Here is a 144,179-nt window from a genome sequence, read left to right on the forward strand (position 1 = left end):
GTGGTGACAGACGCCAACAGCCTTAGCACACTGAGCTCAATGTCCTCCAGCAAACAGGTCAGTAATCCAAATCACTTACCAAAATGGACTTGCTGTAGTCAAGCTGATTTGTTTATTTAATGGGTGCTAGAGTCGGTCTGCTTGTCCTACAACAGGGGTGCCATTTGGCTTTATTAATGCTCCAGAGACGCTTATGCCATTATGTAAAAAACTTTAAGCCATTTACAGCTTTAAAAACAGACACAAAACTAAACACTGAACATTTACTTGCTACATTTTCCAAAGTGAGCAGAATAAGATTTCTGGAGTATGCTCGATAGGACTGATGTTGAGTTTTCCACTGCTTCAGTGTCTTTTGTTTAGCTAGGTTTGTTGTACATCTCAATCAGTGAAGCGAACCAATATGTGTATACTCCTCAGAATTCCTATTTCCTTTGAACAGCTTGACCAATCAGTCACCCGTGATCGCAGGCTGAGCACGGCTTGATTGATGAAACCACCTTTCTTTCTTTCTTTCTTTCTTTCTTTCTTTCTTTCTTTCTTTCTTTCTTTCTTTCTTTCTTTCTTTCTTTCTTTCTTTCTTTCAGCGTTTCTGCTTTTTTTACCTTTTTGTCTTTTCTCAATCTGAATGCAAAGTCACTCTTTGGTTCAGTTTAGCACAGAGGTCAGGAAATTATCCTGACTGTTAATCAAAGCACCCGTGCTCCTTCAGCTCCCCTGCCATGAACGGGAGTGTATTTAGTAATTATGCCTCTTCCCTTTTCCCCTGCGCTCTGTGACCGCTCTACCCTGAAATGCGGTCTCTAGTCACCGCTTTCACATGCCCAATTTCCCACGCTGCCACATCACTAGCTGCGGTGAACCTGATGCCTTGAACTTCCTGCCAGCATGTGCTCCACTTATCAAGATCTAGTCGCTAAAGATACTTTCATTTACTTTTACATCTTTAAGGGACCTTAACATTTGAAAATTGGTTTTAAAATGCTGGAAAAAAGATGAAAGAAAAATCAAAAAGATGATTCTGTGAAAAGTTGAGGCCATAACATGTTCATACTATAGGAATGAATAAATATTAGACAACCTAAACAATACTGGTGGACTACTGGACTGTATGAGGACTGAGTGTTTCTTTATGAAGTGAAATCACCAACTCGCCAACCTGATTTGTTTCGAGATTAACCTCTGTGTTGATCCTGGAACAACATTCCAATCAGCCAATCAGAATTAAGGGATACGTTTGTGTTCAGTTTATTAAGTCTTATGGTTAGGTTTATGCTCTTCAACATGATTGTTATCCAACTATTATTCCCCTCTGATTTTGGGAATAATTTACAGTTATGGTTGGGTTCAGGGGGAAGGAAATAGGTATGGATTACATTTTCAAACAAAAATACAGAGCTTAACGTGCTGCAATTTAAGAAAACAAATGCATTTACAAAAAAATGGCAGCAAATTGAGAAAAGATCTTCATCTGTTTGACAGCAAACAGATTAAAAAAGCACGCTGTATTTTCACAAACGCAAATAATAAAAAGCACAACATTTTCACACAACGCAAACAATAAAATGTGCTGCATTTGTACACAACGCAAACAATTAATAAAACATCCTACATTTTCTCACAACACAAATAATTAATAAAACGCGCTGCATTTTCTCACTACGCAAACAATTAATAAAATGTGCTGCATTTTCTCACAACACAAATAATAATACGCTCTACATTTTCTCACAACACAAATAATTAATAAAACATGCTGCATTTTCTCACAACACAATTAATAATACGCTCTGCATTTTCTCACAACACAAATAATTAATAAAACGTGCTGCATTTTCTCACAATGCAAAAAATGTATAAAAAACCCTACATTTTCTCACAGTGCAAACAATTTTAAAAAAGCGCTGTATTTTCACACAACGCAAACAATTAACAAAACGCACAGCATTTTTACACAATGCAAACAATTAATAAAATACCCTACATTTTCTCACAATGCAATCAAATAATAAAATGTGCTGCATTTTCACACAACCCAAAATTAATAATACGCGCTGCATTTCACACAACGCAAAACAATTAATAAAACATGTTGCATTGCTCCCAAAACAATCTAATTAATAGGCACGCTGCATTTTTACACAACACAAACCATTAATTAAAAGTGCTGCATTTTTACACACACACAAACAATTAATAAAACCGGCTGCATTTTACACAACACAAACCATTAATAAAACGTCGCCTGCATTTTACACAACACAAACCATTAATAAAACACGCTGCATTTTACACAACACAAACCATTACACGCCTGCATTTTACACAACACAAACCATTAATAAAACGCGCTGCATTTTACACAACACAAACCATTAATAAAACACGCTGCATTTTACACAACACAAACCATTAATAAAACGCGCTGTATTTTACACAACACAACCCATTAATAAAACACGCTGCATTTTACACAACACAACCCGTTAATAAAACACGCTGCATTTTACACAAACACAAACCATTAATAAAACACCGCTGCATTTTACACAACACAAACCATTAATAAAACGCGCTGTATTTTACACAACACAACCCATTAATAAAACACGCTGCATTTTACACAACACAACCTATTAATAAAACACGCTGCATTTTACACAACACAAACCATTAATAAAACACGCTGCATTTTACACAACACAAACCATTAATAAAACGCGCTGCATTTTACACAACACAAACCATTAATAAAACACGCTGCATTTTACACAACACAAACCATTAATAAAACGCGCTGCATTTTACACAACACAAACCATTAATAAAACACGCTGCATTTTACACAACACAAACCATTAATAAAACGCGCTGTATTTTACACAACACAACCCATTAATAAAACACGCTGCATTTTACACAACACAAACCATTAATAAAACGCGCTGCATTTTACACAACACAAACCATTAATAAAACACGCTGCATTTTACACAACACAAACCATTAATAAAACGCGCTGTATTTTACACAACACAACCCATTAATAAAACACGCTGCATTTTACACAACACAACCTATTAATAAAACACGCTGCATTTTACACAACACAAACCATTAATAAAACGCGCTGTATTTTACACAACACAACCCATTAATAAAACACGCTGCATTTTACACAACACAAACAATTAATAAAATGCACTGCATTTTCTCACAATGCAAACATTTTAAGAAAACGCTCTGCATTTTCTCACAACACAACTAAAATGTTTCAAGGAGACCCTAAAAATGTGTTTTTTAGGCAATTAAGGTTATAGTTATTAAGGCTAATAAATACTAAAGACATGGGTTTCGGGATATCAAAATAAACAAACAAATAAACTCACCTTTCAAAGATCACCTACAACTTTGTGAACAATAGTCACGGCACAGTGGCATCAGTCACGTTTTTGGGTCCCCTTGAAACATTTCCGTTGTGTTCCATTTTTTTGTGTTGTGTGAAAGTGCAGCGTGTTTGATTAATTGTTTGCATAGTGTGAAAATGCAGCTCGTTTTTCAAAATGTGTTTTCGTTGTGATGACTTCAAACAGATAAAGATCTTTTCTCAATTTGCTAGCCTTTGTAATTGCATGTTTTCTTTAATTGCAGTACATTAAGCTCTCTCTCGGCCACCGTACAAAAATGATGTTCCAGGATCAATATAGATGTTAATCCAGGATCGCACTTTACGTGGCAAAATCATGACGTGCTCACCAACTAGTCTGACATTAATACACAAACTTTAATCACGAGACCAGGGATTCATTTTATGTTGTTTTAACTTAAAAAAAAAACTATTCCATGTTTAGTACACAGTTGTTATATAAACATACACCTAATCTGATGTGAGTAGTAGTTTTTCTACTTTAAAATGTTGACATTTCTTTCTAATAATTAATTTCAGTGCTAAAATTCACCTATAATGTTTTTCACTACACTTGGTTAATATGTAAAAAGACTAATCACTTTAAATGTAAACTTTCTATTTAGGCAATATATTGTAGTGTTAGATAAAATATTGAATACACTAGTGTTGGATAAATGTAAAAAATATCACACATTTCACCTGTGGAAACACTATTTAGTTCAGTTGAAAGCATTTAGATATCTCAGGTATGTATTTCCTCAACCCCCCTAGAACCGAGAAAGCAATTTTAAGCTCTTATCAGTCTGCTGTATTTGGTCTGGGCGGTGCAGTGGGCTCTTTGGGGGACATTACAAACCATGCTCACTCTTTATAACCCTCCTGTTTGCCAAGCGATCCCACCCTACCCCAAAAAAAAAAGAAAAAACTTGCCTCCATTCGCAGACCTGCATCTAATGAGTGTAGACTGAGCAGCTGGCCAGCACCTTTTATCAGGTGTGCCTATTTGTCGGCCAGTAGGTCACGGCAGGGTCACTTGCCTCTCTCATCTCCAAAGAAAGAGCAAAAACACCTAAACAATACGAGAAGAAAAACATTGGTTACAATGGAAATGAATGCAAAGGGATGAGGTATATTTTTATTCAGGTGTGGCTGATAAGGAGATTCTGCAGATTTTGTTCACTTATGTGTTCACTTCCTCTTTCATTCTTTATTTTCACAGTGTCCGCTACAGGCCTGGTGAATGCATACACCTGACTTCTTTGATGCCAAGCAACAGGAGCACATTGTCCCAACCTCCATTTCCCTTCATCGCACCCGTATCCATGGCAACCCATAATATGTGTGAGCGGCACGCTGGATGATCAGTTGGTCAATAAACCACGAGCTGAAGGCAGGACTGATGAGAATGAACACTGTTGGGGTGTTTGGGTTCACCGTTGGCTGACTAGAAGTCCGGCTCGGATGATCAACATGGCGCCCAATTTAGCGACAGTATTTTACTTCTTAGTGATGGACTAACCAAATTAAGGAACGCACATGATCCTTATGAACAAACAAATAGGAAATGCATACAACACAGTCAGATGAAGATGCAAAGATGGAGCGAAAAGACCTGAAATCCAGGAATAAGAGCACAAAATGTGTTTGTATGTAAAACCTTACAATCAAACTGTGTGGATCCAATGACAATCAGACAATGTTCGAAGCATCGTTTATGTAAAATAACTGATGCAAAGACGTCTTCCTTGAGATATCAATGCTTAGAAAATGTTCTGTACAGTTGGGTGTAAATACAAGCAATTATTATATCATTATTATTATTATTTCATTAGTATGAAGGATGTAAATATTCAGTTTTATCTGTCTAAACATGTAAACTGTGATTGTGGATGTGACAATCTAAGGAACAGGTATGACGTATTGAAATATGCAGTGTGCCAGAGAGCAGGATTTCAAAACTTTTCAGACGGCTTCGTTGACGTCAGATCTTAAAAGGGAGATAAATGTTAAAGCACATTCAACAAAACGTTGAACCTATTGATCCTCCTGTAAGCCTTGTTTTAAAATAGACACCGTTGTCAATGTTGACCTCCATTAGTGTGGCGTCAGATAGATAAGAGTCATCTTTCTGTGCCAGCCAAAGAAATACTGGATTAAGAAGTGGTCGATCGGAGAAACTCAAAGATAACTCTAACTGTAAAGCAGTTCACCATTTTTGTGATACTGGGAAGAACGGCCATGAATCATGACATTTCTAATATAAATATTGACCTACAGTCAAACTGTCATTGTGATGGTGGAAAGATATGTGAAAAAAGAGCGTCCTGTTGAATTGGTCAACGTAATTGTTATCAGCTGGAATTTCATAAGTTGAGGAAATTGAGTCAGTTTGCAATTTCAAACAGTATTAGCTGCTCATGCAACTGAACTACCGGAAAGCATTGTGAAATAGTTTTTACTGTGGCTTTTTTTTTTTAAAACATCTAGGCCCAATCCCAATTTTTCCTCTTAGCCCTTCCTCTTGTCTCAATTCTTTTTAGCTTGAAGGTGTAGGGCTTATGGGGAATGCATTCATTACTGCGTTTATGTTTTACCATCATGCTTTAAAAAAAAACAAAAAAACGCTAAAATAAAAACCGCTAAGTTTTGCTATCTATAATCCACAATAATAACTCCTGTATAGTCGTCCCACAACATTCTGACACTCGATGACACTCGAATACTCTGTCAGAAAAGTAGTGGCTGGAACTGACCTTTTTAGTGTCTGCTATAATGTTAATGTTGTTATTGTATGTTTACATGCCACTGTGTAAATGTGCAGCATAGTTACAGTCTAATTACCACATTATATCATTATGATAACATGATATTGTTGCCTTCAAAAATCTCTTGAAGATAAATACCAAAAAATAAACCAACTGGAATAACCACAGCAGTCGCGATTGTCTGATCTCATATGAAGCAAGAGATCATAATGACGTGTGCTGGTTCTGTAGTGCTGTCCCATTTCTTAGGGGTACATTTTAAAGCCCTTCACCTTCACACTCTGTTTCAAGGGCCAAGAGGTAGGGGTATAAAAATAGAATTGGGATTGGGTCTTACTTGCATTTACATCAATGAGACGAAAACAGTTCCAAGCCTAATTCAAGCATCCTTTTTAGATCCACCTGAGAGTTTGATTCATTTATTCATTCATTTTCGGGTTAGTCCCTTTATTCCTCAGGGGTCGCCACATCGGAATGAACCGCCAACTTATCCAGCATACGTTTTAAGCAGCGGATGCTCTTCCAGCCGCAACCCAGTACTGAGAGTTTGAATACTTGTCAAAAGGTCATTTGAATGTTTTTTTTTTTTTATGTTGTAACTATGTTCCCACTGCCATTGCTGGTTTATTACCCTGTTTAATGCTGGATTTATACAAGATGTGATTTGTTCCACATTGTATTATTTTTGTACAAAATGAAATCAATCTTTTAAAAATCACTATTTATGCTTTACGGAAAAAGCTTTAAGTAAAGTTTTTTCCTCAAGATTGATAACAGTGGTTCTGTATTCCTTACATATTTCCTCATACTAAATATCACGGTCTAGTATTTGCCAAGCTATTATAAGATTTTACTCCCCTTTTTACACAATATCATTTTTATGACATGGGTGTAAGGAATGTGTTTACATTTTATAAAGCGCTTATTAACTCATTGTAAACTTTATATAGAGCACAACAATCAGGTTCTGTAAGAACTGTCCATTTTCTCCATAAATAAATCGATTTTTAACAATTCCTGATGAATAGGGCCCAAGTCCTGAAATGCACCCTTTTTACTTTTATTTAATTTTGATTTATTTATATATTTTTAATATCGCTCAATCTTCTTTTCTACATTTTAAATTATTGCAATCTCTACATTTTAAATGATTAGTTTTCTTAAAATGAACTTACAACTAAAAATAATACAAATATATTTTAAAAAATTATATGGACTGCTCCATGATGGATATTTTATTTTGTAATATTATTATTACTATTACTTAACATTTACATTATTATAATAATATTATATTCCATTGTATATTAAATATTATTTAATTACGTTATAATTGTATTTCAAAACATCTTTAACTCTCAGAGAAAACAATGTTATATGCAGTTTATAGGTATATTTTATACTTCTAGATATTTATTGGGGATTCTAGATTTCCTGGGCCCCTAAGCGGCCGCTTACCTTGCTTATTGGTTAAAACTGCCCCAGTTACCGTCAAAGGATTTTTGCCACATTTTGCGACAGGATAGTCTACACACACACACAGCTGACACTATTATCTGCACCTAGTCAGAGAAGGACCACGGACACGTACATCACGAAATGAGAAGGGTTTTTTCCCATACGGTGTGCGGCATCAAATTCCATTAAAACAACACTCTTCCACCTGTTCATACTCGCATCCAATATCTCGTTTGTCATGGGGGCATGCATGAAATGTTCCTGAATGAAAGTGAAAGTGCCAAACGGCAGTTAAATTCGACAAATTAAAATTGAAACACCTGAAATTACATGAAACTCCAGAGGAAATGTGGATAGCATGGTGATGCAATGACTTTAATCGAATGATGTGCTATAACATGTAAAACGGGATCACGAAAGCAACATTCTAAAAGCTCATGCTCAAGCAACAGTCTAAAACATTTTAAAAACTCATGTCATCACCTTAATCATATTATTGTCTTATTCATTTTAAGGCAAATAATTCGATTACAGATGTCCATGTAAACAGAGTCAGTACATTAATTCAACTTATTTTTAAAACAATCATGATTGTGTAATTCACACAAAAACTTCATTACCCATAATGCTGTGCTGAAAATTCCACCAATCAGAGTTGTATTGAGAAAAGCTATATATACATATATATATATATATATATATATATATATATATATATATATATATATATATATATATATATATATATATATATATATATATATATATATAGATATAGATATAGATATAGATATTTATATAGATATAGACAGACCCAGTGATTAGGTACAACATTTCTTCCCAAACACTGGGTTTGTCCACATTTTACCCAATTCTGGGTTAAAACAACCCAGCAATTTTAGAGTGAGGATTTGTTACAAGGCAGTTGATCTAAATCAAATCAGGCTCTAAATATAGCAACAAAGTCACTAAATTTGCAATGCAGCATGAGCAGATCATACAAAAATCCATGAAATAGCTCCTACATAAATAGTTTTCATTGTGTTGCAGTGTCAGAATTAAGGGTGGGTAAAATGCTGGGTATTTCAAATATGTGGTGTTGTATTTTGTTCAGGAGCGTGAGAGAGAATGAGGTGCAGGTCTGGAAGAAAACCTCCCTGTTGCTCTTTGTTTTCCTCCTACAGGTCTGAAACAACAATTTTTAAAATTCCCCTCTCAAGCTATTGCTAAACTGGAAGATTGAGTGGCACATTGTTGATAGAACTAAAACACATGCCAATATCAAACAGTTAGGATGGCCACTTTTTGCTGTTAGTGCACCCGAAAAGTTAAGGTAACTCAAACCATTTGAGGAAACCGATTGCAACAAACCATTTAAGTTCAAAAACTAATCCTAATGAATACTTTGAACTTAATCCATTTGAGTAAATGAAGCAATTTGAGCACAGTAAAACCCAATAAGTGAAGAGAACTCAAACAAATGGAGTACTGTAAAACCCAATAAGTTAAGGCAACTTAAACCATTTGAGGAAACCGATTACAACAAACCATTTGAGTTAAAAAAAACTAATCTATATGAGTACTGTGAACTTACGCTATTTAAGTTGAAGTACTGAGGTATTTAATTAACACATTACCTTCAACACTGAGCTCAAAACTCTTTTCAAATGAGTAGAATTAACTTTCAGTCAATTTTGAGTTAACTACACTCATTTCATTTGATAAAGTTGACTGTTGGGTTTTACAGTGTGGACACTGAAGACAATATGGTGTATGCTGCTGAAATTCGGTGGATATGGTTTTATCTAATAAATGAATTAACTCTTTATATCTTGTTGGACTTCGTGATGAAGATTAATTCTAAATTCATGCCAAAAATAAATAAATAAAAAAACTCAATGGGTGTTTATAGGAATATTTACACAATATTTACACTTCAGCTCTTCTAAGGGCTATTTTCTGCATCCTGTACTATAAAAATTGTCACACTTATGTTTTTATATTGATCAAAATTCACTAACAAAAAATACTAAAATAATAAAATTTACTAACTTTACTAAGCTAATCACGTTTCAACTTAATGTTTTAAGTTTACAAGCTGTTTTAAATCATTCATTCATTCATTTTTCTTTTCGGCTTAGTCCCTTTATTAATCCGGGGTCGCCACAGCGGAATGAACTGCCAACTTATCCAGCACATGTCCAGCACCCCTCCAGCATTATCCAGCACCCCTCATAAATAAAACTAAGCTGAAGGAAAATGAATGAATTTCTTTGCATGTAAGATGTTTGAAAATTTATTTTGTTTGAAAATGATCTTTTGTTTCCGCTAATTGAATGAAGTGAACTACATTATACAAACACAATAATAAATCAACTAAACAGTCTGCTAGTCATAAAATAAACCAACCAGTAGCACATAAACAATCACTCTAGACACCCGGAAACATATTTTGACTAATTATTTCAGCCTGAGTATCAGCTTGATTACACTTATTGTGACTTTAAAACTTTGTTCTGAGCTGTTTTTTTTCTTGAGCTGAATGTGTCTTAAAGAGAATGTCCTGCTGGGTCTACACTTGTAACCCAATGATGTGGCCCTGTTTGGTTATCAATGAAGCCTTTGATTTTGCTCCCAGGGAGCCACTAAAGATCTGACTGCTGCCCTCTTTTACTGCACTGGCCTGCTGAAAAGAGGAGAGAGAGAGAGAGAGAGAGAGAGAGAGAGAGAGAGAGAGAGAGAGAGAGGAGCAGTGCTTATTAGCATCCTGAGGAGGTGCTGAGTTAACAATGGAGCCAACAACATGATTATAACCATTGTTATAGTTCAATTCAAGGGCCCGCTGTAAATGTTGAGCTGTAATTTTCATACTTTAACAAGACTAATGGCAAAAACACAATCAAGCGCTAATATTGATGAAATAATGTAGGATTAATGAGGTTGTAAGTGTAGTAAAACAATTATTGTGGTAAAAAAACCATTACAGATACTTTAGAATGATTAAAGAAAGATCATGCGACACTTAAGACTGGAAAAATTATGCTGAGGGCTGCACGGTGGTGCAGTGGGTAGGACGTTTGCCTCACAGCAAGAAAGTCGCTGATTTGGGCCTCGGCTGGATCAGTTGGCGCTTCTGTGTGGAGTTTGCATGTTCTCCCCGTGTTCGCATTGTTTCTTCCGAGTGCTCCGGTTTTCCCCCACAAGTCCAAAAACATGTGGTATAGGTGAATTGGGTAAGCTAAATTGTCCGTAGTGTATGAGTGTGAATAAGTGTGTTTGGATGTTTCCCAGTAATGGGTTGCATCTGGAAGGGCATCCGCTGTGTAAAACATTTGCTGGATGAGTTAGCGGTTCATTCCGCTTGTGGTGTCCTCGGAATAATAAAGGGACTAAGCCAAAAAGAAAATGAATGAATGAATAATGATGCTGGAAAATTCAGCTTTGGATCATAGATCATAAAAATATGTTAGTAAGGAAAACAGTTATTTTTTTAACTGAAATAGCCTTTCACAATATTACAGTTTTTAGTATTTTAAGACCTAATAAATGCAGCCTTTATGGACAGGAGAAAAATGTGAAAGTATTTTCAATTCAATTTAATTCATCTTTATTTCTTTAGCGCTTTTACAATGTAAATTGTGCCAAAGCAGCTTAACGTAGAATTTCTAGTAAATTGAAACTGTGTCAGTTTTCAGAATCAGAATCAGAATCAGTTTTATTGCCAAATGTGCTTCACACACACAGTGTGTTCCAGTGTACATAAAGTGACAAGTGACAACACAAAATAAATATGATTAAACAGATGCGGTTAGTCAAGAAACCTGGATATTGAGTTATATATACAGATTGTTATAAATATACAGGTTATAAGTTGCTATGTACAAGTGCGAATGTAGAAAGTATTGCATTGTATATTGATATAAAGTGCTGTGTACATGTGCGTATGAGAAAGTATTGCACATATTTATTGCACAGTAAGGGAATATTTAACTGTTCATGAGGTAGATAGCCTGAGGAAAGAAACTATTCCTGTGTCTGGCTGTTTTTGTGCTTGGTGCTCTGAAGCGCAGACCAGACAATAACAGTTCAAACAGGTAGTGTGCTGGGTGTGAGGCGTCCAGAGTGATTTTGCGAGCCCTTTTACTCACTCTGGAAGAGTATATTTCTTGAAGTGTAGGAAGGGTAATGCCAGTGATTCGTTCAGCAGTCCGGACTATTAGCTGTAGTCTACGGAGGTCGGTTTTGGCAGCTGAGCCGAACCGAACCAGACGGCTTCAGAGTTGAAGTTCAGTTTAGTTCATTTTAATTTTCACTGCTGAAAGTCTAAACACTGAAGAGCAAATCCATCGATGAGCAGCTCTACAAGTCGCGAAACCAAGCAAGCCAGTGGCAACAGTATTCAAACCAAAATGTTTAAATATTATATATACTATAATTTATAATTATAATATAATCATATTTATCACTTTTATAATATTATAATATTAAAATAGTATAATGTATATCACTATAAGTTACAAACATGTTTTAGGTTAATGAATCAATTATGTAGAGAGACCTATTTAATTAAAAATAAATAAATAAATAAATAATTTATGCCCTTGTAGGAAACGGTGTTATTTTAATACTTAATATACAGTTGAAGTCAGAATTATTAGCCCCCCTTTGAATTCATTCCCAAATGAAGTTTAACAGAGCTAGGAAATTTTCACAGTTTGCCTGATAATATTTTTGGAGAAAGTCTTAAAAGCAGCTTTTAAGTTTTTAAAAACCCTTTTAATGTCAAAACTATTACCCTCTTTAAGCAATATATTTTTTTGATAGTCTACAGAACAAACCATCATTAAACAATAACTTGCCTAATTACCCTAACCTGCCTAGTTAGCCTAATTAAACTAGTTAAGCCTTTATATGTGACTTTAAGCTGTATAGAATTATCTTGAAAAATATCTAGTAAAATATTATTTACTGTCTTCATGGCAAAGAGAAAATAAACCATTTTGGAAACGAGTTATTAAAACTATTATGTTTAGAAATGTGTTGAAAAAAATCTTCTCTCCGTTAAACAGAAATTGGGGAAAAAAATAAACTAATTAATAATTAATAATTCTGACTTCAACGGTATATACAGTGCTCAGTTTATATGAGTACATCCCTTACAAATTTCTCATTTAAATTAATATTTTCTATAGGATGCTTTACAATATATTTGTGCATATACATTAGTTTAGTCAGTACTGAAGCCAAATCTGGAGCTAATCTGACAAGATAACTAACGATAACAGTCCAAAACTAGCACCCAAATTTATGTTATGGAAAAATATTAAACAAACATTTTTTAAAAAGTAAAATTCAAGAAAAACAAAAAACTGTAAAAATTTTGTTGACATGTTGTAGTTTGTAACTTTTTTCCAGTATTTTACATGAATTTAAATGTATTATGTTTCTAGTTCTAAAGATGTTCGGTGACTTAAATGTTATTTTAGTAAATATGTCCGTTTAATAAATCTATTTTGTTCAAATGCACCAAAATATTTTACCTATAAATTATTAAAAACATTAATTTGCAAAATGCAGTGTACTCAATTATGCTGAGCACTGTATATTTTTAAATAATAACTCATTCATAACTTGTTCATTTTCATTTGACCTAATGTTTAAGTGATTTTTGTTGTGTTTAATGTGTTTTGTTAAAATTTAATGTGTTTTTGCATATTTATTTTTTAGGCTAACAATTTTCTGGGCTAACAATAATCTTAAACAACAAAAAAAGTATTTAAAGTATCTCATTTACATTATTATTTGAATGCTACAAACTGTATTTAATTTACCCTTGTATGAAAAAAGTCTCATTTAACGACCCCCCCCCCCCAACCGGCCCCAAATGAAAAATTTCTCACTATTTACTCTTCCTTGAGTGAAATGAGATTCTTTTGTCTGTGTACTAAAGAAAATACAGTCTTTAAACAATATTATAGAAGACAATGGTTACAGGTATATAAATATAAAATAAAATATCTTATTTCGTGTTCAACAGGCAAAAGAAACTAATAAATGTTTAATACAAGTAAAGGAAAAAACTTCCTTTAACAATAATATACCACTCCTCTGTGCATCTATCAGTCACAAGTGATTGCATGTGATTGGCCCATTCTAAATATACAGTCACATATAAGATAAACTGTATATGCTGTATAGGCCTGCTCTCTGTGTTAAGACTCAGAGGTCAACAGGAGAGCAGCGTGGACACACAGAGAACAGAGGGAGCGCACAAAGGGACAGAAAATGGAAGTTGCAAACTGAATGCGTGTGTGTGTTTAGTGGTCAGAAGAGAATGGGCACTACATCAACTCCAGCTGAGCCCCAAAGGCCTTTAATGGGCAGCAGAACCCAGCAGGGGTCAGAGGTCACGAGGCCAATCTCTGCCAGAGCTAATTGCTAACACTATCTCAAACTGAGATCAAAAATGTACGTTTGAAAAGCAGTTTATAAATATATGAAACATTTTGTGTTCATAACTAACTATCTATCTATCTATCTATCTATCTATCTATCTATCTATCTATCTATCTATCTATCTATCTATCTATCTATCTATCTATCTATCTATCTATCTATCTATCTATCTATCTATCTATCTATCTATCTATCTATCTATCTACAGTATCTATCTATCTATCTATCTATCTATCTATCTATCTATCTATCTATCTATCTATCTATCTATCTATCTATCTATCTATCTATCTATCTATCTATCTATCTATCTATCTATCTATCTATCTATCTATCTATCTACAGTATCTACCTATCTATCTATCTATCTATCTATCTATCTATCTATCTATCTATCTATCTATCTATCTATCTATCTATCTATCTATCTATCTATCTATCTATCTATCTATCTATCTATCTATCTATCTATCTATCTATCTATCTATCTATCTATCTATCTATCTATCTATCTATCTATCTATCTACAGTATCTATCTATCTATCTATCTATCTATCTATCTATCTATCTATCTATCTATCTATCTATCTATCTATCTATCTATCTATCTATCTATCTATCTATCTATCTATCTATCTATCTACAGTATCTATCTATCCATCTATCTATCTATCTATCTATCTATCTATCTATCTATCTATCTATCTATCTATCTATCTATCTATCTATCTATCTATCTATCTATCTATCTATCTATCTATCTATCTATCTATCTATCTATCTATCTATCTATCTATCTATCTACAGTATCTACAGTATCTACCTATCTATCTATCTATCTATCTATCTATCTATCTATCTATCTATCTATCTATCTATCTATCTATCTATCTATCTATCTATCTATCTATCTATCTATCTATCTATCTATCTATCTATCTATCTATCTATCTATCTATCTATCTATCTATCTATCTATCTATCTATCTATCTATCTATCTATCTATCTGAAATGTTTTAGTTTTATATTTGGTATAATGATCAAATATTATATTTGTTATTAAAAATGATGATATAGTTTTTAATAGATAATTTACAATTTAGAATTTTGTCAAAATAATTTTTAAATCTATCTATCTATCTATCTATCTATCTATCTATCTATCTATCTATCTATCTATCTATCTATCTATCTATCTATCTATCTATCTATCTATCTATCTATCTATCTATCTATCTATCTATCTATCTATATATATATATATATATATATATATATATATATATATATATATATATATATTAATATATATATTAATATTATTAATGCATTTTGTTTTTGTTATTAAATAAATAATAATAATACTAGATACGCAGTTTACATTTTCATAGTTATCATAATATATGTTCACACATACAGTGTGTGTGTGTGTGTAATTGGGAAACTTTTCATTTTATAAAAAACATTTTAGTTTTGTTTTTATTATGTGTTATTAATATTACTAAACATCATTTGTGTTATTAAATAAATAAATAATAATAATATGGTTTTAAAATATGAGTTCAGATGCAAAAGCCATCTACAATTTTCTTCTACAATGAGCATTTTTCTCTGCCTCTTATGATTATGTTCAGTTATTTCATGTTAAAATCGACGAAAATAACCTATTCTTTCCCATAAAAGTGAAATTACTGATTCAAGGAACCAGAGAAAAATACTTTTGGTTTATGCATATGAACTCTTTATCTAAAGTACAGAAAGTTACATATTTTTATTGAAAGTTGTGTTATTACTTTATAATATGTACACACATTCAGTTTGTGTGTGTCATTTACCAAACTTTCATTATTATTATGAAAATATATCAAATATATAAAAGATGACTCCTTGGATTTACTTATTTTTTTAAGTTACGTGGTGGTAAACAATTTATTTAGGCTGAATTTAAACAAATAAATTAAAATTAAACTTTACTAAATTTAATTTGTTAACATGTATAAATTGCGTGAAACAATTTTGAAGACACCATTTTTTCAGCTTTCTATTTTTAGATATTATTTATTTGGATTACTGCAACAAATATCAGTATATGGAAATACACTCTCTTAAAAATACACACACAGTTCATAAATTTAGTTGAATTTCCTCAGTTCATAAATATCCAGGATGTCCAGTGAGTGAAACAAACCATAAAGAGCTTAATAGCTGGACAAGCTGAAGACTAGAATCAAAAAGAGCGCAGAGGAATAAAAATGTCATTATTAATCACTCATTGTTCCGCATCTATTAACGCCACACACACTGCACTAAAGACACAATGATGGTGAAATCCTTACAGAAGAGAAACCAAATGCAAACAGACACTTTCTCGACCCCACAGACCCACTGAAGGAATGCATCCCTCTGCTCTTTGTGAATCTGTGCTGCTTTATTGATCTCTAGGTTTGGGAATGAGAATGGATGCATCGGGGCTTTGTGTTTACATGTGAGTGACTATATTCAGCGCTGAGCTCATACTGTAAAGGATTGTGACTGGTGATGTGGTGATTTATGGAGATTGGTGGGATGCTGTGGGTTAATGTTCACCTGGCTCACAGATTCACTGGCCTCGAGCTAAACCCGCCGCTCTCAGTGGGGAAACCGCATCCTTCAAGCCTCCTCAATGGATCCTAATGCTTATGTAAGGTGCCTGTTCAGAAAGATGAATGGGCTTGAGTTGAAGAGAAATATCAATCTTGTCCAATGCATTAACACTGCTAAACTGAGGCCACCTCCACTCTGCATGGGACCATTATTTAAAAATAAAAAAAGTTTTGGGGGGATTTTTAAAATTAGCTTGTAAATTGTAATTGTAAATTCAACTGTAAATACTCATTATCTTATAATAAAAACGTATGTATATCAGGATATCTGGAAGAGATGACGATCCTTCATTTTAAAAAAGCTAATCCTTGCTCAATTGTAGAAGGGAAATGCAAAAAGAAAATAGTAATGCATATGCAACTCCCTCAGTTTCCTGATTTTAATTTTTTTTAAATAATAGCATATATATATATATATATATATATATATATATATATATATATATATATATATATATATATATATATATATACACACAGTTGAAGTCAGAATTAAATTATTAGCCCCATTTTGAATTTTTTTTCTTTTATGTATTTCCCAAATTATGTTTAACAGAGCAAGGAAATTTTCACAGCATGTCTGATAATGTTTTTTCTCCTGGAGAAAGTCTTATTTGTTTTATTTCGACTAGAATAAAAGCAGTTTTACAATATTTTTAAAACTATTTTAGGATCAAAATTATTAGCCCCTTTAAGCTACATTTTTTCGATAGTCTATAGAACAAACCATCGTTATACAATGACTTGCCTAATTACCCTAACCTGCACAGTTAACCTAATTAACCTAGTTAAGCCTTTAAATGCCACTTTACAGTATTTCTCATTTGGTTTGGCTCATTTTTTGAAACAGGAATTACATTCACAAATATCTAGTGAAATATTATTTATTGTCATCATGGCAAAGATAAAATAAATCAGTTATTAGAAATGAGTCATTAAAAATATTATGTTTAGAAATGTGTTGAAATCTGTTCTCCATTAAACAGAAATTGGGGGAAAAATACAGGTGGGTTAATAATTCAGGAGGGCTAATAATTCTGACTTCAACTGTATATATAGGGTATATATAGGGTGTCGGGTAAGCTAAAAATTTAAAACTTTAATATCTAAAATTAAATAAAATAAAATATTAAAACTAAAATATATTTTATCTCGGAACTAAAAATTGAAACAAAAGTATAGATAACAAACACTACAAAGTTATAAATAATAATAATAATAAAATGTGAATTAAGTTAAAACTATAAAGACATTCATTCATTCATTCATTTTCCTTCGGCTTAATCTCTTTATTCATCAGGGGTCCCCACAGCGGAATGAACCACCAACTTATCCAGCATATGTTTTACACAGCAGATGCCCTTCCAGCTGCAACCCAGTACTGGGAAACATCCATACACATTCATTTAAACACAAAAACTACGATCAATTTAGTTTATTCGATTCACCTATACCAAATCTTTGGACTTGTGGGGGAAACCAGAGAACCCAGAGGAAACTCACGCCAACACGGGGAGAACATGCAAACTCCATGCAGAAATGCCAACTGACCCAGCTGAGCCTCGACCCAGCGACCTTCTTGCTGTGAGGTGACAGTGCTAACCATCAAGCCACCGTGCTGCCCACTATAAAGACAAAATAAAGAAAAATCACAAAAGCACATTACAAACATTTTCAAATAAAAGTCGAAACTGAAAAAAAAAATAACAACATTATCATGTTATATCATTTATTTTAGAATCTGATGTGCTTAACAAGTAAAACGGAAATAAAAATTTTAAAAAGGCATTATACGAACCCCGAGATAAAATTGATCATAATACTGAATTGAATAAAACAGTTTAGTATTGTCAGTACTTTAATAATATACTAAAATACTGTAAACAGTTAATAATAAAAACTAAAATTATAAAAATGTAATAATAAAAAAAATATTAAAATAATAAATAGAATTTAAAAAAATATAATTTAAACAAATAATATAATATCTATGATACTAAAAACATCTAGATTAATACAGACTGCAACACACTTACATCTAACTTAAAGATAATCCTAATCTTTCTAGGACCCTTTTTATGAAAGCATATTTCTAAAATACTGAATTTGATATGTAAAGTAAAAGAAGACAATGCAATACATAAAAGGGCCACATACTCACAGTGACTATAGAAAATCATCATACTCCTTTGAAATAATTACTGTATTTATCTGAAATCAAATCACATCCCAAATAACTTTTCCAGCCTTTTACAATTTTCCTCAATTGCTTTGGCTCAATTCTCAATTAAAATTTTTATTTTTTTAAAGCAATAAGTTTAGATCTCTGAACAATTAGCTTATTGTTCACTTTAGATTAGCATTTGTTATTGATTTAAGCAAATGACAAACGCTTTGGCACATGTGTGCAAACAGTAAGTACAACTATCTGTTGTTTGGACAAAAACAATTGCATATGGCTGTTGATCAAATCTGTTGAGTCAATTGTCACTTACACTGTCAAACTGTTCACAACTTCTCAATAATTTTTCATCGCAAAGCCATCACATTCAAAACTGTTTATTCAATTATCAAACATTTGTATACACGCATGTTTACACCATAAATATCTGATATTGACATTGATTCTAATGTCTGCTAAATTGGTAAATGACCTCTAGTTGCAATAAAATTTGCGTTATTATTCATATAATATATATATACAGTTGAAGTCAGAATTAATAAACCCCCTGAATTATTAGCCCCCAGCCAGTAAGACATTAGACAGTTTTGGGGAATATATGAGCTTTTGCAAGTGAGCTATAGTGTTGTGCTGAACCGTAAGACTGTTTTACAAAACAATCTTACAGTGTTGAGAATGTAATTCCTGTTTCAAGAAATGAGCCAAACCAAATGAGAAAAACTGTAAAGTGACATTTAAAGGCTTAACTAGGTTAATTAGGTTAACTAGGCAGGTTAGGGTAATTAGGCAAGTTATTGTATAACGATGGTTTGTTCTGTAGACAGTCGAAAAAAAATGAGCTTAAAAGAGCTAATAATTTTGACCTTAAAACAATTTTTAAAAAACTAAAAACTACTTTTATTCTAGCTGAAATAAAGCATATAAGACTTTTTCCAGAATAAAAAATATTATCAAACATACTGTGAAAATTTCCTTGCTCTGTTAAACATCATTTGGGAAATATTTAAAAAAGAAAAAAAAATTCAAAGGGGGGCTAATAATTCTGACTTCAATTGAATATATATATATATATATATATATATATATATATATATATATATATATATATATATATATATATATATATATATATATATATATATATATATATATATATATATATATATATATTCATGGATGATATTTTGTAGTATTTTTGTGTATCTGTGGTATAATAAGAAATATGAATTATACAATACAGTATTTGGACAAGCAAAATTGTACTTGCATGTAATACATTTGTACACAAATAAACATACTGTATAAAAACAAATGTTCATTTAAACTTTAATTTCCATGGTTAACTGTCATGGTGAAAAAACAACTAATCATTTTGAGCAGTGTGGCTCATACTATGACAAATCCACTTTACGTTTTGGTGGTCTTGGCCAAAATACCGACACAATAACTAGGTTTTTAAAGCATGAATGAAATGTTTTGGGTAACTACATTTTGCAGACATAGGCTACAATAAAGTTCTGACCTTTCAGCAAACAGTATTGAGATTTGCACTCACAGTTTTGTGTTAAGTCTGTTTTGAAAAATGTACCAAAGTAATTGAGAAAAACTGTAAATGTTTATGTAGCCTTCTCCTAACATGCCTTTCGACAGCTTTACCCAAACATCTTTAAACAGCAGGGTGTAATGTGATTAACGGTATAGATTTTGACAGAGTATGATGGTTTTCTGTAGGCACTGAATGTCCATTTCCCCACACATAAACCGTTCAGGATGCTGAGAGTGAGGTTTAGTGCCCCCTGGTGCGAACCCGGGTCTATTTCAGATCTGTGAAACAAACATTGCAATAGCGCCATCGCCTGCACAACACAAGAACTGCAACGAGCTCAGGTAAAGAACAAAAACAAAACCAGTGCTAGTATTTACAAAACTCTGAAGCGATAAATGACATGTGAAATACACACAACATGATAGCTTACTTTAACGTTTATAGTGCTAATGTCAAGGTTTAGCATTATATCATATCATGAAGCATACTTCAATTAATACACGAAACACGAAACATAAAAGGCTGTAGATAAATATGTACGATTATAAAATCGAACCTATTAGCTTTGAAGCTTCCAATCATTCTGCAAACGTTGTAATGGAGGTGACGCAGCTGACGGTGTGACCCCGGAAGTGGCGCACGTCTCTCTTGTCTGATGACGTCACTTCATTGAGCTGTTTAAGATGGCGCTTCGGCCCGGATCAGGGGGAGGTGGCAGGTACAGAATTTCACACTTTAACGCTTTGTTATCTATTCATTGGTGTATATGCACACGCCCGCTAAGGCAAGTACGTGTAAATTCACGAGTGTGTTTAGAAATTCAGCCGTGGGTCCCGCTCGGTTTCACTTTGTTTAGAGAAGCGTCTGCAGTGTTAATGGCTGATGCTGGTCAGCTGTGATGGTGATGTGACGTTTATCATGCTGCATCAGATCATCATCCGTCATTTTTACAGTCCTTTCTTTTTCTTGGCGTTTTCTCTCGTGTCAAACATGTGGAGACATATAGATGTTGATGCTCAGACGTCATTAAGCCGCTTGTCAGTCGACTTACTGCTAACCAGAAATGGACATTTACTGGTCGTGTTTAAAACCCTGCATTTCTTTTGGTTTCTCTTATTTTTCTATTCGTCGATGACGAAAATATATTTTTTATTACCTGTAAAATTGCCCAGAGTGTTTAATACTCGAATGTTTTCAAGCTACATTCACATTTACCTACATTATATACATGTATAATACAATAAATGAATTCTACAAATATTACAACCTAAGTAACGCGTAATTGTTTGTTTAATTTATTAACATTTCTTTAATTTGAAGTCTATCAAATGCTTTCCAGGTTGTGGTCTGAACTCAGAGTTCTAATGGTTTTCACTGCAAAAACGTCCCAAATTCTCAACTGTAAACTATTCAAACCAGTGCATTTGAGTGGTATTGGGAAATATTCCATTGGGATACTAACACAGCACCAGTAGAGACCCACAGGGACCAAGTCAGTTTTCATTAAAACAATTAAAAGTTCTGAGGGTTTCTATTGTGTTTTTTCAGTAGGGATTAATAGCCAGTCAGCGGTGATGCTGATGTACGTTTAAAGCAGAGATGCCCAAAGTAGGGCCCGCCGGCCAAAGTTGACAAATGGTAACCTTTGATTTGGCCCGCCATCCCATCTGAAAAGAGAGAGAGAATGATGTGGAGGTGGTTGGGGTGAATGCCTTTGAAAGTGATCGTCATTTCAAATTTAACGTAACCTTTTCTTTCTTTGTTTTATTGCTGAGCTACAAAAAAAGCCACCTGATATTAAATGATCCAATTAAATACTGTAAATGAATAAGACTTTTGAAATGTAAATAGTAACAGTCAGCAAACTGCACAAGTCTTCTGCGAGCAAACCAAAGTAAGCTTGACTGGTGTATTCAGCATTGAACGTGTAATAAATAGGATTATGTTTTACTTTAATAAGTTCATTTTAAAATGTAAAAAATTATACTGCATTAGTCATTATGATTTAAAGCAACGTTTTCTAGTTAATGTTAAATATTACAAAATAAATTAGAAAATTACCCATGGCAAATTAGAAAATATACGGTTTGGTAAATATTTCAAGCAAGTTTGCTTTTTGGACCTTTATAGGAGCAATATTAGGCACCCTTAATTTAAAGTGATAGTTCACCCCAAATTGAAAGTTTCATATAAATTTACTCACCCTCAGGCCATCCAAGATGAAGGTAGCATTCTTTTTGCAGTATAACAGTAAAGAAGATATTTTTTTTAGCTAAAACTATTGTCCTCTGGTATCCACAATGGAGGTCAGTGGTTGCCGTTACTTTAGGATTAAAAAAAGTACACATGCAAGTCATAATTACTACCCATAATTCCTGACGATGAGGTTTTATGAAGTGAAACACACTTCACAAATAACTAAGTGCAACAAACTGAACGTTATTTACAGCTTTATAACCTGTTAACCTGCGTAAACACCATTGTGCGATAACTAACATTTACCTACATCATATACACGTATGATACAGTAACTTAATTCTACAAATATTACAGCGTGCACGTAATTGTACTTATTTTATTTTTAGTTTTGCAAATGCTTTCCAGGTTGTTGTCTGCTCAGTTCTAAAGGTTGCCACTGCAAAACCTCCCAAATTGTCAACTGTTAACTATTCAAACCAGTGCATTTGAGTGGTTTCTTGTGTGTTTTGGGAAATACTCCATTGGGATTTTAATACACCACCAGTAGAGATCCACAGGGACCAAGCCAGTTTTAATTAAAACTATTAGAAGTTCTGAGGGTTTCTGTTTTAATTTTCAGTGGGGAGGGATAGCCAGTCAGCAATTATGCTGATGTCCATTTAAAGGAACAGTTCACCCCAAAATGAAAGTTTCATGTCACTTTACTCACCCACAGGCCATCCAAGATGAATGTAGCATTCTTTTTTTCAGTAGAACAGTAAAGAAGATATATTTTTTAGCTGAAACCATTGTCCTCTGGAGGTCAGTGGTTGCCATTACTTTGAGATTTAAAAAAAAAAAAAAAAAGTATGCATGCAAGTCATAATTACTACCCATGACTCCTGACGATGAGGTTTTCTGAAGTGAAACACAGTTCACATATAATTAAGTGCAAAAAAACCGAACATTATTTACAGCTTCATAACCTGCTAACCAGCGAAAACACCATTGTGCGATAACTAAAGATTTACAAAGTAAAGATGCATTTAATTGACAAAAAACCCCAAAGTATTTCTGTTGGTCAACAGAGCAAATTGTTGTGACCAGTTCGACCATTAATGAGTTCTGGGTCGGGAAGTCTTTGATTTGAATTTTTATGCATATAATTGAGTAGGGCTATTGATTAGGCTATTGATTCAGATTAAAGTCGTCATTTTTCATTCACAAACTCTCCTTTCAATACCATTTTTCATTTTTTGATTCAATTGTTGATTCAGTTCATTGCGTATAGATTCAACACAAATGCTGCTGATATTTATAAAAATTGAATTGTGAATGGTCAGTTTGCAAATGTTGAGTTAATGAAAGCAAATGATCATGAGTCATGGATCTTTATATTAATCTGTTTATTTCACAGCTCGGTCTGCATATTTAAAAAAAAAAAGATTTTTAGATTGTTTAGGACCATGATTTTGTTGAGAAATCATGCATAAATATAATAAACCCCTCTATTTTGAATCCATACCTGGAGTAGTCAGAATATGGGAAAAGATAAGTTCATATTTTTAAAATCAGTTTAGCCACAATAAATAAAGATATTTGATACAATTATGCAGCATGAAATTTAATTCACTTATTAATGCTTGCTAGGCACTGTAACTAAACTTTGCCATTGTTGATGTAAAACAATCTAATGTTACACGTAATAGCAATAGTCACATCACAAGATATGCAATGTTGAGTTGATGTTATAGTTGACCAGAAACCACTCATCAAAACACAATAAAAGTGAAAGTTGTCATTTGCTTGTTTGTAAAGCCTGTAAATGTGTGAGCATTTTAAGAGGGTTTAAATAATTTAGGCACAAGATAAATAACTAATAAGGATTAATTTTATTGACTATGTAGTGTTATTTTACATTTTTTTTTATTATTTTACATTTATTATTGTTATGTATTTTCCTGAATACTGTTAGACTGCCCAGAAACCCATAAAGCACTGTTTATTTCACTTATTTTTTGCTCCATTGTTGCTAGTGACCTGCTTGCACTCATATACACTCATAGTTGAACTGCAATGCTGTTTTTCTTAAATAGTTGACCGACTCAAGATGCTATCACCCTCATGTGTGTCACTGAGCTTACACATTTTGACATCGAGCCAGTAAGCCTCTTTGAATGTACCAAAGTTTTCTAAAGTAGAGCACATAGCTGTCAGAAATGATGGAAAGGCCAGCTTCATGTTTTATTTACCTGAAGGGCTTTAGTCTCTTACTGAACGGCTTGAATAATGAATGTCTAGTTTCAAACGTTGCAGCACCGGGTAATGTTGATACCTGCCGTGAAACTAAATAACTGCAGAGTTCTACATAGATCTGCTTTATGGAATAAATGTTTAACAGCGAATACTTTCAGTTTTGGCATTGTTGTAAATGAGGAGCACAGGCTAACTTGATGTTAGTGTCTTTTGCTCAGCGCTGTCTTGTTTCTTGTGTTTATTTTCCTATTGGGTGGAATGAGCGCAGCAGATTTTTTTACATACAATTGGTCTAAACATCACTCAGCACTGGCTGTTATGTGTTTAAGTTATTAAGTTATTAAATGGATGAAACATAACAATTAGTAAGTCTCTAATGATGCTGGATGAAAAAGGAGAAGACGCAACTGCTGTTTAAGTGAAACAAAAAATAAGTATTTATTAAACCGAGAATGTCAAACAATGAATATAGGAAATTAGATGTAATGTAAATGTAATTTTAAATAATCAAATTAAACAAAGTAAACCATAGGGCTGCCAAAACAAAGAAATAAATATAACAAAACAATCTAACTAAACCTCAACCCACTAAACTAACTAACCAAAGAAAAATGCAGAAACAAAACCGTAATCTTCAGCACGTTGCTTAACTAAACTTCATAACTACTTTAAAACATAATTACACATGTGGCAATGCCTCCATAAACTAAAAACAAATATAAATACTAAGCTGCTCAAATTACTAGAGTTCTCGTAAAGTACACACTGTAAGCCATTAGCAAAACAAGAGCTATTAATCCAATTCTCATAAAGATCGTTTAACTTCTCAATAGATACTAAATTGAGCTACGCAAGATTATCTAATAAATCAATCACTTAAATTGAGAGAAAAATGAACACAGTTCTAAGCAAACTAAGCAAACACAAGTGAACGGGCCGGCCGACAGAAGTGAGGAGTCTGGCTGTGAGCCAAGCAATCCTTAAAAACAGCACAAGCACAAGGCTTTTGTACTGTGCGGACCAGCTCCTGATTGGTGCCGATTGAGTCACAATGATGATTGACAGTCCCCTCAACCAGTGGTTGCACACCTAAAGCAGGACAGGATACACAACGGAAGAGAGAGAGAAGAGAACGCAAAACAGAAAACAAACAACAGAACACCACAAAACATACGTGAAACGTAACAGTGGCTTTAAAACGCTCCAGTGTCCCTGTATCTGTAGTTACACTCAGTAAACAGAGGTGATGACCTTCACGGCCAATCACAGTCATTTCTGTTGAGAACATGAACACAATGGCAAATCACTGTTTTAGAACGCGCTCAACGGCGCTCAAATGTTAGCAGGAAATGAACGTTTTTAAAATTTCAGTATCCTTTGGTACTGAATTCCAGTATCAAGACTGCTTTTCATTGCTGGCTATACAGTTAAATTAATGGCCACTGCAGAATACAAATCCTTCATATTGCTCCTTTTTAAAGTCAAAATATAGAAAAAGCAGCCCTGCATTTTTTCAGTGTACAGTTTTAACCCAATGTTGGGTCAAATATGGACAAGCTCAACCCTTGTGGAAAAAAAGTGTAGTTTAAATTTAATAAAAAAAATTAGCCAGCAATGGGTTTGACCTAACGTTTGGTTAACGCATCATTTTTTGTTGATGAGTGTATTATGGTGATTGGTGAACTTTTTGGTCACTTATATTGCTTCATAAAGTTAAACCCAGTCTGGTGGCTGAAGCTGTGATTAGCATCCTCCATATGTTGGAGCATCTCAAACAGCAGTAGTGGAGGGCATTGGGAGTTTATTGAAACCGGGGTAACTGTATTGTTGCTGCCAACACCTTAAAAGATGCTTATCAAGTCTGAGAGTTTGGAAAAAAGGACTGAAGACAGCAATGTCATAGCTGCAATCTGTTATTTAAAGTCAGTAAATAAATAAGCCTGCCCACCCACCCGGGACAAAGGTGTCTGAGGCGTTTGACAGTTCTGAAATTCCTGTATTGAGTTCTGGAAGCTAGAGACGATTATTTGTGAAAGCATAAAAAGGGTTTAGGGCTTCCTGCATTTTTGAGGAATAGCCCATCTAAAACATTGTTTGGTTGAAAATATGGAATAAATTGGAAGCTTTCAACTCGGGTTCATTGGAAAAATGGACTGCTTTCTATATTTTTGCAAAAATCCCAAAACTTATATTTAAAATTTTAATATAACTGTTCTTTTTAGGTAAAATGAACACTAGAGGCAGTACAGCACCAACAGCTCTTTCCTTTTTAACACACATTTCAGACCCTCATTCATAGAAAATGTTTGGCATGGCTGCGTGGACTGCTGTTGTGATCTCAAAAACACCTACCATAGTGTATGGTTTTTGTAAACTAATACATTTTGATGTTTGCATGACATAAAAATCTCTATAGTATGTAATGGCTAGAAACGTTGTCTGTAGCTTGTAGAATTGGACTTGTGAAGCATTCAAGTCCCGTAAAACATCACAAAAGAGCTCAAAGACTTGCAAAAACAAGCTGAAATGAAATGGCTGCACAAGAAAGTATGTTTTTATCTCACGTTTGTTTTTTGTGAACACTATTGGTTTAGGGTAGTGTTCAGAGTCGGAGATAAGTCTTATTGAAATGCAATAGTGGATTAAAGAGGTCATAAATTAAGAAATAAATTAAAATTTACCGGTGTCCTCAAAAATATCGATAGTTCGATTAGTATTGATACTGGAATATTTAAAGCAATATTATCTTGCTTTTGGTTCGTATCTATTCCGGCTTTGCGCTCTCACACTCTCTTCTCACCCGCAGCAGTTGACACATGCACTGCATGTAAGTGCACTACAGTACACAGCCCAGTTGGTGTCTTTTGGCAAGATGGCAAGTGCATATTTCCTCACAGTATCGAAAGTTGTATCGAATGTCGGTATTTTTCAATGTATTGAAGTTAGAAATTCCAGTATTGTGACAACATTAGTTTTAAAAATTTTCAAAAAAGTTTTCAGAAAGACTGATTCTAAAAGGTCTTTTCAGTTTTATGTTTACTTTTGTGCCGCTTTAGCTAATAGCAGAACAGCACAGTGGGGAGGTTGTATAAAATAGTAAGGCTGCTTCTGATTGGATAAACAATCTATAATTTAAATTAATAAATTAATAATCTATAATTTAAATTTTAATTCAATTTATAATTTAATTTAAATTCATCGCACCTCTATGGATATTGTAAATACAAATATTCTAATAACAATAATTATCGGCAATTTTTCGTTATAACATTCAGCCCTTACATCACAGTAGATTTTATCATATATTTTAATATGCAAAACTGACACACAGTCATAACAGTGGGTGTTTAGCCTACTACAGAGTCTGGACAGCTTGTCAAAACAGTGTGTTTCAATGAAACGGTTATGAACAGGAAGATGAACCTAGAGGAAGAAAGACAGTTTAGTCTTTTAGTGCCCCTTAATAGAGATTTAATTTGTACTAACAATCAAGGAAAAAACAGATTCATGTTCATCAGTTTTTTGGGGGCATCTAACTTAATAAAACACTGACAGATTCACACTCTTCTGTTTTTAATGCAACAGAATATGGTCACTCACTGTCATTTCAGTCAGAAAGAAGTGGCATAATATTTAGCAGAAATGACACCAAATGCAGATTTGTTTCAATGAAATATTCAGCATTAGATAGTTAGAATATATAGTGGTTAGGATTTATTATTTGTGATTAGTCACATTTATTCAAAACAGTTCACGTAAAACATATAAACTAAATCATCTTTACATCACTTATTTTATAATTATTTTATCTCACCACAGTGCAAGATTCTTTGTATTTTACAACTGCTTTCAGCAAATATTGATACATGATTCGTTTTGTTTAAAACTAAACTGCTGTTTGCTTAGGTTTTGTAGTTTTGCTGATGGATGAATGGATGCATGCTGGCAGTGATGGTTTAAAATGGTGGATTGATGTGATCTGATGTCACAGCAGATCTCTCTTTGAATGTTAATCTGCCTTAATCCAGTGTTTTATTTTTTTCATCTCCCTCTGTGTCATCATAGTGAGTCTCTGTGAGTGCCATAAAGCTGTGAGCCTGCAGGCGAACAGATACAACACAGACAGACAGATCTCGCTATGCCAGAAAGCCTCATGGAGTGTTACTGTAGCTCACATTTTAGACTTCTGGCAAAGCCAATAAAATATAGGCTAACTGTGGACGAGTTACTTCATGAATGAAGATACTAAATAGGGCTGAACAATACATCATTTGAGCATCGATATCTCAATGTGTGTGTCCGCAATAGTCTCACATTGCAGGATTAGATTATTTATTAAAGATATAATTAAAAAAATTATTTATACTTTAATGACCATGTTGTTTTACATTTAATTGTTCAATTTATGTACTTGAATACTGTTTGACTCCCTAGAAAACCATAAACCTCTGCTTATTTAACTTTTTTGAATATTTTTTTAATACTTTGTTCACATTCACCTCAAGGAATACCACTTTTTATATCTAAAAAAAGACTGTACACATAGGGCTGGGCCATTTGGCCTAAAAATCTAAATCTCGATTAATTGAACATTTTAACTCGATTGTGATTTAATGAACAATTATTTTTTTAATAAAAATTTTTCCCTCATAGCTCACTGACACATTTTGTACAGTAAATATGCTCACATAAGCGAGCGATTCTTTAATAAAGGGAGCATTACTTGAGTTTAAAATAATTGAAGGAAACACACACTATCTACTGGCCTAAAACCAACAGTCACTTTTTTTCTTAAACAAAGTGAAAATAAATAACTTGCACTACTTATTTTAAACAAAAATAAATTATGAAATAAAATAAATTATATTCAATGATTACTTATTTTATACTTTTAATATAAATAATCATAAGCAGTGTCTCTTTTAAATAAAATAGCCCTTGTATATCCTGTAAATAATATTTTAAATTCACGCTTTCTTCATGGGTGTTAAACCACGAAGTTAAAGTCAAACTTACTCATTTAGAGGCAGGATCTTGCGGACGTGCAACAAATTTAATCATAAGGTAAACACAAACTAAAAGTCTCTATATGGGGCTCTTCCACGAGACTCGACACTTGTAAAAACACTCGCTCCAACAGGCTCGCTCCTCTCTCTTGGACCCCGCCCACACTTGTCAATGATACTAAACCAACCAATCACAGAGCTTGCACTGCGCATCGTTGCAAATTTTTTGAGTGGCGCACGTCAGCCTTGTTGAGGGGTCTCGACGCAGAAGAATAAACAGTGTGGTCACGTGACTCCACTGTAAAATCCAAAAAGTTAAGGTAACTCAAACCATTTAAGTTCAAAAACTAATCCTAATGAGTACTGTGAACTTAATCCATTTGAGTAAATGAAGCAATTTGAGCACAGTAAAACCCAATAAATGAAGAGAACTCAAACCAACTGAGTACTGTAAAACCCAGTAAGTTAAGGCAACTCAAACCGTTTGAGGAAACCGATTACAACAAACCATTTGAGTTAAAAAACTAATCTATATGAGTACTGTGAACTTACTACATTTAAGTTGAAGTACTGAGGTATTTAATTAACACATTACCTTCAACACTGAGCTCAAAACTCTTTTCAAATGAGTAGAATTAACTTTGTCAATTTTGAGTTAACTACACTAATTTCATTTGATAAAGTTGACTGTTGGGTTTACAATGTACTAAAGTACAAGTAGGAATCTTCATTTGCCATAAAAATGGTTTGATTATGATTGAGAAAGTAAGGATTTAATTATATTAGACCCCAAACTACTTGACTGGATAACTTTTAATTGAGCTTAAGTGTAATGTTGTTGGTGACACAGTAGGTAGTGCTGTCGCCTTACAGCAAGAAGGTCGCTGGTTCAAGCCTCGGCTGGGTCAGTTGGCGTTTCTGTGTGGAGTTAGCATGTTCTCCCCCACGTTCGCGTGGGTTTCCTCCGGGTGCTCCGGTTTCCCCCACAGTCCAAAGACATGCGGTACAGGTGAATTGGGTAGGCTAAATTGTCCTTAGTGTGTGAGTATGAATGAGTGTGTATGGATGTTTCCCAGAGATGGGTTGCAGCTGGAACGCCATCCGCTGCGTAAAACATTCTGGATAAGTTGGCAGTTCATTTCGCTGTGGTGACCCCAGATTAATAAAGGGTCTAAGCCAAAAAGAAAATGAATGAATGAATGAATGTAATGTTGTTTTCTGCCCAGTTCATTAAACTGTTCCAAAAAACACAACTGTAATGAATGAAGTTGAACATGAGCCCTCATGTTGTGTGTATGAAACGGCTCAGAATGATTCATCAGAGAAATGCTAATTATCCATCAGTTTCAGTCAATGATTTTCATAGGGCACTGTGGTTGTCTCAATGTGGTAAATGTGTACAGAATATTATAGTCATTTAAATAATTAGCTGTATAATAGAACAATATTGGAAACATATGACATTGCAATATTTTCTGTGATTTGTATTTTGCGATATGATACAGTTTCGCCATATATCGTTGGGGAAATAAGTATTGAACACGTCACCATTTTTCTCAGAAAACACATTTCTAAAGGTGCTGTTGACTTTTCACCAGATACTTTTTTATTGGATTCGAGTCAGGTGATTGCCTGGCCATTCTACAGCTTGATTTTTTTTTCTGAAACCATTTGAGAGTTTCCTTGGCTGTGTTTTGGATCATTGTCTTGCTGAAATGTCCACTCTGGTTTCATCTTCATCATTCTGATAATGTAGATGTTGGACTGGAGCAGCTAATATTAATTTACAATGACTTAGGGCAGAGGATTGCTGAATAACTACTGAGAGATTTCAGCGGCTGTCTGAGCTTTCACTGCTGTTTACACCTCCCTTTCTACAAGTATTCAATACTTTTTCCCTGCGTCACTTTATTTTATTGCACATAACTTGATTTGTAAACTAATTAGATTTGTTTTCTTATCATATACAGTATGTGTTTCTTCGGTTCATATCAACCTCTGGTTACAATTTCAAGTCAACGACACCTTTAGAAATAGGTTTTCTGAGAAAAATGGTGACACATTAAATACTTATTTACCCCGCTGTAGTTTAAACGGCTCTATTTGCAAAGTATTCATTCATTTAGACTGATTTGGGATTATTTTGTAGGGGAGTGAATCATTCATAAAATCTAGACAAATTATAGATAAAAGTGAATTGTACAGTGTTTTTTTATTGTTTTCTGAGAAGTCTGACAGCATTCAGGTAATGAAATTGAAAAAACAAATGTAAAGTAACAATGTAGTCTTCATTGTGTAAATAGTCTAATACAATTCATTTTTATTAAAGTTACAAACGGTACAATTGCTTGTGCCTGAATACATTAACTCTCTTATTCCTGAATGCTTACAGGCCTTAGAAACACCTGTAAATTAAAAAGTAAAACTTTGATTCCGTTATAGTTCAACACTGCAGTGACTTCACAAACCTCATGTGTATTAAAATGTGGCTTTTGGTCAACTATAATCCCAATTTATAAACTCAACATTGCACATTCTGTGTGTGACTATTGCAGATGCGCACATAGCGATATCGATATATTGAACAGTATATTGTGCAGCTCTACTGTATAACTGTATAAAATATCACAACAGTGTATGTCATGGAATGGTATATTTTGGAAGAAAACTGTGTTGTGTACCCATTCAGAATGTATGTATATTCTTTTCTGGGGATATTAAACAGCTTTTGACTGTGATTTTGCTACACAAACTTAAGCACACATATTGTTTTAGCATCTGCTATTATTATTAAATTGAACAAATTTAGTAATTTCAGTTAACTTTTCATTACTGAAATGTTTTTGAATACAGAAAAAAGTTCCTCAGGCCCTAATTTTCATCTAAAACCGATCATCAGTTTTAATACTTTGTTCTTATTATACAACCCTTTTGTATAATCTCCCACTGCTCATAACCATGTTTAAAATGCTGCCTTCATTCCATAAAGACTCTTTTTCTATTTCATCGTAATGTATTTCTTAGATGTGAAAACAGTGACGGCCAATATTGGAATGATTTGATTTCCTCCAGGGCACAATGACTTGAAGAACCTTCGAGTATAATGGACTCGGGCTGTTTCCCTAAATGTTTTCTCTGTTGTATGATTGATTGTTTGCCTTTAGCTGAAATTTCCCTCAGTCTCCTGAATGCGGAGGGCAATAGTTTAAAGACATTAGCTTGACTCTGAAATGAGCTTCAGGGGGTTGAAATGGGCAGCTAGTAAATGACTACAATATTGAATGTGCCCGTCTCTTCTGTTCTAGCTTTATGTACCCTGTTGGAGGGGGTATTGGACCACCGCAAGGTAAGATGCTGACATTTTGTCTGTGTTTTGCATTGGACTCTTTTCTACAATGAATCAACTTGTATTACATTTGAAATGAAAAACAATGTGTTGTGTTGTTCGGTTTCTTACTTAAGCTGTTATTTAATGGCAGGAATGATGCCCATGCAGCAACAGCAGCAGCAGGGCTTCCCCATGGTCCAGGTCATGCAGCCTAACATGCAAGGCATGATGGGAATGAATTTTGGAGCACAGATGCCTGGTGCCATGCCAATACAGGTCGGTTTTGTTTTTAGCAGACAGTGAGCACATTTACATGCACACCAATGTGTTGACGACTCAAAAAATATTATTGAAGTATTCTGTTAGCCAGCATTACATGCAAACCAACAACCCAGCAAACTGTTTACAGAGTTTATAAAACTTTATTAATTAATCTGTTAATTTCTCAGTCGTGATGACAAACAGTAATAAGTTGCAAATGTAACAGTAAGTATTTAATTTGTCATGTTGTTATGTCATTAAATCAATCATTAAAAAACAAAAGTTTTATACATGTAATACATGTTAGCGGGAAACTTATGGCTTATATATTATAATGATGCATTTTGAATGTTGGACTTCTGTTTCAGCTCCAAAGCTAATTTTTTTAAAGAATTGTTTGGGTCAATAACGCAGCTTTTACAAAACTTTTTCTCTGTCTCTGAATGCCATTAAAAGGATAGTTCATCCAAAACAGAACATTTCTTTTCCATTTACTCACACTCAAGTGGTTCTAAACTGCTATGATTTTTTTTGTTGTTGTGTTGAACACAAAACAAGACATTATGAAGTATGTTGGAACAAAAACAGCCATTGACATCCATAGTAGGTAAAAAAAAGCTTTTTTTTTCCCTAACATTTTTCACAATATCTTCTTTTGTTTTCAACAGAAGAAAGAAACTCAAACAGGTTTGGAAGAACTGAATGATTAGTAAACGTTGACAATTTACATTTTTGGGTGAACCATCCCTTTAAATTTGAAGTAAGAACTCATGCAATTTACCGACAATAAGGAGGTACTGTACATGCTCCCTACCACAGGGAGCAAAAATTAATCCATGATCAGTTGATACTTAAGCTAATTATATCCTTATTTCAATAAAGGAAACGTTAACATGTTTATACGACCATGTGCATTGTTAGCTTAAGCATAATTAAGAACATCCATGTATAATGATCAGCATAAATGAAAATTAATATTTTTATCAATATTTCAGTGAACATAGATAATATAAATTGCATGCATATTACTTCTGGGGCTGATTTAAACGTTGAAAGATATGTCTGTAAGGGATCTATTTTTACTAAAGCTCTGTTTTTGAAAATATTTAAGGGTCAGTTGATTATAATTAGTTTTATACCACCTGTATCGTGTTGTGCAAACCTTATCGTGTTGTGCGATCCTTTTGCTAATATTCGATTCTAAGGGTCTCATCTCGTTTAATAGATTTTCCTCATATGCATATTAAAATTTGTAAAAAAAAAAAAAAAAAAAGTGCATTAGTAAAATTTAACTAAATAATTTCCCCCTCTTTGTTGTAGTTTTACAAAAAAAAAAAAAAAAAAAAGAAAGATATTGAGAAGAACAATTGCCAGTAAAGTCACAAAAAGCTCTTTTGCTTAAGCAACAATTGATTGGGACAGAATAATAATAATTATTATGCCTATTATTAAATTGTAGTATGTTCATAGCAATTTAAACTACCCCTATAATATGTACAATAAGAAACAAAAAGAAGGAGCTTTGATTGCATATACTCTAGGGTAGATTGTCTGAGTGCATCAATTACATCAGGTTTCCACTTTTTTTTTGTGCTCTAATGTTAAAGCGGCCCTCCTATGAATTGTCAGTCACTGATATGGCCCCCTGCCAATTTGAGTTTGAGACCCCTGCTTTAAATGGTTCTTTTAAGTTACTTTCATCTGGCAGACAGTAAGAAGTCCCTTTAGCAAAAAAACCTAAGTAGAAGAAGACATTTATTCCCACTGCCATTGGTTTTTAAATCATTTTTTTAAATAATTGTGCAAGTGTATTTCTGTTTTTGCTGTTACGTAAGCCTCTGTCTAAAGACAATTTTCAAACCCCTGTGGGATAGACAATAACGTTTATGGAATTGAATTGAATAATACATTCAATTTCAAACCTAGTATTGCAAAAAAACAAAACAAACAATAAAAAAACGATTAAATTTGATGTATTTTTAAGCTTCTCTTGATTTTTCCTCTTTTTGTTACAGTATGTAATATTTTTCCTAACACATTAGTTTGGGTTTACTCAATTTTGGACTGTAATTGTATTTTTTTTTTTGTTAGATTAGTTTCAGTTTTGGCTTTAGTGCTGACTACTAAATGGGTACTGCTAATGTATGCACATAGATATAATATTACATAGCATCCTATAGAAAATTAAATTAAAAGAGATATCGGTGAGAGGTGTATGCATCATTTGTGTTGAGCACTGTAAACACACTAATTAGTCTCAATAACTCTCTCCTGTTGTTTCTAGGGTGGGATGGCTATGGGCATGCAGACCCCTGGGATGCAGTTCATGGGTCAGCCTCAGTTCATGGGCATGAGGGCCCCGGGGCCACAGTTCCCTGCAGACATACAGAAGCAGATGGCAGAGGAGCATCAGTAAGACTTCATGTTTTGATGCTGCCAGAAATATGTCTGTGCACCAGACCTGGCCTCTGATCAGTGTGTGTGTGTCTGTGTGCAGAAAACGACTGGAGCAACAGCAGCGGATGCTGGAGGAGGACAGGAAGAGGAGACAGTTTGAAGAGCAGAAACAGAAGCTGCGTCTACTCAGCAGCGTCAAACCCAAGGTGAGGAAGTCAGCAGGACAATAAAATGAACGTATTTACTTTATAAATAAGGGATGTCCAGTGCTGCTTTTGGAGGGTTACTACAGAGTGTAACTCCAGCATGCACCTAAACACTTAGAAGGAAAGTTCTAGTGAGTCTGAAAACTTTGATTTTCCTTGGATCAGGTGTTTAAGTAAGGTTAAATTTCGTTTATGCAGGTCTGTGCACTTTCAGGAGCAGGATTGTCCTGCTCTAAATTTGAGTCCTGTTGTGATTTATTGAATAACTGCCTGATATTAATAATATGACTGGTTACACTTTACAGTTATGTCCCATCAGTTAACATTAATACATGAAGAGTTCAGAAGCAAAAACCTCTAAATGCCATCTGAAATTTTCTCCTACAATGAGCATTTTTCTCAGCCTCCTATGTTTGTTCAATCATTTCACTTTAAAGACAATGAAAATGACTTATTCGTCGGTATGAAAGTAACATTTTTGAGCCAACACACAAGAGTTAGAGAAAAATGTTAATATTAGGAGAAATATATCAAATGGCATTTTGTAGGTTTTTGCATCTAAACTCTTCACATTTACAAACCTGAACTTACAATGAGTAATACTGCTGTTAGAGCAGTGTTTCCCAACCCTGTTCCTGGAGGCACGCACCAATAGTACACATTTTGGATGTCTCCCTTATCTGACCCATTAACTTCAGGTGTTGGAGTCTCTTCTGATGTTATGATAAGTTGATTCAGGTGTGTTTGATTAGGGAGAGGTTGAAAATGTGTACTGTTGGTGTGCCTTCAGGAACAGGGTTGGGAAACACTGTGTTAGAGTATTTATTCATCTTTTTATTTGAGTTAATTCGAGTACAAATTTCTAATATCATCTCAAGTCTGTTAAATAATCTTAACTGATACAACATTTGAATTTAATAATGATTTGGTAATTGCTCGATATAACGTTGAGATTAATAAATGATTCAGATGTGTGTAACTAATAATAGGGAATGAAACATTGTAAAGTACAATGTTTGTTGTACACTTTGTTCCAATCATAAATTGCCAAATAATTCATTAATTATCGAATATTATTTCTATATATTTTCATAATTTCAAGTTTATTTTAATATTAGTTTATAATAGTATATTATATGAATAAATGGTATTTACTGTGGTATTTATTTTAATTAGAACCTTGCTATTATATTTAGCTATTATATTATTTATAACTATAAGACCAACACCCCAAAAAGGAATAGTTTACCCAAAATGGAAAATTCTGTCATCATTTATTCATGCTTTACTTGCTTTTAACCTGTTGACTTATTTCTGTTGAGCAAAAATGAGGATATTTTGAAGAAAGCTGGAAATCTGTAACCATTGAGTTACATAATATTTGTTTTTCCTACTATAGAAATCAATGGTTACAGGTTTCCAGCTTTGGTCAAAATATCTTCTATTGTGGTCATCAACATAAAGAAACTCCTAAAGGTTTGCAACCACTTGAGGATGAGATAGTGGTAGTGAAACAATATTTATTTTTGAGCGAACTGTCCTTTTTTAAAAAAAATTTTATTCATATGAAGAAAATATTTAGGACTTTCATTTAGTTTAACTTAAAGTTAAAGCTAAAAACTAATGATACCAATATATTTATATATATTTTTTTATTTTATAATATACATTTTATACGTTTATATCTAAAAAATAAATAAAAATAAAACTACAATATAAACTAAAATGAAAGTCTTAGCTGAAAATATAAAAACTAATTCAAACCTTTAAAAAACAACAGCAGATACTCAAAGATATTAAAATAACACTGATTTTCAGTAAATTACTGTCTTGCTATATACTAGTTCTCGTACTGCAGCTTTTCCAGACTCAAAATTGTTATTTTTGTGCAGACTGGGGAGAAGAGTCGTGACGATGCCTTAGAGGCCATCAAAGGGAATCTGGATGGGTTCAGCAGGGATGCCAAGATGCATCCAACACCATCTTCACAGTCAAAGAAACCAGGTACATCCAGTGACATCCTGCTGCCTGACAGCCCTCAGGCCGTTCGCATTTAAAGTTCAGCTTGTGACGTCAAGGCCCAGACACATTTTGACAAGGTGGCTGTCGAGAGCTGATCCTAACCAGGGATGCACTTACACAAGGCTACAAAAGGATAGTTCACCCACAGTTTTATCATTTACTTGCTCTTTGTTCTTTTTCATTTCTTGATGTTTTTTTCCTGTGAAACACAAAAGGTGGAGTTTGAAGAACTCCACTTGATTCTGTTTATGGCGAGTGAGTGATGATAGAATTGTAATATTTGGGTGTACTGTTCTTTTAAAGTGTTACTGTTATTTCAAACACATTATTCAGCCAAACAGCTGTTTTTTCCCCAGCAGCCACAAGGAGGCCCTCCAGATGTTTGTACTTTTTTCCATCCTTCATAAAATGCATTATTCTTTACCTTTACATTCTTTCTCTTTCACCCCTCATACCTGTAGAAGATTTGTTTTTTATTTGACTAGATTTTTATTACTCACAATGTTTATAGTCAACTTCTGTAACTGTATTTGTTGTATTATTTAGAAAGACAATTAGTTGTCAGGGTCCAAAATTAACGTTTTGCTGTTTACAGGTGAATTTAACTCGAAACTTACAAAAAAGATTACAATTTAAAAGTCAGTAAAGTCAGTAAAATGTTGTAATTTTTAAAAAGTCTTTTTTGCTCAACAATGCTGCATTTATTTAATCCAAAATATAGGGAAAATTATTTCATCACAACTATACAGTTGAAGTCATAATTATTAGCCCCCCTTTGAATTTTTTTTCTTTTTTTTAAATATTTTCCAAATGATGTTTAACAGAGCAAGGAAATTTTCACAGTATGCCTGATAATATTTTTTCTTCTGGAAAAAGTCTTATTTGTTTTATTTCAGCTAGAATAAAAGCAGTTTAAAATTTTTTAAAACCCATATTAAGTTCAAAATTATTAGCCCCTTTAAGTTAATTTTTTTGACTGTCTACAGAACAAACCATAGTTATACAATAACTTGCCTAATTACCCTAACCTGCCTAGTTAACCTAATTAACCTAGTTAAGCCTTTAAATGTCACTTTAAGCTGTATAGAAGTGTCTCGAAAAATATCTAGTCAAATATTATTTACTGTCATCATGGCGAAGATAAAATAAATTAGTTATTAGAAATGAGTTATTAAAACTATTATGTTTAGAAATGCGTTGAAAAAAATCTTCTCTCCGTTAAACAGAAATTGGGGAAAAAAATAAACGGGGCTAATAATTTTGACTTCAACTGTATGTATATATGTAAATTGTTTTCTATTTGAGTGTATTTTGCATTTGTTCATTCCCATTGTGGTAAGATGATTTTTCAGCATTATTGGACCAATCTTTGGTCTCATGAACCTTCACAAATCATTCTAGTAACCCTTCCTATTATTGTAAGAAACATTTTACAATATTGTCTTAATTAAAAACAGCTGTCAGGATAAATAGATATTGCTTTTATCTGTAACAAAAATATGATTAATATAAATAAAATAGGAATAGTAATAATCTAAAACGTTTTACTGTCATATTTAATCAGTTTTAAGGGATAGTTCACCCAAAATTTTTTATTTACCTATTATTTATTTACTCACCCTCAACTGGTTTCAAACCTTTGAGTTTCTTCTGTTGAATACAAAAGATATTTTAAAGAATGTTGTAAACCTATAACCATATAGTCAAAAAAACAGTCTAAATCCCTCCTAATGCTCATTGACCAGGTCGGAAGCTTGTGCTCCTCTATCTCCGAGCTCAGGGTTCTCTCCTTGGACAAACCTGCTATCACATTCGAGCATTATTCAAGTGTGAACTCCTGAAAATAAGTGTCAAGTAAATAAACTGAGTGAGTTTTGGGCTTTAATTTTGGACCTTGCTTCTAGTTGTTTACACATTTCCCAATGTCTTTTACTACATTTAAATTTCCAGTTGACAATTTTTTTTATCTGAAGGCTGAGTTTTGGTGTGTCTGCCCTTATTGAAATTCAGCACCCGCCTGTTTTTGTCTGTGAAACTGTTTCTCATTTTTTTCAGTCCGTCTGTGTGTGGTCATAACTCACGATGTGCGTTGTGTTGTGTCTGTCTCACTCTCTCGTTTGGTTTTTGCAGACTCATCGCCATCTCATTCCTCTGTCACCTCTCACTCCCTTCCTCCTGCTTTCCCCGATGACGACGACGAGTTTAGTGACTTTGTGCAGGGCCCCGTCGATGCCTTCTCCTCATTCCCCTCTCCCCCCCGCCCTCCATCCTCCCCTTCACTGAGAGCCGCTCATGTTAACCAGCCATTAGAGTCGGGGCCTGGCCAGCATCCGTCCTCCTCTCTCCCTCACTCTGTCCCTTCATCTCTCCCTGTCTCACCTGCCATCCAACACTCTTCTGTCATCTCCAGCTCACAATCTGCATTCCAAGGTAACTCCCCTCTCACTGTCTCTGTCTGTCTTTGTCATATCATCACTTGTTGTTAGTGTGCAAAACAAATGGGCCTTCATTGTAGTCCATTCAAAAGCAGTAGTAACATACACTATTGTTTCAAAGTTCGTGGTCATTTTTGGCTGCGTTTTTATCTTATTTTATAATTTTTTTTTAGAAATAGTCACTTTTTAAATGTTATTTTGATGCTTTTTAATGCATCATTGCTTTATAAATGTAAAATATAACGTACCAACCCACTTTTAAATGTATAAAACCATATGTAAAATATTTTTCAAGGTCATACTCTACAAACTAATATAATATGCAGAAATAGAAAGCTGGCAACCATTAAAGGGCACCTATGATGAAAATCATATTTTGTAAGCTGTTTGGACAGAACTGTGTGTAGGTATAGTGTGTCCACAGTCATATTGGGCTGATATAAACACGTCCACAGTCATATTGGGCTGATATAAACCCAACAAGTCTCTTTTTTTTAAATTTCCTGATGTTCCCATTTTGAGGCCCACCGCAATGTGACGTAGGAGTGCGGTTTACCTGCCCACTGAATTGATTGACAGCTGCCTATTAACTATACAATATGTCTCCGTAGTAACGCGTATAATCATATCAACAAGACAGCACGCGCGCGCAAAGCAACTGGGATTAAAAGATCTGTTCAGCTCTCTGTGATCATCAGTCATCATCATCAAATGTGATCAAGAGTTTCACAAGTTAAAAACGTTTTTAAAACAGTGCATGTTTGTAATAATTTACCTAAATTTTACTATCTTTACTTCACCATAGCCGCATGTCAGTACAATTATAAAAGAAAGTGCTTCAATCCCAGTTTGTGGATGTTGAATCAGGTTTATTTTGTACATTAACATAGCGGATATCCATATCCGGATATCCATGGATATTAACGTGCATCCTGTCACATTTGACGTACAAAAACAGTGCAAAGTTAAACACGTGCTGTGTGTGTGTTTGTGTGTGTGTGTGTGTGTGCATGTGCGTGTGTGTGAACTTTTTAACGACATTGTGTGTAACTCATCGTTGCAGAAAGTCTTGAATTAACTCCACAACAAATACATCAAATCATCATTAGGAAAGTTCTTACTGTAGTATTTCTCACAAGCGTTACATGAGATCTGCTTCCTTCATGTCTGTCACTTTGCTGTTTATCTGATGCTACTGGAGATTGAGGCACACTCTGACAGGCACGTAGAAATAGTGAGCGGGGAGAACTAGCATTAAAGGCACAGGCAACAAAAACAGCTACAATGTGTTTAGAGCAGAAAATCCAATATTCTGAAAGCTATAATAAATAATCTGATGGGTGTTTTGAGCTGAAACTTTACAGACACATTCTGGAGACACAAAAGACTTAAATCTTAAATATTGAAAAAGGGGTAAAATAGGTGCCCTTTAAAAGAGTGTGAACACCACAACAAATAGATGAAAGTTAAAAGCATGCATAGTAACGTGTGTGTGTGTGTGTGTGTGTGTGTGTGTGTGTGTGTGTGTGTGTGTGTGTGAGAATATATATATATATATATATATATATATATATATATACATATATACATACATACATACATACAATTGAAATCAGAATTCATTTCTTTTATCGTTGTCATGATGACAGTACATAATACTTTACTAGATTTTTTCAAGATACTAGTATTCAGCTGAAGTGCCATTTAAAGGCTTAACTAGGTTAATTTGGCAAGTTATGGTACTTAGGCAAGTTATTACAATGTTTTGTTCTGTAGACAATAGAAAAAAAGTATAGCTTAAAAGGGCTAATAATTTTGGTTTTAAAAAATGTAAAACTGCTTTTATTCTAGCCGAAATAATACAAATAAGTCTTTCTCCAGAAGAATAAATATTATAGGAAATACTGTGAAAAATTCCTTTCTCTGTTAAGCATCATTTGGGAAATATTTGAAAAAGAAAAACAAATTCATAGTGTGGCGAATAATTCAGAAGGGTCTCTTTTTTAATCATTCTAGCTGGACAAAATTTCAGTGTACACCTGCCCTCCATTTCCCAGCAGGCTTTTTTTGCCATTACATCCATCTGGTTATAAATGATCTCTTCTATAGATTACAGCAGTGCTTCTGCTGTAGTTTGTGGTGTGCACATGACCGACCATATTTATTGTTGATGTTTTTCATTTTTGGTGGGTTGGAGAAATTGGGGTTGTTTAAAATCACCTTCCCTTTCAATTAACTTGGCACAAGTTCTTGCACATAACAGTGAGTCACATTTACAGCTGATTTAAGGCTATAGTTAAAACAAAAAGGAAAATGTTCTCACCTTGTTGGTAAACACAACAGATGGTGTTTTAAGGAATGTCAGTAACTGGAAACCATTCACATCTGTGTTATAATACTATTATAATAACAGTTCTATTGATATGAGTGGCTACTAGTTACAAGTTATTGTCTTTCATCTGCTGAACTTTTTGGGGCTGTCGCCAGCCAAGGAACTTTCACTGATGAAACAATTTTACAGTTTGAAAACATTTTTTAAGAATTTGCCCCTAAACACTAGCTTGCTGCTTGTTCTTGATGTAGAGTCAAAAGTCTGCCGAGGTTTCTGATTCAGATATGATGGTCACCATCTGTGAGATTTGCGCAGTGATTCTGACTCAGCCGTCACCCTCCACCTCCCTTCAGTTTTGTCAGGTTGCAGATGGCGTCCCATATGCTCTTATAATTTAAGCTGGCGTTCTATCAGCACACCAGCACATGCGCTCTGTGCCGATTGTGACAGCACTCTGATAAGCAGCTCAGAAACAAACCAGCATGGATGTGCATGTTTGATGGAGTTTAACCATAGAATTTATGCCATGATATCTACTTCAACATAATTTGATTTGAACAAGAACTTAAGAGCCGAAGATCTCTTTGGGATGATTACCACTGTCTATTGCTCAGTACGTTTTTTATTGTTGCACACTGTCACTAGTGTGAGTAAAATTAAGGGCATTTGTAAAACATTTGTCAGCCAATTGTACTGTATCTTCCTTAAATGTTTCCTATTACACATCAGGCTCTGTGAAAGCAGTCAGTGATTAAAACAGTCATTTATAAAAGTGAATTTATGGTTGTAATTATGTTAAATTCCCGATGACATAACTGCTTGCCTAACTCTCTGAGGGGTTTTGATTCTCTGAGTGAAGTGGTTTAGTCACAGTAGGAAACTGACTCTATTAACCTATAACCTGCCCTCTTGTTCGAGATGAAGGACGCATTATATTCCAAATAGAACATTTAGTTAACTATGACAGAATAGGTACACAGTCAGCCACGTCCTGAACAGGATGCTTTCCTTAAGTAAACTGCTTGAATGACTTCACTCACTGTTTGATCCAACCGAACATCTTGCTAACGATAAAATGCAATAGTAAAATGTTAATGTTAATAATTAAATGTTATACAAATTGGTTTGATTGCCTGTTATGAGTTGGGCTTAGTTTTTGTTTCCAGTGCAGCAAAAAGGTCAGCACGGTTGTCATAAAATTGTGGCAGTGAATGCAAGAACGGGCTTTTACTCCCAATTCATACACTATCAACTAGTGTTGCATGATACCAAAATTTTGACTTTGATACGATACCTAAATTAAATATCATGACACCGATACTACACCATAATTCTTTTCTTTCAAAATATTATTCATTAATAAACACTCTGTATTTGCTGTCAGCTGAAACAGAGTAGAACCATTTTTAAAAAGTAAATCAAAATAGAAATGAAGACTAATTTTGTCAGCACTCCAGCCGAGCTGTTTTAACATAAATAGCTGCATCTTTGATTATAAAACTGTTGACAAAAGTGCACATAACTTTTTTGGTCTGGTTCTCAAATAAGCAGGAGATGTTGCTTGGTCTTCACTGTTCATGACACCGTGATCCTGTCATATTCATATATAATTACATATTTATATATTAATATAGAGGTGAATGACCTGATATGAATTTTTAGCTGTCCATGATGTCATCAACTAGAAAAATTGGTATTTGTTAAAAAGATATACATTTATGTTGTTCCTCTGACAAGATATTATCATAGATATTATCCCATAGGTTTCGATAATGTTTACAGATCTCTTCTGACTTTTTTGTCATGTGGTGTGACTGTCCGAGGTAAGTGTGACCATACTGGTATGAGAATAAATCTTAGCATATCACATTTGTTGTGACATGATTCACACACAATCTCATGAAAATGGATCTGCACAAAAACAAAATGTTAAATCATATTTCTTACAGCTGTTACTCAAAAGTACTGGTACCAAAGAATGCGGAATCATATCGTTTTGAGAGCCAGGGTATCGCAATACTTTTTTTGTGTTGGTGTATCGTGCAACACTACTGTCAATATTGGCGCACTTCCAATGTCTCTACCTTGGTTTGAATGCATTCACATCAGAAGTGAATTGCACCAGTTTGCATGAAATGTATCCCAGATGACCCTTTTAGATGGACTCTAGTACAGTTTGCAGGTGCACACGAAAGTTCAATAAAAAGTTTTCACATTATCCAAACAAACCAAATTCTGATAACAAATGTACTTGGATGCACAACAAAAGTGATTGTATGAAATGCTCTATAAGTACAGCACATTGTTTGCTTTTATTATGTTAAATCTTTTGGATTTGGATGCTTTAAATGCACTAGGTTCTGGAACCGAGTTAATATGTTGTACCTACCCACGCAATTAAAGTTGTTACTTCCACAAAAAAAAAAAATTAAATTCAATATGGCCTCTGTCCCTAACTTATTCAGGCCCATCTCTGGAGGAGAAGATGTTCTCATCATGTGATTTGACAGCTGATAAGAAGGCCCAGGTTAGTTTTAAGCCACGGCAGGCTCTGTCTGAGCTGAATCCCAGAGCTCAGGTCACAGCCCAGTTTCACAGCAGCACCAAAGCCCGAAACTGGGCCCAAACCCAAGATGACTTCAATTCAGCCTTCATGACAGGGGTGGCGCCTGAGCCTCTTCCTGCAGCACAAGCACCCCCTGTGGCAGACAACCCACCCATCCAGCACACTAGTGCCAGTGGTGAGAAGAAAACATCTATTACAGACCTGCCAGCTTCTCAAAATTAACACAACTCGCACCACCTCGAGTCTTCCTGGCCTCCCTCTATTTGCTAATCATGAGACATGCTTGGTTTAAAGGGTCTGATCTCCTGTCTCTTAAAAATCTTCCTGAAATCTAAACTTGAAATGATTATACCTAACACATTTCATGAATCTTTCTGCAGCTTTCTGTGCTAATGCAAAGCCAAGTCATTAACCAGGAGAAAATGCATGGGCTTAGATGCATTATCCTTGACGATGATGTGCTCTTGAGCATGAAATATAAAAAAATATATAATAAGATGATTACATAGACTTGTGCAGATCTGTACTGCATGAAGAAATGCTTAGTTAAGATCTTCTATCTGCCGTCTCTAAAGTACTTCTTTGTCATTTGACTGATTGAGCATGTGATTTAAATCATGTATGGGATTTAACACCTATATGCTGGGCTTGTTCTCTTAATGCAGGGTGCTCTTTAAATTCTTCTACTTCAATGTACATTTTCTTCTCTGCTATATTTCTTATTTTTGAGTTTCTATGCAATGATGTTTCTGGGTTACAGGTATACATGTTTGGTTAGTCCTGAAGGGCCACCTTAATGAAAATTTTAGACCACAACACAACTGCCTGGATATTTCCTATAGCTTTAAAGCAGGAGTGCCCAAACTCAGTCCTGGAGGGCCAGTGTCCTGCAGAGTTTATCTCCAACTTGCTTCAACACACATCCAGGAAGTTTCTAGTACACCTAAGGCTGCTTCTTAATTGCAAGAACACAGAGAACAGACTTGCGTTCTCCTGTAAAGTGTTCTTGCCAACTTACCTTGAAGAATGTGTCTTATTGGGGCACCAGCCCTCCAGTAGCGAATTTGGGCACACCTGGTCTAAAAACTTTGGTTAGCTTGTTCCGTGGCATTTGATTAGGATTGGAGCTAAACTAGGTGGCCCTCCAGGATCAGGATTAGATATGCCTTGTTTTTCCTGTCAACTGAGCCCACTGTTGTTGTTGTTAGCATAGGGACCTGTTGCATAATTCACCACTGATGATGCTTAGTTAGAGGTTTAATGGCCGTAGCCTCATTTCAACTGTTTGCCTAATTTACTTCACCACAGGGCCCAGAAATTTAGCACACATCTACATTGGCAATGCAAATAATGAAAGCCAGAATACAAAGCAAGGCTCTTTTCTCCATATGTTCTGTCAATCTGTTTGTCGTGCAAACCCACTAACTTTCGGCTCAAGACAGCTGATCTGACGACTGAAGCAGTGGGAGCCTTTGTCTGTGCGTCAGTAGTACATCCGTGCTGGGCTTTGCCGACAGCAGGTGTGGGGGATGTCTGACTGTGCATGAGGCACATGGGATATATGCTTGATAAAGCACGTTTAGCTTAAAACTCCACAAACAACATCTCACTTTCTCCATGCCCCTCACAGGTGTGGGTGCCTACCCCCAACAAGACATGCAACCTATGGTGCCTACCTGGTTGTACAATGACTCGCTCATTCCAGGTATATATTCTCAACATCTGGTTCTGCAAGGTCAGTTTTATGTCTTAGGATCTAATGTCAAGTGTTTGTACTTCACAGAGTTATTCAAGAAGGTTCTCGAGTTCACCATGACACCAGCAGGCATTGACACAGCCAAACTCTATCCAATTTTGATCTCCTCTGGTCTTCCTCGGGAAGCACTCGGGCAGATTTGGGCATTGGCCAACCGTACCACACCTGGAAAGCTGACCAAGGAAGAGCTGTACACTGTACTGGCCTTAATTGGAGTTGCCCAGGTAAATCTACAGAATGTCAACATGTTCAAATAACTTTACACTTTAACTAGTCAGTCCCTCCATATTTTTGTGACTAAAATGAATTTTGCTGCATGTTTTTATTGTTTTGCTGTGAAAATATACACAAAAATTACACATCGTAATTCTTTATTAATTTTGGACCTCAAGAGCCGTTGATCCCTGTACTTTCTATAAGGGAAACGCAGAGAGAGACACCCTTAAAGCCTGCTGTGCCATATTTTTATTTTAAAATAAACCAACTGTATGAAAAGTAATCCATGTTTGATGGCTACATGGCGACAATTAAAAAAAAAATTATCTCCACAAAATATTGTGACCTTTGCTTGATTTTGTGCTAAATTTAACAATCATGGAACTGCGAAATCCTGCTGGATCTTGAGGCCAAAATGTGTGGAGGTCTCCTTATCTTTCCTTTCTATCCTTTGCACCGTCCCATGAGTAGATACTATAGCTCTTTCAACAACTCATGGGACCCTTTCGGTAATAACTCATTTGTTATGCAAACTTAAAAGCTCAATGAGGAGCCACTCTTCCAGTGCTTTGGTTTTGTAGAGCAATAAAGAAAAGAAAAACTCTGGAGGATGCCAGCAGTGGCATTGAAAATGGAAATTGACTTTAATGAATATTTCAGGCAAACAAATCAGACGGCCTCTTGGCGGAAAGAGATCTGGATGGAGAAGAAGTTCTATTGTCTGACAGCATTGCTTTTTAATTTTGGCTCCCTGATGAAGGACGTGCCATACATTCAGTGTTCCCGCACGAAGCATGTTAAAGTGCTCTTGTCTAATAGCTCACTAAATCATTGTTATGTGTACAGAGAATATCAGCTTTAATCGAGTGTCTTATGTTTATAGCAGTGCCTCAGCTTAACGACTCTCAGTAATCAGCATTTATCAGTCTGTTCTCAAAGATCTGTGCTACTTGTTATCATTGATGTTATCATGCTGCTTTAATGCTTCTCTTTATAGAGTGTTTAGTAGTTTAGTTAATGAGATGGTGTGGTTTTTAGCTGGGCAACCTTAGAGAGCTGTTTTGCGGATTTGGGTACCAGTTCCAGTTTAACCCACCTGTCTGTCTACTTTTAAAAAGTAATCTTAAAAATTTTCATTAGCTTATTAAGGTGTATTTATTTTGGGTTGATGGTGCACAGGATGTCTACGCTTAAGCAGGTTGCACACCAGAAGTGTCGCTCGGCGATGTGCTGCACAGCGCCACTCATTTCAGAATTCTAAAAATAGGTTTCTACCAAGGTACACACACCGGCGCCGCAAGCGCATGGCTCATCTCTGCAATAACGTTATGTATTTAGCTTATCTTTTTTTGTGTAATGCACTTCTTATTCAGTGTTATTTCCGTAGTATGTTTGGCGAAGGTTTGCTTTATAATTTAACCTATGTTGAGTTTCGCGAAATATTAATAGTGGAGTAAGAGTAGATGACCTTTGTGACTGTTTGTACACACATGAGTGTTTACACTATAAAAACAATCAAATACATTTTCAGCTTGAAAGTATTGGTGAAAATTAATTTTAATACCAGGTATAATTGAGGCCTAAGAAAATGGCTGTGTCCAAAATCGCCTACAACTCAGTAGGTCCTGCATTTGAATTTATACGTACTACTCGGCTATTACAAAAGTGCGTTCTATACAGTATGAATGTCTGTTTTTTGAATGGAACTTGGATGTACTACATCCGCCATTTTGTCATGATCACGTGACCTACCCACGTCAATTGCATCGCCTCACTCCTATTTATGAATTCTCTTGTGGTACATTATGGGATAGCGTAGCATCCATCCGATGTGCACTTCAGAATCTCACCGGAAGTAGTAGGTCATCCGGGTACTTCTCACATACTGTTTTTTGAATTCTATGAACATGGACATACTACTCTGCTCGCATACTGGATTTAGCTTACTATATAGTATGGGAGTATGCGATTTCAGACACATCTAATGAGTCTGAGTGGGCATTGTTAAACATAATACTCTTAAACCTAAAGTTTGTTCTAGGTTATATAGAAAACATAATGTGGTTGTGCTTTCTAGAGCGGCCTTACGGTCATGAGTTTGGACATCCTGAGTCAGTTCCCCTCCCCGCCGGTGCCCAATCTACCCGCCATGACTATGGCCATTCCTGCTGTCCTGCCACAGCACCAGCAGCCCATCATGACCCAGCCACCTGTGTCCATGCCAATGCCCACGTCTGCACCACCTGTCATGAGCATGACCCCAAACCCCCCAGCACAACCACCGCCCACCTTCATCACCAACTTCCCTCCAGTTCAGGTAAACACTGGACACTCTCTTCCACATAATGCACACTTTTATGGCTCAAAATGATTTATTGTTCGTTTGACTTGCATCAGGCTACCAAAGCGGATGACGACGATTTCCAGGACTTCCAGGAAGCCCCTAAAGCTGGCGTTGGAGATGACTCATTCACAGATTTCCAAGGAGAGACAGGGGGAACGTTCCCCAGCATGACATCATCATCCCAGAGCAGGTACGGTGCCATATTTCATCAGACTTCTCTCTTATCAGTCATGACATGTTGTCGTGTTCCCCTCGAAGCATTTTTTTATACGTAATGCAAACTGCTCAGAGAAATGCATTGCAAAGCTGCGTCCTGTCATCTCTCATTAGTAGTTCATGATATTGTTTTTATGCTTTGTTAATTCTTATAGACTCGGTTTGCTCATCTGGAGCATGGAATCATTCTCCAGTTTGTAATGGCTTGTAATAACCAGCCCGGCACAACAATTAAAGCCCGCCATCTTTTCTAATGAACCCATTTCAATGGACAGCTGAAAAGCTCATCCCAATTCATTTTTCTATTCACATCTGCATGATTTTATGCTCCCAGGGAAAAGATGGCTAAAGGCAATTATAGAAAGCAGGGAGTGAGAGGTTGGAAAGTATATTTGCTAAGTGCCACGGCCTTCATTGGTTGATCTGCCTCACTAGGCACAAAGGATCCATTATTTTAGAAGAATATTTGGGGACTTGAAAGTGTCTCATCGCGTGCTAATTAAATCAGTGTAAATGAAAAGTGGTGAGAATAATACAGGATTTGAGGGTGAGAGCCAAGGTGTTCTCATGTGCAGGGAATATTTGTTATGAGTGAAGTGATCCAAGACTGAGACAAGGGGAAGATCATTGTTTAGAAGAGTACTTGAGCTGAATTTTAAGTTGCATGTTTGTAATATGCACTAAAAGTCTGGACTTTTTCTGAAAATTGGAAAGTAGCTTGGGGTCAGTATGATTTAGTTTGAAAGCAGTTAATAGTTTCATTTAGCAAGCTGCAATATGTCGACTAAAGTGATAATAAAAACATTTATAATGTTATATAATTAATCTATTAAATACTTTTTATTTGAACATCAGCTTTTAATCATAGGAATAAATTAAACTTTTCAATTATAAAGAAGGATAAACAGTTTATTTTAAATTGTATTCATATTTCAGTGATTTGCTGTATTTAAAAAAAATAAAATAAATGCAATTCATTTATTACCAAAAAGCTGTACAGACCACACTCGTTCAGTAATATGAAATACTGCAAAAATGTTCTTGGTATCACAGACAATGTTTCTCACAAACTACACTCCCTGACAAAAATCTTGTCGTCAATCCCAATTGAACCTTCGCTAAGCCCCACCCTCCTTAGTTACCATTGTTACGCCTGTCAAGCTTTTGTGCCTGGCTCGTCTATTACAATATGTATGCGCCGGTGTCAGACATTGCCAGGGATATAATTAGTCATTTTTGGCGAAGGTGAGATATCTAAGAAAGCCAGACAATATAGGACTGTAGTATGCATTACCTGGTGTATATTTACGACATAATACGCAAACAATTAGAAAAAAATTTAATCAAAATTGAAGCTAGGTTAGCCTAGCGGCCTCATATGCTGACCATTCAACAGCTTAGTTCATGCACAGCAGGAGAGGTGAAATTTAAAAATATTCTAATAACTTTTTTATCCAAAAAACCTGATAGACTATTGTACAATGAAATATAGCATTACTGACCGATGAGGAAACGCGCATGGACAGTGTGTTTACATCATTCATAGAAAGAACAGCCAGAAAGGGGAAATTGATGGATATGTGCCAAATATTAGCATTGATTATTGACCCATAACAATGTACAGTACCTATAACTGTCAGTATGTTGGTGCGCTTTTTAGACCGTTTCTATTCTAATTTGCTGTTCAGTGGAAAAAAAAAATAAATTTAAATGCAAATCAAAGCATAAATAGCTGAAGTCAACAAATAGATTTTCCCTTCTAGCAAATATTAATCAGACACCAAATATAAAAGCAGACACTAACTCTGTATAACGCCGTCACCAATGACTAAACCTCGAAAATACGGACGAGAACATCAGTGAATATGATTGCTATTATTATGACTACTATTGTGAGGGCTTAAACGGAGCAGTGCTCATAGTATCGAGTGAAAAAAAAAGAAAAAGACATCTGGGAAACATAACCTGCTTTGTATTTTTGTAGGAAACACAGTTTAGATCTTTTTAGTGTAAGAGGTTTTTGAGTTATTGCCGTCTATCACTGAATGTGTCAGGAATATCGAAAACAAAACCAACTTAACTCCGCTCCTTTAGCGTCCCTCACACAGCTTAATACACACTGGCATTTCTCCTCTTGGGTTTTAGTTTTTGGAAAGGGAAGAAAATTCCACCTCCCCATCTAAACATTTAGGATACCGGTATCAGATTTGCACAATCCATATGCACAGCGCTTTGGCTTGTTTTCCTTGCTCGAAAGCTTGACAGACCTCCTGCGCGTAGCTACGGTTGCTAACCACGATTGGTGTGTGGCAGTTTTCGGGTGTGGCTTAGCAGAAGGTAAGAGCAACAAATAATAAATTGACCTCTAGTTGAATTTGAAAAAGTGGCAGAAGGTAGATTTTTAGGTAGATTATCTGTTGAACTGCATCCCAATCATCAGATACTGCAGAAGGCTTATTGGGTCTGCATGGACCCAAGATTCTCACAAAATCATTCAAGTTTGGTGAAGGAAAAATCATGGTTTGGGGTTACATTCAGTATGGGGGTGTGCAAGAGATCTGCAGGGTGGATGGCAACATCAACAGCCTGAGGTATAAAGACAGTTGTGCTGCCCAGGAAAGCTCTCCTTATACTTCAGCCCCCACATCAAAGTTCCTGAAAACAAAGAAGGTCTAGGTGCTCCAGAATTGGCTAGCCCAGTCACCAGACATGAACATTATTGAGCAAGTTTGAGGTAAGATGGAGGAGGCATTGAAGATGAATCCAAAGAATCTTGATGAACTCCTGCAAAAACGCTTTCTTTGCCATTCCATATGACTTTATTAAAAAGTAATTTGAGTCATTGCAGATATGTATGGATGCTGTTATCCAAGCTCATGGGAGTCATGCATAATATTAATTTTTTCCACTGCACCATGACTTTATATTCTATACTGTACATTATTTTTGTTAAGTGGCAAGACTTTTGTCTAAGCAAAGTCAGACCTTACGGTCGTAATTAAATAAATAAAAAATCAAGACATGATCATATTTTATTTTGGTAAAATAAGCGTAATTTAGAGGCCTTTGCCTTTCATATAAGCCTCTTCTGATACCAAATGATCAACTAGAAGTCAAGTTATTATATCATGTTCTAAAAACTTGGATAGGCGACAAGGCGGTGTATTTGTATCCTTGCATAGATATTAGCATCTAGTTGAATGTATTTATTTTACAAATGTATTTATTATCATTTTATAATTGAAATATAGCTGTAGAAGTACATTTTTAGGATATCGGCCCATGTTTCATTTCAGTTTGTTTTTATTTGGGACACTAAATCCTCATCATGCTCACTTTATAGCAGGTAGAGTATGCTAATTAGGGTTGCATGTCATGTGTTTAGTCTACATTTGAGAGCAACAAAGAAAAAAAAGGGTGTATTTCAAGACAATATACAATGTTTTGGCTTGTATACTCTCTTTATAAACCCTTTGTAGAATGTGAAAACACTTTGATCTGTTTGGATTGACCTGCATATGTTTTGTCTACTTCATACAGTGTTCCTGCCATGCTGACTCCAGTGTCGGGGTCTTCATCTTCCTCCTCTGATAAATATGCAGTGTTTAAACAGCTGTCGGTGGAGCAGCCTGCAGAACCCACGCCTGCTGTTTCGGGTAAAACACGCGTACACACACACACACACACACACACACACACACATACAGACACACACACACACACACACACACCCCTTTTCAGCTCTAAACACCTCATTAGCCCTTTGAGGATGGCAGATCTTTCAGAAGACTCCTGTCATATTGGTTTAACTTTAAAGACAGATTCTCTTGTCTAAACACATTTGAGATAAGACTCTGAATTATTGTGAGACTCGCAAATGCGTTTTGCATAAATTTATCCTCCTATTTATCGCCCTCATTCAACTCCTGCTATCGTTACAACAGTCTAGTTAGAAAGCACACTTGAATGCTTCCACAGACAGGTATTATTTACTGTGTTTCCCTTTTGTTCCAGATTCAGGGGACAAATACAGTGTTTTCCGAGAGCTTGAGCCGCCTTCAGACAGAAAACCAGTTGGTAAGCAGATGCATGTCTGACACAGCTCACACTGTACACAACGTAGAAGAACCTGGTTTTAAAAGATTATTAGAACAATTTCATCAGAATATAGTGTGTTTAGTTTAATAAACACTGATGTAGGCATGTGTGCATGTCCCATGTGTCACTAGAGCAGAATCTGATGGGGACATCTCCGGGGGAGCCAGTAAGTCTATAGTTGAAGTGAACTCTTCTGTTCCGAACACTCTCTGACTTTGATTTGTTCTATAAACCACAGCTGATGTGGGAAAAGTTTGTCATTTGTGTGTGATTCTCTTCTAGTGGTTGATCAGAATGTTTTTTTTTTCTATTGGCCTTTATTGAGATGGTGTGGCTGAAATGTTGCTAATGATATAATACAGATTGGTGATTGCAAAATATTTTTAAAAACCTAATTCCATCAACGTGCTGTTGGAATGACCAAAAAACAACAACAAATGCTTAACTGTATTCATAACAACTCTTGCCAAATTTGACATTTTAACATTAACCGTCGCCAGATCACACCGGTGTGACCAGCATCTTTTTTTCTTATCAGTGCAAAAGACATTAAGAATACTCTTTTGATTTTGGTCACACAAATAAGTATTACACACCATTCGAATCTGTTAGGTGTCTACTTTTTTGTGTATACTCACAATGCTTTAGCAAAATTGCTAAAGACTGAAAAAAAAAAAAACTGAAACTCTGAGACCTATATCTGTAGAAAGCTTGAAGTGTCTACTTAGATGCAGTAAGTGCATGTTGAAAACAAATATTGTTTGATAAAGTAATCAGTTTGAAACCAACACTATGTCTAGTTTCTCAGTTTGAGCTCATTATTTTTAATGTGACCATGTCCACGAGCTTTGTTATTGCAATCTTCACATGCGACGCGCTTGACATGTAAACTGGCATGTCAGAAAAAACAGCAGATATTTGCCTCACATACACAAGAGACATACATCTTATGGGCTCCAAAATCACCTCAGAACCCAGAGGGTTAAATTGTGTATATATGTCATTTCAAGTTTAATAAGCCATAAAATAGAATTGAGTTCATAATGTTTAATGTGATTTTTTCTTCTGTATATTAAACTGCTTGACTATTTTTAACATCAAGCATATCTCTTGCTTATGTTCAATCGTGCTTGTTTCTTTATTAGTCTAATGTGTAATTAAGGGTACTTTCACACTAGCACTTTTGCTCGTCACCCGGGTTCGCTTGATATCAGAGTACGGTAGTTTAGCTAGTGTGAATGCTCTCTTCTGAGTGCGCACTCTCCGCTCACACCTGATGTGAATGCAATTGTACCAAATTACGGAAGGGAACTGCCAATTGTACAACAAACTTCAGTTTTAATAACGTTCAATCATGTGTGTTTGTCTCGCATACTTTGGCGACAAGTGGGACTGACTCAGTGCAAACAGTGATAATGTCCGCTTGTCTCCACCAAAAACGACTTCTGCAGACATTGCATGATGTTCTGAACGTTTAAACATTTTTTTTACAGCAGATAGATGCAAGTAGCTCTCTGTATTTTGGTTTTGATAGCAAAACCAAAAGATTCAGTAAAAGCAGAACAACCGTGATATGTGGACATCTCCATTTTGGCGCTGTGCTTTTGTGGTGTCACCAGCAACAGCTGTACACAAAACAACAGCATTATGATGCAAGCATACCGAGGTTCAGAATGCATAAAGACAAATCAGCTGAGGGGAGACTATCGAACTTGGGTTTGGACCAGGCATTCGGACCAAGTGTGAAAGCACCCTGATTTAAAGCAGTTATGCCACCCAATATACATGATCTATACGATCATCAGTCTTAGGCTGTCAGAAGATTTTGTAAGTGACGAGGTCACAAACACTGTTTATTGGCCATTTACATCAATCTCAAAATGGCCAAATATTATACAATTAATTGATCAACTACTTTTCACTTCACCACAAGAAAAGACTGTGTGTTTGTGTGCTGTGACTGAAATCTTCAGTGAAAGTCCCTTTGCCACTTCTTTTTAGTTCAATTCAGCAGTCAAACACTTTTTGCGTTGAGCATTGCTAATCCATTTTTCTCTTTTAGGCTCATAAAAATGGAGCTCTGGGTGACGTTTAGGCAGACTCTGTTTTGTGCAGTGCCAGCTTTTCTGTCCTTTGTTGTTTCGGTGTGAAATGCGGTTTGTCATGCCCTTCAATTGTTTTCTTTTTCAATTTTTCCACAGGGGAGGGATTTGCTGATTTCAAGTCTGTCAGTGCCGATGATGGCTTCACAGACTTTAAAACAGCCGACACCGTCTCTCCACTAGACCCACCAGACCAGGCCAAGTTCCAGCCAACCTTTCCTCCTCCTTTTGCTTCCTCTCAGTCTCTGCCCCATTCACAGCCAGCCTCTCTGGCTCAACCTAGAAATCCTCTCAATATGGCAGACCTGGATCTCTTCACAACAATGGCTCCTCCTACATCCACTGCAGAATCGAAACTCAATCTGTTCCCTTCCGCTCCTCCATCCTTGGTGTTGCCCTCGGCAGTTGCGAAACCCCCCTGCGTGGGGGGTGATGATTTTGGCGATTTTGCCCTTTTTGGCTCCTCCTCATCCTCCGAAGTAGCTCCTGCCACCTCTGCAGCTGGTAGAGGAGCTGGTACAACGGTTCAAGACGACTTTGCTGACTTCATGGCATTCGGCAGCTCAAGAGATCAGAGAAGTGAGACCAGCTCAAGAGATGGCAATAGCGAAGGTCAGACAGAGACGTCCCAACAGAGGCACCAAATCGGTACTGATAAATATGACGTCTTTAAACAGCTTTCTCTAGAAGGTGGGCTGGCCTACGATGATAACAAAGAAAGTGGTGGGGGCTCCTTTTCATCACTCAAGAGTGACAATGACGACTTTGCGGATTTCCAGTCCTCCAAATTCTGTACGGCGCTGGGTGCGTCCGACAAGAGCCTGGTGGACAAAGTGGCTGCCTTCAAGCAGGCCAAAGAGGACTCCGCCTCAGTGAAGTCCCTGGACCTCCCATCCATCGGGGGCAGCAGTGTGGGAAAGGAGGACTCTGAGGATGCACTTTCAGTACAGTTAGACATGAAGCTGTCGGACATGGGTGGAGACCTGAAGCATGTGATGTCTGATAGCTCCTTAGACCTCCCTGGTTTGTCGTCCCATCAACCCCCAGCCGCAGGTGAGGAATTAGTACGCTTGCTCTGGTGAAGTCTGTTCTCTATTTCGCAAATTCTCAGACCACTCAGGCCTCTCAAAGGCTGAACAAGATGCCCAGCTGGAACGCTGTATGTGTTCATTGTGGCTGAGTTGTAGTTACATATCAAAATCTTGATGCACATCATATCATGCAGTCATTTTCAAATCAAGTTATATACATTTCCAGTTTAATCATGCACAGTTGTAAGCCTACAGTATTTATTGTTGTTTATATTTATTTATTTATTTATTTAATTAATTTAGGTTGTGTATTATGAATTTTTTACCAGTCAAAACTTGTGCTTGTAAGTTTAAATCTCATGAGATTAATACTATCGCTAACAGCACAATAACTGGTATGATTAACTCCTAGTGTTATCAGGTGATCAGGCAGTTACAAAAGCACAGTTATATGCAGTATTCTATTCTAATAGCTTGTGACTTGGTTTTCTCTCCTGTTGTCCGTATGTTCGTGTTGTTTTTGATACCATCCCTCATTGACCACCCAGTTTTTTGTTGCTTTTTTTAAGATGTTAGTTTATCTGTATCATAAATCAGCACCTGATTAATTTACCAGCTTTTCAGGATTCACGCCCATCATTTTGGAACTGATAAAATTATAAATCATTCTTTCAGTTGTGATAGTAATATCATCATCATCATCACTTGATGAAGTAACAACCTAAGTGTCAGACAGTGTCAAGAGAATGAGAATAGATTGGTCAATAATATGAACCGAAAAGAAGTCTGTGAACATTTTACACACAAATTTGTAATTTTTCTTATTCTGAATAAGATGCAACACAGCGGCATTATGCAATACCTAAAACATGAATTTAAAAGTATTAATTTTATTTGACTCATTTCTGCATATAGTTTGCTGTAGGCCTGTCACGATATCTATTTTTTGTGGTATGATAAATAACACCAAAATTTATTGCGATAAACAATATAATTGTCATTTTAAGACCATTTTAACACTATAATAGGATTATAATGCAAGTACACTCTTCCAAAGAACACAAAATATTTTATTCTTAATAATTTTTCATTTAATAACAGTGCATCCAGAAAGTGTTCATAGCGCTTCACTTTTTCCACATTTATTTATGTTACAGCCTTATTCCAAAATGGATTAAATTCATTTATTTACTCAAAATTCTACACACAATACCCCATAAAAAGATTTTTTGAAATTGCTGCAAATATTTTTTAAATAAAAAAACCTGAAAAATCATAAGTATTCACAGCCTTTTTGCACATTGTCATTATGGGGTATTGTGTGTAGAATTTTGAGTAAATAAATTAATTTAATCCTTTTTGGAATAAGGCTGTAACATTAAAAAAATGTGGAAAAAGTGAAGCACTGTGAATACTTTCCAGATGCACTTTATAGTCATTTAAACAGTTTAATATTTAGACATTGGAATCAGAATGTGAAAATGTATGTCCTAAACAAATAAATAACAATAATGAATCTTAACAAAAAAGTGCAAGGTAAAAAGAACTAGAAAAAACAGATCTGTTTTCAGTTGTTAGGCACCTCCATGAAAATATACTATAGTAATTTATAGTAAATGCTATAGTGATTTTAAATTTTTTTTAAACATACCATCACTGACACCTCCAATAGAGATAGAGATGTTGTGCAATCAGCTAAAATGTTGCTAGAATCATTTTTAATATATGGGCTATATACAGTTGAAGTCAGAATTATTAGCCCCCGTTTGAATTTTTTTTTTTTATATTTCCCAAATGATGTTTAACAGAGCAAGGCAATTTTCACAGTATGTTTGATAAGAAATTTTTTTTTTTTTTTAATTTTTTAAAAGCCATTTTAATTTCAAAATTATTAGCCCCTTCAAGCTATATTTATTGTCGATAGTCTACAGAAAAAAACATTGTTATACAATAACTTGCCTGATTACCCTATCCTGCCTAGTTAACCTAATTAACCTAGTTAAGCCTTTAAATGTCACTTTAAGCTGTATAGAAGTGTCTTGAAAAAATATCTAGTGAAATATTATTTACTGTCATCATGACAAAGATAAAATGAATCAGTTATTAGAAATGAGTTATTAAAACTATAATTAATAATGTGTTGATAATCTTCTCTCCGTTAAACAGAGATTGACAGAAAAAAACAGGGGGGCTATTAATTGTGACTTCAACTGTATATTGCATCACCAAAAATGATTAAGGACATGTTAATAAGTCGATAAGTCGATATGTTGTTATTGTGACAGGTCTAGCATGCTGTGTTTGAAATCATGCAGCAAATTCCAGCTATTTAGTTTCATGTGTGCGGAAATAATTAGAATAACATTAAAAAGTGAGTGAAATTGATTTCGGACTCTGCTTTATACATTCATGCCTATTATTGACATTATGTACTTTTCCCAAATTCTTCTAAAGCGTTTAACACATGATCTAACCACATGAATTTAATTACATTTTAATCATACTTCATTTCATGGCGTTCGATTGGCTTTGTAAAAATCTGATGTGATTTTCATGCTTTCCTGTCAACCGATTTGAGTCGCAAACACCAAAAATGAGATTTGTGCTACAAAGCCAAACATTTGACTTTATAATATTCCTATTCAAATCTTAGATTACATGATTATGAGAAAAACAAAAGATTGTTGCTTAAGATGGCAACATTCATTTAAATTCTGTCAGCGCAATACGTTTTGCTTTTCATTCATTTAGATTTATTTATTTTTTTGACGCTGAGCCGTTTTACGCTCATCAGAATTACAAATGAAATATATAAACAGCCAGATTAATATGCTAATGACATTGAAATCTTGGCTGTTTTTTCAGTGCAGTGACTAGATTTGTCCTAGCATGATAAATGAGATTGACATTCCCCACCATAATCCAATCCACAATTCCACCTCCATTTCAAACCCTATTACATTCCCCCTTCGTTTGAAGACCAGGTGTTATGGTTAATTTCCTCCTGAACACAGTTGTTTTTCATGTAACCATCTATTTGATGGTTATCCATGTCTGCATGTGCATGGAGAATCCTTGATGCCATGCCTGACTTATTTAACCCAAGTCATATCACTCAAGCATGAACTGGCTGCCGTGTACTTAAGCTGCATACCATGGGCATCTGATACCAGTCCACGCTAAGAAATCAGAGCCTTCTTTGGGGTGCCAAGTTAGTGAGAACTTCCCCTGAGAGGCTTTGGTAACTGCTGGGAGCTTGTTCATAGTCAACCGTCTTTTCCTGATGCCAGTCACCATTCATTTACTCTCATTCTCTGCTTCTCATGTTGTCTGGTCTGCATGGAAAGCATCCCGCAAGTGTGTGTATGTGTGCGCGCTTGTGATCATATTATCATTAATCTTTATCATGTATCAGGGTGAGAACACAGTCACAGTATTTCATTCAGTCAGCGTCAGTTGCACAGACTGGTCGGCATAGGAAGAGTTCCCATATAGTCGTAAGAGTTCCCATACACTGGTGTGGTTTCACCAGAGCCCACAAGCAAACCTGAAAATAATATATACCAAGACTGATGGTTGCTGCTGACACGTTATGTCACAGTTATCGTGACTGCCGATTTTCTCGCTAGTAATTGCGTTTTTGAATGTCAAAAAACAATTAGCAAAAATGGAGTCGGAAAAAGAAGTTGAAGATTTAATGAAAGCTCTGACCTGACTAGTGTACCCTTTTATAAAAACAACCAAAGTGCGTGCATCATGTTTTCATTGCGTAATTATGGTAATTACGACATGACATGAATGCAGCAATGGACTTCAGCCAGAGTAGATGGCATGTTTATTGGGTATTAGCATGGCTAAATGCGTATCCATTTTTTTTGCACCATTTTAGAGGCCTGAGAACTTTTGTGCACAGTGACTCGATGTAAAGTACAAAAACACAATTTTGTAAAAACAGTGATGTTATGAATATTAAGTATTCGTTCTATAGGCATATGAGAGTACTTGACAAAGAAAACAAAACACTGTCGGACTTACTGTATGTGTGAACAGGTGCATAGTTTTTCTTTACAAAGTCACATTGCCAACTAGTTTGATATACATTATACTGGTTTTTAAAAATAAATAACAACGGCGGTTATTTTTGCGTTGTCTTCTATATCAGTGTTTCTTAACCACGATGCTGGAGGACCACCAACAATGCATGTTTTGTATGTCTCCTTTGAATGTCTCAGCCATTGCAGGTCTCTCAAGCTCTGCTAATGAGCTGATGATTTGAAACAGGTGTGTTTGGTTAAAGAGACATAGGCTGTTTCTCAATTCCAAGAATTCAGAGAACGAACTTGTGTTCTCGTGAAGACCGATTTTGCCAGGTTACCTCAGAATAAGCAGCTCAGCTTCACATCGAAGATTATAGTGAATTGAAATTGTGTCAGTTCAGTTTTCAGAGTTTAAGTTCAGTTCAGTGTGTTTTAATTAGGCATGGGCCGGTATAAGATTCTGACGGTATGATAACCTTGGTTAAAAATATCACGGTATTGTGATTACTGCTAAAAAATAGGCTCTTTTTAAATGTCTGAGTAAAAAAACAACCTTTTTTTACCCCTTTGTAAACAATATATTTTATTTTTTGAAAGATTTAAAGTATTTTAGAGCAGTAAACATGTCAGGCTAAGATTTCTTTACGATTTAAAACAGCATCTTTGAATATCTTTTCACTGGAGATACTGTTGTCCTAAAAAACTTAGGAACGGTATTACAGAAAATTTTGGCAGTTTTAAAACCTTGACTTTTACAAGCCGCGGTATACCTTGAAAACGGTTATCGTCCCATGCCTAGTTTTAATATTCACTGCTGAGAGTCCAAACATTGAAGAGTAATCCATCGATGCGCAGCTCTACAAGTCCCAAACTATGCAAGCCAGTGGCAACAGCGACGAGGAAAAAACTTCACCAATGGGCGAAAGTGAAGGAAAAAAAACCCTCGAGAGAAACCAGGCTCAGTTGGGCATGGCCATTTCTCATATGGCCAAACGTCTTATGCAGAGCTGCAGTCTAGGCGCTGGAGGGTGGAGAACACTGGACCTCAGCGAAGACTCGTCTGTCCCTGGAGTCTCACAGGAATCAGACACATGCTCTCTACTCCTCCATGACCACCACAGCAGCTGCTAAGGAGAACACGGAACACGTCCTGTGAGAAATGAGATGCTTCTTTCTTCCTGATGGTCACCATGACCTTACGTTTTTTTTTTTATGGAAAATTATTTAAACATTACAGCATTCATACATTACAGCATACATTACAGCATTCATACAGCGATTTGTTTTTCCCCTTTTCAATATAATATGCACAAAAACCTTACAAATATACTTTGCACAATACAGAAAAAATGGATTTTAATACGAAATTTAAGCAAATAAACACCCTTAATGTATTTATGCCTTTATTAAGGTTTTTATTTTTATGTTTACTTGTTTATGTTACATTTAGGGAAACCCCTGAGATAAGTTATATCTCAAAACTTTATTATGAACTTAATTATAAACATATGTTAATTATAATGCACTTCCCACCTTCTTTATTCAGCCGCAATGACTTTTTGGACTTCTCGAGTGAGTTTTCAAGTACACATCCGGGAACTTTCACACGTCCTCCGTTCTTGCGGTCTTGAGTTATCAACTTTGACGGTTGATGATGACGTTACACGAGAACATACGGACGCAAAAACGCTGATGAACGCATTTTGAGAAACAGCCAAGGAAATGTGCAGAGCTGGTGGTCCTCCAGGAGCGTGGTTGAGAAACACTGTTCTATATGCTTCTCAAAGACATTTAAATTTCAATTTGGTAAATTGTTGCATGAATTAAATCTTAGTTTGACGTGAATGAAAAGTGGTTCTGAGAGATGGAAGTAGTTTTGTTGTATTGATAAAAAAGAACTTTGGCCAAATCTCTTGTTAGAGATGCTACTAGTATTATGATATGATCTATGGTCATGTGTATGATCAGGTGATAGCAGTTGATCATGCTAGTCAGTATGTAATTGTCTAATTTTTGTGTTATTTGTAGATTGACTTTGTTTTTACCTAACGCTCACACTATAAAAAGTAGACCAAAAAATGTTCTACTCTGAAACAATTGCAAAAAATGGTTTATACACAAATTTATTTCAGTGCATCTGAAGTTTAAATAATAAAAACATTAAGTACTGCCACAAATATCAGAATGATTCTTCATTTTTAATAATGTGTTACAATTCTGCGCTTCTTAAATTCAGATAGTATTTTAAAACAGTGTTATTTGTTTTACCTTATAACAAAATAAAATCTAGTTTTAATTTTGAAAGTTTATGACAGTTAACATGAAAAGGATCATCTGCATGTTAACGTTGGCAAGAATTTGAATACTTATGCATTTAATTTGAACTTGACAACCATTCGTCTATTCTCTGCTGTATTTTCAGCAAAGCATACACATATAAACGTACTGAATGAACTATGCTTCCATCCCTCACTGTCGCATTTTCATTTACATTATAATAAATATGGCATCCACTCTCAGTGAGCTCAGTGGGAATCTTATATACCACCTATCCACACTCAAAAATGACTTTTGCAGCTTGTTCAAACTACTTATTTATACTGAGTTGAAACAGAACAATTCTTAAGGTTTTTTTCTTAAGGTTTTGTTTTTTTAAAACAATTAATTTAACTTAATCGATTTGTGTTGGTACTACATGAATTAATTGTTTGGATCCCAGCATTTCTTTTTACAGTGCATAGTAGCTTGAGTAAATACCAACATAAACCTAAACCTTGTCGAGCACTGTTTATTTGAGCTTTTCTAGTTCAGTCACTGGACACCTCTAGGCCCCAAGCATAAATATTGTAGCAGCTTGTGAGCGTTGGGTTTCCTAACACTTGCACTACGCCCCTGGATGTGTAGCTAACCACCCTAGAGTATCTCTCTTCCAGGCCAGGTCATGCACAAAGAAGTTGACTCTTTTTCAGGTTTGTTGCAGATCAAACATGAGAGCCTGCATCAGCTCTGGTAGACCACACCGAATGTGGAACTCTTTCTGACTTGCACTTTTCCATGCTCCAGTTTGTGCCAGCCTTCAATTTGTGAAATTGACAAGTATTTACATGATTAGTAGGATTAGTACCGTTTTTCTGGCATACTTAACAAAACAGGATGTTTTTATCGAAAATGCAGTTTAATAGTGTATTTTTATTACAGGAAAATAAACTCTTATTTATTTTGACTATAGATAGACTTGATTAATACTCCTGATTGTGTTAAAGCATTAACATGCCAGAAAGCATATAATTTGTATTTATGAATACTACTGTTTGCCGTGAAATGAAATTGTTACCTTTTTGACTTCTGCGGGTCAAAATAGCTCCTACCGAGATGTACAGGATGGCGAGAGAAAAAGGGTACTGTCTCTTTTTGTCGTTTTTTTTTTTTTTTTTTTTTTACCTGTCAATCAAACCAATGAATGCTCTGATAGGATTGATTTCCCTGGTTTAATTGAACCCTTTGAGCACCTAATGGAGTGATGCAAAAACTGGTTGACTTCGAAGTACCGGTGGCAGGCTGCATTATTCTGAAAAAGTTGTTGATAACTTATTTTAATATTAAATTCATGGTTATTATTCATTTTAATTTATATAATTTATTTTATCCAACCATCAAAGAGCTATTTATTGAATTTAAGCTTTATTACTAAGCATTAATTCATGCAAAAATATTAAATGAATAAAAATAGGAGTAATGTGGACATTAAATGTCTTTAAGTAGCTTTGTTGCAGTGTATATTGTGGCTAATTTAACATGTTTGGTTGCAATGCATAATAGCAGTAGACTCAAACTGAACACTGTATTTGGTGCTTTTAACAATTACACCCAAATTTAATCCCTTTTTTATTATTATTATTATTAAGTGTGCAGACCTAGTTTGAAGATTTGATAAGTTGTTGTTGGTTTAAACCCTCTTAGGTTCTCAAAGGGTATTAATAAGCTGCATAAAACCAATATTAACATCATCTTGATCTTTGCTTAATTATTCTGTATCACTTTCTCTTATTTCTGGTTGCTTTTCCCTTTTTGTGGTCTGACTACAGTGTGTCTTTGACCAATGAGAACTAATCTAATCTGTGAATGTGCCTTCTCAATGCTGGGTTCTGCATCTGGATTTGGGATTTCCTGTCCTGTTTTTTTGTTTTCTGCTCACTTCTGCTTTTTCTGACTTTGCATGCCCTTGTATTCTTACCATGCGAAAAAGAACAAAAAAAAAAACAACTTTTTAATTGTTAGTTTGACAAGACTATTGTAACGAGAACTTTCATGGAATTTTGTGACCTCTCTCTTTCTCTTTCTCTCTCTCTCTGCCAATGTTGTCGTAATAAATATGAATAATGGTACAGCAGATACGCGTGCCGTCTTGATTTCTCTCTCCATCCTTCAGTCTTGCCACCCAAAGCAGATTTAGTCATCTTGTGATTATCACACTACACTAACTTCTTGTCAATTTCACAAATTGATTGATGTGTGAATGGCATTGGCCCGTTTGTTTGCGAGGGAAGTAGGTTTCGTGCATTTCTGTTTTTTTTTTTTCCCCAGTTAGAGCAGACAGTCAGTTAATATTGTCAGTGAATTAATTGTGTTTTCACTAATTTATTATCATCATCATGGACTTGTCAAATTAACACAGTTCCTGTATGCTGTAAAAGGAAAAATCTAAGTTTGAAATGTCATTTTTAGATAAAAATAAATACAAATATAAATTGTTTATTTATATGGGTCAAAGGGGAAAAGTAGTTTTCAAGCATTAACAGAATCACATTGAAAAAGGAAATGTTTTTACTGTGACTTACAGAAGACATTCGTGCAATTTAAAGAGTAAGAATTATTTGATAACTCTAAATTTCTCTATGTAATGATCACACTGCAGCAACAAAATACTCATTTATATACTCTTTATCATTTGCCAAGATCATCAGCCATAACGTTGTATCTGTTTGTCAACAAGATGTTTTAAATCATTTGATGATGATGATGATGATGATGATGATAAAAAAGCCTTTATTTGTCACATACACTGTTACATGTAGCGAAATTGGACCCCTCTGACCATACAAAAACATCACACATCTCAGGGAAAGACAGTTCAGATATGAGGTAGCTTCAGAAAGAGGAAATAAGATGCTTTAGGCAAAATGGAGGTGAAAAAAATGCCCCTTCCAGACTGTCCCTAAAGTGTCAGGTCAGGGAAAAAAGCCCCAGCAATAAGCACATAAACACATAGACATAACATCGGGAACACGGGATGTGGAGATATAGGCAACAGCCATCAGGTCCTGCAGCTGAAAAGCGCTGGTCACAGACCCACCTACCCACACCAGGGGATGGAACGGGGACAAGGAATTCAGAGCGTCTCATTATCTTGTTTTCCGGGGGAAGTTGTTTGTCTTCAGCAACGGCCTGGTCCGAGGCAGTCTGGCAGGAGTGTCATTGGGAAGCCGAAAGAGAAGAGAAAAAGGTTTTCGAATTAGTTCAGAATAAATAAATATCTTCAATGTCCTCCAGGGACAGAGCAGCCAGGCACACGATGCGCCACTTCACCCACCGGTCCATTATGTATCCAGCTGCAAACATTCCTGCAGGACAGTTGGGTTCCCCCAAACCCAGGCTTCTCGTCGAGAAGATGGTGTCAATTGCGTTCAGAGAACAGTTGATCAAATCCATAATTTCTTATTGTTTGGAGAGCAGGGCAAGGAGAGCCTTAAGCATGTCACACACCAGAAGCGCCGTAGCACCACGCAGCGCCATACATTTCAGAATTCTAAACATAGATTTCTATCAGGGTACACACACCGGCGCCACAAGTCGGCGGCTGTCCGCGGCGCCCAGCCACGACTCAGGACACTGTTCATTTTTCTGCCGCGCCACAGAGTGTCATCTGATTAGTTCCATGTTAAATATCAAGCGAATGTGCGTGTCTGGTGTGTGATACTTTTAACTGTCATGTGCGCTCCGTGTCGCGGTGCCGAGCAGCGCTTCCGGTGTGCGACCTGCTTTAGAAATAAAAGGACAAAAGGAGCCAGTCAGGAGAGATATGGGAGGGAGAGGAAAAATAAAAATATGCGATCACCTTCACGAAGAGCCACAGAAGACAATTTAATGTAATATAGTATGATCAATCTAATCAGATCTATGATCTATCTAATCAATTTAATGTAGTATAGTATGTTATATAGTATGATCACTTTTTATTTGAATTATTTTAATAAGTATACGTCAGACCACTCTGCAGCCCAAGACTGGTTGCCCACTGAGCCTGGTCAGTATCTGCATGAGAGATTACATGGGTGGACCAGGTTGTTGTTGACTGTGGTGTTGGTGAGGCCAGCAGGTTTCTGTGCGGGTCGTAATGCCCCAGTATAGTTATAGAGACCGTATACTCCACAGGTGCTGATGCTGTTTAGGCTAATTATTTCAGGATTGCCTTTGATAGGCTTTGATTTAGTTTTAACCCAAATTAAACACGCCTGATTGAACTTATTGAGTCTTGTTAAGGCTTATAAGGCTTGTTTGAAACCTACAGGTAACTGCGTTGAAGCAGGGTTGGACCTAAACAATAAATAAATAATAATAATAAGTTTGACATCCACTGAATGAGCTATATGCACAGGGACTTTTAAATTTGGATAAGCAAGCTCAGGTACTTCCGGTGAACTGTCATGCCATTATAAACTTGCGTGTTTAAGAGCTGGTTTGTGTAAAATCAATGATTTTCACTGCCTGATTGATATAAAATAGGTCTGTATAGTAATACACAGTAAAGTTTATAAAAATTCGTTACATTACAATTTCAAACATTGATTCTTCCACACGAAAAAAAAATCTGTAAAATATGCGATAAAAAACAAGAATCTTCAATTCAAATTTATTTGTATAACGCTTTTCACAGTAATTATTGTTTCAAAGCAGCTTTACAAAAGGTGCACATTATTGTATTACAATCAAAATCAGAAAAGTTAAGGTTATTAGTTACCATAACTTTATTTCACTTTTTACTGTGGTTGCCAAAATTTTACTCTTAAAAATACGGCAAAGGTTACAGTAAATTACTGTATTTAGTTAATTGTGTTAATGCACCAGAGTTTTGAAGTATATTAACACCATAGATGGTGATGAGAAAGTCACATGATGAATCAAAGTTCATGTAAAACATTTTTTGCATAGAAGGTCTTCAGTGCAGTGGTGGAAAAAGCACTGAAAAATCATACTTAAGTAAAAGTACTATTACTTGCCTAAAAATGTAGTGCACGTAGAGTAAAAGTATCTGTTGTAAATATTACTCAAAGTATGAGTAAAAAGTAGCCCTTTCAAAAGTACTCGAGTAGTGAGTATTACGCTGTAAAAAGCTGATGCATTTACATGTGATTTGTGGATGTGTGTAAACGTAACATTCTGTAGTGTATTTAGTTATTGCCCAGCAGGCACACAACGTCATAAGACGTTAATATTAGGTTAGATTTAGGTTGTGGTGTCAAGTGACCAAACTTCAATGTCTAGCCAGCATCTAAGGACAATGGTATTTTGATGCCCAATAATGACGTCAAATGTGGTTGATATTTGGTTGATTTTAGGTTATGTTAGAAACTGACCAAAATTCAATGTCGAACCAACATCTTAAACCAACATCAAGTTGGCGTCAAATATTGACATTTATTCATCAGGTGTGGCAACAAAAATCCAACATCTGATAGATGTCATAGTGGTAACATCCACACAACATCAAGCTGTAACATAATTAGACGTTGATATTGGGTTGGCCGCTGGACACTGACATCGGCATGAAATTGGGCTACACTGTCAATCTGACGCCATGTTGACGTCTTGTGCCTGCTGGGTGTTTAAAGCCATTTCAGTCATCATACAGTAAAAATCCATCATCTGCTCATTAGTGACATTAATCTAAACAGGCTCTGGGTCAATGCGTGTAAAGATTTTGAACATCTTCTTGGATACTTTTGAAGCTTCCAAACAGTTTGCTGCAATTATAAATTGCCCATGTCTTGATGTTGTTCATTATGATGCAACAGGAATAACAGCACATATTTTTCTAATCCCCATATACAAGAAAAAATAAAGTAGTGGAGTAAAAGTACCGATACAACACACAAAAAAAGTGCTCAAGGGAAAGTAAAAGATCCCTTTTTAAAACTACTTAATAAATTATAATTTAATTTATAAGTAAAAAAAATTTATAATACTTTGAGTATTTGTAATTTGTTACTTTACACCACTGATTCAGTGTCATTGATGCAAACAATAAACACCATCATGGTAAAACACGACACTTAACTGAATCCTGGGAAAGTCAATTTACAGTTATTCACTGTGTACAGTATGGATGTTAACCAGCAAACTGATTTTTACTGTACAATTTTTACATTTTTACCATTAAAATCACAGCCTTTTTTTTTACAGTGCATACTTAACATTTTATGTTCACAAAAGCTCTTTGCAGCATTAAAGAAGATTTGCCACTTCAAATACTACACGTTCTGTGAATTCAAAATCCAATGTAATTTTATTTGATACAAGAACATAAATCAGATACTATAAGTGAGACGTCTCATGTTTGACCCATATATAAAATCTGTTTTATTAAATGCAGTAGCTTCAGAGAGTGCAGAACAATCTAGCGTTGTCAGTCTGCTGCTGTGGTTGATTGCATGTAAGTGTGAATGATTGCACGTCAACACTCCACACTGAAAGGCAGAAAATTGTATCTCTTGATGCGTCACAGCCCAGTAGAATTCTTTAATTTAAAAACATGCTTTATTTAAGAGAAATGAAAAAGCATTGTCATTTTGACCTTTAAAATACAATTCTATTCCTAGTAACTTCTGAAAAGCCATCATGAACCCACACATGCAGATGTTACTCACTCCAGTCTAGTCCATGAGAAGTTCAGTGTTTTCATCCTGCTCTCAGAATGACTTCTGGATGTAGATAAGGACTCAGAAATCATTAGAGCGACTTTGTGGCAGCCGTCTCTAGTTAATGAACCATGGCTTCATCGGATGACAATTTCAGGAATAATTCATCATGAACAGAGCAGTCGAGACGCATAGTCACAGATTTGAGTCATCCTGAGCCTCAGCATCAGTGACTAATAGACAGAATGACCCGGTCATATTGGTAGTTTTTAAAAAAACAGCACCAACTTATGTGTTTGTTAAGTTGATGGTTTGATACATTTAACTATTTAATGGGCACCGTAACTGCCTGGTTGACCTTTTGTCCATAGATTATCATTGAAACAAAAACTCAATATAACAAAAGAAATTGGTAAAAATATTTTTTTAAATCAGTATTGTTAGTTTTAGGATATCTATAAGCTAGTGAGCACCAAAACAGAGTCAAAATTCGCGTTTAGGAGATAAAACTGATATAAACATATAAAGCTTGAAGTTTGTCACTTCCACCTAAATCAGGGATCGGGAACCTTTTTTCAGCAAAGAGCCATTTCAAATTTTTTTGGCAAATGCATTTTTTTAAAGAGCCATTGGGTGTCGCGATTCAAGTTGAAATGTCCTTTTATTCTTATTCTTATTCATTTAGCTTTAAAAAAATACAGTAAAAAGGTAATTGTATTTTCAATAGGAAACTGATTTTTTTATAACAGTTTTAACTTTTTAAACTTTAAAATATTATTGAAGGAAGACAGCTGGAGAGCCACATATTTTTGGTCAAAGACCCACATGTGGCTCCCGAGCCATAGGTTCCCTACCCCTGACCTAAATGAATCAACCGTTTTATTCACGTCACCTCATACTTCAGTTTCTCACCAAATAGTGACCAATCAAATGCTCTCTAGTATCTCACATGCCCCGCCCCCTTCAAGACGCTTCACATTTGATGCGCTTCAGCTCAACCACTCCTACTAGGCAGAGCGGTGTTAAAACAAAATGCTATTGGCTGTTTTTTTAAAAAGGGAGGAGCTGCTCTATGCCCCACCCTCTCTGTATATTGCAGTTGAGATTACGTCAAACATCGAATAAAAATGCTAATTTGAAAGCACTTCACAGGACCTTTAAGCTAATGCATATGTGAGTAAACAATTAAGACTAAATAGGGTGAATTATGTAAGCAATGTATATAGAATATTTTAGGGGTAGTTTTCTCCCCTAAAATATTTACTCACTCTCAGGCCATTTACATACCTGTCAATATTGGGATGTGAAAATAAGGGATTCCCCCGACACCCCCCACCCCCCACCATTTAAAAATCCAGAATTTACTAAATATGTTCATTTGGAGCTGTTTCATTGTAAATAAACAGTTAAATGGCCAGTAAAATGTTTTATTATTATTATTTACAAAAGAAAAATGAAATTGTATACATTAGCAAACAGTTCAGCTTATTAAAATTAAAAGCTAATGAAATAGATATCAAATCATCAAGCTATCAAATCTCATTAACCGTTTCTTCACTGTATAACTTACACATTCTGATTGAAGAGCAACGAATGAATCTCTTATTTATTTAGATTTTTTTGTTTTCAATACATTAAATAACAGGTGTCACTTTAAAAATGCACAGCTCTAACGTTATAATGAAAGCTTTCGATTGCTTTCCTAACTTTTTATGCTCATTTAGGATGAAATTAGTTGTGTTTAAAAAAAAACCACCAAGATCGACATCTTTAGATATTATTATTATTATTAATTATGTGTAGATGTCTTTTCAAACACGCACCCAAAACCCAGACTTTCGGCCTGCTTCAAATCATGTGTAACATTACAGAATCCGTTTGGGAAACAGCGTCTATTTATCACTATGGAGCACGTCAGCTGACAGTCATGCTGCATGTTGCAGTCAGCTACATCTGTTTTGAGGATTGCATATAAAGGGGAGACGGCACCTGTAATGAAAAGTGAATCCCGCGGTTTTATATTTATTTCAAAGTGTTTTATGCCTAAACAAAGCGAAAGCACAGAACAGACTCACATTTAAGAGCAAGGGGCGGCCCCTGGTGGTTCGGCGGTGTAGGTTGCGTATAGGGAGACTCAGCTCTTTAATGTTTATTTGCCACCCTTCAGAGAAAGACTGAAAATACGAGATAAATATGGGAAAATACTTTTACTAGATGATAGCGGGATAGAACTGTAAAATACAGGAGAATCCTGGGAAAAAACGGGAGGGTTGACAGGTATGCAATTAAGAAGTAACTCTTGGGATTTTAAAAAGGGAGGTCTACTACGATATCATATTTTAAACTTTAGTTGATGTGTAGTGTAGCTGAGTGAATATAAACAACATCTCTGAATGTAAGACGCTCATAGTTCAATGCAAAGGTAGACATTGGCTTTTACAAAGTTAGCTTAGCAAAACCTACAGCGAACAAAGTTTGGGGAGTACTAAAAAATACATCCGGGTTAATGATGTCATAAACCCTTCAGATTATGCGCATACACCCTGCGCAGAGAAGGGGCATGGCCAGAGGCGCTGTGATGTTATAACAGAGACACTTTTTGGTGATGTGGAGCTGATCTGCGAATCATATCACATTATGCTAGCTGACCAATCAGAGCCTCTTAAGGCCGAGCTTTCGAAGTAACTAGAAAATATGACAGTTATTTTCATGATAGCTGAGTAGCTGTATATAACCAAAGTAAGATATATGAAAAAAATAATGATTTATTTATTATTATTATTTTTTTTTTACAAATGAAGCATGATATCACATTGCTTTGCAACCCATAAACACAACCAAGCCTTAAAAATACACTCTGGACCACCCCTTTAAGCTCTTTCTCAGTTCAAACTTTAATGCAAGTTTAATCTTTGTTGACATCATCACTGTTATGCCTTTTTACTACACAAAATAATTTATCTCATGCTTCAGTCTGTGCTTTAATGCAGTGGTTCCAGGTCACAAGATTTATGAGTTATAGTTTGAGGGTTACAAGTTCAAATGAGACTGATACCAATTTGATGATAAAACACATTATTGACAGTCTGTTTTACCATTTTATTCACCATTAAAAGTGTATTTAATTACGGCTACCTTCCACAATTAACCTTTTTTCCAGCATTTCTGGATTTGCATTTTCATTCAGACTGTTTACACAAAAGACTGACTTTTTGTCACATAAATAAAATAAAAAAAACACAGATTTTAAAAATGGTCAATTTTAAATGAAGATTTAAAATCTTAGTAGATCGTGAAGTAAAAGTCAACAAACCAATAATTTTTTTTGTTCATTTAACATCTGGCTATCATTGTTCATTTTAATACAACGTTTTTTTTACACAATTTTTATTCCTCTCTGTTAGGGTTTTTTAAGGGGGTGATTTGAGGGGGTCTGACCCCCCCCTAATTAATGCTTGATCCTGCCTGAAGGACATCAAAACAAGATGTATGTGGGGTCTGCACTTTAATAGTTAAGAAATAGATTGCTCTGATCTGTATCTTAAATAATATTAATAAGTAAAATAATAGATATCTTCAATATTTCTTTAAAATGTTTCGTCAATGTTTCTTTAAAAGGGTGTTTGTAGGTGTCTGTAAAACTAGATACATAGTTTGCATAGATAAATAAACTAGATATTGTATGCGGACCCTGAGCATGCGTTAATAGCATCGCCACATATGTACAGTGCTCCCAGCATGTTATGTCATTCAACCACACTTAGTGAAGACCAAAGCCAATGTGAAGATGCTGGACTTTTAATTTTTTTACGTTTTTGTATATTACGAACCTTTGTGCTAAACAAGTAACGTTATTGATGATAATACAGTAACTTACTGCACTGACCATAAGGCAAAGTAGCACCAACTCGCACTAAATACTAGGCTTATGGTAGTTTGGTTGTAAAAAATTCAGCAAACAATGTAAATGAAATTTGACAAGATGCTGCGGTGCTAGAAACTTGTACTATTGTCAGCTAAGTGAACGAGTCGTTCATAATGGAGATTCATTCACAAACGAATAGGACGAAGAGGGCGTGTGTTTTAGGACTCAAATTAGATCAAATTTAACAGGGAGGGAGGATAATACATTTCCATGCAGACAAACAAACGCTCTTTTGTCGGCAATGCCCGTGCGATCACTTATCCATCAATGTAGAAAAATTATGTAAAGTTAAAATTTTCATATTTAAAAAAATATTTGCATACTGACCACCAGGAAAACTCCCGGTCATAGATATATGTGTATATGTGTATATATTTCTGGCTCTGGAGGGCCAGTCCACCAGTGCACCTTGGACTTGGATTTCAAAGGAGCGCTACCCTGTACTAAAATGGTGGCTCTATTGATGCATTCCTTCCAATAGACAACAACTGGGTAGACGACATCTAATGTAAATATCTATGCATGGTTTGTATTTTATTATACACTGGCTTGCACATGGAATTTTAAGAGTAAAATAAAAAATATGTGCAGTCCTTCATGGTCATCCATTAATAGGTGCAGGAAAGCAAACCTTTTTTATTTAATAATGCTTTTATTTAATATCTCACATGTCACTGAGAACCACTAGATACCCCTCAAAATACTGATCCCCCTGATTTCACTGCTTAATTCGCGCCCTGGTGGTGAGGGATTGCTATGAATTTTGAAAGCTAAAATAGGGGTCTTCTGGAAAAAGTTTGGGAACCACTAATGTAATTTACTTAGGATGGATATAGTATATTGGGGAAAACATACAAGGGGGAAAAGGTGCACTAAAATAATTTTATGAGAAAAAAAAATTAAGTTAAAATAATTTTATGAAAAAGAAATTAAGTTTAGCCTCAAAATGTACACAAAATAACATGAGATTAGTGTTATAAAGCTGCTTTTCTCAGTGATTTGCTTATGGTTTAGCCTTTTGGTTTCTAAAAATGTAAGGCTGGTATTGTAAACATGGTAAGTTTTACATGATACCGTATACGCAATGGGATCAGTTGTTCTTTTTAATAGAATTAATTAGCATAAAGCATTTAATATAATACATTACATCTTGCTTATTTTAGCATTTTAATTTGTTTTCGAGTTTGTTTTCATGTTTAAGAATGTTTAACTCATTTGTTAGATGAAACTAAACTGTAACATAACCAAAAATCAGTAGTGCTGAATTTTGATTGAACTGAGAATATTCTGTTCTGCATTTGTGCTTAAAACTACAGTTACAATGACAGTGAGACCTAAAAGATTTCTTTTTGATTGCAATGTTCCATGTTGTCATTACAGAGTCTGATGATATGAAATTTGACCCCTTTGGCACATCCACCATCAGCAGTCTAGGCAGCTATGACTGGTCTGACAAGGACGAGCTCCCATCAGGGCAAGGTAAGAAGCTCCAGGGTGGGTCTCAAGGTAGTCTGCCCTCTTCAGCTGTTGTCCAGAGGAAGGAGACGTCTTTTGGGAGCTCGGAAAACATCACACACACTACAGTCGCCAAAGTCACCACCTTCCCAATCGAAGACAATAGCTCAACCAGTGAAAGCCAGTTTGAAGCCTTCGCTGACTTTGGCTCCATTGAGCAGGCCGGACAAGATGACGATGATGACTTCGGTGACTTTGCCAGCACGGTTTCAGAGAAATCGGACTCTCCTCCTGGTGCCACAGAAGCAGAGAGCAACCAGGGCGAAATGACAGATGAGTTCGGAGCTTTTCAAGGTGACAAGCCCAAATTTGGCAAGTCAGATTTTTTGAAGGCCAGCACACAGGCTAAGGTGAAATCCAGCGAGGAGATGATCAAGAACGAACTTGCAACCTTCGACTTGTCAGTGCAAGGTAAGTGCATCCCAATATTTTGTCTTAATTTGAAGGCTGCAACCTACCAAAGTCGCATTTGCCAGCTGCATACATTTTATATCCCAATTACCTCCCAATCCAGGAAAATAGCTATTAACAAAACTGACTTTTATTCATTGTAAGGTGTTAATAATTGTAATTTCTTACACTGGAATGTGATGGTTATTTTTCTGAACGTTTCCCTTTTCTCTTCAGAGGGCAAAAAAGTTGAAAAAGACATTAAAAGGGTGTTTACATAAAATTATGTTAACAAAAAAATAACAGCAAAAAAATTCCTAATGTTCTTTTACTGGTTTAGGCTGATCATTGACAAATAAGACCCTGCCCAGATTCATTCAGAATCAGTATTTATGTATTTTTTCAAAACAACATATTTTATAGCACCAATAAAAACTACTATCTTTATGAATGCATCACTAAATTATTGACTTGCTTGAATATTTTTGATAATCAATTTAGGAACAAAACAACAGTGCTCAGATATTAACAGATTGTACGCTGTCAATGCATTTATGGCTTTTTGTTTTGCAGAGCAGGTTATGAAGTATTTTTTCCATAGGATTTTTAAAAATTTAATTGAAGTGTTATAAACCATAAACTAAACTAATAAGTAGGGCCAGACAGAATCTGCAGACATTTTTTGCTGTTTATGCAAAGAATTTGTAAAAAAAAAATCTGCAGATTTATACGGAGTATCATAACTAAAAAACGTAATATATGAAATAAAAAATAATTTAATGATTTTTATTTAATGATTACAATGCAAATCCAATTAGATCCACTTGTTTGATAAACAAAACAAGTCTCTCATATTATATATCTACTAAAAGAGAAAATATTACTTAACAAACTGTATTGTAAATAAATCAAATAAACATTTTCATATTAGTCAATAATATTACTGAAATGAATGTAATAAAACTGAATAAATATAAGTAAATTAACACAATTTACAAAAATTACACAGTTTACACAAGTACATACATAGACTCATTGACGGGCTAAAAATCTGCAGATTTCTGTGTGCAGAGATTCCGTGTGAACTTACCAATAAGGTACACGGAGAGTCACAAAATTTAAATTGAAGCAAAAAAAGTTTATGAAAATCAAATAAAAAGTCAAAGGTACAAGACTGTGTACATAACAGCTTTAATAAGTCCCAAGACAAATTTAAATGACAGGAAAATAATGTTGACCGTAAATGTGTACAATTGAAGTCAGAATTATTATCCCCCATTTGAATTCTTTTTCTTTTTTAAATATTTCCCAAATGATGTTTAACAGAGCAAGGAAATTTTCACAGTGTGTCTGATAATATTTTTTCTTCTAGAGAAAGTCTTATTTGTTTTATTTCGGTTAGAATAAAAGCAGTTTTTGAATTTTTTTACACCATTTTAAGGTCAAAATTATTAGCCCCTTTAAGCTATTTATTTTTTCAATAGTCTACAGAACAAACCATCATTATACAATAACTTGCCTAATTACCCTAACCTGCCTAGTTAACCTAATTAAGCCTGTAAATGTCACTTTAAGCTGTATAGAAGTGTCTTGAAAAATATCTAGTCAAATATTATTTACTGTCATCATGGCAAAGAGAAAATAAATCAGTTATTAGAAATGAGTTATTCAAACTGTTACAGTATGTTTATAAATGTGTTGAAAAAAATCTTCTCTCCATTAAACAGAAATTGGAGAAACAAATAAACAAGGGGGCTAATAATTCTGACTTCAACTGTATATATAAATGTATATATATAATTATGAAAATTTAGGGAGACTAATGTAATTTGCAGTACATCATAGTGGGCAGGATTAAGATCCATATTGGCATACATTCTGATTGGTGTAATTTTCTGCAAAGCATGAAAAGGGGCCTACAATCAAACATTACTTTTTTTAAAGAAGGGTTTAAACACACTTATGTGCCAACAGTGTGTGAATATAGCCAGCCTCTAATGGTAAAAATTAAATCACTTAAATACTTTTTTTAATCACTTAATTGATTAACATTCTTCATTTGTACATGTCATCAAAGAGCGAAAGTCCTGCCCATTAATGACAATCTCTCCCTCATTAGCATAGGCAGCCCTGAGTGAGAAGCAGAAGTTAATGAGCATAATGTCTGGGACTAGGAGGCTTTATAAATGTTGGGTTTTAGGATGCACAAATGGACACTGTAGTCTTCATAGACTACCTTCTTTTGAGCCACTTTATTTATTTACTTTTTCAGTTTTTCATAGAGTTTTGAGTGCTCTGCCACTGCTAATGCATGGGGGTTTGTAGCTCCTTCCTCTATTGAAAAGTGGGCTGGGAGCCCAATCTCATTTGAATTTAAAGAGACAGTCACCAAAATAGAATAATTTGGATCAAAGCCTAAAAGGGTCCATTTAAAAAAAAGCCTTAAAAGAGTTATACAAAATATTTGTGCGGTATTTTCAGCTGAGAGTTCACATTCATGCTCTAGGGACATCAGAGACTTAGTAACGTCTTGTAAAAAGAGGCATAATTGGTCCACTTTCAGTTTTTCTACACAAAAACAGAACATGCTTTGAAAATAAGTTGAATTAATGCAATCAAATAGATTCACCAATAGCATATACCCTCCATTATCAACCTCAGAACTCACAGAACAGGTCTGTCTTTAAAGGTTTATCAGTTAAGGTTAAAAATCAATTTCCCTGACTAGCGCTTTTACCTTCAGAACCCAACTGTTGCGCACTAGTAATAGCGAACGAGACCTAAAGCGTGCATTGTTTCCAGTGCATCTCCACAGCTGCATTCTCTCTGAAAGTCAACAGATGGCAGAGTGGCGTCTGAAGCACATACTGAACGCCTATATACAAACACCACCACCCAAATCCCTTCTTACTTTTCCCCCTCTGGCTTTTCATCCTCACTCCCCCCATAATGCATTAGCACTTACTCAATAACATAAAAGCTTATTTGCCTCTTATTGATCCCCACCCACATCCGCTAAATTTCATTTGTTCAAACAAAAGAGGGTCTACTCCTCTGTCGGGCTTCCATCAGACAGTTAATCTGAGGAATGGGATTCATGCAGCAATGGATTAGCGCCTGGAAGCATGCAGAGACTGATGTGAATCCCAGCAGGGGTTTGATTACCTGTCTCTGTGCTGCTGTCCGTCTCCCTGCTTATGTGTGCCCACTGCAGGTTTTGTGTCTTGACTGAGTGATGCCTGATGAATAATGGATGCCCATATTACTATGCTGCTCTTTTGCACATAATTATCATTTGTTGCAAATTAGGTGTTTGTGGTCTGTGTTGTGGCCCCACGCGGATTAGCGATGACAGCCTGGGTGCTTCGGAAAGTTTTAATTATACAGCAGGACCAACAATTAAACTCGTATATTAAATCTAGAGAGGGTAGTGGGGTTGGATGTGTCATTTTACATGTCTCACAACCATATATTTTTCGATCCATGACCCATCTTTTGAATATTCCAATATTATATGCAGATGGCTTTAAAATGCAATTCATATATTCTATTTTGCTGTGTGATGAGCATGTTTAAAAATGTTTTAATGAAATTTAAATTCTTTTACAAGTCAGTGTAGTACAACTCTTCTGATATCATGAAAAAAATCATAATAAATTAAGTTTTTGAACAGAAAAGGTCAAGTAGTTTGCCACAATCCTATTATTATTATTATTATTTGGAAAAAATGTTTATAACTGGTTAATATTTATTAGCATTTACATCAAATCAGTGTCCCCATATCACTAAATTATATCCGCAAATGACAAGGCAAAGTTTTGCAGTCTAATGTCAGTTTGCAAACTGTGATGTGGTGTAATTTAGACGTGTCATTTTAATAATATTTTTATACTATTAAAGTATGTATTAATATTTAGAATAAGTTTTAGTAATTTTGATGTGCTTATGTACTTTATTTATTTATTTTTTCTTTATTTTGCCTTTATTTGATTCTGTTTCTAATTGTAATTGTTATATATAGTATTTAGATTTTATTGCAATTACCTTTTAAAGTAACTATCTAATTACAGTTTACTTTCTGCTATTTCTTACAGTTGGCTTTAGTTAACAAGAATACTGTTTTTGTATTTATAAAAAGTCATTTTTACTAGAGATGCTCCGATCGATCAGTCAATCATCACATTTAATGACTTGATCGGTACTCACTGATCTGGCCGATCTCATGAATCGATTACAAGTGTTTGTGTTAGTTGGAGATGAGCAAAATATTTGAATGGTCTTGCATGTATTTAGGCCTGTATTTATAAGAACTGAACTTTTGTGTTTTTGACAATATTGCAAGTTCACTAAAACCTTGCTGAAAATATTACATAAAACCTAAAAATATTTTTAATAATATAACTTCCTGTAATATACTTATTGCAAAAAACTATAGTTTATAGGCCTACTTCCTTTTAGTAAAGAAGTAATGGATTTATAGGTGTGCATTTTAACTTCTTACGCATCAAATATGCGCGACTAACTTTTTCTTCATCAAGACATTTTAAATTATTCTTCCATCATTTACAGTGTTCTGATCATGTTCACACCTAAATGGCTATAAGAGATATATTTAAGGCATTATATGCATCCTTAATTTATTCTCTTAGGTAAGGAGAGATCTCCACTTAAGTATCATACATTAAGGGCAAATGTGCTTTTTGCATTATAAAGATTGAAGCATCAGAATCGACACTCCCTATTGGCTGATAACCATGACAAGATGTCGGTACTCGGTATCGGCTGCAAAAATCCTGATCAGAGCATCCCTAATTTTTAACTTGCATAATATATTTAAACAGATTAAATATTAGGGCTGTGCGATTAATTGAAGTCGGATTGAATTGAAACATTGCAATTAGCTAATCGCAAGAGGTTGCAATATAAAATATATATGTATCATATAATTTCCCCCACCCAGAGCAAATGCCAATTGCAAATGCCAATACTAGCCAATTGAGTGAGCACACTTTCGCTCTGCCCAATCAGAATTGTGCAACTGAACTATGTAGAACGCCTACATTAAAGCAAACTAACAGGAAAGTGGGGACAAGCGGGATGATGGCGTCTGCCTCTTCAGAAGCATTAATAGACAAATTCATATCAAAGAAAAACAGCATGTTGGTAACATTGGAATATTTTGGTTTCAAATCACAGACACCGAGCTAGAACAGGTCATTTGTAAGAGCTGTCGCAGAATTATTGCCACAGCATGAGTAAATACAACAACCAGCACCTAAAAAAGCACCACAGGCAGCTAAATGTGGAATGTCTTGCTAAAAAATCAACTAAAAGTACTGCCAGTGACACTCGATCTAGTAGCGAGCAACAGAAAAGAACAATTTCAGAGTTGTTCGCAGCTGTTACACCATATGAAAAAACATCACGAAGGCACCAGGAGATAGCTAATGCCATAACTCACTACCGTTCGCTCTAGATAAAAATTGTTGAATTTCTGAATATTTAAAAACAAATTTTGAATAAAAGTTGGAGTAAGTTAATATCTTTTAAGTTTATAGCGATCTGACTGGGTAGGGGTGCCAACTTATAAATTTATAAGTAAAAAATAAAAATTCATGTTTATAAAGTCAGTGCTACATAGGATACACTAGTAGTGCAATAACCCTAGTAACTCCTTATAGAGCTAAAGACAAAAATAAGTCAGACAGAACTAAACCAGTTTGAATTGCATTCTATTACTATTCAATATGGCCTCCTTACACCCTCAAAATAACACTGTATAGATATTTTACAAGACAAAACAATTCAAACCCATTCCAACATACATATGATTAATTCAACACAATCAAATGCACAAAACAAAAAAAATAAATAAATAAACCAAATAAGAGGTACCTCGGTCTACTTGAAATTAATTTGACCAATTCACAAAGATCAAACCACTGATTCACATCAAATTGTTAGAACATGATTACATTCACTACTGTAACACTGGAATTCAAGATAAACAATTCAATCCTTTCAATGATTCATGCAGTTCAAGTAATTTCAAGTAGTTTCAATGATTCACTTAGTTCTAGTTGTTCGATTGCTCACAGATTCAGTTCAAACAGTTCAATGATCTGTGTCAGAATCTTATTTTAACTGACACTCACTGCATTTTAGCAGTAGGAAGCTACGATACAGAATATTGAGCTGAAGTTGAAGCTACAAAATTAAATTGCAAATCAAATCGAAATCACATGTCAGTTAAAAAAATTGAGATTAGATATTTTCCCCAAATCGCACAACCCTAGTAAATATGTTCACTTGCCTAAAAATTTCCTGCATTAAAATAAAAGCAATGTATCTAAGAATGTGGCATGCATGCTGTCACATTTTCCTTATCATGGACACTCTCATTTGTCATTGACCCGTTTATTTTTGGCAAAGGTTCCCATAAGCGCAGCCACAGTCTGGGAGAGAAAGAAATCGTACGCTCCATCCCCTCTCCTGCCCCTGAGCAGCCCTTCAGAGACCGATCCAACACCCTAAATGAAAAACCAGCGCTGCCGATCATCCGCGACAAGTACAAGGACCTCACAGGAGAGGTGGAGGTCAGTAAGTCAGTCACTCTTTCTGTTCTCGTTCTCCTCATCTCTTCAAGCACACAGACAGCTTCTCCTTGTTGAATACAGCCTGATTCTCAATGAACAAAGCTCTTATTCTGTTTCATCTTTCTCCCACTGTCTCTGCTCTAAACTTTGCTGGCAGGAGAGTGAGCGATACGCGTATGAATGGCAGAGGTGTTTGGAGAGCGCTCTGCAGGTATGTGTACCCCCACAAACATGCCCATATAGAGTTTTGCGCATACTTGTATAACCATATCTTTCACTAGATAGTCTTGTCATATTCACCTAATAAACCAGTAACATAAAAAGCACCATAATCTCTTCAGAACTGCTTTCACCAAATCACTGGTTTATTATTTAGCAGACACAAACTCTTTTCACAAGCAGTAACTATAGCCAATCAGAAGAGGTGATTTATTTACTACTACTGTCTAAGGTACAGTGTTTAAAGCTGCATGGGTTTATATGTGTAGTCAGAGCTAGACTGGACAAGAATAATCAATTATAATAAGTTTTTACTCCAGTAGGTGGTATGTATTTTTTTTCCATTAAGTCATTCATTTAGAACAGAGATGCCCAAATTATGAGGATGTTGTATAAGCAGCGAAGCCCATTAGTGAAAAAAAGCATGCTGATTGGTTGTCTCTGTTTCCTTTTTGAATGACAAATACACACACTTCCTGCTGGTATGGAGAATTATTTCACCCCATACAGAAGCCGAAAGTTCAGTCTAGTCTCTGAGGTGTTCAAGCAGAGCTGTTTGGACATGGAAGAGATTTCCAAAAATATTCTGCCAATGCAAAGCAGTGGACCTCATTAACTTTCATTACATTGGCTGTCATCATGTTCTGAAATCCTCTGCTAGGTCTAATTGTTTCCCTACAGTGTCACGTCTTTGAGTTACAGTATGTTAATTTGGGGTGTTTCCTCCGCATATATTTGCTATATGAATTTATTATTGTCTGTTCTTCCCCTTTCAGGTCATTACCACCGCCAATAACACCCTCAATGGCATCAGCAGCTCCACAGTGTGCACCGAAGTCATCCAGTCGGCACAGGGCATGGAGTACCTTCTGGGTGAGACTACAGTCAGACTTTATTTAATGATCAGAAACCAGACATCAGTTAAACATGTACTATGCCTTCATCCGCATTGATAGCGATTCCTCATTCGCCCCGTAGTCTTCAGTCAAACAGACAGGCCAGGTGTTCTGGTTACCTCCTATTTCAGTGCTCTTGCTCACATACAGGACAGCTTTAATGAGCTGTACGTGCTCATGCTGGCAGGAGGGGAACACGAGGTGCTGCCGTTACGTAGAAACAAACCGTTAAAGCTCTTTGATCCGGCTCTAGCATTTACCGAGCAGGGCATTGTGGGTCTGACCGGGGGGAGGCTTGTGTTACAGAGCAGAGCAACTATTCTGGGCAGCTCTAATGGGTTCAGCTTAAAAGGACATTCAGCATTGGGGAGTGCTGGCAATGGTGCTGCTGGGCTATTGTTTCTCCTGTTTGGTTCTCTCAACACACACACACACACACACACACACACACACACACACACACGCACACACACACACACACACACACACACACACACACACACACACACACACACACACACACTTTGTTCACACTGCACACAAATCCAGTTTGGATTTCAAATCCACTCTTTAGGACTCACTGTCATCTGTTTAATTGCAAGTCATCCATTTGTTCAGACGGTGTTATGAGTATGCTTAATGCGTTCAGTTTGGTTGCTATCGAAGTGATGCCAAGAGGAAACTGGAAACACTGTTTCCACAACAACTGACTCGTTCATTTATTCACTGCTCACTGTGTAGTGAATTTTACAATGAAGAAGAAAGCTCCTCGTAAAAAAGATCTGTAAGTCTGCATTGTCTGTGCATGATATTACATATACTACCAGACAAAAGTCTTCTTGCCTATCAAAATTTTAATAACTTCAAAAGACCAATAAAAATTTCACTTCTAGTTGATCGTTTGGTATCAGAAGAGGCTTAATGAAAAGCAAAGGCCTCTAGATTACATTTATTTTACCAAAATAAAATATGATCATGCCTTGATTTTTAATTATTTAATTAGGACCGAAGGTCTGACTTTGCTTAGACAAAAGTCTTGCCACTTAACAGAAATAATGTACAGTATAGAATATAAAGTCTGTTGGTGCAGTGGAAAAAGAATCAATATTGTGTATGACTCCCATGAGCTTGGAGGACTGAATTCATACATCTCTGCACTGACTCAAATAACTGATTAATAAAGTAATCTGGAATGGCAAAGAAAGTGTTCTTGCGGGACTCCCAGAGTTCATCAAGATTCTTTGGATTCATCTTACCCCAAACATGCTCAATAATGTTCATGTTCATGTCTGGTGACTGGGCTGGCCAATCCTGGAGCACCTTCATAGCTCTCAGGAACTGATAAATATATATATAATGTATATATCCTGAGAGCTATATGTATGTATGAATATGTACTGGGATTTGAGTCATTTGGACAAGATTTTTGTGATATTGAAATTATGAATTGGGTTGAGAATATTTCTATATTTTTGTGTGTATGTATCATCAGGTGTGGTGAAGGTGTATCGTGTGACCAAGCGTGTAGAGCTGGGAATCAAAGCCACGGCCGTTTGTTCAGAGAAACTGCAGGAGCTGCTTAAAGACATCAGCCGCGTGTGGAACAACCTGATGGGCTTCATGTCGCTGTCAAACCTCACAGTGAGTTTCAAAATATATAGTATTATATTTTGTAGTTAGTACAGTACAGTAGTATTGGTAGTGCATTGCACAATTTACTCACAAATAATGACTAACAATTTACCGGTGATTCATAATTAAATACGAATTTTTCAATATGGCTCCATTAATGTTAGGTCTGATGAAATTCTTTATTCTGACTGAAAGGTGTGCAATAAAATCTATTGTATAGGTTATTCCACTCAGTTTGTTTATGGTTCTAAATAAACATGGTACCCTCAAAGATAAGTAATAACCATAATAACCCGTTAACAGTTGCCAGAGCCTTCAATCTCAAGTTTTTTAACCCAGTTCAAGCGCTTCCGGTGACCCCTATGTCATTACAAAATCCCTGTGTTTAAGGTCTGTTTGCTTTTAAAAACCTGTGATCTTCACTTTCTGATATAAAGTGGGTCTCGCAATATGCATGAAGCACTGCATTAAATTCTATTCCACCATGTGTTTAAAATAAGAAAATGTATTTTACCCCAGCATTTTCAATGGAGTTTCTGTGTTCGCCTGCTGCTCCTGACGGCGCTTGCATTTGAAAAGACCTTTCATCTCGTTTTATGCTTGAACAACTTAATGAATGCTTAAGTCTATTCAACTAATTATATTTGAATCACATTACAACATCAATTCTTTTTCCTTTAAATCATAGATCTCAAACTCCATTCCTGGAGGGCCGCAGCTCTGCACAGCTTTGCTCCAACCCTAATCACAACAGATCCAACTAATCAAGGTGTTCAAGATTACTAGAGACTATTAAGCAGGTGTGAGTTGGACATGGTTGAAGCTAAACTATGCAGAGCGGCAGCCCTCCAGGAATTGAGTTTGAGACCATTGGTTTAAATACTTAAGAAGATATTTTGAAGAAAACTGAAAACTTGTAGTCATTGACTTCCATAGTATTCAGTATACTTAGAATTGGTTTTTCCTACTAAGTCATCTGCCAGAAAGACAGCCTCTCATGACCATTTGTATGACAATTTAGCAGTAGTTACTCAAATCGAATCTTATTGTTAAGTGTTACTGGAAAAAGTCTTTTTCCACAAAAATATGTATCTGTTTTCAACATTAATAATTATCAGGAATGATTACTGAACAGCACTGTTAATGTCATGATAAAATAAGTAGCGATAGATGTTTAGATAGAATTCTAAAAAGCAGAAAATTCTTGAATTAATGGTGTGAACGCACTCAAAAGAGCAGGCAACTGAACACAAGCATGCAACATCAAAGCTGGCTTCTTATACAGCACAAGAGCATTTGATCATTTTCACCTTTACATAAAACATTACACAAAATACTGTTTCTAAATGAAACGTATGCTTGAATGAATTGCTCACAATAAGAACACCAAACGTACTGTATTTTCAGAAAGTGCAGTAGCACAGAACAGATTGCCCAAGAGTGCTTTGTCATGCAGTTCTCTCGTGGGAGACTATCAATGCCAGCAGATAATATTAGAGCTGTGCGGTCAGATAATATCAGCTCTGGAGAATAAGAGTCTCAGCACAGCTCTGAAAAACCACAAATGCTCAGAAGTATAATAAAAATAACCATGGTTTGGAGGGGTGGAGGCTTTTCCCGCTGTTTTGGGCAGATTTGAGCTGATGTATTGATCTGCGGGGCCAATCAACCGCTGTGAGGCTGATGGGCTGCTTTACTGGCCTCTGCCATTTGATGTTTGACTGACAGGCAGGGATTTGTGCGCAATTGCTTTTTAAGAACTGTATTCATTGAGTGTGTGTGTGTGTGTGTGTGTGTGTGTGTGTGTGTGTTTTTCTGTAGCCTGATGAGAGCTCACTGGACTTCTCCTCCTGTATATTGAGGCATGGCATTAAGAATGCCAAAGAGCTGGCGTGTGGAGTGTGCCTGCTCAATGTGGACTCACGCAGCAAGGTCTGTACACACACACATATGCATATTACCATTAGTAACACACACAAAACACTTATTAAATAGTAGCTGTTTGGATTTAAGTAAGCTAATACTTACAGTAATGCGCAATTTTCAAAGTAGCCCCATCACAGATTTTCACACTGCATGACTATCTGGGGTAGCATTCCGTCGCTGCTTTGTTTACACTGCAAGATGATTCGGCAACAGGGGGTTTCACACTGCATGACTTCACAATAGGAGAATCGCCGACAACTTTGTCTCGGTCTGCAAACTACATCTCAGAACTAAACACGCGAGAAGTGACGTAAAAACAGTGCGATGTCACATAGTATATCTTTTGTTATAAACTACATAATAAGACAGAAACCTTTAGTGGGGTAGAGAATGTACTTATTGTGCTCACCTGGCTTTTGAGGGGGAATTAGCTATTTTTTTCTTTTTTTACCTGCTTGTGGTTTTGCTTAGATGACACATTAAACAGACATTGGGTGCTCCTGCCAAATTTCCACTAGTTTTTCCTCCATTACTTGGGTCTAATTAGACTGAAAAGAAGCCCTTTTCTCAACCAAAGCCATGCTTGTTAACATTCCTGCTCTTTCATTGGCTGTAGATAATCGCCGATGTTATTTTCAATCAGAGAACATTTCACACAGCATGGTTTTTAATCGCCGACAGCTCCAGATATTTAGCATGCCAAATATCTCACGGGTGTCGGCGACTCATCGGCGATTCTCTGAGATGGCGTCTTTGATAGTTCACGCTGTGTAATTGTTACTCTCGTGAACGAGCACGGATTTGCCTGTGATTTCGGCGATTTCTCAAAACCTGTCGGCTGAAATCGCGCAGTCTGAACTCGGCGTAAGAGACCAGGGTTAGGTTTTTACAGCATTGATTTTTTTTCAGTACAGCTATGGAAAAAATGTAAGAGACCACTTAAAAAATTCTCAGTTTCTCTGGATTAATTTTATTTCTTATTTAAAGGGTAAAATCGTAATATTTGCTTTATGTTTTAGTCAAATAAATGTGCTATAATATTTCTTCCTTTTTTCCTAGCAACTGTTAGATAGCAACTGTTTCCAATTGTTGTGGAAACAAATAATGATTTCTTAACGCTCCTGAAGTAAAATTGGTGGTATTATTCCATCTAAACATAGTGTAGACATGTCTGATAACGGCACGTTAATGCAAAAAAAAAATCGTTAAACAACATTTTTACTGTATATTCACAAGGTCATGATTCACACTTGTTAAATAATTACTTTATATAGCTTTATTTTACATTCATAGGAGATACAAAACTCGTTTCGGCACAATGCCTTCCTTAGACAATCACATTACGTCATTAGTTAGACTGTCGGAATTTCATTGTATTAGTTGACGAAAAAGTGAATGATGATAATTGAAATGTTTATTTTCCTGTACAGTGGAGATAATGCTTTTACAGGTGAAAGAAATCATTCTTGTGTCGTTAGCTCTATTGAAACAAAAATTAGATTTTCATTTCTGTATATTATTGATTATTATTGACTATTGAGTAGTCGTCTAACTAATAACGTAATGTGATTGACTGGAATAAGCGGGTGGAGTGAGAAGATTGTGCCACACACTGAGGAAGGCATTGTGTCAACGTTTGTGTTTTGTCTCCTAAGAATGTAAAATGAAGCTATGTAAAATAATTATTTATCGAGTGCAAATCATGACCTTCTGAATGATATTATTAACAAGATTAACACTTAAACAATTAAAAAATGAACAATAAAAAAACACGAGCGCAGTGCAGACTTCATTACTGATTGTAAATTCAGAAGAAATTATATCATTAGTTTCAAGGGTGTAATTTTGGTTTGAAAAGTGTGTGTGTGTGTGTGTGTGTGTGCGTGCGTGTGTGTGTGTGTGTGTGTGTGTGGGGAAAATGGGGAAAAATGTTTTCGATTTAAATCCCATTTACTGCATTTACAAATATTTAAGGACCATGGGGATTACGAAAGAAAAAAAAAGGAAAAAGATGATTTCAAATTAACCTAAAAATGTATTTAAAAAAAAACTGTTCATGAGCCATGTGTGCTGAATCACTATTTTGCAATATCAACTACAGATAGACAGCAACAAAATTTAAATGTAGGCAAATTATACGAAAATTATATATTATTCTCTAATTAATGGTCCTTCATGCATAAACAACCACCTTTAGTTAATGAAAATAAAATTAAATATTTACATTACCTGGTGCTAATTGTCTGTGCAGCACAAATTCATACACATTAGACTAGCATCAACAGATGTGGACAGATTCTGTCTGGCAGAAAATATGATTATTCTGACCTCAACAAACTCGTATCTTCTTTTTTCATCAAAATTGACATTAAAATCGACTGTTGCTGCTTGCCGTTTCCTTGGTGACTGTTAAAAACCACAAAACCTGCTCATGTGAGTTATTTTTAGAGCATGCATGCTATTATTATTGGATATAAATGGAGTTATTTGATGTTATTAGTGGAAATATTGCTCTCTCTGTCCTCTGTGGCGATCACGGCACTTGGATAAAGAAATCATTTAAAGTTTGGGGGAGGGGGATATATCCTGTTAGCATTAATAGTATTGAATAGAATGTCCTCAGTGTAAATTACTCCTCTGATTAGTTTATAGATTAAAAAAATAATAATTTCTTGCCATACTGTCAAATTATATATCGAGAGAAATTCAGAATTAACTACTTTTCTCTTATTTTTTTCCCATGGCTTTATTTGCTTGCTTAAAATCCAAACAGCACCTTTTTTCCCCCAATACAGTATATATATCATATAATAAAGGAATATTTCACCCAAAATTGAATATTGAAGATTTATGATTTATTCCCACACATTGCTCCATGCCTTTTTGACATACACTGTTCTGTAGAACTCAAAAACTCTTGTTGCCTTTTTCCCCAACATCATTACAATGAACTTGGATCAGACATTTCATCGTTCAAGAAAGGATATTTCTTTAATAAACAATATATATTAAATAATTTTAACGTTTGTTAATAATACATATTTTCAGTTCATTCAGTTATTTGCCAGCTTTCTTAAGATGTAGTTGAAGTTATTTTGTTTCATTTTAGTTTTAACCCCTTGTGTATCGTTCAAATTGGCAAAAACTGCCACAAACATAACGAAAGGGTTATAAATTTACTTAGAGTATATTGACAGCTGTAATTGTTTGAAGAATTCCAAAGCTTTTTCCCAAAATGTGCATCAAATTAAAACTTGTCACCAAAAATCATTCAATTTGCTGAAACACAGAGAAGGTTCTGGCCAATTTAACCCTCAAAATCACCCCAGAGTGGATAAAAAACACATACCCAAGAGCACATGATTGTTAAATTAAGCATTTATATATATCATTAAATAATGTATTAAATCTTTGTATTATAATTTTCATTTTAGCTTTATTTTATTTACCAAAAATGTTTTAATAGTTTTAACATCAGATAAAATTAACCTGATCCACTCCAGTGGTTAAGAACTGAAGAGTAAAGGAAGTTCATTAGTCTATATTGGGTTAAATTGGCCTATTCTCAAACAAAGATGTGGTTAAAGACATTGAACTACTTTTATGATGCTGGTGCCTGAAAGCTCCAGTCCACTTTCATTGTAATATCATCGAAAATGCTCAGTTGAACTATTGCCTTAAATGATTGAACAGATGATTCATTTAAGTTTCCCAGTGCACAAAACAAACAGAAAAAACCCATCCCTCCTGACTGTTCCTTTGATTTTCACAATTTTGCAGAAGAAAGACGAGAACACTTTTGGACGCCTGTTTAAAAGAGTAGGATTTTCTGCCTCAAGTCCAATTTGCAGCTTGTTTTCAGGGGTCAGACAGGCAAACACTGTCGGGTTGTGCTGCCAAAATGACCAGAACTCACCTCTCGCCTCTCGTCTCCTTTCAGACTGCCAAAAACAGCTCTCTCTGACTCACGCATCTCAATCTACAGAAGCTTGGTCAAGGCCATGCTTTCATTCCATTATCTTTAGCTCTTTAATTTGGCTACGAGCTCCTAACTCCCGTTTTCTCCACATTTACTGGAATCTTTTATGTCCAGCTTGTCTTTCCAAAGCAGCAAGTCAATCTGATTGGTGGCTAAAATCATAAGACCAGAGGCTAAAGCGTGATGTGTTTGGCATTTTGGCCTCCCGGAGGGGATTGGAAGTGTCATATTAAGGGATTAGTTCACACAAAAATGTGAGAATTATGTCAACTGTTTACTCTCAATTGAATCCAAATCCTTTTTGTTTGTCTTTCATGGGAGATAAAAGATGCTTAGCAGAAGTTTTAAGCTTCATTTGGTTTTATTAATTGTTCTATTTGTTTCTACACTGGATTTACTACATTTTTTTTTAAGATAAGTGCTTGTAAACAATTTATTTGGGCTTAATTTAAACAAATGAATTAAGTTAAACATTGCTAAATTTAATTTGTTTGTTCAAATTCAACCCTTATAAATTGTTTGCAAGATTTGCAGAAATAATTTTTTTTTCAGCGTATGAATTTGTTCTGTTAAATGTGTATATATATACACACACATAAACATTTGTATATAACAAGTTTACAAGAAATCAAATATTATAAATCTGTTTAATTTGTGGTTTTGTCAGTTTTAAATGTATATTTTCTTTGTTAATGCAATTTTTAAGTTATTTATTTATTGTTTCTCTTATATACCGCAGAATGTTTAAACTGCTATTTTCCAGACCAATTGCAAAAAATCTACTTAGGTTTATTAAAATATATAGTTTTTTTTTGTTTCATTAAAATATATGAAATTCATTTCTATTAATTTGCTCTGTTTAATTTAATTTCAATGTTTTTTTTATTTATTAATTGCAAACACAAATGTGTATATATATATATATATATATATATATATATATATATATATATATATATATATATATATATATATATATATATATATATATATATATATATATATATATATATATATATATATATATATATATATATAGTGCTCAGCATAACTGAGTATCTGAATATTTTTATCCATTTCTCTGTGAATATAGGTCATATATTTGAGTGCATTTATTCAAAACAGATTTATTAAATGGATATATTTATTAAAATAATATTTTAGTCACTAAACGTCTTTAGAAATAGAAAGTATATAATACATTTAAATTAATGTGAAATATTGGGGGGAAAAATACCAAACATGTAAATTTCAACAATTTTAGATTTTTTTGTTTCTCTTGAATTTTGCTCTTTCATTTAATTTTCATTTAATATTTATCTATAACATATAAATTTGGGCTACTCATTTTTTGGACCATTATCATAAGTATTTTTTTTAGACTAGCTTCAGATTTGGCTTCAGTACTGACTAATCTAATGTATATGCACAAAGATAATATTGTAGAGCTTCCTATAGAAAATATGAATTTAAATGAGAGATTTGTGAGGGGCATACTCGTATACACTGAGCACTGTGTGTATATGTATATAGATTTATATATATGTATAGATTTATATATATTTATTTATTTAATATATATTTATTTATTTTAAATTTTTTATGTAACAATATAACAAGAATACACATTTTATAAATCTGATTAGTTTGTTCCTTTGTAGAACATTTTTAATGGATATTTTCTTTCTTAATGCAAATTTAAAGTCACTTTTTTGTCCTTTAAAGTTATTTAGTTAACGTTTTTTGTTAATATGCAGTGCTTTGTAAATTGTGAGGTTCCAGAACGAATCGGGGTAACTGACCTGATATGTGACCAGAGGAGGGAGAGAAAACAGAGCAATCGCGCAATCAAATAGGTGTGCTAATTTAAGTGGATTACAGCTTGCATTAGTAGCTTTTATAGTGTGCATATACTGTAAAAACTATTTTTTTAAATTATTCCAATCTTTGAGTATAAAATGTTTTCTTTGCTGTAAATCTATTATGAAAATATATCTACATTTATGCGATGGAAACTACCGGGACGCACTGTCAGGTATATCTTATTTTATTTGTATTATTCAGTTTTACTAAATGTTGAATAAATGTTAATAATGATAATAAATATAGTTTTTTTACAATAAAATAAGTACAAATAAAATGGAAATAAATTAAGTCATGAATAATAAATTAATATGATAAAAAAAATCATTATTTTAGTTGCTGTTTATTTTATTTCAAGTAATAAAGACCTTTATTTTGCTTTAGTTTTAGTTAACTATAATAACATGCTTAGTACTTATAGATCTTAATTACAGTGAGTAAACAATGATGCTATAATTACTATTTTTGGTGAACTATTCCTTTAACTCTTCTATTGATAAACACAATCTGGTCCTGCACCAGTCTGAACACGTGATCATCGCATTGCCAGTCACCTCATTAACACATAATGACCAATCAGCTCATTAAGATTCCTGGTCTCACTGAAGCCCTCCTCAATCTTCCTCACATTAACACACACACAGCGGTCAAGGTTTGCTGATGTAATCGCGGGTAAACACTCCTCATAGGGGGAAGGAGGGGCTCTGAACAGCAAGGAATCATGGGATGGATGTGTGAGGAGCAGATGTAGCTCAGCCATCAGTCACAGCGAGCATAAACACAGGTGCTAATATAATATCTGCCGCAGATTCATGGAGCCGTTTCCATCTGCTCCTGACGTTCAATTAATAACACGCTTTTTAATTGCCTGTTTTGGGTCTGGGATGATTGAAATCAGGGTTTTGGGATGGAGATGGTTTTGAAGGTGGTGTGGGGTCTACAGGTGGAGATTCTCACTGGGGAGATTGCGATGCTTCTGCATTTACAGTACTAACTGGATTGGACCACAAGATTGGGCAACAGTGTGTTTGCATTGCATTACATTACACTTCTATTTGTTTTAGAAAACTGAATGTGCATGAGGATGAGTCGAAAGTTTGGAGTTTGGTGCTTTTAAAAGAAATGCTCACTTTGGGTGCATTTATTTGATCAAAAATAGTCAAAATAAGGAAATAGTCAGAATTGTTAGCCTCCCATCCTGTTTATTTTTTCCTCAATTTCTGTTTAACGGAGAGAAGATTTTTTTCAACACATTTCTAATCATAATAGTTTTAATAACTCATCTCTAATAACTGATTTATTTTGTCTTTGACATGATGACAGTAAATAATATTTGACTAGATATTTTTCAAGACACTTCTATACAGCTTAAAGTGACATTTAAAGGCTTAATTAGGTTAACTAGGCAGGTTAGGGTAATTAGGCAAGTTAGTGTATAACGATGGTTTGTTCTGTAGACTATCTGGGGAAAAAAATTTGATTAAAGGGGCTAATAATTTTGACCTTACAGTAGTCAAGTGGATCATTACCTTTCATCAAATTAGTGCTAAAACTATTGAACAACACGCATTCTTGTCATAGGACAATTTTGAAAACATTTTTTGGTCCACTTCATATCAAATGTTGACTACTGTATGTATAATATCCATATATCACCTTTAATTTCCAAGTGTAAATTCCAATTTTTGGGGCGACCATTTTAAAATAGAGCAGCTTAGATTATAAATGTAAAAAATATCCCCAAAATATTAGCCTAATACAACGTCCTATTAAAATCCCTTAGTCTGTTAGACGGGCTTTATGCCAGGTTATTTCACTCAAGCACCTGTAGCACAACAGACTCCAGCTAATATGAACAAACAACAAGCAGCAGTTAAAAGGAGGCCATCGGGATTGGCTTGTATTTGAGCCTTGCCTGCAAGAATGCAAGTCATTCATTAGCACAGTGTACCATTTACAGGATGTAATACAAGAGCTGTTTCAATATAGCACCAGCACAGAATGTTCAGCTCTCAAAAAAGAAGTTTATTAATATTTAACAGGTAATTGGTCTCTTTTGTAATTATGCATTGTCCAAAATACATAGTTGAAACGTTGTAAGCAATACTCTGATGTTGTGAAGTCTGTTGTTTTTTTTTAAACGTCCTGCCATAATCACATGGTTGGTGGACAAACTAACTACAGTATAAAAAACACTTGGTGCTAATTAATTGGAAGTTTTTCACAAACAAGCATGCACACACTCAAAAATGCATACTGTTGATTTTGCGTTTATGCCAGTGTTTCCACAATCTTGGAATAATCAAGGATAGTTACGTAGTGAACTAGTCATTGGATTCATTGTTGATTATTCTTCTACAGCTCTAATTTATTTAATATTTAAATGTATGTTCACATTACTGCGTAGTGCATTTACAATGCATTGTTTATACGAGTACACAGTATGTATCCATTCAAAACCTTTGGGTGTGAAAGATGAATTCATTATTATTTTTCAAAAATTATGATTTTGTTCTGCAAGGACTGACTTTTTATAACAAAATGTTTCAATTTCAAATGATTTTTTCTTTCTTTTTTTTTGTTTGTTTGTTTGCTTTACACATAATTGATGCAATACAATTTTCACTCCAAAAAACAGAATACTATAATGATTTCTGAAGGATTGTGTGACAATGAAAACAGCAGTAATAGCAGGTGAACATTGAGCTCTGGCAATTGATAGTTTTCAAGTGCCGTCACACCATTAGGCATTAGGGGAATGTCATTCCTATCTCCCGCTGACCGCCAAGTCATGCGCAGAGTAATTTCTCTTTTTTAGCTAAAAAAAACCCCAGATAATTGTTGCGCAATAAAATATAGCATTACTAATCAACATGAGACACACGTTGGCAGTATTTCTTTACAGAAAGAACATTTAGAAAGGAAATATACATGGATTTGTGTCGGACGTTAACATCATTAGCTATGTTTCCATCTACTTATTTTTATGTGCATTTTAGAGATGCGCATAAAAAAACGGTTGATGGAAACACCAAGATGCGCATAAGTTTTGAAAATGCGCATAAAAAATGTATGCGCACAACTGAGCAGGATAATCCTTTTATTCGATAAGAAAAGATGGTCATAAACTGCAATGGAAACACTTTTACTGAACAAATTCCAGCATGCGCATTAAAAAAGGTCATGTGATTTTGTTATAAGAGATTAACCATTTCAGTATTAATGATATTATATTATTAATTACCTCCAGAACTGTCAAGAGCTCTGCGTTTCACGTCTTCAAATGCCACCACACGTTCATTACATGTCGGCGTTTGCAATTTTTTAAATAAAGAGAAGATTCACGCAGCTTCTCCTACCACATCAAATACATTTTTTACTTTTGATATTTGGCGCCAGTTAATCAGGAAGTGTTTATTTTGTTTTCTTTGACTCATTGTATGGAAACGCTGCTTTATTCGCATGTGTTTTATGCGATATTCCAGTTTTGCGCATACATTTAATTTAATAATGAATGGAAACATAGCTTAGTGAGCCATAGCAATCAATGGTACATACAACTGTCAGTACGTTTGTATGCTTTTCACACAGTTTCTATTGTAATTTTGGCGGTTAAGTGCAATCACAGTTTAAAATGCAAAGTCAAAGTATAAATAACAGAAGTGAACGAATAGATTTTCCGTACCAGCAAATATTAATAAAAAAAAATTACACCAAACATGAAAGCAGACACTTATGATCTATAACACTAATCATCACTAATGACAACATTTTTGAGGAATATCCAAAAGATAGGTGTAAACATTACCGAATTGAAGCTCTGACAGGACATGAGGGTTTTAAGTGACTGAAAAACAGGTGCATGTGCTCACAATTTACAGTTTGTGGTCCTATATCTGTTTTGTTCTGTTGATATGTGGTACACATATTCGTAGCCTAAGACCGGTGGAAAATCTGTGCAGCATTTCTATGGAGATCCCAGTGTAGCTGCCATTACGGCAATACGGGTATAGCATTTAACACTGAAATAGAAAACAGTTATTTTCCAATAATCCTCTTTTTACTGTAAGAGACTTTCAAAACATAAATTATGCCAACCCAAACTTTTGAATGAACATTGTTGGTGCTTTTTTACATATCTCAAACTTCGTTAACATGATCGTTACATCTAATTATTTGTCATATCCACAGTTGCCCTTTCTTGTTTTCTATTTTAACTCCACCTCTTCCACTTTGGGTCTCTGGGGCTATGGTTTTGCTCATTAACCAAAAGAAAAGAAGAAAAGACTCTGTACTAACGCTGATGCTGACCTGTTTGTGCTACTTGCAGGCACTGACAAAAGACACTCGCTCCAAATTAAGGGTAAATATTTCATGTTTTTCACTATAGCAAATGTATTGTAGCTAAGGCTGAAGTGTCCATCACTGGCCTTCAGACGCTGTGGTAACAAGTGTTGTCATCTTTGCAGGTAGGATGCACTGTGTGTTTGCAATCAGATAGTAATTAACCTTTCCGCCAGCTAAACAAGGTCAGTTGAATTAGGATGACCTTTTCAGAGGCTCTGAGCCACCTGTTCATCTGTAGCAGACAGAGAGGAGAGAAAAAGATCTTATGCTGCAGCTGCTGCTCCTATGTGCAATATACTCACACGCGCATGTATATACCATGGGATCAATTATTTCTTCGCAATGTGTTGTTCAAATGTCCTCTCAGACATGCACATCACTGCACTACAACACGCAGAAAGTGTGAGAGAAAGGAAGTGCATAGGTGAGGGGACTGACTGACAGTAGCTGTTTCCATCCACCAATTTTTATGGAATATTGCTTTAAAATACTTAATGGAAATGATAAGATGAACATATTATTTTAAAAAATGCACTTAAAAATCGTGTGCACTCACCTAAGTAGGATAGACTTTTTATCCGATAAGAAAAATGCCCACATAAACTATGGTGGAAACACATTTACCAAATAAGTTCCAGAGTGAACATCAAAGTCATTTTGTTTTAATAGATCATGTGATGGCAAAAGATGGGACTGTAATAATGGACAAACCAGCAGACCGACCACATTTTAAAACATCTGAAATGTTGTTTTGGTCATTTTAAAATTTCTTAGACAAAGTCTGTCATCAAAGTGGGTTAGAATTATTACCCCCAGAATTGTCTTAAGCTGCTTCGTTGCCAAATAGCGTCTCACACCTCCAAAAGCCACAGCGTGTTCATTGAATTTCATCTTCAGGGGAACAAGTAGGTTATTATATAAGAAAAATGTCAACAGTGTCGTCTTCTATTGCTGTAAATTTAATTTTTCTTTTTTGATATTTGGTCCCAGTTTTTCAGGAAGTGACCATTTTGTTCTCTTTGACAAATTGGATGGAAACTGCTTTTTTTGTGTGCAAATTTTGCAGTTTTACACACCAGTTTAATTTCCGTCTTTGGATAGAAACATAGTTAGTATGTTGTGAATATTCCCAATGCTAAAAAAGATTCTAAAAGAATAGGGTTCGTGTTGCCATCTACAGTATATTAAGTTGGAATTAGCTGTGTTTATGGGACCTTTCCCATTTTACATGTCCTGCTCTGAGTTGGATTCTAACCAGTATTTCTGCCATGGGAGAGTGTTACGCTAACAAAGATGTTAAAGAACATCAATTGTTACCATGCTTTTTGAGGCCAGGGCAATCAGTTTTACTCACACAGCTCCTACTAGCTGGCCTTCATTACAATCTCATTCTTAAATCTTACCCTCTTTAGGGTCATGGCAGCAGTTTTACCTCTTGAATTCTGTTCACCATTCTCAGATTATGATTCAAACAAGACTTTTCAATATGGGAGCTCACTAATGTGAGGTGGTTTACTTGCCTTACTCCAACTAGGAGGCCTCTCTTACGCTCACCCCCCTAATCCTTATTCCCACTGAGGTCACGGCACAAATGTAACACCTCCACTTCTAAATTTGGTATTTCTGACATGGGACATGGTGCATTAACATATGAGGTTTACGTGCACAAACTTCATTCCCAGCAAGTTCACCCCACCAAGTGTAACACTCTTGTTCTGAGTGAGATTGAAGTCATTGTATCCAGCAGATGCCTCAACATGAGAGGTTTACTTGCACAACTCCAACTAAATTGTTATAGTTGCCCCCAAACCTCACTCCCATTCAGGTCACTTTGCTAAAGTAACTTCTTCGGTTCTAGTCCCCTTGCCTAGAATGGTAGACAAGTGCACTAAGAAGGTTGATAAAGATTGCAGCCTATTGCACCAGTTGCTAGCAGATCACTTGAGGCCAGAAGAGGGAAGTTCACTGCTTCTAGCTGGCCTCTGCTACATTTAATCCCCAAACCCAGCTGAAACACAGCACCACTATAACTTTCTAGTTCTATTTGATCTGCACTCACCCTGAAACAACTGTTTCTGGCATAGGTGGCAGGTTTAATGTGAGGTTTTCTTGCACAACTTCGGCTATGAGAGCGCCTCCAATACAATCACTCTCATCTGGGTCACGGCACCAACGTAACCCCTCCATTTCTTAATGACCCCATGTTATTTTTGGTAGTGGGTGCAATGCACAGATATCCTGATTTCTAGCTATATTAAGCCACCAATTCAACCCTCTTGCATCATTTCTCTTCACCAAGCAAGGTTTAAACAACTGTTTTCAGCATGTGAAGCAGGTGCACTAACATGTTGTTGTTTTGCTGCTAACTGCTTACTAGTCTCTGTTATACTAAGCCCACAAAATGTCACTCTCATCTGGGTCACTGCACCAGTGTAACCCCTCCAATTCAACTTGCCATGCTTTGAGTGGGATTCAAACCAGTTTTTCTGGCATGGGAGGCGGGTACACTAACTTGAAATTTACATGAACCACAGCTACTAGCTAGCACTTGATACACTCACCCCTTAAAACCTCACTCTTATCCTGGTTCATGGCACCAACCCTCTGGTTATACTTGCCAAGGCCTTGGTGGGATTCAAACAGGTATTTCCAGTTTGGGAGGCAGCTAAATGATACAGAATATCTGTTAGTTGTTGGATTTAAAGTCTTCACACTAATGCACACACACACAAAAAAAAACAAAAACAAAACATGATACAAGATACTAACATCAAGAACCCCTTTTTGTGATTTTTGTTGTTGTTCAGCACACATCCTTTAAACAGGACAACAGTGTTTATTGAGCATATGAAAGAAAGGTTTGAAATGGAGCGTGTGCGTTCATAGTATCAGTGTGGGAGGACATGATTCACAACATGACTCATTTCTCCTTCCAGCATCAACTCGCATTTTTCATCAGAGCTTCATTCTGCATAACGTCCATATCATCACTGCCTTATCACAAATGCACGACTACAGCTGTGCCTTTCAGAAGGAAAGCACACTCGCACACTTCGCCTCGATGTATTGAGTGAAGTTCACTGGGTTCTTTATTTCGCTTTACTATATATAGGGCATGTGTGGGAGGATTGCACACTTTTTCCTGTATTGATTCTGCAAATTGTGTCTTCACACCGTTAAGCTCTTGTCTCTTTCATGGAGTGTGATGATATGCCATACTTCTGTCTGATTTTCAGATGTAACATTTAGGTTCAGTTTAATACCTGTTGAGTCTAATAGAGATCTTGCTCTTTTAAATTAAAACGTTCAAAGCTGTAACAGCAGTTTTAAAATGTGTTCTTTTAAAAACTTTTTAAATATGTAGGATGTATTCTTAAAGTTGGTAAAGTCTAGATTGGATACGTGGCTGACCAAAATGCGAAATGCACATAAATATAGCAGCAGGGCTTAATTTGTGCCGGAACAAGCCGGATCCGGCACCTCTGACATCTGATCCGGCACCTTATTTTACTGATTCCCCTCCTCACATGCACTCCTGCCCCACTCTTCCGCACTTTACTTTCTTTCGCAACTCACCAACCCTCACTTTCGTCCGCAATACCGATCCCCAATACCTTGCAATTTACAAATTAAGCACTGTTAAGCAGCATTTTTTATGACACGTATAACAATCATTTATATTTTTACAGTACTGTGATGGTTTAGTGTTGGGTTGGGGGTAGGCGTTAAAAAATAAAATTTATTGGGTAATTTAATAGATAGCACAAATAATACTCAGTACAACTACTGTTTTTACGTTAATGTGATGGTTGGGTTTAGGGTTAGGGTAGGGGTAGACGTTCATAAAATACAATAAATGAGAAATTTAATAAATAATAGGAATAATTCTCGTTAACTTCTGGCCGCAACCGTATCTGATCTAGCAACAACCCTTAAAGTCCCTTTAAGGCAAGTAATTTCACACGGCGGCCATCTTTGTAATGCCTATCGTGCAGTATGCTTGGAAATATCATTTGAATGGGGAAAATTCTCCAAAATTGCTTGCCAAGCTTACGATTAAATTTCATATTAGGCATCACTAATAAAATTAAGCAATAACTGTTTCTTTAGTTTCATTTCTAAATGTTCGAATCACACAAAATCTGCAGAAACTCACGTCTGGTCTGAGCCCCCTCCCCCGGAGAATCATCAGTCTATAGCGTTCGATGATTGGCTCCTGCGGGGCTTCATTTGCCATATTTTCCCCATTCAAAACTATAAGAGCAACATGTTTTGTGTACTCTATAGTCCTTGTATAAGTTTACCTAAAAGCTGAAAATTGGCTCAATTTACTCACCCTCATGAAAGTTAACAATTCCTTTTGTTCAATTTCTTGTTAAACATTTCAATATGTATAAAACTTAAATGTGTGGAGTACAATCTTAGGAACTACCTTAAAAGGTCCTAATAGATCAATCCCTATCCCGACCCTACCAACAATTTTGACTTTCTTAAAAATGTGTTTTCACCCTTCCTTTCATACATCTTCTGCAGGCCTTCAATTCAGAGACGGACAACTTCAAGCTGATGTACGGAGGTCACCAGTACCACGCCAGCTGTGCCAACTTCTGGATTAACTGTGTGGAGCCCAAACCACCAGGTCTCATCCTGCCTGACCTGCTCTAGAACTCATCTGCTGTCTGAAGGAGGATCATGGGAGTCAGTTCAAAACTCTTTAGTCACTTTTCTCGCTGTTCAACTTCGAATGGTACATCTCTTGCCACTTGAATTTAGGACACAACTGTCTGGACCTGCCATTGTCTGGAAGAAGATCAGATCAATGATGTACTACTGATTAATAGTTTATTTAAAGGTTGTAAATGTCTCTTTGTCTCTGACTTTTTTCCGATTCTGTCATGCACTATAGTGTCTGGTTGGTTGATTCTTCGCTGTTGAGTAAATACTGCAGAGGAGTTCTGCATGTTATGAATATCAGATTTGTCCTAAAAAATGATTGAAACAAGAAAGGTAAAACATTCGAAAGTATCAGATTGGTGCAAAGTGAGAATTGTTTAGACATTGGTGTTTTTTATGAATTATTTTCTGTTGTTATGCTGGAACTCAAGTTACTTCAGTAGTGGGTCTGGAAGCGTTTTTTGAATGCTTGTGATATTTTTTTTCTGAGACTCTTTATGAAGCATATAAAGTCTGGAAGCTGTGATATTTAGTATTCTGTATTGAGATGACTCTGTTGAAGGACTTTGTTGTGTGGCGCTTTGATAAGAATTTAAAATCTGAGGATGTAAGAAATGCAAAGTGAAGCCTTTTCCATTTCCTGCTTTTCGATAAGGCACAAATAATTATTTGTCGAGGATACAACATAAATTAAACTGTTTTGCTCACTTAAGCTCATTGTCAGTGTTTTACTGAGGACTTGAAGGGGATAGTTTACCCAAAAATGACATTTCTGTGATCATTTACTTACCCTCATGCCAATTAAAGATTTTGGTTCATCTATGAAACGCAATGATATGGGTTTATTATATATAAAATTATTTTTAGAGGGTTTTCACCTTTAATTTGGATAGGACAGTGAAGGTTACAGACAGGAAAGTATTGGTAGCAGAGAGAGGGGAAGGGTCGTCACGGTGCTATATGTTGGCGCACTTGACCACTAGGCCAGGGGTATCCAAATGGTCCTGGAGAGCCAGTGTCCTGCTGAGTTTAGTTCCAACTTGCCTCAACACACCTGCAAAGGTGTTTCTAGAAAGCCTGGTAAGAGCTTGATTAGCTAGCCCAGCTGTGTCTAATTGGTGTTGGAAGTAAACTTTGCAGGACACCGGCCCTCCAAAACTGAGGTTGGGCACCCCTACAATAGACTATTGGCGCTGATGCAATTATATTGTTAATAAAATAATTTTGGTCCCCTCTTAGAACAGTAAGGTGGTTTATTTCAAGTTTTTATATTATGAACAGATCGATTTTGTTCACATATAAACATTGTTCAAGAAACTCAGAAGCTCAGCCCTTTTAACTTACAGGAACAAACCTTTACTGGTCCCTGCACAAACTCAAACATAATGTGTCACATGCAAGAATGAATGAACCTCATTGGTTCTCACGCATCAAGCAAGCATGTTTGAACTTCTGTGGCAAGACTTGAATCAGGGCTCGAAATATATTTGGGAGCATTTGTGCAAAATGCATCTTTGCACTTGAAATGCAGCGCTCAGAAATAGTTTAAAACTGTTGTCATGTCAACTTCAATTGCTCAATCAATGCCTTCTGCCTTCAGATGACAGGGAGAGCTACAACCGCGAAAATGTAAAGCGCTGAAGATGAGAAGGAATACAACATTGACAGATTTTGTTTTAGAAACCACCTAAAACTACAAATAATGGCACATCTGATTACTGATCATGTTGTGAATGTTAATCCACCATCTACATTTTTCGAAGAGTGGATAAAGGACTTCCACTGGCTTCAAGTCCGCTATGAAAATAACTAAAGCAAGTCTGTGAGACAGAATTTTCAGGTAACTGTTTGCCACATCTACACATTTTAAGCACGAGAGGTTCTGTTTAATCCTTCATTTAATCGCCAGACACTGTCAGCCGTGCAAGTGGCAGCTATATTTAAAATTTAACACCACATACACCATCGCAAAAGGGCTTGCACTGACTAAGATTAAACTAATATTGCAGCTCATGAAAAGACCGGTATTGCTATTAAAATGATGTATGCAAATAATAAGGTATATGTCAAAAGCATCTTTGCAATATCAGACACCACCCGTGAGAACACAGCACAGTTAACATATTGTTAACAGATTCATTCATGTCAAGCAGTGCGTGCAGGACTGGTGAGCGGCCCGTATATTTTGGTGACTCAATTATGCTATAAAAATGTATTTTCTTGTGATAACGGGATTTCATTGAGACATATTTCTCGCACAAGCATATATATTTTTTGTTTGTTAGTTTTGATTAGTGTTGATTTCAGATGCAATAAATCTGTTCATATAAAACTTGCAGTAACGGTGCTCATAATTGGTGGGTGCGACTAAATTTTGGCTGGTGCGCCTACCAAGCAAAAAGGTTAATTTCGAGCCCTGTGACTGCTGTAGAAATCTTTTCACAAATAGTGATCAATACAAAACAAATAAATAGGAACTGCTGAAAGATATGTATTCTTGGCATTCTTATAGTCAGAGTAAAGAAGGAATATTTTTTAACATGGCTAATATTGATCATTATCATGCTTGAACTGGGTTTGAGAATGACAAACTTTGGTTTTGTCGAAGGATCTAAGTCAAAACACATCTGCAGATCTTTGACCAACTAAACAAAAGACTTGGGAGGTTGTGCAGGAATCCCTAAAAGAGATGATTGGATGTGTTTGTGCATGTACTTACCCAACAGTAGAATGAATTATAAATTGTAGAATGAATTACACCCACAAACTGGCTGGGTCTCAGGGATTTTTCTAGACCCTTTTGGCCTTAACAAAATGGATAGCATGTCCAGCCAATAACAGGTTTTTAAAAGTCATATTTAGGTACCGTTTACTCTAGTGTCTTTTTGTTTTAAAATGTCATTTTAGAATAAAAAAGCTCCTGGTCCAGACTGGCATCATCGCGTTTCAGAAAAACTATCTCTGTCTTCAGCTGATGCGTGACCTTTCACACACTGAGCATGTGCATATTTTGCTGGTATCAATAGTTGCCATCTACCAGTTGTTTAATGATCTTATGAGAGGGGTTTAACGAATCAGGGAATGGCACATTATATTCCAGAAGATGGATCAGAGATGAATCTCCCTTTCAGCCTCCTCCCGGTGGGACATGCCTGGAACACTTCTCTAGGTAGGCGTCCAGGAGGCACCCGAAACAGATCCCCAAGCCACCTCAGCTGACTTCTCTCAATGTGAAGGAGCAGCGGCTCCACTACTAGCTCCTCCTTGGCGACAGAGCTCCTCACCTTATCTATAAGGGTGCGCCCTCCCACCCTGTGAAGGAAACTCATTTTGGCTGCTTGTATCCGAGATCTTGTCCTTTCGGTCATGACCCAAAGCTCATGACCATAGATGAGATTACGAATGTAGATTGACCAGTAAATCGAGAGCTTTGCCTTTCAGCTCAAGTCCTTCTTTACCACAACGGACCGGTACATCAACCGCATTACTGCTGCCCCTGCATCGATCCGCCTGTCAATCTCACGTACCATCCTTTCCTCACTCGTGAACAACACCCCAAGATGCTTGAACTCCTCCACCTAGGATAAGGACTTTCCTCCAACCTGGAGATGGCAAACCACATTTTTCCAGTATAGCACCATGGCCTCGTACTTGGAGGTGCTGATTCTCATCCCAGCTGCGTCCCCCTCGGCAGCAAACCACCCCAGTTCATGCTGAAGATCCATGTTCGATGAAGCCAACAGAACAACATCGTCTGCGAATAACAGAGATAAAATCCTGTGGTCCCTGAACTGGACCCCCTCCAGCCCAAGGCTGCGCTTTGAAATTCTGTCCATAAAATTTATGAACAGATCGGTGACAAAGGGGAGCCCTGCCGGAGTCCAACATGCACTGGAAACAAATCTGACTTATTGCCGGCAATGCAAACCAAACTCCTACTCAGTTCATACAGGGACGAGACAGCCCTTAACAGAGCGCCTCTGACCCCATACTCCCAGAGTAGCCTCCACAGAATGCCACGAGGGACACAGTCAAATGCCTTCTCCAAGTCCACAAAACACATGTGGACTGGTTGGGCATACTTCCATGAACCCTCGAGCACCCTGGTGAGGGTACTGTACAGAGCTGGTCATTCACGCAATTTAGTACAATTTGCTTATTCCCCAATGACCGTTGGATTTAGGGGTTGGGTTTGGTGCCACGCCTCCTTTTAATAATTTTACATTTTCATAGGACTGAACTCATACACATTTTTAGGAATTAGCCAGTAAACTGACAAAACATAAAATAGTTACATTTTAAAATGCTCCATTATCATCTGTAGAAGATCCTGGAGTAGTGTGGAGATAAAGCGAAAATGCACTAGTGTCAATGGCTCCTAATTGCATCAGATAGCCTAGAAAACGTTGGAAAAATGGTAGGGGGAATCTTACTTATTTCATAAAGTCTCAAATTGTTGGATGGAAAAACAGAAATTACATTATGGCTTCAAGTGATAACAAAACCTTAAAATCCTTGATTTCATTGAATAAATAGGAGCACTGTGTATTGTAAAAGAAGCAAATGTGCTTTCTAAAAACTTCCCACGTTTAGTTTTAAATGAATGTGTTTTTTTACAAGATTATAATATTACATTTAAATTTAGTGCTATATGTAACATTTTAATAAAAGGTATCCTGCCAGAGAACAACTTAATTTGTTGTTCTGTGTTCTTGTGTGTTTAGAATGACATGAAGGTGAGTAGATGGCAAAGTTTTCAGCTTGATCTGAACCATCCCATTAAAACCTAAGTGTTTTCATCTGTCATTTGTAAGCATTTTCTACTTAAATGATCCTCTGGGTCCTTTTTTGTCTCTATTTCTGTTTATACTTGAATCCAGTAAGTGCAAATGAAACATTTGATTGATGGTATACTTGATGCAAATGGGAAATTTTTGTGTCCCAGATTTGAGCGATTGCTCTGTGTGTCTGTAAAGCCGCTCTTCATCTGTTTGGTGTCTGTATCAGGGCCAGATAGTGACAGCACTTTCCTCACACTGACTCAGCGCTAATAGCTGCCGTTCACAGCAGTATTACCCTGGCAACAGTTTCCAGGGATACAAGACTTTGAATTTGTGTGACTGTCAAAAGGCAAGATCCAGTCCCTGTCTGTACATACAGAACACGAGGAGCGACTCAGGTCACACAATCGGTTATTTTAGACCTGTTGATTTTGTACATCAAACAGCTGTTGAACTCTTAAAGGCAAAAGTACTTCAACAATGTGTTGCATAGGTCCAATTTTACTGACAGGCTGTTGGCTACAAAATGGCTTGTGTTCTGTCTTTGTCTTTATACACACGTGACTAATAACCTTTATCCACCTTGCCGTCGCTGAATAACAGGGATTAGATTTACAGAGACTTTCAGCTTCATGTTAATCCTAATGTTCTACAGTGCACTGGGAGATTTAATACACAAGTCAAAAGAAATCCTGTGGTAATTCTCAAAAAAGAAAAAATATATGAAGCTTTATGTAGCGATGCCAAGCAATGTAGAAGAACCTTTTGCTAGTTCTTAAAAAATCCAGACTGGATAATTATAATGCTTAATGTTGTTTTGTGTCATCTTTTAACATACTGCAGTTAGATCAGAATACAGCTATGCGAGTCTTCAGGTTTATAAAATATGATTATTTCACACAAATTTGATTTTATCTGCAGCGGCTACCTATTAACTTCATACCTGCCAACACCCCTGTTTTTCCCGGGAGTCTCCCATGTTTCAGACCCATCTACCACTATTATCCAGTTTTGTTATTTCTCCCATGTAAAACTCCTGTAATTCCACCCCAACTCCCCTCCCCGGTCCTCATCTTTTTGGTACAGTCTGTGATACCCCCCACTTGTCAACTTTGGTATACTATCTGATCTCCTGAAACCTGGTGTTCTGTCGATTTTTTTTTTCCTACCTTTTTGGATTTTTTTGGACTGGATATTTAAAAACATTGCTAGAATTAGATGCTTTGTTTCCAGTGCAGACTTAGAGAAACTTGTTTATGCTTTTATCAGCAGCAGGGTGGATTACTGTAAAGGCTTTCTCACCGGCCTGCCCAAAAAGACAGTAAGACAGTTGCAGCTCATCCAGAATGCTGCGGCCAGACTTCTGACCAGAACCAGGAAATCAAAGCACATCACACCTGTCCTCAGGCCTTTACACTGGCTCCCAGTTACATTCAGAATAGATTTTAAAGTATTATCACTGGTCTATAAATCACTAAATGGCCTTGGACCTCAATTTATAACAGATATGCTCACTAAATACAAACCTAACATATCACTTAGATCTTTAGGATCATATAAACTAGGAATTCCAAGAGTTCAGTCAAAGCAGGGTGAGTCGGCTTTCAACAACTACGCCCCTCACTGCTGGAATCAGCTTCCAGATATGATCAGATGTGCTCCAACATTAGGCACATTCAAATCAAGACTGAAAACACATCTGTTTAGCTGGGCCTTTACTGAATGAGCACTGTGCTACGCCTGACAGATCACAATAATATGTTTTTCTCTTCTTTTTCATTGTTTTATAATCTGTTTTAACACATTTAATCTGTTTTTATCTGTAAAATTAGTTTTTATTTTCCTTATGCTTGTTTCTTTTATTCCTGTTTATGTAAAGCACTTTGAATTGCCACTGTGTATGAAATGTACTATATAAATAAACTTGCCTTGCCTTACCTTGTCAGATTGTCCTACCTCCCTTTCAAAAAGTAGAAAGCACATTTTGAATTTGTTCCCTGTCAGATTTTGCTACCAATGTAAGCTTTAATGTGGAGTAGTGTGATATGAAGCTGTAATTTCGCCCTAACCTACCTAATCCCTAACCTCAACCTCAAAACCATTCAAATACAGTGTTGGCAGCATAATCTAATGGGTACGATAAAACATCAGGACACCTGGTCCATGGTGCAGTTACTAACACCACAAAAAACGCCGCAACCCTACATTGACGCCACCAACTGTGTTCTCAACTGTGTAAAACTCAAACAATCCCCCCACTCCCCGGCGGTCTCCCTGATTTTCAGAGAGAGATCCCAGCAAGCATTTTTTTTGTTTTTAAAAGATGTCTAATAGACGTCTAAACATAGTCGTCTTGGCTAAAACAGGGCTAAATTTGGGCTGTCAGTGAAAATCTAATAGATGCCTACGAATAGGCGAAAACCAAATCAAATAAACAGAAATGAATGACTACACATATAAAGTCTGTCTAATCTGTCTATTTGATGACTAGTCTAGTTTTGGGCTATTCTTAGACGTCTATTAGATTTTCACTGACGGCCCAATTTAGCCTTGTTTTAGACAAGCTGTCTACGTTTAGATGTCTATTAGACATATATTATACACAAAATTGTTTGATGGGATGTTGGTAGGTATGATTAACATAAGATTATTTTTTGGTTCCTACCTAACCAGGCTTTTATTACACTACAGTCCATTGATAGCACTTCTAGTTCCACAGTCTGCCTTGTTTTATAACCACTAAACTTCACACTGCTCATATTTGTAAAGTACAAAATAACTTTTTCTTTGAAACTGCTTTGAAACTATACGCATGTATTGTGAAAAACAATGTACACACAAACTTTAATTGAACAGAATTAAAATAAATGTTCTGAATTGACACGAATTGTTCCATAAAGGACTATAAAGCTCTTTGGATCCATTCCATTTACAAAAAGGTTCTTCGATTGCAGGGGTGTCCAAACTCAGTCCTGAAGGGCCGGTGTCCTGCATAGTTTATCTCCAACTTTCTTTAACACACCTCCCCGGAAGTTTCTAGTATACCTAGAAAGAGCTTGATTAGCTGGTTCAGGTGTGTCTAAATGAAGTTTTACAAACAAATTTCAAGAGGAGTACATGGTATGATTGATCCCGGCTGGCCTCTCATTCGTAATCAGCAATAATCCAATCAGATTGATTCAAGCCTAAAATAAATAGACAGATTTCAGCCTAATGCGTCTTCGTTTTTGGAAGAAACCCCCTTCCACCCCATCTCCTCCTTTTTCTACCTTTACTAGAGGGAGCTCTCGAGACCTGCCTGATCTCGGACTCCCTGCCTGACTCCCTACCTGCCTGATCTCGGACATCAGTTATCTCCGAGCTCAGGGTTCTTTCCCGGGACAGTATGCCAAACCTGCTAATAGCATCAAGCAATTTCTGTTGGGGTTGGAACTAAAATATGCAGGACACCGATACTTCTAGGACAGAGTCTGGACGCCCCTGTTCACTCATCACTCTTTTGTGAACCATTCATTCATTCATTTTCTTTTTCAGCTTAGTACCTTTATTAAGCGGGGTCACCACAGCGGAATGAACCGCCAACTTATCCAGCACGTTTTTACGCAGTGGATGCCCTTCCGGCTGCAACCCATCTCTGGGAAACATCCACACACACTCATACGCTATGGACAATTTAGCCTAGCCAGCTCACCTGTACCGCATATCTTTGGACTGTGGGGGAAACCGTAGCACCCGGAGGAAACCCACACGAACGCAGGGAGAACATGCAAGCTCCACAGAGAAATGCCAACTGACCCAGCCAAGGCTCGAACCAGCAACCTTCTTGCTGTGAGGCGACAGCACTACCTACTGCGCCACTGCGTCTCCCCTCTTGTGAATCAAGAACCATTTATTTATATTGTACAGAATGTATTTAAAATCTAAAGAACTCATTTTATTTTTAACTTTTGTGTAATGAAAAATGTTACGTGAGTGTTAAGGTTCTTCATAGAACTATTGATGTCAATAAAGAACCTTTATTTTTAAGTGTAAGAGAACATTTGTAGAGGGGAAATGGTCTATAGCACCGGTGTTATACTCCCTTTTTGGAGAGCCAGAGCTCTGCACAGTTTAGTTTTAACTTTAATTAAACACACCTGATCAAACTAATTGAGTGCTTTAGGCTTGTTTGATACCTACAAATATGAGTGTTGAAGCAGGGCTGGAACTAAATGCTGCAAGGCTGTGGCCCTCCAAGAATTCCCTTTTCTATAGTCTATAGCAGGAGTGTTCAAACTCGGTCCTGGAGGGCCGGAGTCCTGCATATTTTGGTTCTAACCTCAATTAAACAGACCTGAACCAGTTAATCAAGCTCTTTCTAGGTATAAAAGAAACTTCTAGGCTGGTGTGTTGAAGAAAGTTGGAGCTAAACTATGCAGGACACCGGCCCTCTAAGACTAAGTTTGGACATCCCTGGTCTATAAATCGTCATGGAACTATAAATATTATATATTAGCTTGTCAACTAGTAAGCTACCTGCACTATTATTGGATATACAATGGATATTTTGGATATGTTGAATAGTACAGTATTATTCTCTGTGTAGATTTGCTGTACTAACAAAACAACAAGGACAAACTGAGTAATCGCTCACTGAAAGAAACACAAAGAATGCATGAAAATGTTTCACCTTTTATTCATTTTCACACACTAATTAAATCTCAACTCTTTTACATGAATTTAGTTATTTTTAATACAAATTAGTAAAAGCTTTGCTAGGAGTCCTCTGACAGATGTCCTCCGGTTATAATTACTGCTTCACTGGAGCAAACCTTTGAAAACAAAAATCTCCAGAGGAAAATTAAAAACCCAGTAGAATTGCAAATAGACAAAATATAATTCATTGAAAAAAAGTACTTGACCATGACTGCCGTATTTATGAATCTGCTTGTGAAACAGCCCAAGATTTTCTAAAATGCGTCTGTTAAATATAAGCACTGTTACAAAATCCCAACGCTATCCTTCAATAAATGTTCTTTTACTGTAATATGCACAAATAGCACGATAAAAATCTGTTAAACTTGTAGTTTCTTTCTCTTGCGCAACAGTATGCAACTTCTTTTCTTTTTTCTGCATAAGTTTAAGTACATCTTTATAGAATTATATAATATAATTTTCAAATGCTACCAATGGTCATCATCAGATGGCTGCCTCTGGACAAAGACGACAACCAAACTGAAACAAACATTACCACTGCCAAGTCTCAAAGAAGGACAGAATTCCTGATCTTCAGCTCCATTGCTTGCTTCTCAAAGTGCTCCTAAAACCATTATCATCATCGGCAAGACTAATTTCAGCATTCACTCCAGAATCCAGACTCTTCCCTCCTAAAAATCGACATCTTGCTTCATTCTCTGGCAGGAGGGACACGTGGATGTACAGAAAGAGGCAGGAAGACAGATAAGACCAGTCCTCTACAATTGAACCAAAGCCCTGTTCACAAGCCCCAGTAAGGTGCCAAGTTCCTGCGGTCCCTCTCATACACATCGGGAATGACCCCGTATGGCGTCTGGATCATTTTCACAGAGTTCCTGCCAAATAGTTTCCTCTCGTATTCAATCAGCTGTCGCCAGAACCCACCATTAGGGCGAATGACGGGTCGGCGGGCTTTGACCCAGGCGTGGGCCTCGGCCAGGGAAACTCTGTGGTACTTCATGAGGTAGGCCAAACAGAGCGAGGCGGAGCGGCTCACGCCGGCGGCACAGTGCACCAGCACAGCTCCCCGTTTGCGGCCCACACTGTGGATCTTATCCGCCACACTGTCGAAATAAAGCGAGATCGGGGAGTGAGGCATGTCGGCGAGCGGCACTTTCACATACTCCATGTGGGGCCAATTGAAATTGGGCAGCTCGATGGTGGCGTTCACCACGCAGGTAATTCCTTTGGACAGGAGGAGGCTTCGATTGGATGCCACATTCCCCCGTCCCAGAAACAGAGAGGGAGTGATTTGGGCGATGCCTCCTAGTAGGCTGGTGGTTTCAGGCAGCAGGCGGGGGATGGTGGTGGGCACCACTGAACTTCGGTGGTGGTGATGGTGGTGGGGGTTATGATGGTGGTGATGGTGGTCTTGGTGGTGGAAGAATCCCTGACTTCGGGAACCCATAGAGGAGCGGAGGCAGGAGACAGAGAAGTAGAAACCTTGAGGTGGCGCCAGGGTGTCTTTCAGTTCTCCTTGGTCATCTCAAAGGGAGTGATGATGTCATGCACAGCATTGGGTGCACCTAAGACGAACCAAGAGAAATAAATATAACAGTTGGCTTGGAATAACAAGCTCCTTTAAATAACAGCAAAATGTTTACAGGGATTTTCTCTCAGGCCATGTCCACACTTATACATTTTTTTTAAAAACACATCTTCTGCACACACCGGGATGGCATTTCAAGGCAGTGAAAAAGTATCACTTTGAAAACGCTCTTCAAAGTTAATCAACTTAAAAACAGCATTTTTGAGTTGCAGTGTGGACTGTGAAATTTGTTTGTTTGTTTGTATACTTATTTCTCTTATATTTGTATATAATTTCCTTAAGGGGGTATTTTTTGTGGACTTATGAGCATTTCGGCATAGCCTGATTCAGTAAAAAATTAAAAACATGTGCATAAACACATACATAGACATAAGCATTACTGATTAGTGTTCAACTAGTGTTTAAATAAGAGTAGGAGATTGACAACAGGTCTGGACTCCCCTGGTTTTCATCAAATGCTCTTTCTAGGTTATGAAGGTTATTTCAGGGTAATCCACAACCTTCTGTTTAATAGTTTATCGCTATATTTTTTAAACCCAATGTATGTTTGGCTTTTATCCTACTTTTAATAGATTCAGTCTTAAGTTAAAAAGAATTTTTATGAATTTATTATAAAGCCTTCTCGTAGCTTTAATAGAGCACAGTGCTAGCAATGCCAAGAATGTGGGTTCAGTTCCCAGGAAAAACAAGAACTGAAAAAATGTGTACCTTTGATGCATTCTTTGGGTAAAATGCATCAGAGTAACAATTTAATTAAAAATGAAGGCCAAACTGACATGAAAATGTTGAAGATTATTTTATAATTATTACATTTAACATATAATCATGTTTCTAATATGATGACTCACTCCTGAACTATACATAAATGCTGTATCATAAAACCATTAAAAAGTCGTAAATATTTGTATTTTACCAACTAACGACTTTTAGAAACTGAATGGCTTTGCTGAGGTAAATGGAGCATGATGTTTTAGTTTATTTGTATTTAAGCTGTTTTGACATTGTTCAGGGGTTTAAACCCTGCAATAGAGGATACATTTTCAGTAGTTTTATTCAATATTTATTCACATTTATATTTGTAAATCACTTTCATATCTGACCTGATCTCCTCTTTCAAAATTGGACAATGCTTAATTTTAGTATGTATGAGGTCTAAAACAAGGTAGTTAAAAAACCCATTAGTGCGTTTAGTAAAACACTCACGGGCGCCGCTGGCTGCCACGAACCCTCTGATATGGGGGTTGGGGGTTATCGTGGATGAAAGTGTATAGCGGTGCGGCGGGGGGTGTGGCAGGGGTTGTATGTATCGTGATTTGAAAGTGAAGTGAAGAGTGGGGGGAGTGGGGGGGTGGAGGGGCGTTTGTTTGAGGGGTATCGCAGAGGTATGAAAGTGAAGAGCGTGGGGGGGGGGGGGGTATTGCGGATGAAAGTGAAGAGCGGAGGGGTGGAGGGATATAGTGTTGGGGGGTATCGTGGGCCCTTTATTATGTCTCTGGGGGCCCCATAAATGTGTGGGCCCTTAGAATCGTCCTAACTACCCCCAAACCCTTCCCCCCCAACCCCAGAGCGGCGCTACTGAAAACACTATTACCTTCACTATTACAGCCACTAAAGACTGTCTATGGCTTTCAAACAGCCACTGAGACATGATTGTTAAGGGACGTGTTGTGTGAAAACACCAAAATAAGGGATTCATTCTTTGCCGAGTTGTACCAAAACACACAGCAACTGAATAACATTATTCAATTGCATGAAATAATACACTACCTGACAAAAGTCTTTTCATCGAACCCAGTTGTAAAAGCAACAAATAATAACTTGACTTCCAGTTCAATCATTTGGAAAAGTGGCAGAAGGTAGATAAATCATCTGTTGAACTGCATCCCAATCATTACAAATACTGCAGAAGACCTATGGGAACCCTCATGGACCCAAGAATCTCACAGAAATCAGTCATGGTTTGCAGTTACATTTGGTATTGGGGGAGTGCGAGAGATCTGCAAAGAGGATGGCAACATCAACAGCCTGAGGTATCAAGACATTTGTGCTGCCCATTACATTACAAACCACTGGAGAGGGCAAACTCTTCAGCAGGATAGCACTCCTTCTCATACTTCAAAGGAGGTCAAGGTGCTCTGGGATCGGCCAGCCCAGTCACCCGACATGAACATTATTAACCATGTCTTGGGTAAGAAAAAGGAGGCATTGAAGATGAATCTAAAGAATCTTGATGAACTCTGTGAGTCCTGCATGAATGCTTTCTTTGCCATTCCAGATGAGTTTATTAATCAGTTATTTGAGTCATTGCAGAGATGTATGGATGCAGTCCTCCAAGCTCATGGGAGTCATACACAATATGAATTCTTTTTTCACTGCACCATGACTTTATATTCTATACTGTACATTATTTCTGTTAAGTGGCAAGACTTTTGTCTAAGTAAAGTTAGACCTTACTGTCCTAATAAAATAATTAAAAATCAAGGCATGATAGTATTTATTTTGTTAAAATAAGCGTAATCTAGAGGTCTTTGCCTTTCATATAAGCCTCTTCTGATACCAAATGATCAACTAGAAGTCAAGTTATTATATGTTAAAACTTGGATAGGTGACAAGACTTTTGTCAGGTAGTGTTGCATCCACATGTGCAAGCCATTCCTGGTCGCAAGCCATGTTAACAGGAATTTGTTCGTTCCATAGTACTTTTGCATGGCACAGAGTGTTAATAATGTAGAGCGTAATGAGGGTAGAAGATGTTGACAAAATCCGAGTACAGATGGTCACAAGACATTTGAATTGATATCAGGTGGAAATGGTTCTGCATCTCTGCTGAGCATCTGTTATCAAAAAATGCATATTATTAAAAACATGGCATTCCATTGGCTTATCTTTATTCACTGTGTAATGGAAAAAGTACTGCACGACTGTATTAAAGAGCCCCTATTTGGGGTTTTTGAAAACGACCTTCCATGCAGTGTAACAGCTAAGTGAAGTTAGATATCCAGATAAGGCTTAAATCTGAAAGTGAACCATTTAAAACTATTGATTCATCTATAAAAGAGTCTCAAATGAATCGCCATGGTAACGAGTCTTTAGCTGTGCTGGCGTGACGACGATACAGAACTCAAGCCCCACTCATTTGTTGTGTGCACACACCTGGAAATATTGAAACCCCCGTCCCCCTCCCACAAACATTGTAGAAAGAAAAAGAAGACAAACACTGTAGCAGATCCTGGTTGAATCATGTTGCTAAGACGAAGTCCTCTGAAGTGTGAGGGAAAATTAGGGTTATTTTCCCTATCCAAAGATGAGGCTGTGAAGATTATTTTTGCAAAAATACGTCAGCATTATAGCCCCAGCTTTGTGCTGTGTTCCCGTCATTTTTCTGACAAGTGCTTCAGCAATCCACACGCTTACAAAGGAGGATTCGTCAGCCGTTTGTTAAAGGAAGGATCAGAAAAGACTATTGATGTATGGGACTTTGTTAGAGATTGACAGGAACTTTACAGTACACAGTTCATGGATCAGTTTCTTCCTCCATTTCACAAGTTTAAGTAAGTGAGATTAAAATGGCTGCCTCATTGTTTTCTCTAGCTTGCAAATTATGTATTTAATTGTGTTTTGTAACCGCTTGTATTGTGTCTGCTTAACTCTTTATATTTTCAAATCACGTCTAAAACCACATTGAAAATGAAATGCGTGCTGCTTGTTTACAGATTTAAATGCATTTGTAAGCTCGCGTTCCACTGTCGTTCCTACATCGTCAGCTGTTCCTACACACATGCTGTGGTCGTTTCAAAACAGTTCAGCTTTTGCCGCTGTGTGGATTAATACAGAATGTGTGTCACTGTTATGGTTAAGAATAGAGCAACATGCTGCTGTTTAACTGCATTGCTTTAATGCACTCCTGCATTGGGCTCACACATACACTCTGCACTCTGACTACTTCAAAATTGTTGATTAGCCGTGGTGGGAATTTCTCTCAATCTCACGCTGAAAGCAGTCGACCAATCACAACAGACTGGGTCATTAGACCAATCAGCGCAGATTAGCGTTGCACTAAGGAGGGGTTTGGGAACAAATGAATGACTGAACAAATTATATGGGAGTCGTTGGGATAATTAGGTAAGAACAAATGCATATTTTAAGATAATGAAAGAGTTTTTTGACCTTATATGCATATAAGACTGTTGTTGGAGACCAAAATATGACCTTTGTTAAAGCATAATAGAGCCTCTTGAAACTGAGGACCTTTTTATAGTGCAAGGTGCATCATTGGAGTTGAGGACTGAAGCTTTCTCTCTGATGGTAAAACACAACATTAGCATGGCTGAATGCTGGTTTAATGAACTTAATTACTGTATGTACCCAGCAGATGTGGCCCTCTGTCAGACTGGTGTCCCTGGAGCTGTGCATGAGAGTGTGGGGGCCATACGGAGCAAGTGTTTACTGGAGCCTGGAGGACCCTTATTAATCAACACAAGAACAAGGCTTGAAACCCGTTATAAAGTGAATACACCATGATTTTCACACAGTATAACAGGCAGTACTGTGCCTTAGTCTTCTGGTTGAAAATAAGATCGTAAAATAGGCTCTGACAATGATTCGATTCAATTTCATTTAATGAAGCAATAAGAAATACAGAGGTTTTGATTTTAGAAAAGCTAAGAGGCGACAGGTGTATCGTTGTTTCACGTGTTAACTGCTGAATTATTTACAGCATACAAATATGTCATCCTTTATTGATAATAAATAACAGAAGGGTTCATGTAGATTAGAGTTTCTCAACCACGTTCCTGGAGGACAACCAGCTCTGCACAATTTCCATGTCTCCTTAACCAAACACACCTGATTCAGATCATCAGCTCATTAGCAGAGACTGAAAGACCTGATATTGGTGTGACAGACAAAGGAGACATCCAAGACATGCAGTGTTGGTGGTCCTCCAGGAACGTGGTTGAGAAACACTGATGTAGATGCAATGGAAAGCATACCTGGCATTGGTGCATTAATACTTATGTAAATACAGAGGTGACGTGTGAGTTTGCAGACTACTTTCAACAATCACAATCAAGGAATGCAAATATACGCAACTACTTCCTAACGCAACTATTTCTATTTATATTAAATGGGTAAAATATGTGACTATGCACCACAAAACCAGTCACTAGTGTCTTTTTTTTAACCTGAGATTTGTTCAAAATCTGAAAGCTGAATAAACTGGCTTCCCGTTGATGTATGAAATATAATATAAGCACAAATTCTGTAGATCTCTTTCCACTTTCTCTTTCAGCAACACTGTATATGCATTCCTTTTTGTGCACATGTAGACTAATGTTATACATAATAAAAAATAGCAATTAAAAAATTAATTAATTAAATTAAATAAGAAAAAAAGGCGGGGGGACAATTAAGTAAAAAAAAATAAACCAGTAAAATAAGATATACATCAGCAACAAAACTACATGTAGGAAGTGATCCTTACGCTTTTAGGTTAACAGAAAAGTTCAGGTCTATGGAATGTTGCATAGTTGGTCAATTTGTCCCAGAATGAATTAAATTGTTCCATTTTCTGATTTACAAATGCGGTAATTTGCTCCATTTTATAAATTTCCATTGTAATTTCCATCCACACATATAGTGTAGGACTTTTATGTGACAACCATGTTTTGGTAATGCTCTTTTTGACAGCCACCAACAAAATATTCATTAGATATTCATCATTTTTAACCAGTCCTCAGGTACGTCCAAAAAATAGAATCTTACAATCAAAGGGTATCACAGATTCAAAGATATTTTGTAAGCATTGTGTACTTCTTTCCAATTTGTTTTAATAACAGAGCCGTCCCAGAAAATGTGATAGTGATTCGCCTTTTGATTTCCACATTTTCTCCAGTATACAGACAAATGTGCAGCATGGTAAAATTTCTGAGAGGGTGTGATAAAAAAAGGCACGATCATATTTTATTTTAGTAAATAAGCATAATCTAGAGCCATTGCTTTCATTTAAACCACTTCTGATACCAAATGATTAATTAGAAGTCAAGTTATTATATGTTCTTAAAACTTGGATAGGCGACAAGACTTTTGTCAGGTAGTGTAGTTGCATCCACATGTGCAAGCCATTCCCGGTCGCAAGCCATGTTAACATGAATTTGTTTGTTCCATAGTACTTTTGCATGGCACAGAGTGTTAATAATGTGGTGTAATGAGGATAGAAGATGTTGACAAAATCTGAGTACAGATGGTCACAAGACAAAATTTCCTCCATTTCTGTGATTTAGAACATTTCCATTGATCCCTCCATATTTTTGTCCATTCATCTTCAGTTATAACAATTCCTCCTGTTTTCTCCCACTTACTTCTAATGCAAGTAGTTGAGTGCGTTTTAAGATTTATCAAGCATTTATATATACCTGAGATCATTTTACTTTGAAAATTCGAGTTTTATGCTTCTCTAAACAATTCCATTAAACCGATCCTTGTCTCAGGCACATTTTCCATCATCTTATTAACAAAATGACTCATTTGTAGGTATTTATTAAAATCTTGTGCTTCTAATGAATATTTCTCTTTAAGTGTCAGGAAAATCACCCTTGAAGTTGTCCCAATAAAGTTCTTCGCCATTTATATTTCTAATCAAAAATTTAGTTAAATATTTAGTTGGAAATGTACAAAATGTCACAATAGAACTGACTTAATTTTATAATTACTCTTTTTAATCTATAATTTTGATGCATCCAATGTATGGGTCAAACATAAGACTAAGGTCATGTATAATTCACATCATAACAATTGTTGAGATCTGTTGATTTTAAATAAAACAAATCCATTGATTTTTTTTATTAACTGCAAGCTAAACTGAGTTGAGCTAGCAAGTCCAAGGCTATTCAACTTCTCCAAAGAAAGAGAAATGTCTTTTTCATCACATTATACCAAAATTGAATGTTGATCCAAGGCCATGATCATCCCTTTATTCACAGAAGGGCAATAAATGATTTCACAGTTTGAAAATGTTTCATTTGGCAAAACTTCTTGTCAAAAGTTCCCTATTAAAGCTAACCTAGTTTTCTTTAACAGTCATATGGATAAAAAACTTGCATGCATTTTACATCCCTGCACCATTAACATCCAAAAAAACCTTTCTCTTGTCCTAACGCAAATTAAGTTAAATACAGTGCTCGGCATATAAGAGCACCCGCCTCCCCCCCAACAAATTTATCTTTTAAATTCATATTTTTAATAGGAAGCTCTACAATATTATATTTGTGCATATGCATTAAATTAGTCAGTACTGAAGCCAAATCTGGAGCTTATCTAACAAAATAACTCGAGATAACAGTTCAAAAACTTTTTTGCTTGAACATTTTGCTTGAATTTAATTGTATTATCTTTCGATTTCTAAATATGTTTGGTGACTAAAATACTATTTTAATAAATATCTCTGTTTAATAAATCTGTTTTGTTTAAAAGCACCAAAATACATTGCCTATATTCACTGAGAAATTGATACAAATATTCATTTTCAAAATGGGCTGTACTCAATTATGCTGAGCACTGTATATTTTTACAGATTTAAGTGGGTTGAACATAAAATAATTAAGTTGTCCCCCAAAAAACTCGAGAATTATATGTATTCAGCTAATTTTAGTTAAGTAGTTTGAACAATCCCACTTTAACAATGTACACCAGTACTACTAGTACACCCAAAATTCCTAGCATGACTCTAGGGGGCTGAACTAACAAATGTTGAATTGTGTTTCGAGTAGAGGCAAAGTTTCATGACTGAAGAAACTCTTTGTGTTGTGAAGATGTCACAAAAGGTTGTGTTCTGGACTCAGTGGTGTTCTCAGAAAACAGCAGTCAGTTTTGTCCCTCAGACACCCCTGTGGACTGAAATCTGTGCCCTATAATTATTGGGGGGTCAGGTCGCTAGCAGGCATGAAAAACAAGCGAATGCAGAGCATCTGTTTTTGCCAGCCACCTTTCATACATCAGCATGTTTTATTGAAGGACAGACGGTCTACTTTCGGCTCGTGTGCTTTTTGGTTTGCACGCCATGCCTGAGGGCTCAGTTTGATACAGGAGTTCTGACCCTAATTAGCATGCCACAAGTATCAAACCGTTCATGTTAAATAAGAATTGCTCGTGATGTCTGTGCAAACAGCACCTGTGGTTTTGTAGATCCCCACCCTCCGCAGGCTACCGTCTGCTTGACTCACTGTAGCAGCATCTCTGTTAAAGCATACATAATTGATTTCAAACACTATAGTATACGTTTAAGAGTATTGATGTATATTAGTTGCTTTTTTGTTGCTGGTGTGTGAACAGCTTATAACAAAATGAGATCTTCCCTGACTTCCTTGGTTGTCTATATTTTATATGAAGTACACGGGAGAATCAAACGGATGTGACCTTTATGTGTATACCTAAAACCTTTTGTTGCAATATTTGATCAATTCCATTCGTGTTCAATAGAAAAGGCCAGGAGAGGTTTTTCTTTGATGTCAAACATCTTAGTAATTTATTGGATACAAATGAATAATTCCTATCACAGAATTCTGGTCTCCTCAATGCAATGCAAGAGTTACATTCAAGAGGTGCACAACACCTTTCATTTCCTGACTTTTCCCTGACTTTGCTCTTGAATTATTATACGCAGCTGATATTAAGAGCTTGGGTTTAGTGAAATTCGTCACTTGCCAATCATTCTCCAGTCCTCCATTGGCCGCACCCATACATACGTCCTCTTTTTCTACCAAGTCTCAGCACCACGTCAGAAGCACAAGAGTTCTCAACTGCAAATTCTGTGCTCACAGGAAGTTTCACTGCAGAGCTCAAGTTAATTTTAGACAATCATGCCTTTGCATTTCTATCAGCTTCATCTACTACTGCAAAATTGCTTCATTAGTATGCAAAACATATCACACTCAATAAGAAATATTAAAGCTAAACTAGTTTTCTTTAACAGTCATATGGATAAAAAACTTGCATGCATTTTACATCCCTGCACCATTAACATCCAAACAATTCCTTTCTCTTGTCCTAACACAAATTAAGTTAAATACAGTGCTCGGCATATAAGAGCACCCGCCTCCCCCTCCAACAACATCTTTTAAATTCATATTTTTAATAGGAAGCTCTACAATATTATATTTGTGCATATGCATTAGATTAGTCAGTACTGAAGCCAAATCTGGAGCTTATCTAACAAAATAACTCACGATAACAATTCCAACATTTTTTTGCTTGAACATTTTGCTTGAATTTAATTGTATTATCTTTCAATTTCTAAATATGTTTGGTGACTAAAATACTATTTTAATAAATATATCTGTTTAATAAATCTGTTTTGTTTAAAAGCACCAAAATACAGCCTATATTCACTGACAAATTGATACAAATATTCATTGTAATTTGATTTATGTATATTACCTTAAGCCAGTGTTTCCCAACCCTGTTCCTGGAGGCACACCAACAGTTCATGTTTTGGATGTCTCCCTCATCTGACCCATTAACTTCATGTTTTGGAGTCTCTTCTAATGTTCTGATGAGTTGTTTCAGGTGTGTTTGATTAGGGAGATGATGAAAATGTGTACTGTTGGCATGCCTTCAGGGACAGGGTTGGGAAACTCTGCATTAGAAGAGACTCCAAAACCTGAAGTTAATGGGTCAGATGAGGGAGACATCCAAAACATGAACTGTTGGTGTGCCTCCAGGAACAGGGTTGGGAAACACTGCCTTAAGCGGTCCCACTTTATATTAAGTGTCCTTAACTAATATGTATTTACACAGAAATTAATAATTCGTTACAATGTACTTATTGTGTAAATACATGTATTTACTGTGTACTTATGCTTGATTAAATACCTGTATGTAATTACATCTGTAATTAACTTCTGTAATTACATTTGTAAATACACTGTTGACCATCCCTTACACCTTAACCCACCCTTGAACCTACCCATACCACCAAACCTGTCCATAACCCTACCCCTATCCCAACTCAAGAGCACCACAAGTGTTCTCAAATACATTATGAACACAGTAAGTACATTGTATTTATTTTTTGATGCAAGTACATAATAGTTAAGGACACTTAATATAAAGTTGGACTCCGCAAGCAATACAAATTCAATTGTTTAATGAAAAGAAAAAGAGACAAAAATAATAAAAAAAATATATTCCTATTTCCACAATACTTTCTACTATCCTACATGAAGCAACTGCTTTAGCAATGCTCAAGATAATGTCGAAAGAGCTTTTCAGCACCGTCATGTGAATAGGTGCATTACTATTAGCCTTCAAATTGAACCAATTAAAACTGAAATTGGAAAATTCTCCTGATGGAAAAGTACATTTAACAAAAACTCTCATATATTGCAAAGGTGAGAGGGTTTCAGGCAATCCCAAAAACAAACGACACATAAAAGTCACATCGTTATCACAGATTTTGTTGCTTTTATTGCTGTCATTTTTCTTGTGTGTTTAATCAGTTATTCCAATAGGAAAGTGCTCTCAGCTCTCCGCAACATGAATGGCATCAGCATGTAGGGATGCAATAATTAACCGGTTTCATTATTAACTGCGCTTTTATTTATGATTAATTAATCCTAAAGGCTTATCAACAGTGTTTCTGCATAAAACAAAACTGTTGCAACAAAACAAAGTTATGCCAACTGTGCGCTAGTTTAAAGTTTCAGGCTTGTACACAGAGGCTGAATTAACTGGATTAACTATGGCTGAAGCTATTAACTAAGGGCTGTTCACTATTAATGCGTAAATATCACATTCATTGTTGTAAATGAAAAAATGCAGGCCCTCTTTTAGGTGTTTTCTTTCTGAGATAGGGAAATCAGCTCAAAGCTTCAAATGTTTCAGAAACCAAAATAAAATAACTGAAGCTGTTTGTGCTTCAGTTTCATAATGTTATTATAATGTTTTTTCCCCCTTTGATGCATGTCTTTTGTACTGCTCCTTGTTGCTGTTGTTATTTTTAGGATAATTTTTTTTAGTTATTGCGATGCCATGTTAATTGTTCCCTGTTTTGTGGTGTGCAATTTTGCGACTTTAGTGGGCAAGTTCGTTATCTCCGATAGAGGCATGTGGCTTGCGCTTAAATGAATTATTCAGCGACAAATACGAACACTTGACTCCAGCTATTGGCGGTTGTAGTTTGAAATCTCATGACATTTTTATTATTAATCTCCATTTTTATTAATAACCTCCTTTGTCTTGCTAAAAAGTCAACTTACAAACCAACAGTAAATTTATCTAAATGCTAACTTTGTTTTTTCTTTGCCATCTTTGTTGTGTCAAGAGGAATTTTGTTAATTTATTCTGATTGTAAGATATTCTTCCTGATATTATTTCAGTTTATATAAAAAAGCTCACTTAGTTCGGCCACATAAGGTAAACAAAGTGTTTTAAATAAAAAGGTAAATTTATTCTTTTATAATCTTGTTGTAATAATAAATTGCATTAAATTAACATATTAGAACCACTGAGCCTAACAGTATTTCCTTAATGCACAGATCTGGCACACAGCATGGCAAAAAGACCAAAAATGTATGGTGTGTCCTTGTGGCCAGCAGTCTGCTACTGTGTTTGCATTAATAAAACCCATCTGCCCCAGTTCGTGCTGGCTGTCTCCCCGAGCCTTCCTCTACATCAATGAAAAACAGCTCGCCTGCCATTCTCATGGGACTCTGATCGCAATAACATCTACAGTCTCTAACATCCTTTCAAACAGGGCACACGATCTCCCTCTCTCACTCTCTCTCTGGCTGTCACTCATTTTTCACACTGAAATTATGGAGTTTAGATGCCATGTGCGGTGCCCCACAAACTCTTCTTCACAGCTTGTGGGCTTGTTAACACAAAAGGGCAGTCAGTGACTAAGTGTTCTAGGGTAAATTGGTGTGCAGTCCACCTGGCTTAGGAACAGTTGCCCCAAAAACATTGTATTTTAAATCAAATGTGGGGCTTGTTGTGTCGGGTCAAATGTTGTCATATCATTGACTCTGGTGTATCTAGTAAATGTCATTTGTGTATATTTTTCTCAAGAATTCAATCAAATGGGACGTTTTTAGTGAATAATGGATAACCGATTTTCTGGTGCCGTGACCCGGTAACTCTTGTAGGTGTTGAGGAATAAAGGCTTGATATATAAAAAGCAAAGATGAACTTCAGCAGCCCAAAGTGCTGATCGAGTCAAAGGCCTCACTGCTGACTATCACAGCTATTTATACAAGTGAATGAATGGAGAAGTGGGAAGAGAACAAAGAGAGGGGAAAGGAAGGAATCCAGAGCACTGCTGTATGCAATGCTTCTAAACTGTATGAATATGAAAATGTTATCATCTACAAAGTCTCATGTAAATGACCATACTTTTATTATAGTAAAATAGGAGTAACCATAGTTTTTGGAGCATTTACTACCATTTGTATAACCACAGTTTCACTACAGATACCATAGTTTTAGTGAAACTACAGTTTCTGGGGTTTTGTAGTAAATGCATGGTTAATTTTGTAAGGAATGACTGACGTGTTTTCTTTTGTATGACATACAAAAATTGGGCAGGATGCAAGGGCTGTTTTATGGGCAGCGTCAGAAAATAATGTTAATTTAAAGTATTATAGTTGGTTGTTTATTAAAAATAGTTGTCCATTACACTCGTTTTTTTAACCAGGCTTCATATACAGTTGAAATCAGAATTATTAGCCCCCCTGTTTATTTTTTCCCCCAATTTCTGTTTAACAGAGAGAAGATTTTTTTCAACACATTTCTAAACATAATAGTTTTACTAACTCATTTCTAACAACTGATTTATTTTATCTTTGCCATTATGACAGTAAATAATATTTTACTATATATATAGCACAGTACATCATTTCAGCATAGATATCACAATGCGTCGTTGCAATAGTCGTTGCAAGATATTCAATGTTGAGTTGGGTTTAAAGAAGCCATAGCTTTTTTTTTAAAGTGGAAGTCTGCATTTATCTGCCTGTGTTTTAAGGCTTGTGACTACGAACATTTCAAGAAAGTTTCAAGTATTCAGGCATAAGAAATTGTACCATTTGTAACTTTAATAAAGATACATTTTATTTTATTATTTATACAATGAAGATGATGCAGTGCTCTTTTACATTTGATTTTTCCAATTTCTGTAACTAAATAGTTAGAAAAAACCACAAAGCATGTTTCTAATTTATTCATTATTTTTATGCATGATTCAATACCCTATTGCAATCATTCTGAATTAATAAACACATTGCAAATAGAGTTGTTCAAGGCACCTGATAAAACTGTATTCATATCGCACTATTTATTGCAGAAAAACAAAATATCGTAATGTCAGATTTTTCAAATATTGTGCATATATATATACACACACACACACACACACACACACACACACACATATATATATATATATATATATATATATATATATATATATATATATATATATATATTGGTTCTATCCAAATACAAAGTTACTGGTATCAGCCAAAATTTGAGAAGCTTTGCAATTAAAAGATGTAAATCTTCAAAAAAGGACATACAAGATACATAAGTTCATCAGACAGAATCTCCTCAATTATTTTGCTATCTCCACACAGAATTTTATTAACAATCTGATGTTTTATGTGGAATGATTTTGAGTGTGGGAACTGAAAACCTAAAATAAAAAATAACATTTATTGAAGATTTTCAATTAGAACCACTTGTTTAGTAACCAAACTTCAGAAGGTCTCATCTATAGTACATCCATTAAAAAAATGAAAATATTACTTTACAAATTGTATTGTACATAAAATTACCTTAACATTGGCATTTTATACAATAATAATACTGAAACGATTATAGAAACTGAATAAATATACATTTACATCATTCATTCATTCATTTTCCTTCGGCTTAGTCTCTAATTCAGAGGTCACCACAGCGGAATGAACCACCACATTTACATCAGTAAATTAATAAATTGAATGTGCAGATTCTGTGTGGTCCTATGACTCAATTTAAAATCCATTTACTCTGCCGTGGTTTTCAAATCTCATTTCCATAACTGCAATTTTAAAATCTGTGGCACAAGAAATCTTTTGTTTTTCATGATGGAAAAGAGGTTTGGAAAAACACGAGGGTGAGCCGTGTAATGATGCCGGAATTACAGTGTGCTTTTCTATTTTATTATCAAAACACACTTTAGGTACATTTCTATTAAAAAAAGCATTGGCCTTTACATTACAAGTAAATTAGAAGCAACCACTCGATCTTAAATGAATGTCTTCTCCATTGGGAGCCGAGCAATTTGCTGCCATCACAGTAATTCATTTTCTCCACCTGTGGCGTGGCGCGAACACATATTCTGGCATGACAGTAATGGGCTGCTCAGACACACACACATACACAGGCACTCATCACTCAGTATGTGTCTGTGGATCTGTCAACACCAGTGCGCATCACAGATTCAGTGCCACAGGTCTCAAATTCCATGCGTGGAAATTTTCCCAGAGTCTGATTCCACCTCCGCAAGCATTAATGGGAACGAGAGACACCTGCTGAGAAACTCAAGCCCCAAAATGGCAGCCCTTCTTCCACACCAAATGTGGAGAACAGGAAACCGAACTTGAGCCGTGTGTTTACTCTACCAGCTTAATCTTGTCAATAGCATAATGAAATAATCCATGGTCATTCAACAAGTGGCTCCAACCAAAAGCATTAGTGACCAGCTTTTTCTCCCTAAACAATTTGTTTTGAAAGGGAAGCATAAAAGAAAACTACACACTGTTAATTGCAGTGCTTTTCTACTTGTTAATTTACTTTAAACCATTATAAGAGGTCACGAAATATAGCCTTTTCATATGCGCTGAACCTAGGCATGGGCCGGTATAAGATTCTGATGATGTGATAACCTTGGATAAAACTTTCACGGTATCACGGTATTGTGATAACTGCTATAAAATATATTATTTTTAAATGTCTGGGTAAAAAACTTAAACTTTTTCCCCTTTGAACACAAAATATTTTATTTTTTGAAAGATTTATAATATTTTGGAACAGTAAACATGTCAGGCTAAATAATTCAAATGAATCATTGACTTCTGCTGTCTTCATTAGTTCATAAACACTGATTTCTTTACAATTTAAAATGGCATCTTTAGATATTTTTTTTCTGCTGAAGATACTGTTGTCCTAAAAGATAATAATTATTATTATTATTATTACACATACTTTAGGAATGGTACAGCAGGATATTTTGGCAGTTTTAAAACCTTGACTTTTACAAATTGCGGTATACCTTGAAAACGTTTGTCGTCCCATGCCTAGCTGAACCACAAATTTACCAAAATATCTGTAAATTCTTTATAAAAGTTGGTGTAGGTGATTTTTTCTCAGTAAAAAATAAAAAATGTGATTGGTGATTCATAAAATGTGGCTACCAGTACTTTAAGATAAAAATAAACCACTCACTCATTAATTTTCCATTCCTTTTATCAAGAGTAGCCACAGCAGAATGAACCACCAATTAAAATCAGAATATTAATTGATACCTGTGTCAATATTAAAGGTAATAGTATAAAAAATAATGTTCAGTTTCTTGCACATATTGATAATTTCACTCAAGACCACAGTGTATCATCAGGAGTCACTGGTATTATTATTTTTATTTATTTTGCCTAAATATGTTTTTTTCACTCTCAAAGTCAGCATTTTTGGTTCAGAGCACAGTTTCAGGTTAAAAAAAATTATAATGTTCAACCGAAGGAGAAAAAGACATCTACATTTAACTGGAAATTGTAATTTTTTAGGTGAATCTCTATACCCTGCTGAAAAAAAACTACTTAAACCAGCCTAAGCTGATTGGCTGGTTTTAGCTGGTCGACCGGCCTGGTTTTAGAGGGATTTTGGACATTTTCAGACTGGTTTCCACCATTTCCAGCCTGGGTTAGCTGGTTAGACTGGAAAATGACCAGCTAAAACCAGCCTGGTTTAAGCTGGACATAGCTGGTTTTGGCTGGGCTCCCAGCAGAGCTATGCTGGTCAAGATGGTTTCAGCTGGTCATCTCCCAGCCTGACCAACTAAGACCAGGCTGGAAATGGCCCACTAAAACCAGACTGGTTGACCAGCTAAAACCAGCCAACCAGCATAGGCTGGTTTAAGCTGTTTTTTTAAGCAGGGTTGGTCCACACCTGAAGTGTAAAACTGTTGTGAATTGCAAATGATATTGCAAATTTCACAGTATACATACGGATTTAAAACAGTTTGCTGTTTTATAAAAAAAAAAAAAAAAAAAAAACAGAAAAGATGTATCAGTGAAGAAATTGTAATTAATCAGAACAACAAAAACAAAAAATAAAACCCAGTTAATTTTATTCTACAGGTTTTAATGTTTGGGTAAGTCTTAGGCTAAACACCTGTAGGCTTCTGAGATATACCAAATGCATTTATTTAAAGCAAGTTTCTGACATGCACTTACTGTTATGGTGAACAACCTAGTTGTTAGAAAGCATTCACTAAAGAACTATGGCTGAAATTACGCGTTGATAATACTATTTAAGCCAACGATGAGCTTAAAGGAACAGGTTGGTTCCAATGAATGGATGCAGATCGTCTTCCGTTGCTTTGGGCACCGGTCGCATTAAGTGCATACATAACATGAATCCAAACAGCCGTTATTAATACGAGATATGAACAGCTTACACGACGACTAACCTGTTGGTTATCAATTTGCAAAAAAAAAGTACGTATTTAAAACTCAAGAGATGGAAAACCATTGAAGCATCAAAAACATCGCGGGAAATGTCAATTACTCCTCTTAACGCACATAAACTGTTTGTGTTCACTTACAGACGTTATTGTTTTAATTGTCTTTGATTAAAAGCTGAATACGCAACACGTAAGCAATTCTGCCGGACAAATATTCATGTGAATGCGCGACATTTCCGAAATGTAAAGACAGGAAACATCACAAAAGCTGCCATTTATAGTAGACTGTTGCGTAAACATCAGCGTAGACTGTGCTTAATTGCTGATGTTCTTTTCACCCAAAGAACAGAGTTAACTTACCTCACACACAAGATATTGTCCTCTCAAATAATACGCGGGTTACACACTAACTTGACGGCACAATTTGTCTCCGTCTCAACGCAAACAAGCTGATATTCGGGAATATTCCGTAAAAATCTGACAACTCCACGCGCTTCCCCGTGATGGAGATGAGCGCGCGCGCGTATCTATGGTGCGTTTGACAACAGGAAATTTTCTATTGGGAAAACATACGCTTAAAGAGCTGAGAAGCGCCTCCCCCGTCCAACACTACAGGCAGTCAGTCCTCATACTGACACATCACGATCCACAGTCCGCTACAAATGTGACAAGACATTCTCAGCAGCAAACATCATGGACATATCGCCGCTGTAATTAACTTACAGAGACTCGGGAAAATCACATTTATGAAGGTGGTGAAAATACAAATCATCTTCCTGGAATTTAGTAGCTATAGCTGATGCAGAAATGACTGTTGGGGTAAATGTAGGCTATTATTTAGACAACTTTACAGTATAGATGCTGTATGTTTGTCCAGAATTAAACTAAACGATTAAAAAGACATACAGCAGAATAATACTAAGTTGTGAATTGTAAAACAACACTCTCAAGGCCAATTTTTACCCTTTGTGCAGTCTGGAAATAAGATATTTTATTTGAATCTGCATGCATGGCTGATTCATTTTCCTCCTTGTAGATAGGAAATAGAGTAAAAGCAAATAGCAAAACGAATATTTGTGCTTAATAATGATAATGATACTACATTAAAATCATGTAATAACAAATATGGGGGTGACATGGTGGCACAGTGGGTAGCGCTGTCACCTCAAAGCAAGAAACTTGCTGATTCGAGCCCCGGCTGGGTCAGTTGGCATTTCTGCATGTTCCCCACAGTCCGAAGATGTGCTGTAGGTGAATTAGGAAAGCTAAGTGTAGTTTGTTTATAAACTAATTTCAAGAGGATCACGTGCTTATGATTGATCACAGCTGGTCCCACATCAGCTCACGATTGATTTACCAATCCTAACTCACTATAAATAGAGTTTTCTTATCTCAGTATCTTCGTCTTGAAGAACATTGTTAATTTTGACGGCAAATTTTGATTTAATTTTAGTCTCAGACTTTCGACTAAAATTTAGTTTTGGTCATATTTTAGTCTTCTGAATTATTTTAGTTTTAGTCTAATTTTAGTCGACTAAATTTCATAAGATTTTAGTCGACAAAATCTACTCTAGATTTGACTAAAATATTTTTGGTTTAATTTATGTGTAATTTAATTAAATATTGTATACATTTATTAATACAAAATATTCTAGTAGTATCATTACATCCTTACAGTAAGAATAATCACATCGCAGAATGACATCTTGAATGAAGCAATAATTTGTGGTAGAGGTAAACTTTAAATGGCTGTTGTCATTATGATCGTGGCAGACACAGGCAGCGCATATGAACCTTGTGCGAGTTAGATCAGGGTTGACGTTAGCTAAACTTTAGCCGCAACTAAAATGAAACATGAGGAAACTCCTCAAAAAAATGAATGCCATGATCATATGTTACCGATGTAATAATTTTTAAAGTACAATCTAATGGAGTCAATTCTCGAAAGATCAGCGAGAGGCTATACTGTTTCTGTTAAGTACAAGCACACACTCGGGTAAATGAAAAAGATTGAGTGTACAGTGAATTTCGGTATGATTTCCTGGCATGCTGATGTCGGTCCTTTTGTCTTGACATCAAACGTGAATCTTCTCTTTCTCTCAGCTGTTGCCATTTCATTATAGTTTAATCTGACAGACACCCCTATGGATGATGATGTAATTGCATCTACTGATGATCAGTTACTTTTCAAATGTGTGTGTGTGTGTGTGTGTGTGTGTGTGTGTGTGTGTGTGTGTGTGTGTGTGTGTGTGTGTGTGTGTGCTTCATGTATCATTAATTCTGATTGGATATTTTCCAAAAAATGTCCCCAATCACATTCTCGTCTCGTTTTAGTCAATGAAAATGTCAGTATATTTTTATTATAGCTTTCGTCATCATCATTAATTTTTTATTTAGCTTTCAAGAGTTCACACTTAGCTGATGATTGATTCTAAAGCTTGTTTGGCATGCTGTCCCGGGAGAGAGCCCTGAGCTCAACAGATCCTCGAGCCCGGGGCTCCCTCCTGTTGCAAGGTGGTTTGAGCTCAGGTAGAACTCGAGTACTCTCCTGCTGTAATAGCTAATGAACAGATTTTAGAGAAATTTACTTACTAGGAGCATGTTTATGTTGCCGATTTGGATTAGTCAATTAACTTAAGTTGCATGTTTTTGGATGGTGGGAGGCAGGGCCGTGCACAGGGAGGTGGCCCGGTGGCTAGAGCCACTGCCCCTCTGCCCTCATTGGCTGAGGTGGCCTGTACCAACCCCATCTCCCCCCCCGAACGCGTTTGTGCCCCGGCCCTACACTGATTCCCCCCACTTTGCATGAATCCCGTGAACGTGTAAACTCTGCACACAAACGTCGGCTGGTTTGGTAATGACCAGAACCAAAGACGTTCTTGCTGTGAGGCAACAGTGCTAACCACTGGGCCACTGTGCCACCCATCTAGAAGGAGGAGTAGGGGTGGAAGGGGTGATTCTTGTAAACGAAGATGACTGTGGTATGAAACCTAGGGCATATATAGTGGCTAAGGAGTCGTCTGATTGGTGAATTATATATTGTATAATGCGGGGCCAGCCGCAAGCAATCATAAGCACATGATCCTCTTGAAATTACTTAATAAATAAACTTCACTTCGTCTAGTTTTTGTTGATAGAAACTTGTTCGTCACGAAAATTACGAGGAAGATTTTTTGTCAAACTAAATTAACGCTGTTGAAGAATGACTGAACTCATATGACTTAAGATCTTCATTCTAACTTAAAATTAGTAATTTAGCACTAAAACTGTCAATTCATAATGGGTCCAGGAGGCCTGTGGTAAATATAGCCAGTTAAGCATGACTTTTTTTTGCATTTCATGGCATGGCTTTGAAATGAATTGCATGTGATGTGTTATCTCTTGCCACCAATAGATGACTCTGTCCTTAACTCACACATACATAGATCATAAATCACATCATAAGGCCTTAAAGAGAGAGAATGGAGCTAATTTCAACCTGAAAACCATTCATCTGTTGATTTGTGTCTGGAAGTCTGGCACTTAACAATCACTGTATCATTAGCACTTCAGCCAGAACATATTGGCATGAGCAATTTTCATCTCAAAAGCAAACGTCATGTTTATCGAGGTCAGGACTTGAGAATCAACAGCTGGCAATGTAATGCTAATCTTTGGATGCTTTGCCATCGCAGTGCTGCCAGCATGTGAGGCAGAGAATTTAAAAGCTTTATTTGAGAAACCTCACCACGGCAGCGAACAAAGAGCTGTAGTGTTTAGATTTCCAGGATAGTGGCGTCAGAGGAAGGAACCGTCTGAAAAAAGAGAGAGGGCAAATTCTGGATAAGTCAGTCACACACCTGATACTCTCTGCTGGGGATACAGATCAGGGCCGGAACAACACAGACAGTGAAAGGTAAAGAAAAAAAAAAACACTTGCATAAAGGATGATCCAGGGTTCTGTAATTTCCCACAGTTTGCATCAATGGCCACATGGAAGTAAAATAAAAGGTTTGTGCCCATGTCTAAGGTCACTAATGCTAAACATAAAGGTGCCATATGAAGGAAATCTGTAATGAGGCAACAAACACAAGTAGACTGCCAAGTTTTGTACACGTTTAATTATTATGTCATTACACTCAGCTCTTACTGTCATTTTTAGGAGTGAAAGAACAGCATTAATCTTCAAAAACACATCTGTTTAATCCAGAGGTTGATTTTAATTCTTGCCTTTGTTTTTATATACATTATAGTTTCAAATCTAACAATAAATACATTTCCGTTGGTCTCTTTAGTCAAATGTAATTATAATTTAGCCTATATTTCATCTACAACATAACTTAGAAGCAAAATAGGTTACTCTGGTGGTTTGCATGATGGCTCACTCATTCATTCATTTTCTTTTCGGCTTAGTCCCTTTATTAATCTGGGGTCGCCACAGCGGAATGAACTGCCAACTTATCCAGCATATATTTCATGCAGCAGATGCCCTTCCAGCTGCAACCAATCACTGGGAAACACCCATACACACTCATTCACACACATACACGACGGACAATTTAGCTTACCCAATTCACCTATAGCGCATGTCTTTGGACTGTGGGGGAAACCGGAGCACCTGGAGGAAACCTACACAAACAAGGGGAGAACATTCACACAGAAATGCCAACTGACCCAGCCGGATAAATCAATCAATCAAAATGAAAAATAAGGGCAAGTTACATTCATTATGTCACACCCTCAACTTCTTGTTTTAATAGGGAAAAACATCAATGCCCAAAAGAAAATGTGTCTTAACTGGTGCACTGTTTTTTTTAATGAATTAACATAAGTTGTAAGAGTCATTACATTACCTACTAATTAACATAAAACTATCCAGCACTGTTGACACTATTAAGTCAACATGAAATCCAATTGACCCTTTTTACTCTAATTTGCTTTACACATTTCTAGTCTTAATTATTTTCAAGCTTCATAAATATGTTAATTCACTTAATTAATTTACCAAATACTCAGAAAGGGTTTCAAAATGGTGTTTTCAAAGTGATGCCATAGAGCAGGGGTGAGTAACGTCTTATGCAGCCCGTGAGACAATTTGATCCGGTGTTCTGTCGATTTGTCCTACCTTGTCAGATTGTCCTACCTCTCATTCAAAAAGAAGGTTGCACATTTTGATGACGCAGTAAGCTACCCATCAGATTTTGCTACCAATGTAAATTTTAATGTGGAGTAGTGTTATATGAAGCTGTAATATCTCTCTAACCTACCTAATCCTTAACCCCAGCCTCAGAACCGTTGAAATACAGTGTTGGTAGCATAATCTGAGGTGAACGATAAAATGTCAGGACACTGGCACATCAGCCAATTCATAATCACCCCTCAGGAAAGAAAAATTGTTGTGTCAGTGACAGAAAGTGACAGTAAACAAATAAAAGAAAATATTTATTACTTTCTAAACAAATTAATTAAATAGAAATATAATTTTATAGATACTAAATAATAATATAAAATACACATGTCCCTACATCACTGATAATAATGGCGACAGGCAAGAAAAGAAGATGCAGAATGTCACGATTTTCAAGAAAAATAGACAAACGTTTTTTTTGTTTTTTTTTATTGAAATCAAAGGCCAGCCGGTGTGCCTAGTCTGTGGGGATGCGCTTGCAGTGATGAAAAAGCCAATTACTAGAGTCATTACAACTAGAAGCATGCTAAACTAAATGAGCTGCAAGTACAATAAAGTCCAAGTGTGCTTGGATAAAGTAAACACTCTTTGGCGGAGTTTGGGTGCAACAAGCAGTTTTGCGGTAAGTGAGCTAATAGCTAAAAACCTCAGGGCCAAACATGGACCATATCTGGGCCACGTTTCAGTCAAGTTATTAACCCATAACTGGGCCTGAACTGGGCCAGATATGTTGGTGTGTCACGACTGCAATGAATTTGATAAACCCATGAAGCATTTCGCTTTATGGCCACGCTTTTTCTTGAAGCAACCTGACACAATTTATTCATTACTCAAAAATAATATAAATGTAATTTAAAAGTGGGTCAAGATAGGCCAATCTTACGTGGCCCACATATACATTTTTTAACATCTGGGCTAAATACTACATTTGCTATCTGGCCCAAGTCTTGTGTGCGGCCTTAAAGACGGTGCCTCCTCTCTGAAACCCGGGCCATGTTTGGCCCACATGCTGTATGCCAGTGCCAGACGAATGACTGCTGTACCAGCTTTATGCCAAATCAGGGCCAGAATTCTTTGCTACCTGAAATGTACGCAAGCGAATTCTAATAACAGTCACAATCACTTAACACATACTGAATGAATCAGAACCACCATATTAACCAAAGTATAGGTAAAAAACGAACCGAGGGGCTCTCGAGAAATACCTGATCTCATATACCTTCTAATGCTCATTAACCAGGCGGGAACCTTGGGCCCATCTATCTCCGAACTAAGGGTTCTTCTCTCGGAACAGCATGCCTAACCTGCTATCATAGTCGCTCGATTACTATTAACTAAGTATGAACTCTTGAAAGTAATGTCTTGTGCTGAAAAGGCACAAGACATTGAAACAACACTTAATGACACTGGAAAAATTCCAGCTTTTCTCTCTGGCCAGTGATGAAAGAACGGACATGACAAATACCAATTCAATTCAATTCACCTTTATTTGTATAGCGCTTATACAATGTAGATTGTGTCAAAGCAGCTTCACATAAAAAGGTCACAGTAAATAGGAACAGTGTAGTTCAGTTTGTAGTGTTTAAGTTCAGTTCAGTTTAGCTCAGTTCAGTGTGGTTTAATAATCACTACTGAGAGTCCAAATATTGAAGAGCAAATCCAACGATGCGCAGCTCTACAGATCCTGAACCATGCAAGCCAGTGGCGACAGCGGAGAGGGAAAAAAAACTTCACTAAAGGCGGAAGTGAAGAAAAAAAAAACCTTGAGAGAACCAGGCTCAGTTGGGCACGACCATTTTAATTTCTCCGCTGGCCAAACGTTTGTGCAGAGCTGTAGTCTCAGTGGCGGAGGCCACCCAACTAGCCACATTTGTGCGGGGAACTACTGCTGAGTTTGAAACGACAGAGGAATTACTGTCTTTGCAAGCCATGCAGGGCACTACCAAAGGATGTGTTTGAGCAAGTTGTTTTGGCAATAAACAAATTTGGATTTTAGTTTGAAAAGTTAAGTACCTTGCCACAGAGAAGCAGTTCCAACCATCACATTAGAGAGGTTAGCGACATATACAGTATGTTAAATAATGGCCCCAAACGATGTTACAAAATTGTATATGGCCCTTGATAGAAAAAAGGTTCCGCAACCCCTGCCATAGAGACAAAACCTTTTTGATTTTTCAAACCTTCTGTGCAATGGAAAATTTGGTGGAATTTCTTAATGAAAGTTTTTTTTAGGTGTAAGAGTCAATATTTTAGTCTTAAACTTATCAATGTGCTCCAAATTATTATTTAGAAGATATAAACATACTCATTATTTATTTAAACATAATTTTGGACATTCTGTACGATTAAATATAGCCCTACTCAACATATTTGTTAAACTATTCATATTTTTGTAAACTATTGTTAACACCTATCTTGTTAGTTAGCTGTTGCTATAATAATTACTACACTAAACAAAGTAACTGATGTGCTTAATAAGAATAATTATTACAGAGGGAAAATGGTTGCCGGAGAGAAACGTGATACTTGTTGGCACAAGGATGATCATTGTTTAAAAAAGGAACAGCGATAGATGAGGAAAATGACAGAGAGAGTGTGCCGAGCTGCAGAGACAAGACCAAAATGAGACTCAAATGTCAGATGAGTCACTGTAGCTTCAGTGAGCTTTAATATGTTTCCACTGGCTTGAATGGAGGCAGAAAATTTACTGTGATGCTGTTGAAGAAACATAATCTGATCTAAATGGAGCCTGTCATCGCCATACCGAGATCGAATAAAAATATTACTGACCTCCTGAAAACAAAGAGGTCCATGGCACAGCCTCAGAGTTCAGATGCCACCATTTTTTTGCTCGGACAATGGCAACTCATCTCTTTTGCATGTAGGCCAATCTCTACTTAAATCACTGGAGAACAATTTTTAACATGGCAGTAAACCCGCTTCACTGCCCCATGCGAGAGCTGGACCAGAAATAGATGGCAGGCATGTTGGATGAGCTCCAGAGTATTCCATCTCTCCAGAGACAGACAATCTTCCACAGTCTCCCTTCAGATGGACAGGCTGAATCTGGGTGGGTTGGCCTTGCCTCGGGCGTCTGCTAACACATCTAGACATCTTGTCCAGGAACACGCAGGTCTACTGCCTGCAGCTGTTACCAGATCTCGGGATTAATTGAATGTGTTGGGTTCAGTACAAGTTAAGCTCTATCAGCAGCATGCTGTCCATTAGCGCACTTAATTTTGGCATGGCTGTCAAATAAGCAGACATAAGCAGCATACATTTGCATTCACATTATAATAAAAGTCTATGAAGCAAGGCATTCTGAAGGATTTCAAATATCTTGAAACCTGCGATACCCTGTGGTTTCGTTTGATTTAGAAACTGAGGGGCAAGTTAGGTTTTGTGGCCTCAAAATTTGAGTTCTAGATGATTCTGTTTTCTCCATAAAGAAACAGATTCTTAAAGTAGCAATGAAAGAAGTTTGATTGTCAATCCTATACCCAACCCCCCACCAGTGGTGGAAAGAGCACTGAAAAATCATACTCTGGTAAAAGTACCATTAATTGCCCAAAAATATAGCGCAAGTAGAGTTAAAGTATCTGTTGTAAATATAACTCAAAATAGAAGCAGCCCTTTTAAAAGTACTCAAGAGTATTGAGTATTACACTGGGAAAAGTTAATGCGTTTACTGTACATGCAGTTTGTGCAGGGATGTGTAAACGTAACATTCTGTAGTGCATTTAGTGATCTTCCTATATCAGAATCAGAATCAGAAAGAGCTTTATTGCCAGGTATGTTCACACATACGAGGAATTTGTTTTCGTGACAGAGCTTCTACAGTGCAACAGGATTACAGAGACAGGACAAAAAACAGATAATAAATATATTTCTAAAAAAGTAGAAGTAGTGAGTGCAAATATACAGATTGACAAGTGTATGTACAGGTATAATACTATATACTATATAACTAATACGTTATATGTGCAGCTGTTATGTGCAAATTGGCATGTAAAGTGTGTTGTTAAATAAGTGTATATGTGTATAAAAGTGTATGGCAAGTAGTGATGTTGGTTCCACAATTATTATCATGAAGTGTTCATGAGATGGATTGCCTGAGGGAAGAAACTGTTTCTGTGTCAGGCTGTTCTGGTGCGCAGTGCTCTGTAGCGTCGACCAGAAGTTAAAAGTTCAAAGAGGCAGTGTGCTGGGTGTGAGGGGTCCAGAGTGATTTTGGCAGCCCTCCTGCTCGCTCTGGATAAGTACAGTTCTTGGGGAGTAGGAAGGGTTGTACCAGTTATTCTCTCAGCAGTCCGAACTATTCGACGTAGTCTTTGGAGATTGTATTATATATGTGTTCGTTCCTTTCATTGTTTGTTCTGTCCTTCCAACATTCATTCGTTTGTTTGTTCCTTCCTTTATTCATTTGTTTCTCCCTTCATTCATTCATTCATTCGTTTGTTTGTTCATATTTTTGGTCCTTTCTTCATTAGTTCCTTTGTTCGTTCATTCATTTGTTCATTCCTTAGTTTGTTCAGTCGTTCCTTAAATCCTTCCTTCATTCATTTGGTCCTTCCTTTTTCTTTGGCCCAGATCTGGTGCACACAATCAGCTTTTGCTTGGCCCATGTGCTGCAGTGAATTACGGTACATGATTGGACCAATTCTGGCTTCCATACAAGGACCAAACATGGACCATATCTGGGCCAAGCCAAGATGTGTTTTCAGCCAAGTTAATAACCCATAACTGGGCCTGAACTGGGCCAGATATGTTGGTGTGTCACAACTGCAATGAATTTGATAAACCCATGAAGCATTTCGCTTTATGGCCATGCTTTTTTTTTTGAAGCAACCTGATTGGTAGAATTTATTCTTTACTCAAAAATAATATAAATGTATTTTAAAAGTGGGTCAAGATAAACAAAACTTTCGTGGCCCACATATACATTTTTAACATCTGGGCCAAATACTACATTTACTATCTGGCCCAATCTTGTGTGCTGCCTTAAATACAGTGCTACCTCTGTGAAACCCGGGGCATGTTTGGCCCACATGCTGTATGCCAGTGCCAGACGAATGACTGCTGTGCGAGCTTTATGCCAAATCTGGGCAAGAATTCTTTGTTACCTGGGTACCTTTCATTCCTTGTTCACTCCTTACTTCATTCGGCCCTTCCTTCCATTCTTCATTTGTTCCACTTAGTGATTGTTTATGGCTGTTTGGTGATTTCAGTCATCATACAGTCGACATCCTTAATTTTCTCATCAGTGACATGCAGTAATACTTATTATTTTTTACAGTACTGTGACGGTTTAAGATTATAGTAGGGGTAGGCGTTAAAAATTACAATTTATTGGGTAATTTAATAGATTTTAATAGCATAAATAATACTCGGTACAACTACTGTTTTTACGTTACTGTGATGGTTGGGTTTAGGGTTGGGGTAGACTTGTAAAATACAATAAATGGGAAATTTAATAAATATTATTAATAATTCTTGTTATCTTCTAGTCGCATCTGGCCGACCGAGAAAAATACGGTCATTTTTTCAAATAAAAGATGGTTCAAACTCTGATAATAAATAAAACGAAACAATTAAGGATTGCTTGTGTGACCCGTTACTAATTAGTTCACGGACCGGTACCAGGCCCGGTTGTTGAGGACTGCCCTAGCCTATTCTTCTGTTAGTAAAACTTAATTTATTACAATTGTGTTTATAATATACAGTAGGGGCTTTACAATTAAAATGACAGCTTTCAAATCCTTGATTGTAACTTATTGTCAGGGTAAAATTTCATGGCTTTTGCCCCTATTTTACACACTCACCTTAAGTAAACTCAAATTAATAACAGTATATTATTGTAAATATTTGAGACCAAAATTATCACTACAGTTTTAGTGCCCCATGTAAGAGCTACCAAAATACATTACAACATTAAGGGTCGAAGTTGACTGTTTACAGACACTGAGTATTGTTTACATGGACACCAAAAATCCAATTTTAATTCAATTGAGAGAATACTCTGATTAAGAGTCTACCATGTAAACAGCAATTTTTGATTAATTTAATCTGATTAAGGTCATAATCCAACTAAACAGACTGAGACATGTAGAGTATGCCGATTTTAGCTGAAGTGCAGTACAGACATGTAAAAACCACAATCAAACTATTCCCATCATGTAGGATTTTCGCTGCATTTTTGCAGCAGGATATTTTATACACACACAGCTGTTTGACACTATTCTCTGCATCTACAGAGTCAGTGAAGGACCACAGAGCCCTGCATTGCGAAATGCGGAGGTTTTTTCCAATACGGCGTGCGGTATTAAATTGCATTAAAACAACACTCTTCCAGCAGTTCATACTTCATACTCGCATCCAATATCTCGCTTGTCACAAGGGGCATGCATGAAATGTTCCTGAATAAAAGTGAAAGTGCCAAACTGCAGTTAAAGTCAACAAATTAAAAACGAAACAACCAAAATTACATGAATCTCGGGAGGAAATGTGGATAGTGCAGTGACACAATGACGTTAATCGAACTATGTGCTATAACATGGGATCATAACGGGATCCTAAAAGGAACATTCAAAAAGCAACTCATGTGAACACCTTAATCATATTATTGTCTTATTCTGATTAAGGCAAATAATTTGATGTCAATGTGAATGTAGTCAGTGAAGACCACAGGCTGGTGTTATGTAACAGAAGACGTTGTAGACTTTTTACATTCACAAACAACTATATCACGAAAGGTAATATCAAAAATAAGAACATCTTTGACTTCACATTCATTCATTTTCTTTTCGGCTTAGTTCCTTTATTAATCAGGGGTCACCACAGCGGAATGAACCGCCAACTTATCCACCATATTTTTTACGTAGCGGATGCCCATCCAGCTGCAACCCATCACTGAGAAACACCCATACACTCTCACATTCACACACATACACTACAGCCAATTTAGCTTACCCAATTCACCTATAGAAATGCCAACTGACTCAGCCGGAGCTCGAACCAGTGACCTTCTTGCAGTGAGGCAACAGCGCTACCCACTGCGCCACCGATCTGCCCTGACTTCACATTACAGAAGTAATATGTATTCTAATCCCAATGTATGTCTTACACAAGTTATAGTGTAGAATAGCTGTTAAAAAAGCCACATTTATAGTCGAATAAACATTGTTACTGGTAGAAAATTTCATCCTCGCAGAATTGGATTAAGAATGAATGGACATGAAACCTATTTTTGGCTACTGACGCAATTGCTCCCTCACAGAGAGCTGCTAATGCAGTCCAGTGTCTGATCGCAATGGCACCTGTGTCTCTCCAGCTGTGATGGCAGTGGAGAACAGGCTCTAGATCTGTGCGCTGACACCAGTACAGACTGTTAGACAGTCCTCAGCTCCAGCTGTCCCTGCATGTCAGACATCTCTGCCTCCACGTAAAGAATTAGCAAGCGGATTTATGTGTGCGTATAGCACCAGTTCAACAAACACAGACAAAATGACGTGGCAAGCCAATCTAACATTTACTCTGTAAAATATTTAAGCATCTATTTTTATGTTACTAAACATACTATAGGCGGCACAGTGGCTCAGTGGTTAGCACCTCACAGCAATAAGGTCGCTGGTTTGAGTCACAGCTGAGTCAGTTGGCATTTCTGTGTGGAGTTTGAATGTTCTCCCCATGTTCGCATGGGTTTTCTCTGTGTGCTCCGATTTCCCCCACAGTCCAAAGATATGCACTATAGGTGAATTGGATGAACTAAATTAGCTGTATGAGTGTGTGTGTAAGAGAATGTGAGAGTGTAGGGGTGTTTCCCAGTACTGGGTTACAACTTGGAGGGCATCCGCTGCGTAAAACATGCGCTTTAGCTTTTAGGCTACAGGTAACGTAAGTTCGGGAGGTACATGATCAGGCAGGTGAGTCAGTCAGTTATACTGACAGTCAGTCACTCATACATCATGGAGCTCAAGCGTCAAGCCTCGACAGACATCTCGGTTTAGCTTTTAGGCTACAGGTAATTGTGAGCTTTTATACTTCTGCATTCTATCTGTGCTGCTCTGGCAATAACACCGCCGAAAAACTAGTGGGCAGTGATGTTTCTGTGTTCCACCGTATTGAATTTCTTTACCGGTGTTTTAGGTTTTTGATGGAACATTTACACTCATTTAAAGAAGAAAGAGAAGGGAACTGTCGAATGTTTAACAACGTTAATCATAAAATAAACGACAAAACAAAAATCTCCATTTGAAGTTCCTCTGCAGGACCCAATACTTGTTAACCACTCACGCCACTGGCCTCCCTCCGCAACCATGGCTCTCATCCATGCTCATACTCATCACTGATAACAAGCCAACCAATCACAGATCTTGTGCTCTGCATTGCACGTTATCAGATAAATTAAGGGATTTTGTTAAAGAGTTTCTATCTCCTTTAAAACAGATTTACATATATTTTTTTTCCTTTGTTGAGTTGCTGTTGGTTCTGATGATAAAAGGCCAGGCAGCTGAATTCTTCAACTGTTTTTATGAAAACGACAGATGAGGGTTGTTATGCAGCAGACAGAAATTACATTCACTGTTTGCTGGGTAGTAGGTTTAATTACTTATATAACACTATTTTGTAATTGTAAGTCACCGCTAACTTTTTGCTAATTTTATGTTAATTATCGATGGCCAAGTTAAAAAACAAAACAAAAAGCCTACTAGTAACATTATAGTTAATATAACAAAGATGTATTAGTAGATTCTCACCTAGGCCACTAAAAAAATAAATATAAATGAATTAAAATCTAGTATCTTAATAATATTTAATAAATAAGTAGCATACACTATGATCTGAAAAAAAAATTACAGGTATTTGAATATATTGAAGTCACAACTGCAATAAATACTTGTTAAATCTGAATAGTTGACATGCCAAAGACAGATCCCCATAAAAGCTCATTTTAAATCTCACTCACTCAACATCCTTCGGCTTTGCCACAATGGAATGAACCACCAATTACTCTGGCATATGAAAAAAAAAAATTACAGGTAATTGACTATATTACAGTCACAACTGCAGTAAATACTTGTTAAATCTGAATAGTTGGTATCTCATTG

The 144,179-nt window shown here is 36.1% G+C and overlaps 3 protein-coding genes across 9 annotated transcripts in view; 2 read left to right on the top strand and 1 right to left on the bottom strand.

The window, feature by feature from the left end:
- The window catches only part of hnf1ba (HNF1 homeobox Ba), a 17,485-nt gene extending 10,537 nt beyond the window's left edge, over nt 1-6,948 (top strand). For all 3 annotated transcript variants that reach the window (XM_056474474.1, XM_056474475.1, XM_056474476.1), the window contains 2 exons: nt 1-57; nt 4,629-6,948. The exon at nt 1-57 is cut by the window's left edge and continues 62 nt beyond it. In XM_056474474.1, the coding sequence (XP_056330449.1) occupies nt 1-57; nt 4,629-4,649 (78 nt within the window). In that variant the 3' untranslated portion in view covers nt 4,650-6,948. The remainder of the gene's footprint in view (nt 58-4,628) is intronic.
- Nucleotides 6,949-21,128: 14,180 nt separating this feature from the next.
- Nucleotides 21,129-102,836, top strand: synrg (synergin, gamma). Of its 5 annotated transcripts, XM_056474519.1 has the most exons (24): nt 21,129-21,178; nt 33,206-33,246; nt 33,380-33,504; nt 35,774-35,901; nt 35,987-36,092; nt 37,985-38,096; nt 40,245-40,544; nt 45,347-45,622; nt 47,078-47,152; nt 47,231-47,427; nt 49,497-49,736; nt 49,817-49,953; nt 53,520-53,635; nt 53,994-54,056; nt 56,279-57,232; nt 75,468-76,013; nt 82,425-82,588; nt 82,746-82,799; nt 83,584-83,680; nt 85,196-85,344; nt 87,157-87,267; nt 91,042-91,080; nt 97,434-97,466; nt 101,984-102,836. In XM_056474519.1, the coding sequence occupies exons 1-24, from the start codon at nt 21,144-21,146 to the stop codon at nt 102,113-102,115; spliced, it is 4,230 nt and encodes a 1,409-aa protein (XP_056330494.1). In that variant the 5' UTR covers nt 21,129-21,143; the 3' UTR covers nt 102,116-102,836. The 5 variants fall into 5 exon arrangements, with proteins under 5 accessions (XP_056330494.1, XP_056330496.1, XP_056330495.1 ...); XM_056474521.1 differs by lacking the exon at nt 45,347-45,622; XM_056474520.1 differs by lacking the exons at nt 91,042-91,080; nt 97,434-97,466.
- Nucleotides 102,837-111,564: 8,728 nt separating this feature from the next.
- dusp14 (dual specificity phosphatase 14) lies at nt 111,565-130,522 on the bottom strand. The gene is made up of 2 exons (XM_056473511.1): nt 130,266-130,522; nt 111,565-113,165 (listed from the first exon to the last, which is right to left on the bottom strand). Exon 2 carries the CDS (start codon nt 113,045-113,047, stop codon nt 112,382-112,384), a length of 666 nt encoding a protein of 221 aa, XP_056329486.1. The 5' UTR covers nt 113,048-113,165; nt 130,266-130,522; the 3' UTR covers nt 111,565-112,381.
- Between the last annotated feature and the right edge of the window lie 13,657 nt (nt 130,523-144,179).

Source organism: Danio aesculapii, chromosome 15 (genome assembly GCF_903798145.1).
Source record: "Danio aesculapii chromosome 15, fDanAes4.1, whole genome shotgun sequence".
NCBI lineage: Eukaryota > Metazoa > Chordata > Actinopteri > Cypriniformes > Danionidae > Danio > Danio aesculapii.

Bases quoted from the DNA above. Each gene is read 5' to 3' on its own strand.
- synrg (XM_056474519.1), top strand. From the start codon at position 21,144: ATGGCGCTTCGGCCCGGATCAGGGGGAGGTGGCAG. The intron at 57,233-75,467 runs GTGAGGAATTAG...TTGTCATTACAG, and splicing joins CCATCAACCCCCAGCCGCAG to AGTCTGATGATATGAAATTT. The intron at 82,589-82,745 runs GTCAGTAAGTCA...CTTTGCTGGCAG, and splicing joins ACCTCACAGGAGAGGTGGAG to GAGAGTGAGCGATACGCGTA.
- dusp14 (XM_056473511.1), bottom strand. From the start codon at position 113,047: ATGGGTTCCCGAAGTCAGGGATTCTTCCACCACCAAGACCACCATCAC.